Genomic DNA, 144,179 nt, shown 5'->3' with positions numbered 1-144,179 from the left:
AGTGCTCTGGGCTCTCTAATTGGGCCTCCCACATTGCAATCCTGCCTGTCATCCTCGATCGGATGGCGAATGCAGAGATGGCCGCCTGATGTAAAGGTCCCTGCGGGCGGAGTGAGGCCATACACGGGCTCAGGGCCCACATATCGTCATGACATCAGGGTCTTGGTGCCCTCAGCAAATCCAATCCACAGGTTGCAAGCTGAAGACTACTGAAGAATATTTGCTTTGACAGATACGTTTTCACCTTAGGAGATGAATTAGAACCTATCCTTACACCAGTGGTCAGGTATACATCGAGGCAAATGTCAACCAAAGCAGCAGAAATAATACACCCTTATATAGCAGTAGTAAAATGCCCCAGGCACTTCACAGGAGCATAATCAAACTTAACTTGACATTGACCCACATAAAGAGATATTAAGACAGATTGATACATGATTGGCCAAAGAGGTAGGTTTTAACGAAAGCCTTAAAGGAGAGGAAGAGGGGTGAGTTTAGCGAGGAAATTTTCTATGCCCAATTTATTATTCTCCACTGAATTCCTGCAGCAAGATCAACAAATCTGTTCAGTGAGGTCCTAGCACTAATTTTACAGGTTTCCTGGTGACCACATGAACTGGCTTGTGTCCCCTCCCACTGTAGATGTGACCCAGTTTCTAGACACCAGTTTGTCATAACTTCAAGCTGCAGGCATCCCCAACATTCTGCTGAGGGGGAAACCCTGGAATAAATTAAAATGCAGCTTGTAGCAGTGGTGGATTCAGGACTAACTTATTGCTTAAAGAGTAAAGTTAAATTTCAAGACAAGAAAAAATCATTATCCACACGGTCTGCTTTCTGATACTTTGGATCCTCAATTCTGCCTTTCAATCCAAACATTATTTTAGTTGAAAGCTTACAGACATTTCAAATATAAAACTAAATTGCTATTGCATTGACTCAAGTACAAATTTAAGACTTTAAGATAAATAGATTAGTGCCCCCATTAAAATATCTAAGTGCAAAAAAGGCATTCATTTGTTATTATCATTAATGGTAAATAGTCGTTAACATTCTTGAACATGTCAGAAGTTTATTTACTTGTACTGTGAATAAAATTGATTCAAGACACAATCACTAAAATATGCAGAAGGACATGAAAATATGATTTGCAGAGACACACAGAGGGATCTGCAGTTTCAGCCTGGGGTGGATCTGACTAACTGCCTCCATCTAGAGTTTGCAAGCTATTATGCTCTTAATAAGTATTCATGACACTCATTGCATTCTCCCAGGGTTGTTGACTGCTCTAATATAGATGATGTGGGCTTTTTTCTACTGGATTAATGTACAATAATGAAGCAGCATGATCATAGGTGCAAATTAAAAACAGTTTATGACGGTGTGGAACGTGCAGAACACCTTCAGAAACAGACCAAAAGGACTGCATCAAACACTATAGCATCTTTAAATTTAATGATACTGATTGCCATTCCAGGCCCCTGTGTTACTTCATTTCCATTCCTCTGCCAAAGTGCAGTCCAAATGCTTAAATAAAAGCAATTAATGCATTTACAACTAGTGACATTTGCCTTATCTCGAAAAACAGCTGTAACTTCTTGAGAAACAAAGTTTTTTTATATAAGAAAGCAATTTTGGCTGCAATAATTTCCCAGGAGGAAAATTATGATTTTCTTTATTTTGAAAAAAAATTGCATTTTAGGAGCAAAATACCATGAAGGCTGGAAACCTGAAATCTCCATTAAAAAGTTCTGACGGCACTCAGCAGGTCTGGCCGCATCTCTGGAAGAAGAAGCAGGGTTAACATTTCAGGTCGATGACCTTTCGTTGCAAAAGGCCACAGACCTGAAACGTTAACTCTGCTTTTCTCCCACTGCCACCCAGAACGGTTGAGTATTTCCAGCATTTTCTGCATTTATGCCTGCATTTTAGGAGTTTTTGTTTTGTAAAGAGCACAACTGTAACTGTGACTCAAACACTTATCAGCTCAGCTGAAAACTTTCCAGTTTTAGCTTTCAATTCAGCCAGCAGTAGAAGTGAGGAATGTTTATTTGATTAATTCCACCTGCCTTAAGTCCCGCTTCCCAACGAATCTCATTTTTTGCTGACAAGCTGCAGTCCCACCTTCCAATTGATCTGACTGTCTGACACCCGCACGATCCAGTCTCATCGCAGAAGAAGTTGACTTTCCTTAAAATATGCTAACGAGCTTATACAGTGATTGAAATGCTGATTGTAGGTTTAATAACCTGACAGTAAACCTGTATGCTCAATTCTATGTGCCGATTCATTCAGAACGTTGTGACTTGCTGCCTCACTACTTCATTAGGTTTCTTCCAGCAGTTCCCTACTTCAACCTAGCAAAACACCAAGGAAAATTTGAGTCAGTCAAACTGAAATTTCCCAGAAGAGTTTCTGCAGAGTGAAACTTTTGTGTGTAACCCTGAGCATCTAGAAATCCTTTTTCTTGGTCCAATTTCCTCTGAGACTTGAAAGCTATAATTCCAGTTAGCTGAATGGACGGCAGCAAACCTTGCCATGTCTGACTTGCCACGCTTTGTGTGTGAAGCTAGGGAGTGAGCGTCAGCAGCCTAATTGCTTTGCCCATTTGAGTCTGATCATTTTGGCTGGGCCAGCCTTTATTGTCCACCCCTAATTGCCCTTGTTCAGAGGGCAATTCTTTTTCAAAGAGTCAATGTGGGTCTCGAGCCACATGTAGGCCAGACCAAGTAAGGATGGCAGATTCCCTTCCCTCAAGGGCATTAGTGAACCAGGTGGGCTTTTACAACAGATGACAATGGTTTCATGGTCATCATCAGATTTTTAATTCCAGATTTTTATTGAATTCAAATTTCACCGTCTGCCGTGCTGGGATTCGAACGCGGGCCCGGTGATAATGCCACAATGCCACCATCACCATGACTTCCTAAGAGACACTCTGGACACAGGAGAGGGGAAGGGCAATTGGTTTTAGTTGCTCGCCAAAGTTGGGAGTTGGGATTCTGTTTTGAGCCCGGAGAAAGGGATCCTTGTGAGGCTGAAGACTCATGAAGAATCTCACTGAATTGTGTGACTCTTAACATGCTTCTTTGGACTCTAGTTGATTTTATTCAAAATTGTGAAACATCATAAGGCTCAGCAGCAGCTCAAATTACATCATTCACATCATTTTTAATGATGCTTTTGAACAAATGTTTCATGAAGTCCCTATAAAAAAGATATTGCATTTTTATCCATGATAGGCCATCCAGCTCCAAGATCCATTTAAGGGTTGTTTAGAGACTTGCTGAGCCTTTTTCAGTTGAAAGGGGAGTGAGGCAAGATGTCTTCATATTTCCATCAAGAATATGGAGGGTCTACATAACCGGAAGAAACACATACACACACACATGCACACGCACACACGCATGCACACACACGCGCACACACGCACATACACAGACACACAATATCGAGCAACAACTGTTATTTTTGTTGTTGTCTTCAAGATTTCAATCATATTGAGCTAATCTGACAGCTGAGACCAGCAAATGAAACAAAAAATATTTCTTTGAAACATAATCAGGAAAAAAATCCTGATATCTTTATTTTGACAATGATGATGTAAGTAAAACTATGATAAGTGCTTCTGATATTTAGATTGTTTCATTCCTTCTTACTTGCTTCACAGCTACATATTTGGACACTGATCAACATTACATTCACACTGAAATTTCAACTTTGACGGGAATGCAAAACAATCAGCATTATGTCGAGCAGGAGGTAGCATGAGCAGTACCAGATGGGCGGACTGTCAATCAGCCCATCTAATACCCTACTGCCCATTATATACACCCATCTGAACCATTAATTCCCATTACACACCGACCTGATCCACTAACCCTAATTACACACCCATCCTATCCACACCCTCCCGAATCCACTACCATGATTACACACCCAGCCAATCCACATTAGGGGGAGGTGGTGGCATAGTGGTATTGTCACTGAACAATAAAAATCTGGAATTAAAAGTCTGATGATGGTCCATGAAACCATTGCTGATTGTCGTTAAAAACCCACCTGGTTCACTAATGTCCATTAGGGATTTAATGTGCTGCCCTTACCTGGTCTGGCCTACATGTGACTCCAGGCCCACAGCAATGTGGTTGACTCTTAAATGTCCTCTGAACATGGGCAATTAGGGATGGACAATAAATGCTGGCCTGGCCAGCGATGCTCACATCCCATGGATGATTAAAAAAAAACACCTTCCCAAATCCACTACCTCATTACACACCCACCCAATTGTACACCCTCCTGAATCCACCATTACACCTTCCCGAATCCAACACCCACTCGATCCACACCTTCCCAAATAAACTACTCCCATTACACACCTGACCCTTACCCTCCGAAATCCACGACCCCCATTACATGCACACCTGATCCACACCTTCCCAAATCCACTACCACCATTACACACCTACCTGACCCACACCCACCCGAATCTACCATTCCACACCCTCCCAAATCCATTAACCAATACACACCCATCCAATTCATACCCTCCCAAATCCATTAACCCAATACACACCCACCCAATTCACATCCTCCCAAATCCATTAACCCAATACACACCCACCCAATTCACACCCCCCAAATCCATTAACCCAATACACACCCACCCAATTCACACCCTCCCAAATCCATTAACCCAATACACACCCACCCAATTCACACCCTTCCAAATCCATTAACCCAATACACACCCACCCAATTCACACCCTCCCAAATCCATTAACCCAATACACACCCACCGGAATCATACGGTCCCAAATCCACTACCTCCATTACACACCCACCCAATTCACTCCCTCCCAAATCCACTACCACCATTACACACCCACCTGATTCACTATCTCCCAAATCTACTTCCGTCATTACACACCTACCCGATCCACACCCTCAAAGATTCCACTACCCTGATTACACACCCTCCTGAATTCATTACCCCCATTACACACCCACCTGAATCCACACACCCTCCTAAATCTACTACCCCACACCCCCCACCCCAGCACACACTCATCTAATCCACATCCTCCCGAATCCACTACCTCCATTACAGAGGCAACCCAATCCATACCCTCCCTAATCCACTAACTCCAGTACACACTCAGCTGGTACACACCCTCCTTAATCCACTAACCTTGTTATATATTCACCTGATCTACATCCTCCCTTTATACATACACCCGGATCCACGATGCCCATTACACACCCACCTGATCCACTAACCCCCATTACATACCCATCCGATCCATTAATCCCTGTTACACACCCACCCGAAGCACTAGTCCCACCACACAACCATTGATCCACTCACTCCCTTTTTATACACACCACCAAACCCATGTCGCACATTACACATCCACCTGATCCATTAACCACCCCCCCACCGCCCGACACACCCACCCCATCTAGCCATGCTTGGAGGAGCAGGGTTGTGCCCCTGAGACCCATGGAAGTCTTCAAGTCAGAATCTGTTGTTAGGACCCCCATCAGTTATGGAAATTAAATACAATAACTCCTGCTTCCAGTCCCTTCGTAAAATTGTTTTTTTACCGTTCATGCTGTGGTCAGTTTTCTGAGGGGTGCAACAGCCAAAATATTGATCTTTAAAGGGATCATAGAGACTGAAAGTCAAAAGCTAGGTTAAAAATTTATTTTACTTACCTGGCTGTGGAGACAGGAGGAGCAGGAGTGCTCGCTCTCAAACCTCATCCCTTGACTCCCAGTTTCCCCAACCCTCACCACCCACTGCCCATAGGTTCAACTCAGGACCTCTTTCCCACAGCCAACTAGCTGCCTCCTGGAACCACAATTGTTTCCCGCAGCTAGGCCATAGTATCCTAATGAGGCTAATGACCAATTTGGAAACAATCCAATTTCTAGGCCGTGGATTCCAGCTTAGGTGAGTAATGGTGAATACACAGTTTAGAAAAAAACTTCAAGTAGAACGTGATGAACATTTGCAATGTGGAATATTACTCTTTGGTTTCTTCGGCAGGTGTAATGCCTTGGATTGTTTTTAAAAAGGGAAATAAACAGCTAGAACTGCAAAAACAGTGTGCCTTAAAATGGCTGCAGAAGTCACCTGACCTATAAACTGGCCAAGTTCGAGCAGTCTCTGGAAGTGGATTACTAGAGGGCATAACTAGACAGTTTCCCTGATGGACCTTACACCTGCCATTGCCTGACATTTCTGGAAAACATAAGGACAATAGGTCACCATATTTCCTGACTCCAGAAGCTGCCAGGAACAAAGAAGGACTAACAAAACTTATTATGCAAGGAGGGCACTAAGGATCATCTATCTGTTTTGATGGCAGCTTGATAGCTTTAACAATGGGAGATTGAAGCCCCTTTGTTAATATGGATAGCCCTCCATTGTGTGCCAATAGCCAGCTGTCACAGGATCGGAACCTCACATATGAAAAGCTATGATTGCAGGCTTGTCTGTTTGTTACACCAAGAAGGGTATGCAGAATGCACCAGTAACATCAAGAGGAAGGCTACATAATGTAACATAAGGTCTCTCTCTCTCTCTCTCTCTCTGTCTGTTATGGACTGGGGAGAAAGACAAACTGAAATTCTTTATTTTTCTTGCTGTCTGTCCATAAGCAGAGGTGTTTTCAGTTTTGAAATAGCCTGCAATATATTTTCCCCAAACATTTTGTTTGTGAAGTCAATTTTAAAGGGACTTGCGGCATCATACATATTGATTATTTATACTTTCAAACCTGGAGGATGGTCATCGCAACTGCATGTACAAACATAAACACATAAGAAGGAAATATCAAAGAAAAGTTTTATAACTAAGCATAACTTTAAAAGAATCAAAGGTATAGATATCAATTCATGTGAATGTCAGAGTCCAGTGATGGTTCTATCACATAGGAGCTAAGGTTCAGGCGAGTTCATCTAGCTAAAAGCAGGAGTTGCCAAATTTCTTCAAAGCTGGTGATGACACAGCAAGATGAGGTTGGTATACAGAAACTTGGTCCGCTCTACAGACAATGGTAGGAATCTTTGAGGAGGTTTGGGTTTGAGGCAGGCTTTGTTGTCTGACTGGAGTCCAGCTTTGGTGTTGACAGACTGGATGTTTAGCAGCAGGCTGCCCTGGGAATCCAGGAATGTAACATTAAAACTTTCCAAAAGCCAAAGAAGCTTAGATCATATATGTTGCCCATTGATGAGTCAGTTTCAGGGTAACAATCAGCTTCTATGCCTTTGGTCAAAATTCATTGTTCACCTTAGGAGATAGATGGTGGTTATTAGCGCCTCCACAGGTATAACAGGTTTTGATGGTTCTCTAACAAAAATAGCTGGAAAAACTCAGCAGGTCTGACAGCATCTGCAGAGAGGAATACAGTTAACGTTTCAAGTCCAAATGACTCTTCATCAGAATCAAGTCATTCGATTCTGATGATTCAGATGAAGAGTCATTCAGACTCGAAATGTTAACTGTGTTCCTCTCTGTAGATCACAGAACCGCAGAATCGCAGAAGAGGCCCTTTGGCCCATCGAGTCTGCACCGACAGGTGAGAAACACCTGACCTACCTACCTAATCCCATTTACCAGCTCTTGGCCCATAGCCTTGAATGTTATGACATGCCAAGTGCTCATCCAGGTACTTTTTAAAGGATGTGAGGCAACCCGCCTCCACCATCCTCCCAGGCAGTGCATTCCAGACTGTCACCACCCTCTGGGTAAAAAAGATTTTCCTCACATCCCCCCTAAACCTCCTGCCCCTCACCTTGAACTTATGCCCCCTTGTGACTGACCCTTCAACTAAGGGGAGCAGCTGCTCCCTATCCACCCTGTCCATGCCCCTCATAATCTTGTACACCTCGATCAGGTTGCTCCTCAATCTCCTCTGCTCCAACAAAAACAACCCAAGTCTATCCAACATCTCTTCATAACTTAAATGTTTCATCCCGGCAACATCCTGGTAAATCTCCTCTGCACCCCCTCCAGTGCAATCACATCCTTCCTATAATGTGGTGACCAGAACTGCACACAGTACTCCAGCTGTGGCCTCACTATACACCTCCAACATGACCTCCCTACTTTTATAATCTATGCCTCGATTGATAAAGGCAAGTGTCCCATATGTCTTTTTCACCACCCCACTAACATGCCCCTCTGTCTTCAGAGATCTATGGACACACACGCCAAGGTCCCTTTGTTCCTCAGAACTTCCTAGTGTCATGCTGTTCATTGAATACTTCCTTGTCAAATTACTCCTTCCAAAGTGTATCGCCTCACACTTTTCAGGGTTAAATTCCATCTGCCACTTATCTGCCCATTTGACCATCCCGTCTATATCTTCCTGTAGCCCAAGACACTCAACCTCCCTGTTAACCACCCGGCCAATCTTTGTGTCATCCGCTGTCAGACCTGCTGAGTTTTTCCAGCTATTTTTGTTTTTGTTTGATGGTTCTCTCTTTGTTATGCGTCCAGGCTGGCATTACAGACAGGAGGGGAATTAATTTAAACAGCACTAATTTCTCCTTTCACCACCTGTCCATAAACAGAAAGGTATTTTGACTTGTTTTTCACTTTATAAGAGCTAGCGTATTTCTGAACCCCTTGGTTTGGGGGCAATCCAAGTTTCATTTAATAACCCCACAGCAAACTTGAGATAAGATGAACTCAGAGGGTTAGTTTATTTGTACATGGAGGTCAATGGGTTGAAAACTGATGTTCGATAATTCACTTTTCTGGTGGTATTGACTTTACACGATAAGAGAGGCATGTAGGGATGAATCAGTCTTGTACGAAATGGTCCAAACTTCCAGCAGAAGCAGGGTAGATGGGGCCAAGTATCCAACCTGGGCCAGAGCTCCTTCGACATGGCCTGCTCATCAGGTGCTAAATAGAAGACTGAGCTTTTCAGTTCAGAAAGGCAATATCACTTGTTCCACAAGCCAGAGGCCCATGTCACATGACTGCCACCTCTTCACCATCTTTGGAAAAGGATGTTTATCCACTGTTTGGAGTCCAAAGAGTTTTAGCCATTAGGAATTGAAAGGAAGGTTGTAGGGCCTTTATCTGAGCAGACAATCCATCCTTCTGGTCAGTCTGGGTGGCCTTCAGATGGCTAGCAGATGGCCTTCATGTAGCTCCCTTTGTAGTTGGGCTGTGCAGTCCCTAGGTGATCATTAGTAACTCCTTGGAGATAACAAGGTGTGAGATTTTGGAAACTGCAAAGTGGCTTATTTTGTTCTGGGGTCACAGTCACAGTTTCAACCATTTGTTCAGTTTTTACAATTTTAGAAATAGCCATGAGGATATCCATATATATTTTATAAAAATATAGAGTGTAAGGCCCTCACACTGGGGAGACAGACTGTCTGCTGCTCCCTCGTTTCATCGATTGTAATGGGTCCACACAATAATAGGTGTTAGATTTCACAAGGAGGGTTGAGCTTTGTTCTGTAATTACTGTTGGACGTTTCCAAAATTGTAGCCAACTTACAAGTCATGTGACCTGTAGCAGCCATGTTTTTGGTCCAGCAAAGTCCATTTTTAAATAACCAGAAAGTAAGGATTGATTTATGAAGTTTATGATCTCGCTCATGTCTTATGGGTATGACACTGCCATTTTAAGGTTTAGACCCTATCTAAGCTACATTTTGGAATACATCACAGAGCTAGAGAATTTTCATCAAAAGGGAGTTCAAGTGTCATAGCATCTACTTACATCAGCTGCAACACCACTGGAATTTCAAGACTACCAAAGGAATGCCAGAATGTATATTTCCTTTTCCCTTATGCACTTTAAGTCTTATCAATTCCACCTTCTCCACCCTGTAACTTATTCTGTTTTGCATGCTAGTGTGTGTACATGTATGTTATGGGATTCAGAATGTGTTTCCACCTTTTTCATAAGTCTTGTATTTTTACCTGAATGAGTTTTAACAATAAAAATTAACTCCCAAACTTGTTAACTCAAGAGACCTGGGTGACTTAGCTCTTCACATAGCCTTTCATATAGTTAAGTACCTACTGAATTGAAAAATCGCAACTTCTGAAAAAATTCAAGATTCCAGGGGAGGCGATGGTGTAGTGGTATTGTCGCTGGGCTAGTAATCCAGAGACCCTGGGTAATGCTCTGGGGACCTGGGTTCAAATCCCACCATAGCAGATGGTGGAATTTGAATTCAATAAAAATCTGGAATTAAAAGTTGAATGATGACCATGAAATGATTGTTGTAAAAACAATCTGGTTCACTAATGCCCTTTAGGGAAGGAAATCTGCCATCCTTAACAAAAACAAAAATACCTGGAAAAACTCAGCAGGTCTGACAGCATCTGCGGAGAGGAACACAGTTAACGTTTCGAGTCCGTATGACTCTTCAACAGAACTAAGGAAAAATATAAGCTGGTTTAAGGGGGGGTGGGGCAGGTAGAGGTGAAATATAAGCTGGTTTAAGGGGGGGTGGGGCAGGTAGAGCTGGATAGAGGGAGATAACCAAAAGATGTCATGGACAAAGAGGTGTTGAAGGTGGTGATATTATCTAAGGAATGTGATAATAGGTGACATTAAGGGTAGAAAGCAGGATGAGCAAGGTACAGATAACCTTAGTGGGGGTGGGGTGGGGGGAAGGGATCGAAATAGGCTAAAAGGATAAAACAATGGATGGAAATACATTTGGAAATAGGTGGGAAAAGAAAAATCTATATAAATTATTGGAAAAAAGGGGGATCAGAAAGGGGGTGGGGACGGAGGAGAGAGTTCATGATCTAAAATTGTTGAACTCAATATTCAGTCTGGAAGGCTGTAAAGTGCCTAGTCGGAAGATGAGGTGCTGTTCCTCCAGTTTGCGTTGAGCTTCACTGGAACATTGCAGCAGGCCAAAGACGGACATGTGGGCATGCGAGCAGGGTGGAGTGTTGAAATGGCAAGCGACAGGGAGGTCTGGGTCATGCTTGCGGACAGACCGAAGGTGTTTCGCAAAGCAGTCATCCAGTCGGCGTTTGGTCTCTCCAATGTAGAGGAAACCGCATTGGGAGCAGCGAATGCAGTTGACTAGATTGAGGGAAGTGCAAGTGAAATGCTGCTTCACTTGAAAGGAGTGTTTGGGCCCTTGGACGGTGAGGAGAGGGGAAGTAAAGGGGCAGGTGCTGCGGTTGCATGGGAAGGTGCCGTGGGATGGGGTTGAGGTGTAGGGAGTGATGGAGGAGTGGACCAGGGTGTCCCAGAGGGAATGATCCCTGCGGAATGCCACCAGGGGGGGTGAAGGGAAGATGTGTTTGGTGGTGGCATCATGCTGGAGTTGGCAGAAATAGCGGAGTATGATCCTTTGAATGCGGAGGCTGGCGGGGTGATAAGTGAGGACAAGGGGGACCCTATCATGGTTCTGGGAGGGAGAGGAAGGTGTGAGGGCGGATGTGCGGGAGATGGGCCGGACATGGTTGAGGGCCCTGTCAACCACCATGGGTGGAAATCTCGGTTAAGGAAGAAAGAAGACATGTCAGAGGAACTGTTTATGAAAGTGGCATCATCAGAACAGATGTGATGGAGGCAAAGGAACTGAGAGAATGGGATAGAGTTCTTACAGGAAGCAGGGTGTGAGGAGCTGTAGTCAAGGTAGCTGTGGGAGTTGGTAGGCTTGTAATGAATATTGGTGGACAATCTATCACCAGAAATTGAGACAGAGAGGTCAAGGAAGGGAAGGGAAGTGTCAGAGGTGGACCATGTGAAAATGATGGAGGGGTGGAAACTGGAAGCAAAATTAATACATTTTTCCAGGTCCAGATGAGAGCATGAAGCAGCACCGAAGCAATCATCGATGTACCGGAGAAAGAGTTGTGGGAGGGGGCCGGAGTAGGACTGGAACAAGGAATGTTCCACGTACCCCATAAAGAGACCGGCATAGCTGGGGCCCATGCGGGTACCCATAGCCACACCTTTTATTTGGAGGAAGTGAGAGGAGTTTAAGGAGAAATTGTTCAGTGAGGGAACAAGTTCAGCCAGACAGAGGAGAGTAATGGTGGATGGGGATTGTTCAGGCCTCTGTTCGAGGAAGCAGCGGAGAGCCCTCAGACCATCCCGGTGGGGGATGTAGGTGTAGAGGGAATCTGCCATCCTTACCTGGTCTGGCCTACATGTGACTCCAGACTCACAGCAATGTGGTTGATTCATAAATGCCCTCTGAACCAGGGGCGGGTAGTAAATGTTGGCCTGGCTAGTGGCACCCACATCGTATGGACGAATAAAAAAAAACAGTGGAAAAGAGAGGAATTTGTTCACCACTCCAGACTTGGTCACAATAGTGAAGTAGCCTTGAGAGGGAACAGTGCATGTGGTGGATATTCTAAACATCAAGATGGTGACCAATAAACATCTGGCAGACAGGTATGTGTGAGAGATAAGGTGGGGCATGAAATCCAATCTTATCCCATTTTCAGACCTTCCCAATGGAAAGAAACTGTCTTCTCTCACCCTGTACAGTCCTGTGCTCCTAAGGACTTTTATATTTGCCGGGAATGATTGGGGGAAGCTAAGTGCATCTGTTGAAATGTTATGGTGACCATGGTTTCCTGAATCTTCCTTTATTATCTTAGGAAATTAGGTTGGAATCTCCCAGGGTTGTTATTGAAATTGGCCACAGATATTTTTTCTCTTTGCACCCCACTCAGCCCCTCAGAGTTTAACATTAGTAATGTTAAACAGAGAGTGATGTATGAGACCACATCATCAAACAGGCATAGTGGGCTTTGGCTGACCTCATGGTCTATTCTCGCTCACTGTTCATGTAGCTATTGGTTTTTTGTACAGTGTGAAGCATCAAAATTATTTTCTTATAAAGAGATGCAAAAGTTTGCATAATAGGAATTCTTCCAAGCAGCGCATGAAGAAATGCTGTGGTAAATGTTGAATGTAAAGCCAAGCAACCCACTGAAGACTTAAAGATGAAATCAGTATCAATGATGAGGTATGAGGGAAACTTCTTCAATGCAAGCCAATTGAATGTCCTATGAGTGCTATGAATACTCAGTGAAATAATGATTAAATCTCATTGCTAGCAATAATATTGCAGTTCTAATACATATCCAAAACACAATCAGCACTTCCAAAATATCGAAACTATCTTATTTCCACAGTTGCGTGTGCCTGATAGATAACACTCAACACTTTCTGCAATTTGACTGGAAGGCAAGATGTTAATTATAACATCTCATAAACTCTAATCTACACTTTACAGTTTAAGAAGCTGACTCTAAAAGGCCACGATTCTTAAGAGTTTGCCAATTTTCCTAATTATACTGTTGCTGTAATTTGATCTGGACCCAGAATGCTGTGTTAATTTGATTCTACACAATAGTTGGGCCCAGACAATATCACTAATATAATAGCACATTATTAGCCTGGTGTGATCTGAATTACTCTAGGTCCTAATTATGTGGGAGTTCTCCCAATGGTGGGCGGTTCGCCAATCCCAGGGATGAAAGGTGTGAATGAGCTTTTTTAGCTCATATTGTCAGTGACTTAAACACAGAATCTAAGATGACACAGCAGCTCCGCCGTCGTTTGGATAAGTAGTTAAATCATGGCCTCGTGCTGAGGTGGCGTAAAAGATCCCATGACACTATTTCGAAAAACAGCGGGTGAGTTCTCCCCACTGTCCAGGATGTCGATTGCGGGATTAAAACAAAAAACTACTGCGGATGCTGGAAATCCAAAACAAAAACAGAATTACCTGGAAAAACTCAGCAGGTCTGGCAGCATCGGCGGAGAAGAAAAGAGTTGACGTTTCGAGTCCTCATGACCCTTCAGCATGAGGACTCGAAACGTCAACTCTTTTCTTCTCCGCCGATGCTGCCAGACCTACTGAGTTTTTCCAGGTAATTCTGTTTTTGTTGTTGATTGTGGGATTCATCCCAAAAAGAGCTGATCTGATCAATATCAGATTGCTGCTTGCAGGACCTTGTGTGCAAATTGTTGTATTTCCTACATTACAACACTGACTGCACTTCAAAAATATTTAACTGCTGTCAAGTTTTTTGGGGTATTCTCAGGTCCTGAAAGACACAAAATAAATGTAAGTCTTTCTTACTTTTGTTTTATTTGTCTAGGGGTTCAACAAAATTCTACTGGAGAAGCCCCTTGGAGGTTCCAGGCAGCCTTCAAAGAACAGCATGTTTTAGAATACAGGAACAGAAGAGAGAGGAGCAAAAGCAGGCCATACGGCCCATCAAGTCTGTTCTGCCATTCAGTATGAGCATGGCTGATCTTGGGCTTTACCTACACTTTCCTGCCTGCTCCTCATGTCCCTTAATTCCCTGAGAGATCAAAGATTTGTCTACCTCAGCCCTAAATATAGTCAACTCTGGAGCATCCTCAATCCTCTGGGGTAGAGGCTTCCGAAGTGTTCCAACACTGTGAATGAAGAAATTTCTACTCCTCTTAGTCCTAAATGATCGGCGCCTTAGTCTGAAATTGTGCCCTCTTGTCCTTGTTTCCCAGCCAGGAGAAACAACCTTTCAGTATCTATCCTATCAAGTCCCTTCAAAATATTAGATGTTAAAAGCCCTTTCCAAACATTGAATTACTAGTTTGCCTAACATCGGTCATCAATCATTTGGATGAAGGAACTGAATATATGGTGGCTAAATTTGCCGATGACACCAAGATAGTTAGGAAAGTAAGTTGTCAAGTGGAGGTAAAGGGTCTGCAAAGGGATATAGACAGGTTAGGTGAGTGGCCAAAAAATTGGAAGATGGAGTTTGATGTGGAGCACTGGGTGTACCTACACCACATGGACTACAATGGTTCAAGAAGGCAGCTCACCAGCAATTTCTCAAGGGCAACTATGAATGGGCAATAAATGCTGGCCCAGCCAGTGAAGCCCACACCCTTTGAACTAATATTTTAAAAATGTGGGAAAATGTGAACTTGTCCACTTTGGCAGGAAGAATGGAAAAGTAGCATACCATTTAAATGGAGAGAGATTGCAGAACTCGGTGGTGCAGAGGGGTGTCCTGGTACATGAATCACAGTATGCAGGTATAGCAAGTGATTATGAAGGGAAATTGCACACAGTATTCCAGATGTAGTTGGCACTTATTGCAAGGGGAATGGAATATAAAAGTAAGGAAGTTTTATTGCAGCTGTACAGGGCCTTGGTGAGACCACATCTGGAATACCATGTACAGTCTTGGTCTTTTTATTTGAAAAAAAGATATAGTTGCATTAGATACAGTACAGGGAAGGTTCACGTGACTCATTCGTGGGATGAAGGGCTAATCTTATGTAGAAAGGTTGAACAGGTTGTGCCTATACCCATTGGAGTTTAGAAGAATGAGAGGTGATCTTATTGAAACATATAAGATCCTGAGGGCACTTGATAGGGTAGATACTGCGAGGATGTTTCCACATGTGGGAAAGACTAGAACCACGGGGCACAGTTCAAGAATAAGAAGTCTATCGTTTAAGACCGAAGATAAGGAGAAATTTTCCTCTGAAAGGGTCGTTAGTATGTGGAATTCCCTTCTCCAGAAAGCAGTGGAGGTTGGGTCATTGAATTTATTCAATGCAGAGTTAGGCAGACTTTTGATAGACGAGGAAGTCAAGGGTTATGGGGGTCAGATGGCCAAGTAGAGTTGAGACCACAACCAGATCAGCCATAATCTTATTCAATGGTGGAGCAAGCTCAAAGGGCCGAATGGCATACTCCCGCTCCTAAGTCCTATGTTCCTGTCCTTAATGAGATTACCTCTCACTCTTATAAATTCCAGAGAGTATAGGCCTATTTTGCTCAGCCTCTCATCTTAGGACAATCCTCTCATCTCAGGGCACCAAACACGTGAATCTTTGCTGTACTGCCTCGAATGCAAGTACAACCTTCTTTAAATATGGAGACTAAAATTGCACACAGTATTATAGATGTAGTCTCACCAAAGCCCCATACAACTGTAGCAACATTTCTTTATTCTTGTACTCCAATCTCCTTACATGAAAGACCAACATACCATTTGCCTTCATAATCGCTTGCTGAACCTGAATGCTAACCCTCTGAGCTCCTTACGCCCAAGTCTCTCCGAACATCCAAATTAACAAGTTTCATCCCTTTTAAAAAATCTTCTGCTTTTCTATTCTTATGACAAATGTGAATAACCCCACACTTCTCCACATTATACTCCATCTGCCATCTTGTTGCCCATTCACTTAACATATCTATGTCTCTTTGCAGCCTCTCTGAGCCCTCCTCATAGCTTGCATTCCCACCTAGCTTTGCATTGTCAGAAAACTTAGATACTCTATCTCTTTGTCTAAGTGATTAATATAGATTGTAAATAGCTGACGTCCCACCACTGTTCCTTGCAGCACTCCACTAGTCACAGCCTGGCAGCTTGAGAATGCCTTATTTATGCCCAATCTCTTTCTGCTTCCAGTCCATTAACTAATCTTCTATCCATGCTAATATATTATCCCTAGTTAGTTCCACAATGAATTGCTCCAGGAAACTGTCAGAAAAGCATTCTACAAACTCATCTTCTAGACCACCCTTGCCAATTTGATTATTCCAACTATATGAAAATTAAAGTCCCTCACAACTATTGCATTGCCTTTGTTACATGCTCCAATAATGTTTTGCTTAATGCTCTGTCCAACATTATAACTACTGTTAGAGGGCCTATAAACTACTCCCACCAGTGTTTTCTGACCTTTGCTATACCCAATCTCTATCCATACAGATTCTACTTAATAATCTTCTGAGTCAAGATGCTTCCTGACTAATGTCTTTATGTCAAACTTTACTATCAGGGCTACTCCTCCTCCCTTCCTATTTTCTGTCTTTTTGAAATATGATGTACCCTGAGATATTAATTTCCCAACCTTGGTCAGTATGTAAACATGTCTCTGTGATGGTGCTTAGATCTGAACCATTTACCTCTATCTGTGCCATGTTCATTTATCTTATTGCAGATGATTCGTGCATGCAGGTAAGAATCCTTTAATTTTTTTTTTACTATTATTCCAAGCATTCTCAAAGGATAATTTTAAAATGCTCAAGATGAGAAAAGGCCCACAACCCTACTCCTTCTACTAAGAATTGACCTCCCACGATGACTCAGTGGACCTAATTGTTAGGTCCTGCAAGGGCGGGATGGGAGGAATGAAGGTAGATGGTTGATGAAAATACCGGCACTGGCCGGCTTGCTATTTCCATCACTGTTCCTGCCACTGGTGAGTTTTGTCAAGGGAGGTGAAGGCAGCCCCGAGAACCTACCCAATCCATTAATAAGTGCAATTCAGGTCATTAAAGAGCTCATTGAGGAGCATGTTCAGATTTTGATGTACACTGGGTCAAGGTCAAACCAGACATATAAAGGCAGAAATACAGTGCGGGAGCCAGTCATGACCACCATAGTGAATTAGATGGGCCCATAAAAGGGGGAATAGTGCAAAGGGGCGCTCAGCCATTGGCAAAAGGGTGCCATTGCGTGAGCGCAGATTGTGAGGAGAGTGTTTCCTGGGCACACAGACAGTGCAGGGGGTCTTCATCCTTCGGGTATTGCAGGGGCATAAGAGGAGGGGGCACGGTATGGGTGCAATCAGGAGGCCAGCTCCCACAAGGAAGGCAGCAGCTGGAATTGGGGCACAACTCTCAGATTTCAGGTCCAGTGGTGATGAGGAGGAACATCCTCTGCAGCAAGGGTGGAGCCCTGGGCATGAGGAGGGCAGAGGAGAGGGGCGAGGCTGGAAGGATAAGGAAGGCTAGGATCTACTGTCAAAGATGAAATGACCTGGACTAGTTGGGGAAGCTGTGCCACAGGAGACTGCATCTATCCAGGCAGATCACTGAGATTTGTGCCCTCAGCACCTTGCGGCACTGCTCGCCATGCTTTGCCAGTAACAATGAACTTTTGGCTGCTGGCTCCTTCCAAGGATCAACTGTGACTCACAAATGGAAGCACACTATTGCATTTTACAGGTCACTGATACCCGATTTAGCAGACCTGGATAGTACATTCAATTCCAGACAGATGGCAGCTTGCAGGCACAGAGGGCAGTGGGTTTCACCTCTACTGCTGGATTCCCCCAGGCGCAGGGTGTAGTATAAGGGTCTGGCACATATAGGGTTAATGTGGGACTGAGTACAGTACTACTCACACAGCGATGTAAGAGAGCATATGGCCCACACCCAGGGTCAGTCTGGTGTTGGACAAAACCAAGTGCACCAGCAACCATGGAGACAGCTCCTAGCTTGTATCCTTTACTGTATATTTGTAAATAGTTCTAAGAGTCAATAAAGACTTACAGTTAACCTACGTAGGACTACGAAGATTTCTTCAGATCTATCAAACTGTAACCAACATCTTACAACACAGGGCACAATCAATTGCACTCATGTAGTCATCAAGGCAACCAGTGACTGGCCAGTGAGATTCATCAACAGGAAGGGTTTCCACTCCTTCAATGTTCAGCTGCTCGGCAACCACAACAAGAGCTTACTGCATGGATGTACTTGCTATCCTAGCAGTTGCCATGACTCCTTCATCTTCCATCAGTCCAGTGTGTCACAGCCCTTCATTCCTCAAACTCCATGATTGGATTCTAGGGGACAAGGTATACATACCCCTTGAAGAGATGACTACTCACCCCTTTACAAGACCCCCAGGCAGACTCACAGAGGCACGACAATCAAAATGATCTGCTCAATTAGGCGACTATTGAGCAGGCCATCTGGCTTTTGGAGATGCGTTTCCAGTGCCTGGACCAGTCAGTCGTGCCCTGCAGTACACTTACACTTATACACTTATCATTGTGGTGGTCTTCTACACTCACTATAACATGGCCCACCAGAGAGGTGTGGTTCTTGAGGATGATGAGGTCCTGGAAGGAGGCAGCTCATAAAAGGAAGGAGGGGAGCAGAAGGAGAAAGATGCTGAACACAGAGGTACTCCAGCTTCATGTGGAGGTGCCCAGGCCAGCAAGGCACTCGAGGATCTCATCAGGATGCCATCTATGTCAGGAATCACCCAATTCAGGCATGTTCTAGCTGAACCCCTTTGATCCAGGAGTGAAGCATGGTCTACAGCTCACTCTAAGCTGCTTATGTGAGCACTTCCATTGAAGGTACTGTCTGCAATAGATCCACTCTTCCTGCCAATGGAGGATGTACATCTGCCCAGAGGTTTCACTGTGCCCACCCAAGTGCTCTTTCTTTCCCTCATCACAACATCACTCTTTTCTTAAAAACAAAAAACTACTGTGGATGCTGGAAATCCAAAACAAGAACAGAATTACCTGGAAAAACTCAGCAGGTCTGGCAGCATCGGCGCAGAAGAAAAGAGTTGACGTTTCAAGTCCTCATGACCCATCACTCTTTTCTTGTTCAGCCATTACAAAATGGAAACTCACAAGTCTGGCGATAAGCGTTATTATGTGGAAAAACAAGAAAAGCACATGAAACAAACCTCAGTGACCCACTGAGTGCTCTGCCCACTCCCTGCAGCTTCTATGCGGTGCTCCCCTTATGGCCTCGGATGAGGTGGAGGCAGCCTGCTCACTTGCCTCTGCTTGCAGCTGAGATACACATAGTGATTATTCCCATCATGGAGGAGTCAGTGGGGGCTCCTCCAGAGGCTGTTGCATCAGTGTCGTTGCAGACTCAGCCTCTGTCACTGGGCCCTGCTGCACAGATGGCCCTTTAGTCACAGGGACCACTGAGGCTGCTGATGATGGTGGTGCTCCCACGAGGGATGGCATCCTCATCTTTCTCAGTGACTGCCTCAGCCCTTGACTGGTGCTCTGGATGGCTGGAGGGGAGTACTAGTTGGGGCTGGATGTGACTGGCATGCCCTCCAAACATTCCTGAGCCACCAACGCCACTGACTGTCATGGCTACATAGTGTGCAATACATTATGTGAACTTAAGAGTGGTGTTCCAACATGCACTGCGAGTATAGCCACATTTCACTCTCCATGAGATTCGCCACTCTCTCTATGGAGAAGCACATTCGCTCAAGGCCCTGAGCCATGATGGTAAGCGTGAGATGAATGGACTCCTCTATTCTCAGTCCATGATCGCGCACTGCTTCAGGGAACTACAACATGTGGGTACACATCCATTGCTGCTGGTCTAAGTAGCACCTTCTTTCCTGAGGCCCTGCATGTGTGCCTAGCTCAGCATAACTGTGCCTGTCCTTCATCCTTTCAGAGGGACTGCCCAAAGCTGCCTCTGCCTCTCTCACCTTCTCCTGCTCACTCATGACATGCTCATCACCCAGCGCCACCTTGCCTATGCACGTGCAGAGGTGAGTGTATGTGAGCAGGTGGTGGGTGCTCTTGTGCGGTGTGATGTGGGGTCCACCCTGGCAGCGCTTTGTCTGATGATGGTGCAGGAATTGGTCTTTGCACCTTGATGTCAGAACCTGTGGACGACACAAGAAGAGATCATGAGAATCGGCCATAGAGAGCAGTAGACTCTGCAGTGCTCAGGTTTCCCAATGTCACTGAGTCTTTGGCATACTGTCAGATAGAGTGCAATGCACCCCGTTAACCTATCCATTCCAGTTTCTATTCATCCTCTCTACCAGGGATGCCCGGCCCACCTTCTCCAGCTTGTGCGTGGTCAGCCACCCTGGTGATCTCCATGGCCCCTCCTTCCAAGCTGGCGACAATGTGTAAGAGAGGAGCCCCTCCTCGTATCTGGGCTCTTTTGCAGTCATTGTGAACCCATTTCTCCTGGGAGGACATAAGAGAGAGAGAGGGATAAGGCACAGCTCTATAGCCATTGCCAACTGCTCCTATTCATTACAAGCTGTGTGTATTGGTCCTGGCAGACTCACAACAGCACTCGGGTTGTAAACCTTGCTGAAGCATCAGTAAGTGCCCTGAGCTCACACGCCTCCCATGCTCAGGAACAGCATGTGCCTTCGATATTCTTGGCTGCTATGTCTGACAGCAGTCTGTCATGAGGGGCTATCTTCGCACACGTCTTGCCTGAGCAAAGAAGGTCATTGAACCTCCTCCGGCACTGGAACCAGTTCCTCCATCTGCTCACTGTCTCTGCCACTTCAATCCAGCCCTGCTCGCTCTTGGAAGGCGGCCTTCTCCTGCCACGATTGGAAAGGATCTCCCTCCTCTCCCTCACTGCCTCCAGGCCAGTCTGCAAAGCGAGGGGCAGCCCCATCCACCACCTTCCCTGCTCCATGGCTTAACCCAGCAGGTTAATCTCTAAAACAACAGCCACGTAAATGACGGCTATGATGTGTTTAAATCGGGCCTGCTCGCTTTCTGTCCCGCCTCCATTCCCACACTCTAATTGGCCACCGGCTCACCCTGCAGCCAATTAACAGTCCACTTCTATGAGAATTGGGGGCTGTCACTTTTTCCCACTGGGAGCAATCTGGGAACAGTCCCAGCATCCGTTTCCCAGCCCGAAAAGAAAATCCTGTCCCTTCCGAGGTGTCCAAACTCTCTTCCAGCTCAGCATATAGACAGGAGGATTGACACATGTAGGTAAGGTTTTAAAAAACAATAATCAGAGAAAAAAATATCAGCAGGCACTAGGAGATGTTTGAATTAATTAAGGAGAGCCAGCACGGAGTTGTAAAAGGCAGATCATGCTTGTCTAATCTAATTGGATTTTTTTGCTGAAGGAAATGGGGTGGATGTTATCAATATGGATTTTAAGAAAGCGTTCGACAAGGATCAGTCTTCGGGCCTCAATTATTTACTATCTATATTAATGACTTGGAGGAGGGGGAAGAGTGTAATGTATCCAAATTTGCTGACGATACAAAAATAGGTTGGCGGGTATGTTGTGATGAGGACATAAGAAATCTGCAAGGGGATATAGATAGTGAGCGGGCAAAAACTTGGCAGATGGAGTTTAATGTGGGAAAGTGCAATGTCATGCACTTTGGTAGGAAGAATCAAAAGGCAGATATTATTTAAATGGAGAGGGAATCTGAAAAAGTGCAGCACAGAGGGATCTGGGTGTTCTTGTGCATGAAACACAAAAAGTTAGCATGAAGGTGCGGCAAGTAATTACGAAGGCAAATGGAATTTTAGCCTGTGTTGCTAGGGGGTTAAAGTTTAAAAATAGTGAAGTCTTGTTACAACTGTACAGGGTGTTGGTGAGGCCGCACCTGGAGCACTGTGTAGAGTTTTGGTCCCCGCGTTTTAAGAAAGGATTTACTGGCATTGGAGGCAGTTCAAAAGAGGTTCACTAAGCTGATTCCTGTGATGAAGGGGTTTGACTTATCAACGACGGCTAAACAGGTTAGGCCTTTGCTCATCAGAGTTTAGAAGACTGAGGGGTGATCTTATTGAAACCTTCAAGATCCTGAGGGGGCTTGACAGGGTAGATGTTGAGAAGATGTTTCCACTACTGGGGGAATCTCGAACTATGAAACATAGGGCAGAATTTAGCCCTTGTCAGGCGGGCTCGGCGGGGGTGGGCGGGGGCAGACGGCAAGCCGACCACCGCCCACGATCAGGGCCAAACCGTGATTTCACACTGGAGGACCTTAATAGGCCCGCCCAGCTTGAAACGCAAGCAGCAGCGCTCAGTGCTGCCTGTGCGAGCGGGGGGTAGGAGGGTGGGCAGGGCCAGTACAAACTTTGCACATGCGCATGAGTGTGCGCTTGATAATCTCCCTGAGGCACAGAACTGCCCCAGGGAGATGAACAATTTTTTAAAAAAGTAATAAAGATATGAAAAATGTAATCAAATATGTCCCCTCACATGAGCAGGGACTTGTTATTAATTCAATTTTACATTTTGTATTTTATTTTTATTTGCTTTAGGAAACCTCATCTCATCCGTGGCAAAGGCCACTTGGTCTTTTCTCCTACCTGCCAACCGTAAGGTTGGGTGGGCAGCGAAAAATTTCATTCAATTATCTTTCTAATGGCCTTAACAGGCCTTTTAATTGCTGGTGGGCACGCTGCCGACTCCCGCATGCACCCGCCGAACAAAATATCGCGCGAGTGCGTGTTAACGTCGAGACGTTCGCCCGACGTCAACGGGCGTCTTTTCACACTCGAGTGGGTCAGGTACGCGCCCGCCCGCCGAGGTGAAAATTCTGCCCACAGTTACAGAACAAGGGGACACTCATTTAAAACTGAGAGGCGAAGGAATTTCTTTTCCTGGAGGGTACTGAATGTCTGGAATTCTCTACCCCAGAGAGTTGCGGAGGCTAGATCACTGAAAGTATTTAAAGAGGAGGTAGATAGATGTTTGAAATATCAGGGAGGTGAGGGCTATGAGCTGGCATGAAAGAAGAGTTGAGGTCTGGGACAGATCAGCCATGACTTTACTGAATGACGGGGTGGGCTTGAGGGGCCGATTGGCCTACTCCTGCTCCTATTTCTTATGTTCTCATGCTCTTAAAGGCTGCTGAATTAGACAAATAACCTATCCGGGGATTAAAGCCCTGCACGCCAAGCTAGCTGGAGGAAAATCCTACATCAAACTGGACATGAGCCATGCATACCAACAGCTGGACCTGGACAGCACACCTAGAGGGTATGTAACCATCTACCCTTCGGTGTATCATCTGCCTGTGCGATTTTCCAAAGGGCCATGGAATGCTTATTGCAAGGCCTTCCACGAGTTGCAGTGCACCTGGATGATGTCCTGTTCACAGGGTCAATGGAAGCCGAACATCTGGCCAACCTAGAAGAGGTTTTAAGGAGATTTTTGGAAGCTGGTGTACGATTGAAGAAAGAGAAGTGTACTTTCTAAGCAACTGAAATCACTTATTTGGGTCACCAAGTGGATGCCCAGGGGTTACATCCAGTAGAGGAGAAAGTCAGGGCAATTAAAGAGGCGCCCTCTCCTACCAGTGTCACTGAACTCAAGTCTTTTTTGGGCATGATAAATTGTTGCGGTTGCTTCTTGCCAAATTTGTCAACAGCATTAGCCCTTTTACACTTATTGTTGAAAAAGAACCATCGGTGGTCATGGACGGCCCAACAAGAAGACGCCTTTATAAAAGTCAAGATGCTATTACGCTCATCATATCTACTAATACATTATGACCCATCAAAAGAATTAATATTAACCTGTGACGCATCTCCTTACGGTGTGGGAGCGGTATTGTCACACTGGATGGAAGATGGTTCCGAAAGACAATAGGATATGTCTTCAGAGCCCCCTCTGTAGCCGAGAAGGGTTATTCACAACTTGAGAAAGGTTTTAATCCATAATATTTGGGGTAAAGAAATTCCATCAATATTTGCACGGTCAACATTTCACCATAGTGTCAAATCACAAGCCCAAATGGGTTTATTTAGTGAAGATAAAGCAATTCCACCAATGGCCCCCACCAGAATTCAACGATGGACTTTCATTTTGTAAACATATGATTGCACCTTTATGCACTGTCCAGATGTGTATATAGCAAATGCAGATGCCCTCAGTCATCTTCCTTTTCCAGATACATGCTCCAGTGCCACCAGAAGTTGTACTTATGTTGAATTTCCTGCACGCCTCACTGGTCTGTGTGAAGCAGATAAAGAATTGGACAAACCATGATCCAATTTTATCAAAGGTCCAAGAACAGGTATTGCAAGGATGGTCGAATGCACCAGTACCTGAAGGGATAAAACCATTCTATGCCCATAAGACTGAATTAAGTTGTCAAGATGGGATGTTGTTGCGGGGAGCAAGATGGGGTGTTGTTGCGGGGAGCAAGATGGGATGTTGTTGTGGGGAGCAAGATGGGATGTTGTTGTGGGGAGCCGTTCCTTCGCAAGGAAGAGAGCCACTATTCACAGACCTTCACAGTGTGCATCCAGACCTTTCGAAAATGAAGATGCTTGTGCAAAGTTATGTTTGGTGGCCAGGTATAGACAGTGATAAAGGAAAATGGTTCAACACTATCTCCAGTGTCGGCAATAACAGAAGTTGCCCATTTCAGTTCCACTGCATCCGTGCGAGTGGCCTGGCTGACCCTGGGTTAGACTACATATAGACAATGTAGATCCATTTTAAGGACCATGTTTTTAATGATCATCAGCGCACATTCTAAGTGGATGGATGTGTATGAAGTTAGATCACTGACATTGTGTGCAGCTATTGAAAAGCTGTCCCAATGTTTTAGTATAGATGGCCTACCAGAAGTCTATTGTTTTGGATCACGGTCCTGCCTTCACTAGTATGGAATCCCAGAGATTCATGAGTTTGAATGGAATTAAACATATTAAAGCTGCACCATATCATCCCTCATCAAATGGGTTAGCAGAAAAAGCTGTGAAAACTTTTAAAACAGGAAAGAAGAAGCTATCCGAAGGAATGTTAGCAACACGAATTTCACAATTTCTTCCCAACTATCACACGGCTCCCCATGCAACTACAGGTTCAACGCCATCTAACTTACTAATGAAACGTCACCTTTGTACAAGGTTGAGTCTGGTGTTTCCTAACTTGGAGGGGAAGGTAGGGAAGAACCAGAGTAGCCAGGAAACAGTAAAGCTGGAAAATGTACTGTGGGAGAGACAGTTTTCATGCGAAATTTTGGAAATGGACCTAGTTGAGTTCCTGGTATAATTGTCTCTCAAACAGTACCTTTGTCATACCAAGTGGAAGTGGAAGACCAGATTGTTCCAAAACATGTGGGTCATCTAAGGAGTAGAGAGACACTCCAACAACCAGTTACTCCACCTGAAATTGATGTCGAGCCTTTAATCCCTGAGGTGCTAGATCGACCTCGAATAGATATACCTGATGTTTCTGTTGAAGTAAATAATTCTGAGCTGCTATTGTCTAAGGATGTCCCTGAAGCTGCAGTTCCTGATCAAGTCAATCCAATGGTAGAATCTCAAGTTGTAGAGCTACGTCGCTCTAACCAAATTAGAAAACCACCTCAGAGACTTAATCTATAATCGCATGAACTGTGTATATTTGGATATGATATGGATTAAGATATTCTTATAAATAAGAGATAAAAAAAATTTAAGGGGGAGGAATGTAGTGATTGTAAGTAAAACCTTTCACATTGTCTTAGGCATCATGTGATTGTACTGATGAATCAGTCCTAAGCACGGGTAATCTTAAGGGCAGAGCTTTCTAGCCATGGACCTAGTTCAAGCACGTAGCTTCTTCAAGAGCTCCAAAAATAAAGTTAACCGTTTCTAATAAGAAACCTGTCTGTTGCACCAAGTTTATTACAAGCTAGAACTCACAATCCATGAGGGCGGTAGTAGCGGAAGCAATCAATGATTTCCAAAGGAAAACTGGATGGGCACGTGAAGGAAATAAACCTGCAGAGCCACAGGGATCAAGAGGTGGAGGGGGACCGACTGGATTGCTCCTTAGAGAGCTGGCACGAAATTGATGGGCCAAAAAGCCTCCTTCTGTGCTGTAAATAACTCTATGACTCTATAATATGACTTAAATCCAAAGGAAGCGAGGAGCTCATGTTGCTGGGAGCCAATATCAAGGGCATATTTAGAAATGAAAATACTGCCCCAGCAACGTGCCAACATGCTTTAATGCAGAAAAGCATCCCAAAGAGGCAAAATCAGATCAACACCCACACAATCCGTTCAAACCTGTGGTAATGCGGCAATCATTCTGTTTTCTAAGTCATGTAACAACCGAGCTACAGTTGAGCGTTCCACATTGGGGCACCACTAACCTCACTGGCTTCTTAATCCTCGAACCTAAGATGATCACTTTACTGTTTGCTTTATAATTACAAAAGAGCATTTTGGCAGAAGCCCACCTCTTTGGCCAAGCTTTTCGTCACCCCTCCAAAAAAAGTAATCCCAATGTAGAATGCTGAACTATAGCTTGATTGTTCCACAACTTAGAATGATTGTCGCATTCCTACAGGTAAAACAAATTTGAATTTCCTGTCGCCCTCAGGTTTGCTCTCGGAACAGTATTAAGTGATATGGTATACCCGCAAAAACACAACCATGTCAATAAGTTCACCTTTATTTAGCAATATAAATCGGTGGGGTTGAGGGGGGGCGGGGGGCGGGGTGGGGTGCATGCAGGGAAGTAGAATATATTCAAAAAGTCCTTTTAAATGCATTGGAAAATAAGGGAAGCAGATTTTGGCAGGCTTGCCAAACCTAAGTCTATCAAAGAAGATATTTTTCTGCAAAAAAAAAAAATTGCATTTTTTGGCTGAAGTCTTAAAAAGTTCAAAACATGTGTACTCAGGCGTCAACATATCAGTTCCTGGCATGCGGAGAATGTACGGGATTAGACCAGTCTGTTAGCACTGTATGTGCAAGGAGTTATAGCTCAGTGAAAATAGCAGTGTGTGCAGCTTATGTAGCGTAACAGAGAAGGTAAATTCCTACATTGTTTCAATCTGGGCAATTTGAGAGTATCATCCTGTCATGAATGTGAAACGGCGTTCCTAATCAGCATTCGCATTCTCCAGGCGTGCTTTGGCAGCATTAGCATACAATTCATTTGTTTTTGCTGCCAGAGTCTTAAATCTTGGATTTACTTTGAAGGAAGTGGTAAACTGACAGCCAGCCAGGTCATTAGGACCAGAACAAAATCCTCACATCCTCCCCACTCCTGACTGGAGCTGGGAGCTGGTTTATCCAAGTCGCTATAACTGAAGTTATTATCAGGAAAAGGAAGGCAAATTGGAAACATTAATAATAATTGTTTTCGAAGAATAAGCCAAAGGAAAAGAGAAAACAAAGGAGGGCAAGAAATGAGGAAGCTGACAAAAAAAGGGGAGAAAAGAAAAATCATAGAATGGTTACAAGGCAAAAGGAGGCCATTTGGCCCGTTGTGTCCAAGTTTGCTCGCTGTAAAAGCTACTGAGTTGGTCCCGTTCCCCTGTCTTTTCCCAGTCCCCCTATAATTTTTTTTATTTCGCTCCTGGAAATTATCCAAATCTATTTTGAATGCTGGGGCTCAATCTATCTCCAGCACACCCTGAGGCAGTCCGTTCTGTTAGGGATGGTGCTGGTTGCAGAACCTGTCTGTTAAAGAAAACTCCGTAGTCTTCAGCATGATAACAGCAAATCTTTATTAGCATGACAGATGGGAACATCAGAACATCAGAAGGTCCTCCCACCCCCCCAAGCCACTCACCATCCTGATTTGGATTTGGAAATATAGCGCTGTTCCTTCACTGTCACTGGGTCAAAATCCTGGAACTCCCTCCCTAACAGCACAGTGGGTGTACCTACACCACATGGACTGCAGCGGTTCAAGAAGGCAGCTCACCACTACCTTCTCATGGGCAGTAAGGGATAGGCAATAAATACTGGCCCAGCCAGCAACGCCATGGACAAATTTTTTAAAAACTACTTGTAATTATATACATCTGTACAGTAAAGGGTAAAGTAAGGAGCTATTTCCATGACTAGGTCTCAACACGCCTGGCCAGCACCACACTAGCGCTAGGTCTGGGCCTTCTTACATCATTGTGTGGGCAGTAGTGTGCTCAGTCCCACATTAACCCTGTGTATACCAGCCCCTTATAAACCACCTCCGCCCAAATATTTATCCCATGGGCATAGAGTTACATTATTGTTACAAGTCTTATGCATTTGCCTTACTGTTACAACTTTAATGCTAACGCAACATTTTTGCTATTATAGCATTAACATTAACTACATTCTCCCAACCTCATCTTCCCTCTTCAAGTCCATGAAGTTAGAGGTTCAGGAAGACTGGAGGCCTTATAACCCTTCCACATCTCGTTCACTGTTCTGTTGGAAGAGTGGCAGGCTCTGTTGATTCTGGTTCTTGATGTTGGCTTGGAAGTTGGACTGGCATTCGGGTATCCTTTCATTCTTTTCTTCCATTGTTTCATGTTGAACCAAGCCTGATCGGCTGGGCTGTTATGTTGGTCCTTAGTGGCTGTTACTCTTGGTCATTTCTTGAGTGGTGGGCCAAGATAGTAATCGTCTCCTTTTTTTTCTTTTTCTTTCTCTCTGTGGGCCATCTGGAAGCCCTGTGAGGCTGAGGAAGAGTGTTCCTGTGGCAAGAAGGAGGCTGAGTGGGATGCCCACCTTTGCTTTTTGTTGTCAATGTTGCGAGACTGCTACCAGGTTCCAGTATCTCCTGTGGTTGTGGCATGCCGGTTGGAGGTCACAGTATGTGTACCATGATGCCATGTCGACCAGCCGTACCAGCATCATAGTTAGAGGTAGAGGTTTCTTAGACTGCCGATCATTCTCTGGTACAACTTCCACCGCAGGTGTGATGGTAATTTTGTGGGTGCTAGGTTGGTCTGACCTTTGTGAGCTTTCCAGAACCTGCAATGATAATGTACAAAGCTGCTGTGCGAAGAGAGAAGAGAGATCGAAGGTGAAATTCAAATTTGAATACTCTTTAGTGTTTGAGGACTCAGGGCCATGCTGTTCTGCCTGGCTAATGATAGCAGTAGTCTTGACATCCTCTGCAGCATGGAGAAGATCCAGGGTGATGAAGGCAACCCTGCTTAGGAGAGAGAAAAGCTGGTTACGGATGACGTACATCAGCTCAAAGATTTACTTGCTGCCATACCTCAGTGGTTCCAGGGATCATGCCAATGACTAGGAGCCACCAGACTCTCCTTGCCCTGTAAAGTGGAGCATCCATTGTGCGAAGCCAGACGCCTTTGAGCCCTGGTTCCTCGTCTGACAGGACTGTCACGTTGGCACCTCTCTCTAATTTAAAATGTGTTAGATGGCCATTCACTAGGATGTCAGCATTCCAAAATGAAGGACTGCAATCTTTGACCTCGCCCAAGAAGCATGGCTGTGTGTCTGCTGGGTTTTTGGTCACGACCTCAGCCTTTGAGCTATCTGCGTGGTGCTGGGGTTTAGACTTGGACAGCTTGCCACAGTGACCCGTTCTGTCCTTGCAGCACACTGCTCTCACCTGTGAGGGCACTTCACACTACAGCAATGGCAATGCTGCTCTGCTAGGCAATTGAGGGATTGCTTTCCCTGCTTTGGAATGCCCCTGCGCCCTTGTGATCTGATAAACTGAGGGTTGGCTTCTGCCCTGTGTCATGTTCTGTCCCCATAAGAGTCTCCTGTGCTGCTCACATAACTCAGACAGTCTAACTAGCTGGATTGCCTTGTCTAGGTTAAAACCCATCTGCCACTTTACTAACATAACCCTTAGCTTGCAGGCTTGCAGACTTTTTGCTGAAGTCTGGAGAAATGCTGTTCCATAAAAATTTTTCCCTCCCAAGACTCCAATTTTGTATCTGGCCTGGGCCTTGGGTGAGTCCCAGTGGAGTTTGAAGCGTGGAATTGTGATCCATGATGAAGATTTTTAAAGTGCGGCTACAGCTTTAAGAGCTTACAGGCTTCCAAGATGGCGTTGCCGTTCACTGCAGAACAACGGATTACCCACGCTTGCAGGATTTGGGGGCTTTGCAAAATGGTGGTAAAGCGTTTCTGAAAGAAGAATTTTTAACAATGGCAGTGTGAGTCAGCTACCTGCCAACTTGGTTTATTCAGTGATATAGCGTTGCGAGTATCGAGGCATTTAAATTAACCGCAGGCTTGCTGTTTAAGGATTCCGATGGTCGCGAGGTTCCCAAGAGTTGAATAAGTTCATTTTCTTTTTCTTTCCAACTCAGAGGTCACGTGCTGAGGCTTGGAGTTGGGAATCGGGGTTTGAAATGGGTTTTGTTTAAAAAGCACTTCTGACTGAATTAGTAAAAGGGGCTTCTCAGGACTGGCTGCAGCCTGCAAGTTAAAAAGGTTTAGCTCACCCTTGCAGGTTCTGGACTCTGCCTGCTGATGCTAGGTGTCCAAGGAAGATTCAATGGAGTCTTCTGCTGCAGTAAAACTTCTGCCTTGAGCCTGCAAGTTCTTCTGTCCGGGGGTTTCTCTGGTGAATTTTCTCAGCATCTGTAGCTTCAGTTGGGAGCTTCTTTCAGTTCAGAATCCATAGAACCATATTCCCCTCATAATTTTGTGCACCTCAATCAAGTCACCTCTCAGCCTTCTTTGTTCTAAGGAAAATAACCCCAACCTATCCAATTTCTCCTCGTAGCTACACTTTTCAAACCATGGCAACATTCTTGTAAACTTCCTCCGCACTCTCTCCAGAGCTATTACATCCTTCCTGTAATGTGGTGACCAGAACTGCACACAATACTCAAGTTGTGGCCTCACCAGTGTTTTATACAATTCCAACATTATATCCTTACTTTTATATCCTATACCTCTGCCATTGAAGGAGAGCATTCCTTCTTTACAACCTTGTCTACTTGAACTGCTGCCTTCAGGGACCTGTGTACTTGTACGCCAAGATCTCTCACTTCATCTACCCCTCTTAGTATATTCCCATTTATTGTGTAATCCCTGTAACTGTTTGACATCCCTAAATGTATGACCTCACACTTCTCTATGTTAAAACCCATCTTCCACTTTACCACCCACGCCACCAAACCATCTATATCATTTTGGAGATTATGGCTATCCTCTACACTATCCACTACTCGGCCAATCTTTGTGTCATCTGCAAATTTCCCAATCATGCCCCCGACGTTCACGTCCAAATCGTTAATATATAACACAAACAGCAAGGGTCCCAACACCGGATCCTGTGGAACACCACTTGAGACAACTTTCCATTTGCAAGGACATCCATCGACCATTACCCTTTGTTTCCTGTTACAAAGCCAACCTTTTATCCAGTTTGCCACATTACCCTGAATCCCATGGGCTTTTACTTTCCTGACCAATCTGCCATGTGAGACCTTGTCAAATGCCTTGCTAAAATCCATGTACACAACATCTACTGCACTACCTTCATCAACCCTCCTTGTCACTTCCTCAAAGAATTCAATCAAATTTGTGAGGCAAGACCTTCCTTTAACTAATCCATGCTGACCATCCCTGACTAGTCCATGCCTTTCCACATGACAGTTAATCCTATCTCTCAGGATTGATTCTACTAATTTGCTCACCACCGATGTAAGACTAACTGGCCTATAATTGTTTAGCATTTCCTTTGATCCCTTTTTAAACCATGGCCACGTTTGCATTTCTCCAGTCCTCCAGTACTTCCCCTGTATCTAGTGAAGATTGGAAAATCATCCTCAGAGCATCTGCTATCTCCTCCCTGACTTCCTTCAGCAGCCTCGGAAACAATCCATCTGGCCCTGGTGACTTATCAGCCTTCAAGGATTTTAACCCTTCGAGTACTTCGTCTCTCTTTATGACTATCCCGTCCAACATCTCGCAGTGTTCCTCCTGGACTACTATATCTGCATCCTCCCTTTCCTTTGTAAACATGGAGACAAAATATTCATTCAAAACCCTTCCCACAGCCTCTGCATCTACACACAAGTTTCCATCTTCATCTCTGATAGGTCCCACTTTTTCCTTAACTAACCTTTTAGCACTAATGTATTGGTAAAACATCTTTGGGTTATCTTTAACTTTACTTGCTAATCTTTTTTCATGCCCTCTCTTTGATTTCCTTATTTCCTTTTTACTTCATCCCTGCACTTCCTATATTCGTCTAGGCTATCTGCAGTGCTTAGTTCTTTGTGCCTATCGTACGCTTTCTTTTTCTGTTTGATTCTCCCCTGTATTCCTCTAGACAACCAGGGGGGTCTAGATTTGGCAGTACCACTCTTATTTTTGTAGGGGACATGTCTACTTTGTACAATTAGGATCTCGCTTTTTAGTGCTTCCCACTGGTTTTCCACTGTTTTATCCTCCAGCAGTGCTGTCCAGTCCACCTCAGCCAAGTCCCTTCTCATTTCTGCAAAATTTGCCTTCCCCCAGTTCAAGACTTTTACTCCTGCCTTATCTCTGTCCTTTTCCATGGTAATGCTAAATCTAACTGAATTGTGATCACTGTCCCTGATATGGTCGCCAACTGTCACTTCACCCACTTGCTCTTCTTCGTTCCCCAATACTAGGCCTAGAATTGCATCTCCTCTCTTTGGGTTTGTCACTAATTGGTTGAAAAAATTTTCCCGGTTACACTGCATTAATTTTTCTCCCTCAGTGCCCCTTATATTGTTTGAATCCCAGTTGATATTAGGGTAGTTGAAGTCTCCTACTATTATTGCCCTCTTGTTCTTACAAGCAGAAATTTACCAACATATTTGTTCTTCTATCTCCCTTTCACTATTTGGGGGTCTGTAGTATACTCCCAGTCGTGTGACTGTCCCTTTTTTATTTCTAAGCTCAATCCATAAAGCCTCGTTTGTTGACCCATTTAGTATATCATCCCTTCTCACAACTGGAATTGATTCTTTAACCATTAGTGCTACCCCCCCTCCTTTTTTATCTCCTACTCTATCGTGTCTGAAGACTTTATAACCAGGGATATTAAGCTACCAGTTTTGTCCCTCCTTTAGCCAGGTCTCTGTTATAGCAATGACATCCTGCTGCCATGTGTCTACCTGTGCCCTTAACTCATCTACCTTGTTTGTAATACTCCTTGCATTGAAGTATAAACAGTTTAACCCCATCAATTTCCCTTGCTGGACACTTTTTAAACTTTGCTTCTCCTGTAACTCCATGTCTATCACAACGTCCCTAGCTAATGTTCTACCTCCATTTTTCTGATCTGAATCTGACCTATCTGATCCTACTCCTGGGATCCCATCCTCCTGCCACACTAGTTTAAATACTCCCCAACAGAACTAGCAAAAGCCCCCGCAAGGACACTGGTCCCAGCTCTGCCTGGGTGCAGCCCGTTCGGTTTGTATAGGTCCCACCTTCCCCAGAACCGGTCCCAGTGCCTCAAGAATCTGAATCCCTCCCAGCTACACCATTTCTCCAGCCACGTGTTCATTTGGTCTATCCTCTTATTCCTGCTCTTGCTAGCATGTGGAACTGGGAGTAACCCTGAGGTTACTACATTTGAGGTCCTGCATTTTAATTTATCTCCTAACTCCCTGTACTGAGCTTGCAGGTCCTCATCCCTTAGTTTACCTATGTCATTGGTACCAATGTGTACCATGACCACTGGCTGTTTACCTTCCCTCCCCAGAATGTCCTGCAGCTGCTCCGTGACACCCTGGACCCTGGCATCAGGGAGGCAACATATCATCTTTGATTCATGTTTGCGGCCACAGAAGCGTCTGTCTGTGCCCCTAACTATTGAATCCCCTGTCACTATGGCCTTGCCACTTGTTTTCCTCCCACCCCTCTGAGCAGCAGAGCCACCCACGGTGCCATGAACTTGGCTGTTGCTGCTTTCCCCTGAGAGGCCATCTCCCCCAACAGTATCCAAAGCGTTATAACTGATAGAGAGGGAGATGACCACAGGGGGCTCCTACACTACTTTCTTGAATCTTTTACTGTTCCTAATGGTCACCCTTTCTGCCTGTATAATCTTCACCTGCGGTGTGACCACCCTGTTAAACGTGCTATCCACAACTTGCTCAGCATCGCGGATGCTCCACAATGAGTCCACCTGCAGCTCCAGCTCCGAAATCCGGTTAGCTAGAAGTTGCATTTGGACACACCTGAAATCCATTGAAGATTTTCTTCTTCTTAGCTTTTCATCATTCTTGTGAGGTTAAAGGTTTTTTGATCCCAAGCTGCCACCATGTTGGGATGGTGTTGGCTGCAGAATGTGTCTGTTAAAGAAGACTTTGTCATCTTCAATATAATAACAACAAGTCTTTATTAACTACATGCAACTATATACATATGTACAGTAAAGGATTCAGGTAAAGCTATCTCCATGACTAGGTCTTAATATGTCTCTGGCCAACACCACACTAACCCTCGGTCTAGGTCATGTGCCTTCTTACATTACTGTGTAGGCAGTTAACCAGTCCCAGGTTAACCCTATATACAAAATAGACCCTTATACTACACATTCCAGATCCTAACCACTTGCTGCAGAAAAAGTGTTTCTTTGTCTTGTTTCTGGTTCTTTTAGCCAGGCGGTCAGGGACCACAGCGTCCTGTACAATCCAGCCCAAGAGGATATGAGAACAGATAGCCTAAAACCTGGTTTTACGGGGCATCTAAATGGAGAAAAGAGAGGCAGAGAGTTAGAGGGAAAGAATTCCAGAGATGAGAGCTGAGGCAGCTGAAGGCTCAGCCACCAATAGTGGAGTGATTAAAATTGGGGATGAGCAACAGACCAGAATTGGAAGAAGGTAGAGTACTAGGAGGGTTGTAGGGCTGGAGGAAGGTACAGAGATAGGGGAGGGTGAAGCCATGGAGTTGAGAATGAAGATACAGCTAAGAAACTACAACATAATACTGAAAAAAATGAAGATAGGATCAGCCAACAAAATACAGAAAGCAACAACACTTTAGGATAAAACAGGCAAATGTGGCTGTCAGTGAGCTTTCAAGATGAAATTTATGTGGGTAGCTTGTATTCCCGTTCATCCACAGAGTGTGTGCATCTCTGCCAGACCTAAATTTGACAAGAGCCTGATTTATGTTGTGGTGTAGCAGTAAAGTTACAGCCATTTCCTTTCAAATAAATAAACCAACCCAGAGTTCCACAGATCTTCCACTTTGTCAGGTGAAGTGTTAACATTCGGAAACTCTCATTTCCTTCATTGATTTCCGTAATCAGAGTTTCAACCCATAATGATTCCCCAGCAGGTTCACCATTGTGTGTAATCTGATATGCATTGAAATAGTAAGGAAAACCCAGTTAGAACAGATGTTTCCTATTGAACATTATAAATAGATTTGATTGCAGGTAGTCAATTACTTGAATTGGGCACTGCTCACCAAATTTGGCAATGGGATCTCACACAGACCTCCCACAGGCACAGCTTACTGAAGTCTTACATTTAACTAAAGGAAATCACTGAACTTTAGTACTCAGGTTTAGCTGGTGAACTAGGCTGAGCCTGGATTAGTAATTTTAAGGATCTGCAAAAGCCACAGAAAATTAGCTGATTTTTAAAAATTCATTCACAGGATGTGGGTGTCGCTGGCTAGGCCAGCATTTATTGCCCATTCCTAGTTGCCCTTGAGAAGGTGGTGGTGAGCTGCCTTCTTGAACCGCTGCAGACCATGTGGTATAGGTAGACCCACAGTGCTGTTAGGAAGGGAGTTCCAGGGTTTTGACCCAGTGACAGTGAAGGAATGGTGATATGTTTCCAATTCAGGATGATGAGTAGCTTTGTAAGGGAGCTTCCAGCTGGTGGTGTTCCCATGGGCAGAATTTTACGACAGCGGGATTTTACGTTCCCGCTGTCGTCAATGGAATTTATAACGGCCTGCCGCATTTTACGGCCCTGTCCCCGCTGAAACAGGGCCATAAAATTCTGCCCCATCTGTCTGCTGCCCTTGTCCTTCTAGATGGCAGCGGTCACGGGTTTGGAAGGTGCTGTCTAAGGAGGCTTGGTGAATTCCTATAGTGCATCGTGTAGATGGTACACACTGCTGCCACTGTTTGTTGGTGGTGGAGGGAGTGAATGTTTTTGGATCTGGTGCCAGTCAAGTGGGCTGCTTTGTCCTGGATGGTATCAAGCTTTTTGAGTGTTGTGGGAGCTGCACTCATTCAGGCAAGTGGAGAGTATTCCATCACACTCCTGACTTGTGCCTTGCAGATGGTGGACAGGCTTTAGAGAGTCAGGAGGTGGGTTACTCACCACAGGATTCCCAGCATGCACAAATGGCATAGCCAAACATAGAGGACAAATCATTGGTATGACTTCTGCAGAACACACTCATGATTTGCTGAGGTTGGCTCTGGCCTTGATCATGATCTTAGGAACATAGGAACAGGGGTTGGCCATTCAGTTGCTTGAACCCGATCTGTCATTCGCTGAGAGCATGGCTGATTTCCATTTTAACTCTGTCCACCTATCTTGCCTCCATTTCCCTTTATCTATCCCCTTGGCTAGCAAAAATCTATCAATCTCAGATTTAACAGTATTAATTGAGCTAGCAGCTATTGCTTTTTGTGAGAGAAAGTTCAAAACTTCGGCCGCCCTTTGCATGAAGAAGTGCTTCCTAACTTTTCTCCTGAATGCCCAGGTATGATTTGAAGGTATTAAAGGGTATGGAACGAGGCTGGGTAAATGGAGTTGGGTCACAAATCAGCCATGATTTCATTGAATGGTTGAACAGGGTTGAATGGCTACTCCTGTTCCTATGTTCCTCTATCCTTATCCCCATTAGCTGGAAACATTTCTCTCTATCCTAGTGTATCAATTTCTTTTTAAAATTCTAAAAACCTCAATCAATTCATCCCTTCACCTTCTATATTGCTTTTGTTCTTGATTTTCATTTTGGTTTTGGTCTTTGTCACTGCTGCCACCTGGTTGTAAGTAAGGTAGGTCAACAACATTGAGAAGCTACAGCGCGGAAACAATCCTTTCAGTCCAAATGAGCTTCTCCCCACTCTAATGGGCTTCAAACACTCCATGCAACAGACCACTGTACATTTTCACCACCCTCTGTATATAAAGAAATTCCTCTTAAATTCTTCATTATCTCCGTTCATCTCTTGACTTTATCTGTTAATCTTATATTTCCGCCCCCTTGGTCTGGGCTTTTACTTTATTCTTTTATGGGATGTGGGCTTCGCTGGTTGGACCAGCATTTATTGCCTGTCCCAAATTGCCCTTGAGAAGGCGGTGGTGAGCTGCCTTCTTTAGCAGCTACAGTCCACGTGATGTAGGTACATCCATAGTGTTGTTAGGGAGGGAGTACCAGGATTTTGACCCAGCAACACTGAGGGAATGGCTCTATATTTCCAAGTCAGGAGAAAGAATAGCGATGTATTTCCAGGGGTGGATGGTGAGTGACTTGGAGGGGAACTTCCAGGTGTTGGTGTTCCCATCTATCTGCTGCCCTTGTCCTTCTAGATGGTAGTGGTCGTGGGTTTGGAAGGTGCTGTCTAGGGAGCCTTGGTGAATTCCTGCAGTGCATCTAGCAGATGATACACACTGCTGCTACTGTGCGTCAGTGGTAGAGGGAGTGAATGTTTGTGGATGGGGTGCCTATCAAGCGGGCTGCTTTGTCCTGGGTTGTGTCAAGTTTCTTGAGCTTTGATGGAGCTGCACTCATCCAGGCAAGTGGGGAGTGTTCCATCACTCTCCTGACTTGTGCCTTGTAGATGATGACAGGGTTTGGGGAATCAGGAAGGGAGTTACTCACTGCAGAATTCCTGGCCTCTGACCTGCTCTTGTAGCCACAGTATTTATATGGCTGGTCCATTTCAGTTTCTGGTCAATGGGGATTTAGTGGGGGATTCAGTGATTATAATGCCACTGAATGTTAAGGGGAGATGGTTGGATTCTCTCTTGTTGGAGATGGTCATTGCTGAGCACTTGTGAGGTGTGAATGTTACTTGCCGCCTATCAGCCAAAGCCTGAAGGTTGTCCAGGTCTTGCTACATGTGGGCAAGGACTGCTTCAGTATTTGCAGAATCTGAATGGTGCTGAATCTTCAGCTATCCTCTCCATTTCTGACCATACGACGGAGGGACAGTCATTGATGAAGCAGCTGATGATGGTTGGGCCGAGGACACACCCTTAGGAACTCCTGTACTGATGTCCTGGAGCTGAGATGATTGGCTTCCAACAACCACAACCATCTTCCTTTGTGCTAGGTATGACTCTAACCAGTGGAGAGTTTTCCCCCGATTCCCATTGACTCCTGTTTTGCTAGGGCTCCTTGACGCCACACCGGTCAAATGCGGCCTTGATGTCAAGGGCAGTCACTCTCTCCTCACCTCTTAAGTTCAGCTCTTTTGTCCATGTTTGAACCAAGGCTGTAATGAGGTCAGGAGCTGAGTGGCCCTGGCAGAACCCAAACTGAGTGAGCAGGTTGTTTTTAAGTGCTGCTTGATAGCATTGTCAATGACCCATTCCCTCACTTTACTGATGATCAAGAATAGACTGATGGGCCAGTAATTGGCTGGATTCAATTTGTCCTGCTTTGTGGGGACAAGACATACCTGGGCAATTTTCCCTATTGCCAGGTAGATGCCAGTGTTGTGGCTGTACTGGAACAGCTTGGGTAAGGGCATAGCTTACAGGAGTCGCCATTCAACCCTGTTCAACCATACAATTAGATCATGGCTGATTTGTAACCCAACTCCATTTACCCAGCCTCGTTCCATATTCTTTAATACCTTGAAATCATACCTGGACGTTCAGGAGAAAAATTAGGCACTTGTTCTGGAGTATTATTGCTGAAGGTGATATTGTCAGGGCAGATAGCCTTTGCAGTACCCCAATGCCTTCAGCTGTTTAATCATGTGGAGTGAATTAAATTGTCTGAAGATTGGCATCTGTGATGCTGGGGACCCCAGGAGGAGGCCAAAATGGACCATCCACTTGGCACTTCTGGCCGAAGATTTTTTTGCAAATGCTTCAGCTTTATCTTTTGCACTGGTGTGCTGGGCTCCTCCATCATTGAAGATGGGGATATTTGTGGAGCCTCCTTCTCCAGTAAGTTGTTTAATTGTCCATCACCATCCATGACTGAACATGGCAGGACTGCAGAGCTTAGATCTGATCCGTTGGTTGTGGAATCGCTTAGCTCTGTCTATCACTTACTGCTTATGCTGTTTGGCACACAAGTAGTCCTTTGTTGTAGCTTCACCAGTTTGACACCTCATTTTTAGATATGTCTGGTGCTGCTCCTGGCATGCCCTCCTATATTCACCTTTGAACCAGGGTTGATCCCCAGGCTTGATGGTAATGGTAGAGTGGGGGATTTGCCAGGCCATGAGGTTACAGATTGTGTTTGAGTACAGTTCTGCTGCTGCTGAAGGCCCACAGCGCCTCATGGATGCGCAGCCTTGAGTTGCTAGATTTGTTCGAAATCTATCCCATTGTCACCTTCAATGCTTCCTCAAAGTGGTGCTCAGCATGGAGGAATATTGATTCATCATCTGACGGAGAATGATAGGTGGTAATCAGCAAGCAGTTTCCTTGCCCATGTTTGACCTGATGCCATGAGACTTCATGGGGTCCAGAATTTATGTTGAGGACTCGCAGGGCAACTCCCTTCCAACTATATGCCACTGTGCCACCGCCTCTGCTGGGTCTGTCCTGGTGGTAGTGGTGGTGTCTGGTACATTGTCTGTAAGGTGTGATTCCATGAGTATGAACTATGTCAGGCTGTTGCTTGACTAGTCTGTGGGACAGCTCTCCCAATTTTGGCACAAGGGTTTCCCCGATGTCATTTCTGGTGCCTCGGTAGATGTTGGGTAATCCGTGCTGTTTCATTGTCCCTTTTAGGCTTCATAGCAGTTTGATACACCTGAGTGGCTTGCTGGGCCATTTCAGAGGGCAGTTAAGATTCAGACACATGGCTGTGAGTCTGGAGTCACATGTAGACCCGGCCAGGTAAGGACGACAGATGTCCTTCCCTAAAGGACATTAGTGAATCAGATGGGTTTTTCCGACAATCAACGGTGGTTTCACAGTCACCATTATCGAGACTAGCTTTATAAGCCAGATTTATTAACTGAATTTAAATTCCATCAGCTGTCATCAGGAGTTCAAACCCTTGTCCCCAGATCCATAGTCTAGACCTCTGGATTACTGGTCCGGTGACATTACCACGACACCACCACCTCTCCCTGAGACTCAAGTACAGGTTGGCACAGTTTCTCCCCATCCATCCTAACAACACTTTTCATAGTTTTAAAGATCTCTATCAAGTCTCCTCTTAGTTTAATCCTTTCCAGACGAAACACTCGATATTATTTTCTCCCTGCTCTGCCTTTTATAGTGATGCAGTGTCCTTCGTTGCTTATGGGCAGAATTTAGCCCTCGGGTGGCATGCGGGCCCCACTGGCTCGGCGGCGGGCGGACAGCCGACCCCCACCACAGAAACAGGGCCCGCCGCCATTTTGAGTGGGCAGGCCAATTAAGGCCCGCCCAGCGGCCTTCCCGACAGGAAGTGCTATGTGCTTCCTGTACAGGGGGGGAGGGATTCCCCATCTGTCAAAGTGCGCAAAGTCCTGTCTCAGGGAGATTCGTGAGAGGTAAGTAAAGTCTAAAAATAGATAAATATTAAAATTATTAACATGTCTCCCTCATGTGACAATATCACATGAGATGGGACATGTTAATAATAAACACATAAAATTTATTAAATTTTTAAAAAACGGACAGGAAACTTCATCCCGCCAGGGGATGAAGTTTCATGAATAATCTGGAGCCCGCTGGGCCTCCTGGCCTGCCCGCCAGCCTTAAGCTTGGACAGGCAGATCTTTAACAAGGTTAATTAGCCTGTCAATGGCCTCAATTGGCCATTGACAGGTCGGCGGGCAGACAGCTGATTTCGCTGTCCGCCCGCCTTCCTAAAAATTTAAAGGGACCGGGATGACGCTGGGGATTCCTCCCGACGTCATCCCGCATCATTTTCCCCTTGGCGAGCGGGCCCCGCCCCCAAATCGCCGAGGGGAAAATCCTGGCCTATGTATCCTTCACACTTATGAATGTGTGGATCAGGGGCACATTAACATATGGACATATGGGAGCCCCAGCTAAATATGGGGTCCCACCAGGAGTGGAGAGCTATGTCCAATAGGCAGCACTACTCTTACAAGCCAATGACTTCAGTCATCTTGCTCCCCCCTCAGCATTGGCACACCCAGTGGAGTCGATTTTAATGGATCCTGATAGCGGGTGGGTGGTTTATGTAGGGTGGGTGGTTCACCAACATATCTGAACTACCTCTGCTGTAGATTGAGAAAAGGCCATTGAACCCATCAGGCTTGCTTTTCCCAGATACAATTTGTGAGGCAATTAATATGCAAATTCTGCTTCAGCTATTTAATCAACTGAGGGAAATATTTTGCATAAATATTCAGAGGAGTCACAATAGTGAAAGAAAACTCTACAATATTTATCAAAAGTTTACTAATCCATTTTTACAACCTGGCCAGATGACTTTTCTACAGACCCAGAAAGAAGACGACCTGCTGTGTCGCAATGACTCTGTAACTCTATGACTCACTTCAGCTGTTGTACTTGTATCCTCAAGGCTTAAACTCTATTTCATTTATGTAGTTTGAAGAATGATAGAGAAGTTAGAACATTCTTCCAGCAACAATTAACCACCACTGAATGTAGCATTAATACATTCATTTTCAGGTTGATTATCTTTGGTGCCAGGAGAAGATTGGCCAAGGCTGAATACACCTCGAGGATTAAAAAAAACGGTTGTGTTGGAAAGCCAAATATGAGAGCTAATATTTGTTGACAAATATAATGATATTTCACATTTTAGGAAATATGTCGAAATTACAGTGCCTTCTGTAAATTTCACTTTGTTATTGAAGTTGCATTGAGGCAATAATTTAGGTTGACATTGGCTCCTGCTTCAAGGCCGATTTTGTTCCATGCACAAAGTATATTTATTTGCTGTTCAGAAACAAAAAATAATAGATGTACATTTGTTTGTATCCTTCTTTGTGTGGTGCTTAGATGCAAGAATAAAACATCTCTTCCCCTGTTTTGTGCATAATTTCCCAGTGTTCCAGCACTTGAAAAAATTCAATGCCAAATTAAATTCACTAAAGGTCTTGATTATAGATAAGTTCTTCTCCAAGTGAACATATTTTTAAGTCTATAATTGCGAATGTACTGATAGGAAACACTGCATTGTTGCTACATAAAGCCTCACCTGGCCCTGGCTTCCATCACACCTTTTCCTCCTCTGATCTAGGGTTCCATTTTTATGCTTTTCAGTGTTAATGAAGTATGAAGACTAGCTTTAATCAGCTTGTAAATTGGCATCGGGCATATTACTGAGAAAGATCATTTTGAATGTCTAGTTACTAAAATGATGAGTTAGATAAATCTAGTCACACCAGCTTGTGTGTGGGTTTTATTCAATATTTCCCAGTGTACTTAAATTCCTGAAAAGTGATCTTGGTCACAACAAAACCAACTCGCACGACACTCTCCCAATGATCAGAAGATCACAAGCTATTTACAGGCGAAGAAGGCTATTTGACACACCTTAATTGATCTATTTAGAATGACTCACAGTCCACTCCATTCTGGAAACTAATGGTTTCTTATATAGCTTAAGGGTTTTTGGCTCTACTGCTATCTCAGAGTCCATTTCAGGAGTTATTCACTCTATCGCAAGCATTCTCGGCTCCCAGTGAATCTGTCACCCCCACTCTAGCAGGCTTCCTTATGGACATTTAACATTCAGAGGGGTATTGAGCGTCTCAGAGAGAGACATCCATCCCCATCTGGGAAGGAAGACCCATCTCCAAGAGTTAAATGGTCAGCCGCCCTCTGGTCCCAGCAGCGCCACCAGGAGTGGTGGCCACTGCTGGGACTGCATCCAGCCCCCCCAGCAAAGATCACTGGAGCTGGATGAAGAGGCAAGTTGGCGGGGTTGGTGGGGTGGGGTTGGGGTCTCGGCACTGCCACTCTGGGGAGATCCAGTCAGGGGGATGAGGGGATGGGGGACTGGGGTCAGGAGTGAAGGGAAACCAGGGGGGAACAGATTTTGGGGAGTGGCTCCAATGTGCTCGGGAGGGTGTAAAAAAGGACCACCACCCTCTGCTTTCCTCCAGTAGCCCAATGAATGAACTTGCCTGCTTCAAACATGGCTCCCTCCTCTGTCCGCTGCCTGAAATGTTGTGGTGGGGGCTGGGTTGGGGAGAAGAGGCCCTTAAGTGGCCACTAATTGGCCACTAAAAGGTCTCAATTGGCCTAAGGGCAGGTGGAAAAATTGTACTGGGGTTGGGGGAATGGGTGGCTAAGCACCAGGGAAGGCATCCATGGCATCATGCCAAATTTTATGTATTCCCCCCACCCCCCGTTCGGCCTGTCAACCTGCCCCTGGGGGAGCATAAGATTCTGCCCTTACCTGAAGAAAAGCTTCCTGATATCGTTTTCTAACGTTATCTTTGAATCCATGTCCCCTTGTCCTGCTCTGATAGGATCATAGGGCAGGATTTTTCAGATGGCAGGGTCTCCCGTTTCACCACCTGAAGAGTTGACAGGGAACACAACCTCTGCCACACCGCCCAACCCTGATCACAGCATTCCCATAGCCATTTAAACCTCTAAGGAGTCTCAATAGTCTAGAGACAGGAACTCACCCCTCACTCGGGTGGATGCCATGTCTCAGAGAGCTGCCGGCCAATCTAATGGGCTCTGTAGTCCGAACAACTACAGTGGCAACAGTGGCCAGGGCTGGGATTACAAGCAGTCCTCAGATTCCAAGTTCTGGAGTCCAGGATGAAATGAAAGGTAAAGGGAAAGTGCGAGGGGCTTTCACAGCGGGGAGGGGAAGTAAAGCCTAGGAGAGGTGCGGAGAGTGAGGTGGGAGCCTTGGTGGAAAGGTCGGAGGGGAGAGAGCATCGGTGGGGGGCTGATCTTCTGGGAGGCCTGATATAGAAAGGGGGCCCATAAGGGAGGCGCCAGCCCTCTCATTGCCTCTCTGAGGCCCAAGCTGGGTGATCTGCCGGGCTTCCCCCATCCCCAAACTCCTCCCAACAGTCTCAAAATTGAGACCAAGTAGGAAATGGCCCTTTAGTGGCCAATAGTGGGGCCTCAATTGGGCCGAGGGTGGGTGGGCTGCCCTCGGCCTTGCCTGCTTCACGTAAAATTGTAGGCAGGTCGGGTCGGGTGGGAGGGCAGCGGGAAGGCCTCCTGGGGATTTTTCCAGGTCCCCTCCCCATCTGCAAATTGGCCAGAGGATTGCCAATTTCTGCTCATGGAATGGTTATGTATAGAAGGAAGTCATTCCACCCATCAAGCCTGTGCCAACTCTCTGCTAAATCAATCCAGTTAGTCACACTCCCCAACCCAGAGCCCTGTAATTTTTCTCTCTTTAGGTGCTTATCCGATTCCCTTTTGAAAGCCACGATTGAATCTGCCTCTGCCACCCTTTCAGACAGTGCATTCCCAATCCTAACCACTCACTGCGTAAAAAATGTTTGCCTCATGTTGCCTTTAGTTACTTTGCCAATCAGTGCTCCTTTGACCCTTCCATCATCGGGGATATTTTTTCTCTATCTACTCTGTCTAGACCCCTCATGATTTTGAATACCACTTTCTAACCTCCTCTCAACCTCCCCTGCTCTAATAACCCTAGCCTCTCCAATCTGTCAATGCAACTGATGTCCCTCATGCCTGAAACCATTTTGGTAAATCTTTTCTGCACCTTCTCTAAAGCCTTCACATTGTTCCTACAGTGTGGTGCCCAGAATTGGATACAATGCTCTAGCTGAGGCCAAACCAGTGTTTTATAAAGGTTCATCATCATTTCCTTGCTTTTGTGTTCTATGCCTCTATTTATAAAGCCCAGGATCAAATGTGCCTAAGTAACTCCTTTCTCAGCCTGTCCTGCCACCTTCAATGATTTGTGCACATACACCCACAGGTCTCTCTGTTCCTGCACCCTGTTTAGAATTGTAGCCCTTATTTTATGTTGACTCTCCTCGAACTTCATACCAAAAGGTATCACTTCACACTTCTGTGCATTAAATTGCACGTGTCCACCTATAAGTGAATTTTAAGGATTATGATAAACTAACTACTTTCTCATACTGAAAACCTATTGCTAATCTTCTATTGTTTAGTTATAAGGAGTAGTAGAACGCATCCCAGGGGCAAATTAAAAGGAGTGACTCTATTCAAGTGATTTGTCTCTGCAGAGTTCCTCTAACTGTCAATGGGCAGAATTTTCCATGCCCACTGGTGTCGGGCGTGTTCGGTGGCGTAAGCGGGCAATATGGTGAGAAGGCCAAAAATCAGTTTCGCGACGTCGTGAAACCAGTTTGTGATCGTCCACTCAGCCCATCGATGACAGGCCTCATTCCCTGCCATCAGACATCGGGAACCTCATTGTAATACGTCAGTGTAGCAATTATGGTTTTATTTAGTGTGTAATGTACTTTTAAGAATAATACTTGTTGGGAAATATCATATTATCTGTAGCAACTAATAGGAGAGTAGTGCAGGCTACCTCAGTGGTCAGTATAGAGATAGAGTTGGTGTTGAAAGCACACATGTAGTTGCTGCTGAGTATATTGTAAACATAATGTCCAGAATTTTCCCGTCGGCGATTTGGGGGTGAGGCCCGCTCGCCAATGGGAAAATGACACGGAATGACACCGGGAGGAACCCCCGACGTCATCCCGGTCCCTTTAAATTTTTAGGAAGGCAGGTGGGCAACGAAATCAGCTGTCCGCCCGCCGACCTTTCAATGGCCAATTAAGGCCATTGACAGGCTAATTAAGATCATTAAAGACCCTGCCCATCCAACCTTAAGGCTGGTGGGCAGGCCAGGAGCCCCAGCGGGCTTCTGATAATACATGAAATCTCATCCACTGGCGGGATGAGGTTTCATGTCCGTTTTTTAAAAAGTTTAATAAAGTTTATGTCGTTTTTATTAACATGTCCCATCTCGTGTGACATTGCCACGTGGGGGGGACATGTTAATAATATTTTTATTTTTCTATTTTTTAACTTTTGTGCTAATCTCACTAATCTCCCTGAGACAGCACTTAGTCTCAGGGAGCAGTGCGCTTTTTCGTGTGCACGCGCGAAAGAGCGCACTTTGACAGCTGGGGATTCCCTTCCCCCCCTGCACAGGAAGCACATAACACTTCCTGTTGGGCAGGCAGGCCTTAGTTGGCCCGCCCACTCAAAATGGCGGCGGGCCCCGTTTCAGCGGCGGGGGTCGGCTGTCCGCCCACCACCGAGCCAGTGGGGCCCGCACGCCCACCAAGGGCAAAATTCTGCCCAATGTTTCCACCCAAGAAGTGTCTGCTGATCAACTCTATCACTAACAGTACAACTCAGCCATGCTACAACAAACTGGCAGAGAGGATAAAATAGGACTGAACAGAAGAAATCAAAGTTGAAAAGAAATCGGCACTGTACCTCGCCCAGTGATTGTTAAGTAACAAACTCCGTTAGAATTGAAGAAGTTATCCCCTCTAAAAATGCCACAATTTGGGAGAATTGATCCTTTTGAACCAGCCACAGGTGATTAGTCTCAATGCATAGAACGCCTCATGTTCTTTTTTCAAGTGAACATGTTTACAGGGGAAGAGAAGAGACAAGTGATCCTCTTGAGTACTTGTGGGAGTAAAACCTATGGTTTGTTTCAAAGTTTGACAGCACCCAGTGGCCCAGATTCGAAGATTTCGATGAATTGGTGGACCTCCCGAAGGGTCACTTTCAACCCGAGCCCTCAGTCACGATGAAGAGGTTCAGGTTTAATTCGTGAAATAGAGCCCCGGGTGAGACAATTACATGCTACATGGTAAATTTGAAGCAGTTAATGGAACACTGTGAGTTTGGTACAACTCTGAATGACATGATCAAAGATTGTTTAGTGTGTGGTGTGAAAGAGGACACTATTCAAAAGAACTATTGTCCGAAGTGAATCTGGATTTCAAGAAGGAACCAGAGACAGCACTGGCCATGGAAAGCGCAGTAAGAGATTCACAAGCAATACAGGGTGTGCAAAATGGCGACGTCCTCCACATTGGGCAGGAAACCTCAAGTGAAAGTGACGTGAAAAAGCGAGACTCTGGCGAGAAGTGGGAAACAGCCCCTGCTGCCAAAGAATAGAGAAAAATAATTTAGCAGCAAAATCGAAGAATAATTTTAATAGAGGTGGAAACAATCAGTCTTTTTGCGATTGGCAGTTTAAAAAAACTGCTATTGTGCCAGAAACGGACATATGATGAGACAGTGCAAGGAAAAAGTCAAGCAGGCCTGTAAACAAAAGAAGAAGCCCAATGAAATTGACAATATAGAAGAGCCTGGAACAACAAATTCAGACACTTACTCATTCTTTAATCGGAAAGTTGGAAAGACAAAGCCAATATTTGTCACAGTGAAAATAAATGGCAAACCTGTTAAAATGGAAGTAGACAAGGGTTCTTCCACTATTGTAACTGGGGAACATACTTACAGATAGTTGAATAATGGTGAACATCAATTAGGTTTAGAACAAACACCTTCCAAGCTAAAAACATATATGAGTGAAGACATTCAAGTAAAAGGCATAAGCAGAGTAACTGTCCATTTTGGATGCTAATTGGCACATCTACCCATGATTGTGGTAGCAGGTGAAGGGCCAAGCCTCCTGGGGAGAAATTATTTAAAAGCGATTAAGTTAAAATGGTCTGAAATTTCCAGTTGAGAACAAGTGGGCTACCAGAGCTACTTAGAAAGTATGTCACCACCTTACAGGACAAACTGGGAAAAATCCAGGGCCTGCAGGCCAAGGTTCATCTGGATCGGGAAGCAACCCCTCGCTTCATGAAGGCCACACGCCCTGTGAGAGGAAGTTGACACTGAGCTAAACAGACTGGAGAAACTGGGCATTATACAACCTGTTCAGTTCTCAGAATGGGCAGCACCCATAGTCCCCGTCTTTAAACCCGACCAAAGCAGGGAATACAAACTGAGGGTTAATAAAATTGCCAAGCTGGATAGGCACCCAATTCAAAAAATTGATGGCCTGTACGCCAAGCTGGCAGGAGGAACAACATACATTGTGACAAATTCCCGGGAGGAACAACATATATTGTGACAAATTCCCGGGAGGAACAACATACATTGTGACAAATTCCCGGGAGGAACAACATACATTGTGACAAATTCCCGGGAGGCATTATCCAATTCTAGTTGCTGATAAGCATGACTCATGTCAATATACACGATTGCCTTTCGGTATCTCCTTGGCGTGTGACATCTTTCAGAGAACAATGGAAAACTTACTGCAGGGATTGCCCCAGGTTGTAGTCTATTTAGACGATGTATTGGTGACAGGATTCACTGAAAAAGAGCATATGGCAAACTTAGAAGAAATCTTAAAACATTCCTTGAAAGATGGCGTGCGTCTACAAAAAACAAAAGTGCACATTCCAAGCGAGGGAGGTAATCTATTTGGGTCACCGGGTAGATTCACAGCGCCGCTACCCGGTTGAGGAGAAAGTGAGAGCCATAAGAGAGGCACTTGTGCCAAAGAACGCCTCAGAGCTCAAATCATTCCTAGGAATGATCAACTATAATGAGCAGCTCTTACCCAATTTGTCTACAGTGTTGGCCCCCCTGCATTCTCTGCTCAAAAAAAAACATTGGCCTTGGAAGGGGCCCCAGAAAGAAGCTTTCACAAAGTTGAAACAATTGTTGCACTCGTCCAATCTATTAGTGCGTTATGACCAGACGAAAGAATTGGTGCTGACATGTGACACATCTCCCTATGGAGTGGGAGCAGTGCCCTCTCATTGGATGGATGATGGCATAGAATGAACAATAGGTTACGTATCAAGGATGCTGACCATGGCGGTAAAGGGATACTCGCACATAGAAAAAGTAGGCCTTTGTTGTCAAGAAATTTCACCAGTATGTACGCAGCTGTCATTTTACAATTGTTTCAGCCCACAAAGCACTGCTAGTTTGTTTAGTGAGGAAAAGTCTATACTAGGCTAAAAGCCTCAGCAAGAATACAATGATGGGCCTTAATTCTGGCAGCATACAAATACACTTACGCACATAGGCCTGGCAATCAAATCGCAAACGCCGATGCCCTTAGTCATTTGTCTTTACAAGAAAATGATGAACATGTCCCAGTTCCACAGGAACTTGTTTTACTGTTAAATTTCTTAAATTCCTCGCCGATATGTGCTCAACAGATCAGAGACTGGACAAGTCGGGACCAAGTCCTATCTCAGGTACGAGAACAAGTACTACATGGTTGGCCACAGGATCTGATGTTGGCTCCTGATGATGAAATGAAACCGTACTTCAACAGAAGACATGAAATAACCCAGCCAGGATGACATCTTATTGTGGGGAGCACCAGTGATAGTTACTCAAAAGGGAAGGGAGCTTTTTTATTTGAACTACACAGTGCCCATCCAGGAGTTTCCCGAATGAAGACCATAGCACTCAGCTACCTATGGTGGCCTGGGATGGATGGCGAAATAGAGAGTATGGTTAAAGCAGTATGGGCAATGTCAGCAACTGCAAAAGTTGCCAGCGACAGCTCCATCACACCCATGGGAGTGGCCAAGGTAGACCCCGGGTGCGGTTACATATTGACTACATTGGACCTTTCCTGGGAACAATGTTTCTGCTCATTGTCAATGCCCATTCAAAATGGTTGGACGTATATGAGGTGAAGCCACCAACGTCGGCCACTACAATTGAGAAACTACGTCAGAGTTTTGCCATTCACGGACTACCAGGAGTAGACATTTCCAATAACGGCATTTATAAGCGTTGAGTTTCAACAGTTTATCAGCCTCAACAGTATCACTCATGTAAAAACTTCACCACACCACCCCTCCTCAAATGACCTCTCCGAAAGGGCGGTTCAATGTTCAAGGCAGGCATGATAAAGGTAACTGGTGATCCCATGGCAACCAAGCTAGCATGCTTTCTTTTTCATTACAGGACCACCCGTCACACCACAACAGGTGTCACACCTGCGGAGTTATTGCTGAAATGCCATCTCAGGACGAGATTGAGCTTAGTAATGCTGAATTTAGAGGGGAAGGTGGAAAGGAGTCATGGAAGCCAGAAAACTAGACATGACTGGCATAGTTGTGAGAGGAAATTTACCGTGGGAGAGACGGTTTACATGAAAAACTTCAGGGAAGGACCAAAGAGGTTACCAGGTGAGATAAGTGCAGTGACTGGACCTCTGTCTTACCATGTGGAGGTGGAAGGCCGGATTATCTGGAAACATGTGAACCATTTAAGGAAGAGAGAGACAAATCATCAAGATTTTGTTCCACCAGTGACCATGACCAGGATTGCGCTCCCTGTTGAAGATACTCAACCCAGGACTGGCATGTCTGATGTTCCTGTAAGGGTTAAGGATACAGAACTGCAAGTGCCCATCAAAGCACCTGATGTTCAGGCAACTCCGTAAAAGAAGGTTCCTGACAAAGAATCTGAAGTTGTGGAGCTGCGACATTCCACATGGACCGGGAAACCACCTGAAAGGCTGAACTCGTAAATCCCTTACCCAGTGTAAATATTATGTTGTCTTGAAAAATATATACTTGTAAATATATATATAGCAGAGTTAAAGGGAGAGGAGTGTAGTAATTATGGTTTTATTTAGTGTGTAATGTACCTTTAAGAATAATACTTGTTATAAAAGTGCATATGATCTGTGGTAACCAATGGGAGAGTAGTGCAGACTACCTCAACAGTCAGTGTAGAGATAGAGTTGGAGTTGAAAGCACACATGTAGTTGCTGCTGAGTATGTTGTAAATAAGCTTAATGTTTCCACTTAGAAAGCTGTCTGCAGATCAACCTTATCATTAATACAACTCGACCACCCTACAACAGTCAGCATATCATTATAAAGCCAGCCCACCGAATTGGATCCCATCCTGCTGGATTGTCCACCCAAGTCAGCATGATTGCATGTCGGTGCGGAGCACGCCTTGGCAAGTGTGATGTGCAGAAGTCGGGACTTACCACCCGACAGAGCCTTGATCACATCGTGGAAGTCCGAGGAGCAAAAGATGCTGGAGCTCGACAACAGCAGCACACTGGAGGAATATCCATGGCATGCAGGGTGGATTCTCATGGACATGGCGCTGCTAGAAGCAGCTCACAGGAGTTGGAAAGTCACTGTTTATGCTCACTACAGATGATGGTCAAAGGGGTGGGAGGGGAACGTCTAGGATCGACTGGGAGAGGAAGAGGTGTCGGGGATATGAGGTTGGGGGGGAAATGAAGGTGTCGGGGGGGTTTGGGGGGGGGAATGAAGGTGTTGGGGGGGAGGTTTGGGGGGGAAGGAATAGAAGGGGAGGAGGAGATAATAGGGAGAAGATGACAATGGGGAGGTAGGCGTAAGGCAGGGGGGAAGGTGTAAGAGAAGGAGGGGGAAAGGAGTGCAGAGGGGGGGGGAAAGACTCCGGGGGAGGAAGGAGTGCAGAGAGGGTCAAGGAAGAAGTAAGGTTGGAGGAAGGAGTTGGAAAGGGGGAAGGAGTAAAGCTGGAGGATGGAGTCAGGAGAGGAGAAGGACTAAGGATGGCAGAAGAAGAAAGGGTGTGTGAAGGAGTCAGGAAAGGGGAGGCACTAAGCGGGAGGGAGTCCAGGGAGGGTGGGAGGACTAAGTGGGGAGAAAGGGGATTCAGGGGTCCAGATGGGCAGATGCCCAGGTGAATGTGCAAGGGAGGGGTCTGGTGGGTCCTTGGGAGTGAGCTGAGGGTGGGTGTGGTATGAGGGAGTGGTGAGAATAACTGAGGGCAGAGTGAGGCAATAGGGTGGGAGGGTGAGTGTTTGATGGTATCAGTAGAAGGGATGGCGAGGGTGCTTGATGGGGACTTGGAGGCAGCCACAGACCCTGGGGGTGGGAGGGAGGAAGTCGGGGAGGTTAATGTGGATGGGGGTGGGATTTTCGGGAAAGAAGGGAATGTGCACATTCACCTGGACATCCCCAAAAGAAAAGGGTTGTGGCTGGTAGGTAACGAAGGGGAAGCGGAAGGTGATGCCTGGGGGGGTCAACTGTGATGGGGGAAGGGAAATGGGTGACTGGGGGAAGGGAAAGGATGGTGGCATGAAAGTAAAACCGAATTAGCACCATACTGTCCAAATTGAAAGTGAAACGAGAGCCGTGGTGGGCGAGATCAGGTGCTGTGTGGGAGTGTGATCAGTGGGTGGGTGGAGATGCAGGTCAGCTCAGATGGACAACTGAAAGTGAACCCCAGCAGGCAGCATTGAAAATGCTCAGGACATTGAGATGAGTATAATACGTGAAGGATCCACGTGTGTGGGAGAGTGACTGCACGAGGCTGCGAAAGGCTCTGCCACTCATACTTCTCCCTCCAAGGTCACTTGTGGGCCGGCTGCTCCCTCTGTGGTGATAGAGGATAAGGTTGAGGGGCTCACAGGTAAAAAGGACTTGGAGGGAGTGGACAGCCACTGAGATTCCTGAGTGGATGACCCAGGGGTGTCCAGTTGCTGCTCCTCCTCTCTTTGGATGCCTGAGGGCCCTGGCCTGATTCTTTGGGGGTAAGGAGCACCTGGGGGGACGTCAGGGTGGCCTGTTTCCCTCTCTTGTTGCCACTGCAGTAACTCACGCATGGCTCCCGCGATGGAGTGCAAGTCTGCACGCATCTCCAGGTTCTGCTGGACCAGGGTCTCCATGGCGTTCACCATCCTCCCCATGGAGACCTCCTTAAGAACACATGTGGGCACCACTTCATCAGAGAGCAGGCAGACACACTTCTCAAACTCACCTGCCATTCTGTTGAGGGCTTCCAACAGCCCTGCGTGATGTTCCCCTGCCTTCTGCTGACTCTCCAGGATGAGTTGGAAGGCCAAGTCCGGAGGTTCGTCATCTGACTCGGACCTCACAGATGCCTCTTCCCCAGCAGTCCACTGAGTGCCAGGGAGTTCAGCTGAACCTGCCTCCTCCTGCTGCAGACATGTGTCCTTGAGGGGACCAGATTGTGAACCTGAGCCTGCTCTAGATCTAGGTCCCACCGAGGTGTGTGTCTCTGCGCTGGTGGAGGGTTTGGGTAAGCGCTGTGATGGGTCTTCCTGGCTGCTTATTTCCAGCTCTTCAATGGAGAAGATGTCCTCTTAGCTGGAGGTGAGGACATGGATGGAGCTGAGGGACTGACAGTCTGAGGGTGTCGGTCGCTTGGCAGAGCTCCCTGTGATTAGTGCATTGGAGCAGAGTCAAAAGCAGGAGAGAGAGCACTCACAGTTGTGTTGAGGGAGGGATGATGTGGTGCAGGGTCATCACGAGGGTGTTCACTGCCGACCTCACATTCGCCACAGTCAGGGTCCATGTCCTCACCAGTCAGGATGATGGCAAACTCCTCGAAGTGAGTGAGGGGCCTCTTCCTGCTGATGTGAGCAGACTTCTCCTGCATGAAAACAGATGGAGAGAGTGTGAGCAGGACACATGGCACTGTGTGAATTGTTTGTGTGGTGAGCGGAGCCATGGACGGAGTGAGGACACGAGCTCGAGAGGATATGAGCCTGATGGAGATGTGACGGTGTGTGTGAGAGTTGGTGGTGTTTGCCCTTGAGGTGTGAGATCCCTGTGGATGTGTGATGAGTGTGTGAGTTGAGAGTGATGAGTAGAGTACCCTGGTTGAACAGATGAGACCATTCATCCTGTAGCAGCACTGGGTGGCTGTCCTCTTTTGCAGGGCATTGGTGCTGACCACCGCCGCTACCACCTCCCATGCTAGATTAATGGTGCTGCTGACTCACTTGCAGCCAGAGTGGGGGCAGAGGACATCTTGGTAGTCCTCCATGGTGCCCAAAAGGAGCTCGAGGGACTCGTCACTAAACCTGGGGCTGCAGCCTTTTTGCCTTTCAGGGCTGTGTTTTCCATGCAGCAGTCATGGGCTGGAAGCACTGAAAGGTGCAGGCGTGGCTGGACTTTAAATGTGGCGCCCAGCGTGATGAAGCGGCGAGGTGATGGCGTGGCAGATGGATGAGAGCCCGCCCACCATGGAAACAGCGTGTTTCCCGGGTATGCATAATTAATACGGCGGGGTTGGGACAAGGCGGAGTGAAAAGCCGATGGGTAAAACATCGTTTTACCTGCTCCCTCCTGCACTTAGTGCAAATCTGGGACGATTCCACCCAATGTCTTATAAGCATCTTTTCAAAAACATATAAAATTGCTCCACTTTCCTATATTTTCCTGTTTTTCCAGTTTATGTTTACATAAAATTTCTATTTTTGACCCAGAGACAAGAATTGAACAGGTCAAATTGTAAATTAAAATACGGTTGCAACATTTCAACAGTAATTAGTAGAAATACAGATGTTGTTTATAAGAATGAAAGCAACTTGGAAATGACTCCACTAGCTCTTTAAAAGTGGACTTCTGAGTTCAGCTACTGGATGGCAATCCCTTTATGTGTAATCTGCAGCCAGTTGTGAAGAAGTAGAGAAAGCAGCACATGCATTACTGTAAATTATAGGCCTTTTCTTATTTTATCATTCAGCAATTCTCCTTTGCAGTAAAACTGAGTTATAGGCAATGGAATTTCATTGTAAAATAGCCAAGCCGCATAATCAATATCAGCAGTTCGGACAACAAACTATATGGGAAATCTGGCTCATTGTAAACTTCTGAAAATTCCTTCCGCTATTCCACTATATCCTCTTTGACCTCCTCCTCTGCCAAATACCTACCTTGATCCCTTTTGAATTTGCTGATCCTGTTTGCTTCTGTTGCACAGTAGGTTTTGGACTTCAGCTCCTGGGTGTCCATGCAGCTGAACGGGTGCCATTTACAGATCCCGTCTGATTTACTTCCCCGCTGAAAGCGACGGAATGAAAGTCAGGCAGGTTTGCTATCGGGCGGACATCTGCCTGAAAAGTCATTGCCCAGGTGGTCAAGATAATAACCAACCTCTAGCATTCATGAGCATGTGTAAGAGCTACCAGTTTCTGTGCTTCATCTAAACTGTTCATCATTCCTATTTTTACATTATTTACAACCCTCGTCTCACTGCAGGATTTGTAGCATGTTAGGAATTAATTTATCTGTACCCTTAAGAATGTTCAATACCTCACCAAGGTCAAGACCTCCCCTCCACGGCAGCACTCTCCCCTCTCAGTCTGAAGACTGTGGGTTCAGGATTCACGCTAGGGATAATCTAGAGTGACACTCCAGTGCAATACTGGGAAAATGCTGCTCCATTGGCGATGCAGGCTTTGTATTGGCTCAGACACTACACTGTGAACACCTCTTCTCTCTCAGATGGATGGCAAAAAAAAAAATCCCATGGCGTTAATTCAGAGAAAAGCAAGAGGTTTTTCCGCTGTGCTCTGGCCAATATTTATCACTGAACCAACATCACTAAAATAACGAACAGATTATCTGGTCATTATCATCTTACTGTTTGTGAGAGCTTGCTAAACACAAACCAACTGACATAGTTTCTGACATTACAGCAGTAGCTACAATTCAAAAGTGCGTTATAATGCGTTATAAATTGCTTTTGGGGCATCCGGAGGTTGAGAAAGGCGCTATATAAATGCAAGCTATTTCTCCTTTGATCTACTGTAAACGTTCCCAGTTTCAGTGGCTTCCTTGGGTAGCCCATGCATCTAATGGATGGTATTAATTAGGTTGCCCTCTGCATGCACCTTCTTGTATGCCAGGATATCCTGCCTGCGCTTTGTTGACGAGATTTGTGGCCAGTGTTCCAACCGAGGTGAAGTCAACAAATTTCGAGAGCTTACTAATGCCTGCCTTCATTGTGAGATTAAATGTGCATGTTTTAACAAACAGCTTGCCGAAATAGAAAGGGGCGTTTTCTAATTCCAACCCGCCCCCCCCCCGCCCTCCCTCGGTCGGGAGGAACATTCCCCAGCTCCCTCTGAAGATTGGAGTGGGCATTTCGACCGTCACTCACAGTGTAAAAACAGACTGTTTCATAGCCTGAGATCTAAAGTCAGTGGGAGTTACAGACCATCCTTCTCCCACTCGTTCGATAAACTCACATCGAAGGCAGCTTTTTTTTTAGGTGTTGGGAAAAGTTCAACAACAAGTATCAGCAGCAACATGTTCCAGATAGTGTTCTAGCTGAAGACGTGCTTCCTGTTCATATCTTATGTTCAACAGGTTGTTGCTGCTCAATAAACTTTACTATGAAAAATCTTAACAGGGTTTGGTTTGAACTTAGCTAGTCTTTCCCCTACCTACCCTGCACTCATTTTCTCTTTCCCTCCTAACCACCCCGTTACCTCCTCCCCTCCCACATCCCCTCATCTTTTTCGCTGGTGTGGGTTTTCAGAATCCACCCACTGGCTCTTCGACGGGTCGAGATAATTTCCCCATAGCTTAGCTTGTTGTGCGGCGTTTCAGCATTTTGCTGATCGATGGGCGAAATGATTGGTGGAAATAAGTTCTTACATTTCAACAGAATTCGAAACAAAATATAAAACGGATAATAGATAATTAAACTATAATCAGCAGCCTACTATAGGTGCTTTCGCTTGTTAGTCTTGGCGGCGTAAGTGAGTCTGGTGGTTTCTGTAGTTTATTTTATTGGGCTAATCGGGTCAGATAACAAGTAAAAACAGAGAAAGTGGACTAATAAACAAGAGTTTAAGCTGCTGGTACAACAATGTATAGTATTCAAAACACAATGGATGAACTGTAAGCAATAAACTGTAGCGAGGATACAGATGTAATAGGGGGTGAGTCAAACGTGGCTACATAGTGAAGTGTTGGCAATAAATATTGTAGTATACAACATATTTAAGCCAGAAAGCGAAGGAAGGAGGGGAGGCGGAGTAGCTGTACCAGTTAAAAATAACATCATGGTAGTAGAAGAAAAGGAAGCAACTCGAAATAAGATAGATAAAGAATCCATTTGGCTTGAATTACTAAGGGTATATTTTTTAAAAATGTCTTTCATGCACCTGCTGCCCTTGTCCTCCTAGGCGGTAGCAGCCGTGGGTTTGGAAGGTGCTGTCAAAGGAGCCTTGGTGAATTCCTGCAGTGCACCTTGTAGATGGTACACACTGCTGCTACTGTGCATCAGTGGTGGAGGGAGTGAATGTTTAAGGTGGTGGATGGGGTGCCGATCAAACGGGCTGCTTTGTCCTGGACATGTCTAGGTTCTTGAATGTTGTTTGAGCTGAAATCATCCAGGCAAGTGGGGAGTATTCCGTCACACTCCTGATTTGTGCTTTGTAGATGGTGGACAGGCTTTGGGGAGTCAGGAGGTGAGTTACTCGCTGTAGAATTTTCAACCTCTGACCTGCTCTTATAGCCACAGTATTTATATAGCTAGTCCAGTTCAGTTTCTGGTCAATGGTAACCCCCAGGGTGTTTATGGTAAAGGACTCCACAATGGTAATGTTGAACATCAAGCAGAGATGGTTAGACTCTTTCTTGTTGGAGATGGTCATTGCCTGACACTTGTGTGGCGTGAATGTTACTTGCCACTTGTCAGCTCAAGTCTGGATATTGTCCATGCCTTGCTGCATTTGGACATGGATTGCTTCAGTATCTGAGGAGTTGCAAATGGTGCTGAACATTGTGCAATCATCAGCGAACATCCCCACTTCTGACCTTATGATGGAAGGAAGGTCATTGATGAAGCAGCTGAAGATGGTTGGGCCAACAACCACACCCATCTTCCTTTGTGCTAGGTATGACTCCAACCAGCAGAGAGTTTCTCCCCTGATTCCCATTGACTCCAGTTTTGCTAGGGCTCCTTGATGCCACACTCAGTCAAATGCAGCCTTGATATCAAAGGCAGTTCCTCTCACCTCAAATCTTGAATGCTATAGACTACCAAATAGTGGAAGCAAATTGGAGGAAGAAATACTGAGGCAAATGTACAAAGTGAGTAGTAGGCACAGCGGAATTCTCGTGGGAGATTTCAACTATCCCCAAATAAACTGGCAAGTCAAAGTAACGCAGGGAGAAAGGGAAATTGAGATTTTCCCTGCATGTGGGACTAATTTCTCACTCAGGATGTAAGAAGTCCAACAAGCAATGATTCACTGCTGGACCTTGTAATGGGCAATGAACCAGAGCAGATAAGTCAATAAGTGTAGACCATCCCACTAATAGTGATCACAACATAGGAAGATTTAAGGCTGGATCAAGAGGACAGGGACTAAGTTAATAGATTAGAAAAGGGAAAAATATGAAGAAATGAGAATAGAACTAAAGAAGGTAAACTGGGAGAAAACCTTGAAAAACCAAGACAGGAAAGTAGTTGGAAATCTTTAAAAGTGTAATCAATATTGTTCAAGAGAAATACATCCTACTAAAAGCCAAAAACAAGCAAGCTAATTATAGGGCACTGTGGATTAATAAAGAACTGAAGGGAAAATTGAATCTAAACAAAAGGCATTTAAAAAGTACTTAGATACTGAAGGAGAGGAGTACAAAAGGGAACATGAGGAACCTCAGAGAGAAATTTTTTTTAAAAAACTATCAGAAAGGCAAAAAGAAATTGTGAAGTAAAGTTATTAAAAAATAAAATGAAAAGAAATAATGGTATTCTATAGATACATCACAGAACCACAGAGTTGTTACAGCACAGCAGGCCATTTGGCCTGTCATGTCTGTGCCAGCTCTCCACAGGACAATTCACCTAGTGCCACTCGGCCACCTTCTCTCCATAGCCCTGCACATTCTTCCTATTCTCATAACAATGACTGTACTTTCCAAACCCATGACCACTACCATCTAGAAGGACAAGGGCAGCCGACACATGGGAACACAACTGCCTGCAAGTTCCCCTCCAAGCTACACATCATCCTGACTTGGAAATATATCGCCATTCCTTCACTGTCGCTAGGTCAAAATCCTGGAACTCCTTCCCTAACAGCACTGTGTGTGTACCTACACCACATGGACTGCAGCGGCTCAAGAAGGCAGCTTACCACCACCTTCTCAAGGGCAATTAGGGGTGGGTAATAAATGCTAGCCCAGCCAGCGAAGCCCACATCCCATGAAAGAATTTTTAAAAATCCAATTCCATCTTGAACAGCTTGATTGAATCTGCCTCCACTGCATTCTCAGGCAATGCATAATCACTCGTTGCATGGAAAAGTTTTTCTTCATGTCACCATTGCTGCTTTCGACAATTACCTTAAACCTGTACCCTCTCATTCTTGATCCCTCCACCAATGGGAACAGTTTCCCCCTAACTGTGTCCAGACCCCTCATGATTTTGAACACCTCCATCAAATCTCCTCTCAACCTTCTCTTCTCCAAGGAAAACAGTCCCAGCTTCTCCAATCTATATACATAACTGAAGTTCCTCATGCCTGGGACCATTTTCATGAATACCATAAATAACCAAGGAAATCAAGAATAAAGGCTGAGCAAAATAATTTCAGATAATGAAACAAAATGTCTGAAGCATTGAATTTTTACTTAAGTTTTTACTAAAGGAGCTTTGAAACTTCACAAGCAGATGAGCTTGAAAAGGATAGTAATACAATTGGGCTAGAAAGAGAGAAATATTTGACAACCTAGCAAAACTGAAAGAGGATAAAACCCTTGGACGGTATGCACCCACACACACTCAGGGGAATTAGGGAAGGGATAGCAGAGTCACTAGTTTATTTAAATAATATCTCCTTAACAGCAGGGATAGTGCCAGAGGACTGGCAGGCAGCAAATGTTGTTTTCCAATCTGCAAAAGGAAAGATGGAACTAAACCTGGGACCTATAGCTCAGTCAGTTTAACATCTGTGATAGAAAAAAATTACTGGAATCCACACTAAAATAAGTGATAGAAGAGCATTTGTAGATGGAAAAAAATAAGCAATAGTCAGTATGGATTTTGAAAGGATAAGTCATGTTTAACTAACCTGAGAGCATTCTTTGAACAGGGGATTCAATGAGTAGACATGGGTAATGTACTAAATGCCACATACTTATATTTGTTAAATGTCTTTGATAAGGTATCACATGATAGGTTCAGAACAAAGGTAACGGATTGCAAGAAGGTAGAAAGCAGTGTTCCATGGGGATCAGTGCTGGGACCACTGTTATTTATAATTTGGACTTAGGAACAAGTAAGTCAATATCAAAATTTGCAGATGATACCAAACTGGAGTGATATAGGTAGCTAACACTGAGGGAGAATGCAGCAGAATAGAAGAAGATATTAGAAGATTTCCAGACTAGGAAGTTATGTAGCGAGTGAACTTTAACATATTATTGAGGGATGCACTTTGGCAGAAAAACAGAAACATCACTTAGATCTTAGAAAATAAGAAGCCAAGGGCGGCAAAATAGGAAAGGCACCTGGGATACAGGTGAACGAATCATTAAAAGCAGCATCACGGGTCAAGTAAGAATGCTAACAGCTACTGGAGTTTATTTCAAGTATAGAATTCAAAATGAGTGAACTTATGTTAAATTTATGTAGAGCAAGGTCTGCTACTCTTAGAGCCCCTGGTCTCCACACTATAACAAATGCATAAAAGTATTGGAGATGATAGCATGAGAAAAGAATTTAGGGGTATGGTACCAAAACAGAGACATTGCAGCTACCGTAAAAAGTAGAACAAGCTGGGATATTTTCTTTAGAAAAGAGAGCGCTTCGAGTTGACCTGTTGGAGGTCTTTTAAATTCTGAATCGGGTGGGCAGGGCAGAGAATGTTTCCACTCAATGGAGGATGCCAAACTAGGTCCATAAAGACAAGCATTGGAGAACACGGAGATTTGTCTTTACTCAGACTGTGGTTCGCATGTGGAACTCACTCTTAGCCGAGCGAAATTGCTTAGATGCGTTCAGAAGGAAACGAGATAATAAACATGGGAAATGAGGGAATATTGAAAGGTTGGAATGAGGTAGATGAAATGGGAGGTGGTTTGTGCGGAATATAGTACAGCCTAGTTGGATCGAATGGTCCAGGTCATGTGTTATTTTATGTAATCAGTCGTGTTTGGATTCATTCTGTTAAAACGGTCTGACTTTTTCATCGATCCTAACCGCCCTCCCCATAGGAAGGCACCGCCGGAGATATTAAGCACTATATTTGCTTTGGCTGGAGGAATTACTCCTTTTCTCGGAAGAACGCTCACCTCTGAAGCACACATCAATCTCAGGGGGAATAACTGAGGGAGTTTACAGCCTCTGTCCAATTCGTACTTTCCAGTTAAGTTCAGTGTTCAGGAGGGTCTCGTCCCGTTTCTCCGCTGTGTTGGGTAGTTAGACCCCGGGACGGGACAGTGAGTGAGCAACAGGGCTATATTTTTGGTATTTCTGTGTGTGTCAGTGTGTGTGAAATCCGAGTATTAATGGCCGATTTCCAGTCCGTGAGGTTGACTAGATTGTGTTCGACCGGAACAATTTGCAACAGAGAGAACGAAGGGAAGGGAAGATGCTTTTTTTTTTCATGGTAAACAATAAATAAATATGTTTTTATTTACGAGCGGTGAGCAGAGCAGCGACCAGGATTGACGATTTGGGGATGAATGGAGTCATCTACTCACTGAGTCGGGGTTCATCAATCTCCGGGTGACCCCAGGGCTTGTCTCCCTATATCCTGCCGAGTGACTGAAGCGAGACCTTTTCCCATTCTGGGTCAAGCGACAATGCCCACCCCCCTCTCAGTAAGTGAGAGTTTGCTATCACGCGGTCAGATAATTCTGTTCATTCAATTCAATCTCATTTACAATTCCAATAACTGAACTCCTTAAAAATAAAGTTAACAGCGCAAGCCTAGTCTTTAGAAAATGTTGGAAATACTCAGCAGATCTGGCAACACCTGTGGAGGGAAAGTTTCACTGAACTCCGTGGTAATCGATTCTCTATTTCAATTTCCTCTCCCGGAGTTTGCCTAAATACAACGTGCATTCAACTGCTTGTTGCATTCATTTGTGGCGAGAGCACGCACCTGTAATGATATTCAGTGCAGCGCTTGGTGACTAGCATCGTCTTTGGTGTTAATCATTCATAATGTAAAATATAACCCTGACCTGCCAGAAGAGCGCGGTTTAATTCCCCCGTTTCCTTATTTATTAACATGCCCTTGTAATGGTCCTTGTAAATTAGAGATATTGGACTGGAGTCTGGCATAGCGCATCCCCAGGGGTTGTCTGGACAGTGGTATATTACCAGGAGAAAGGTGTGTGCGTGTGTATATTGGGGGTTGAGGGGGAGGCGGGGGCTGGTAGAAATAACAAGCAGGTGGGTTGGATACCGAGGCACAAAGATGACACAGACCTCCCGCGGTTTATGCCCTCCGCTCCCAGCCGCTGCCCTCACGGACGATGCAGTAATAAAGTTAGGAGCTGAGAGGTGGTGTTGGGAGTGGAGTTATAAACACAGAGAAGGTTAGAAGCAACTGGCAGCGAGAGAAACTGAGAGAACGGCATGGGGTCAAAGTTTGAGAGGGTTAGAAATGGGATAGCGAGCAAGGAACAGAGAGAACATACGAGAGGGGAGCCGGGGATTGAAACATGGAGAGAGAGAGAGAGGGAGAGATAGGAAGGTTAGGAAGAACCTGTGGGTTGGAAACTGTAATGGGTCCAGTACACAGAGAGCAATAGGAACAGGATGAGAGCTGGAAACGGAGATAGAAACAGAGAATTAAAACAAAGAAGCGAGAAATAGAAACAGGGCTGTTGATAGAAAAAGGGGATTTGGGGTAGAAAGAGGCAGAAAGAGGTTTTTGGCACAAAATAACCCAGAGAAGGGAAACAACAAAGAGGACTAGAGTAGGGAGATGACAGAAACGGGGAAAGAGAGAGATAGAAATCGAGAGGGGATGAAAACAGAGAAAAGATCAAATCAGAGGAGAGAGCAGAACATCATCACAAGTTCTGTTTCCCCCATTAAGAATTTGTCACGTGTAATAAATTGATACTGTAATCCAAAATACATGAATAAAACTTCCCAAAAAAGGGTCCTAGTTTCAAAAAGAACAGTGGGCGTGTTTTTTTTTCAGTTTGTGGGAGACACCCGAGGCTGCCTAGGGTGTGGGTATTTACAGGATTCTGTGTGGTGCTGCCAAGTCACAGTGTTAATTGTCTGGTTGAGATTCTGTCTCTGCTTAATGTAATGTTGTACAAAACCATGTCATGGCTGGATTATTTCACATTAATGTCTGTCACTGTAGAAACCATTCGGCCCTCAAAACTTGCGTTAATAGTTTTGTTTATTAGTAATGGGTGACATCGCACCTGCGATATTTGGGTGAGTTTAGCGTCACTTCCCCAGGTGAAAAAAAGGCTCCCGGTTTCAGTCGGATTTAGACTATTAAAACAGGGAGCTTTGAGAATTAGACATTTCCTTCTGAATTGAAAATCTCATTGTGCCTGGAGAACCCAGTTGGAGCCAGGCTTTTAAGCAATGCGCTCGTAGTCATCACGGTAGTGGATGGTAATATTATTATTAAGCAAGATATTAAAGTGTTATTAAAATAGAAAGCTTGCCCGGGGGGGCAAGAGCACATTTAACGCCAGGAAAAAAGTTAATTTGACATCCGGAGAGTGGATGCGAATTTGCACTTGTTCGGCGGCGAGGAGCAAGGACGTGAAATCCTTATTACAGGATTATTGAATGTCTGAAACCATTATAAGTAAAAGAAAAGGGCGAATGCTTGAAACCTCAATTAAAACAATAAAAAAATCTGCAGGAGATGGGTCAAAGCTGCTCTAACGAGTGCAAAGGAGAAATTCCGAGCTCTGGATGTCGAGATTTCCATAGTGGTCATTTTTAACTTGGACAGAGTTTCGTTAAATAACTTCACATGAGACGGGACAGTCGAGAATATAAATAATAATATAAAAAAAACCTTTCATATTTGGTCATTTGGAAACCTGTTGACTTGCTCATTCTCCAGTCCTTGTCTCCACAGTCGGAGCTCTGCTGCCCCCTATCAGTGCTCCCTCCAGTCGCCCAGAATCCGTCACCACCATCCCGAGGAGGCGAGGTTTAAAGTGATTGAAAAGTGATATTGAAGCTTCAGCAACCAACTGTTTGGACAGATTTTCATTAGTGGTCAGCCCCAGCGATATTTCTTACGGGTCTGTGCCTGTGCCTGTGTGTGTGTGGATGTGGATGTGTGTATCTCTGTGATGTGTCTGTGATGCGTGTGTGTGTGTGTGTGTGTGCCGCTTTATTAACCTGGGATTGTGCAGATGCTGGAGCATTTGTGACCGTGCAGAGAAAAGTTGAAGCCGAAATTGGATTGCAAGGATGGAATGAAGGAGGAGAGTGTAACCCGGGGTCCGGAGCTAAGGTCTCGAGTGCAGCTCAAAATGCGAGAGAGGAGTGAAGTTGGACAAGTATGATACCAGACCATGCTGGGGTTTTGCGTGAATCTCTCCCAGCTGGGCACTGCTTTGGAGGGGCTTTTGGCAGGGTGGCATGCAGTGAGCGCAGCTTCATCGCCCTGAAGTTGCCAAACTCCCTCACATGGAGACGGCAGCTTTTCTAAGATGACTTTTTCTGAGTTCACTAACCAGAGCTTCAGTGGAAACTGTTCGAAGGACACGGGCAACGGGTCGGCGCTGAGCTCCAGCCCTGTCCCGCATTATGGCCAGAACAGGTCGGGCGAGCCGGAGGAGAGAGACGCCAACCAAGCCGTGGCTGTGGGTGTCGTCCTGGGCGCCTTCATCCTCTTCGCCATCGTGGGGAACATCATGGTCATCCTGTCCGTGGCTTGTAACCGGCATTTACAAACGGTGACAAACTATTTCATCATTAACCTGGCCATCGCCGACCTCCTGTTGAGTACTATCATCCTGCCCTTCTCAGCCAGCCTGGAGGTGTTCGGCTACTGGGCGTTTGGGAGAATTTTCTGTGATGTCTGGGCTGCTGTGGATGTGCTGTGCTGCACCGCCTCAATAATGAGCCTCTGCGTTATATCCATAGATCGATACATTGGCGTGCGCTACTCTCTACGCTACCCGACCATCATGACTGAGAGGAAGGCGGTGTGGATCCTGATAATCCTCTGGGTGTCCTCCATTGTCATCTCTGTTGGTCCTCTGCTGGGCTGGAAGGAAGCAGCCCCTGAAGATGAGACAGTTTGCAGCATCACCGAAGAACCGGGCTACGCCTTGTTCTCTTCGCTCTTCTCCTTCTACCTCCCTCTCATGGTCATACTGGTCATGTATTTCAGGATCTACATAGTGGCCAGGAGGACAACCAAGAGCCTGGAGGCTGGGGTGAAGAAGGAGCGGAGCAAGACCATGGAAGTGGTCCTCAGGATCCACTGTAAGAGCGTGATGGAGGAGCCCAGCTCCACCTTCAAGAACAAAGGCCAGCAGTTCCGCAGCTCCCTCTCCATGAGGCTCCTCAAGTTCTCCCGGGAGAAGAAAGCGGCGAAAACTCTGGGCATCGTGGTAGGCGTCTTCATTCTCTGCTGGCTCCCCTTTTTCACCATCTTACCGCTTGGTAGGTAGAGCGAAATGGTCCAACATGTCATTAGAAGCGTTGCTAAGATGTTGTGAGGCGTTTGTAACATGGTTTTAATCTTCTTACAGACAAACCCGGCTTTTGCTTTCTCCTTAATGTTAAATTGGGTTTATCAGAGGGAGAAAGATGGAGATAGCCTCAAATTCAATCCACCTTTAGCGATCACAGTGCACCAAAGCAACTGTTTCTGCCGGCGGCAGCTGGATGTGAATCTCTGTAGTGTAACATTCTCTGATTCCATAACTTTGAAGTCTGCATTACTGGTGGCTTTTGCAGTTAAATATTCAAGCGTCCAGCAGCAGACACAACAGAGAGATCATCGACTAATCCGCCTCTAACTGCTCCTCCTAAGTTACCTGACTGAGTGAAAGATGTTAGTTTCTGATACCCGGGCCACAAGCCAAAGCTTAGTACCAAACACAGGACCAATGATGCATGACACCCTTCCAAAGTTCCAATGCACACTTTGATGCCAAAACTCATTTGGAAACCTTACTACTTTCCCTCACATCCTGTCACTTTATCTGACTAATTAATTGCATTGGGCGCTTTGCCATCTCCTCGCAGTAGTGTCAGTGTCGGCTGGGTTGCGGCTCGCTTTTCAGGAGACCGTTCAGTCATTGTGGATTCCCCCCCCCCCCCCCCACCCCCACAACACATAATGGGTTGTAAACAGCTGGTTGGCACCCGGTGAAGGACGGGACAAGTATCAGTGCGGGGGTATGAGGTGTCAGCTGTGGCTCAGTTCCTCGCCTTTGAATCTGAGGGTTGTGGGTTCATGTCCCACTCCTGGAAACCAAGAACTGTGATTGTACTCGAAAGAGTTGCAATCTGTGACTGTTGATAACTCGAAAGAGTATCAGTGCGGGGTATAATCCGCTCATCTGTAAGCAAGGCAACGGGAATAGAAATAAGAATCCTAACAGCTTTTTTTAATTAAAAAAAAAATGCTCGTTCGCGCGATTGGTACTAACAGCACATGGCCCGCTGTCAGTTCCAGTCCACTCCCCACTCCCTGAAACAAGCGCCGCGAATGAACAATTCAGAATCCATTAGAATGAGACCCTGGATCAACAATCTCACCGACACGTTACATTCCAGATCTAAGGGGAAGCACTTGCTCCTCGTGGTAACGTAAGGGTGGGGATTGACACCGGGGTATGCCGCCAAATGGAGGCTTAGCACACAGGGAATGAGGAACAGAGGAACGAGACCATGCCGTTCGGCCCCTTGAGCTTCTTCTGCCCCCAGATCGTGGCTCACCTGGATCTTCACTCCATCTTCCCAACTTTGTTCGGTAACTCTTGATATCTTGGCCTCGCTAACACATTCCGTGTTATTTTCACAGAGGAATTTACCTATTTATTTCAAACGCTTTGTTTAAAATAAAGCCACAATAGTGAGCGTTTTTTTTCCCCCCTAATCTAGCATGTTCGCTATGCCTCTGTATCATTATATTGTACTGTGCTATTTTCAGTATCTAATGGCGCATATATTGTGTCTACGGCACAGAAACCAATTAGTCCAGTTGGACTATTCTGGTGTTTAAGCTTCACAGGAGCCTCCTCCCACCCTATAAGCACCCTTAAGGGCTTAACTTACTTCCCCTTAAATGTAGCTATGGATCTGCTTCAACTATTGTATGTGATGGCGCATTCCACATTCTTACAACTCATTGGGGAAATAACTTTCTCCTGAATTCCCTACTGGATTCATTAGTGACCCTTTTACATTTATAACCTTTACCTTCGGTCTCCCGCACAAGTGGAAACATTTTCTCTACATTAAACCATTTCATTAGCTTAAAGACTTCCAGAAGATTACTCCTCAGCGTTCCCTTTTTTAGACAAAAGATCCTCTCTTGTCGAGAATCTCTTTTGTACCTTCTCCAATGTCTCTCTCGTCTTTTTATGATACGGAGGCCAGGACTTGTGTTGTCTCATCAACCTTTGAGACAAGTTTAAAATAATGTCATTGTTTTTCAGCTCTGTCTCTCTACAAATGAATCTCAGTGCTTGGTTTGCCTCATTAACTAGCATCACTACTTTAGTAGTTTCAGCACTTTTTGTAGTTTTTTTTAACTTTGAGTGAATTATGAACCTGGGCGCCTGGTTTCCTCTACCCCATTCAGAATCTTATTATCGAGGGGGTATGTGCCCTCCTTATTCTTCCCACCTAGCTGGACCACCTCACATGTATCTATATCGAAACTAATTTTGCAATATGTGCCCGTTCAGTGAGTTTATTAATGTCTTCCATGATTCATGTATTTGATCACCTTTGCCCTTTGTATTTACTATACCTCCCAATTTGGTGGCATTCCAAATTTAGAAATTGTTCTTCCAATACCTGTCACTTTAAGTAACGTCAAATGCAACAGTGGTTCCAGCAGTGATCCCACATCCCATCTTTTGCCTGTCTGAGCAACTATCCTTATCCTCTATTCTCTGTGATCTGTTTTGTAACCAACCTGCTACCTATTTAGTCCCATGACTCCACATGTCCTAACCTTAGTCTACTATGTTGTACCTTATCGCACATTTCTTGAAAATCCAAATATATTACATGAACTACATTACCTATGCTTAGCATTTGTGTTACTTTTTGAAGAATTCAATAAAATTAATTAAGAGGACCTCCCCCATCTTGCCTACTCTACTATATTTTAGGTTTCTAGATATTTTTCCATTATACCTTTTAGTAAAGATTCTAATTTCTTTCTGAACAAATTCATGCAGGTTGACACCAAACTTTAGCTGTCTTTCGTTAACAAATTTTCATTTCCGACATTACGAAGAGACTATACTTCAAAGGTAAGTCATTGACTGTAAAGCACTTTGAGATATCATGTGATCTTAAAAGTTGCCATAAAAGTGCAAATCTTTTTTTTTCTTTAAATATTCATTTTGGGCCCTTTTAATATATATTTTGTGCATCGCTGGTATCATATTAGACTATTTGAAATATAACAGAAACCAAATGGTGCAGTGGTGAGAATGACATGCAGGTTAAAAGTAACATTCATATTTTTGCAATCTAGACTCTTAACTTCAAAATTAAATTTCAGTTTTGTTATAATTTTCAATGGCAACAATGAGTAAATATTGAATTAAAGACATCTAAAATATATAGATGATTTAGGACCAAACCAAAATTACTTGTTATTTGATGAATCTGAATTTGAATCTAATTAATCATGGTATGAAGTCATCAGTACATTTTGGGGTTAGTTTACATTTCATTACTTGGATTCCAATTCAGGTGAGACAAATAAAAATAATAGGATTATAGTGTCCTACCTCTGCTGCATGTAAGGATCATATATAAAACAAATTTGGATGGCATGAGACTGGTACCTAATCTATGTAGTCTCATAGCATGAAAGTTTCTAGACACAGCACAAAGTTCGCAATCTTAGACAGTTCAAAATTATAACTGGTGAGAAAGATGGAGAAGTCATATTGATGCAATAATGGAATCTTCAAAGTTTCATAGAATCGCATAGCTGAGAAGGAGGCCATTCAGCTTATTGTTACTGTGCCAGCTCTTTGAAAGAACTATTTCATTAGTCCAACTCCTCCAGCTCTTTCCTGCATTTATTTTTTTCCCCTTTTCAAGTATTCACCCAATTGTCTTTTAAAAGTTACTACTGAATTTATTTCCACCACTCTTTCAGGAGGTGCATTCCAGATCATAACAACTCACTGCAGAGGGAAAAAAAAACCTCTTCATACCTCCTCCTTCTTAAAACAAATTTGAGGAAGTTTAACTCTTTCTTTGATCTGTAGGAGATATGGACACTGGGCAACTAAGGCAAATAGAAAATGTTATTGCTAAGTTGTTTTGAAGTTTGATGTTGTGAAAGAACAAAGTTTTGGTCTGGACAGTCCTTAAATCAACCTCTTGGCATCATCTGCCCTCCTTATGTGGCTCAGTTCAGATTTTGTTTGGTAATGTTCCTGGGAAACACTTAGGAACGTTTTACTCTGTCAAAGGCACTATAATGTAAGCTGCTGTAGCAATTATTGTTGGCTATCTTGCAAGTTAAATTGCATTGAGAGAATTATAAACACTGTGTTTTCATCAAAAATTCAGCAATCAACAAATACATTTTTAAAAAATGCATCTTGAACTCTAGCAAAACCCAAGCCAAATAGTTTGCCATGTAAATTAAAGCTGCAGAGAACTGAATGAAAAGGAGCAGGCGTCTTTACTATGTAACTGGTTTGTTGAGATTGGGTTCCAGCAGATGTCACAGTTAATGGCAATAGGTAAGGATAAGATGAGTTTGAGGACCCTCTTTCATGCAAACCTACAATGTTAGCAATTAACATCACCCAAACTCTCACGGGAGAAACTACCCCTTGATTTGCTTTGGTTAACAAAACCCACAAAGCTATTCTTTATAAACAGATCTATTACTTTGTTATGAATGATGCCCAGAAAAGATGTTTCATCCCTCAGATGACTAAAAGAAAGAAGCAAAAACTTCCCTTAACACAGTGCTTGTACCATTCTCAGGACGTCCCAGGGCATCCTCACAAGCAATGAATTGTGTTTGGAGTGTTGTCCCTGTCATTGTATAGGCAAATGCTGCAGCTCATTTGCACAAAGCAAAGTCCTAAAAATAAAAATGACACAGGTGACCAGCCAATATGACGCTTGCAGTTTGAGGGTAGGAACATAGGGACAGGAGTAGGCCACTTCAGCCCTCCACCATTCAATGAGATCCAGTCTGATTGGTGACCTAATTCCATACGCCCACCTTCACCCTGTATCCCTCAATACCTTTGGCCAACAAAACTTTCTCAATTTCAGATATCAAATTAACAATTATGAACATACAAACATATGAATTAGGAACAGGAGTAGGCCATTCAGCCCCTTGAGCCTGCTCTGCCATTTGAGAAGATCATGACTGATCATGGCCTCAAATCCACACTCCCGCCTACCCTCAATACCCTTTGACTCCCTTGTGAGTCAAGGATCTAAATACGTCTGCCTTAAAAATATTCTATGATCCTGCCTGCACTGCTCTCTGGAGAAGAGAGTTCCAAAGACTCACAACTCTCTGAGAGAAAAAAAAATTCTCCTCATCCCCATCTTAAATGGGAGACCCCTTATTTTTAAACTGTGTCCCCTAGTTCCAGTCTCTCCCACAAGGAGAAACATCCTTTCAGCATCCACCTTGTTCCTTCAAGACCTTATATTAATCAAGCATCAGTTGCCATTTGCCAAAGAGAGCTCCAAACTTTGACCACCCTTTAGATGAAGATTGGCAAGGACTCTTCTTCAAATAGTTTCATGAAATCTTCCATTTCTACTCGAAAGAGTTGATGCAGCACTCCCTCAATGGTGCACTAGATGAAGATTTGCATTACAACAGGGCACTCCTTGCCAATGATGATCAATGGGCAGAATTTTTAGGTTGGTAGGTGGGCACGATCAACGGGCTTGTGATCGGCCGGCGAATGGACCATTGAGCATGATTGGCCCCTGACTGCGGTTTCGTGCTGGCTGGCTAACCAGCATGAAACATGCACTGAGAAGTTCAGCGCCGCCGGGGTGGGGGCAGGAAGAGGGCTTGCATTGACCTTAACGTGGGCATGGGCCAGCGCTGAGAGAAAGCTCCCTGAAAGCAGAGAGCTGCCTCAGGGAGCTGCAGACCCAAAAGTCCTCAGATAAAGTGTTGAAAAGCAGAAAAAAAATGTCCAATCATCCCAATCAGGCACCTGAAAATATACATGATAAAAATGCTGTCCACTGATTTTTATTTTTATCTTATTTCATCACAGGAACCTCATCCCGCCCTTGGATGAGGTTTCATGAAAGGCCGCCTGGCTGATTCGCCCATCCGCCAACTATAAGGTTGGACGGGCAATGTAAAACTAAAGACAATTGCGCTGTTAATGACCTTAATTGGCCTCTTAATTGTCGGCGGGGGCGCTTCTGACTTTTGCGTGCGCCTGCCGAATGAAATGTTGCACGAGCGCCGGATGACACTGGGACGCTCGCCCGACGTCATCTCGCATGGTTTCACGCTGGACCAGGTCGGGCACGTGCCAGCCCGCCGAGCTAAAAATTCTGCCCAATATGTGGGTTCAGCCTTTATGGCATTTGTTGAGAAGTCAAATCCTAGACTATCAGACTTTCCCAGATCAAATAAATAAGCTGCGATAGTTAAGAAGAAGAAGATATTTACATTTTGCATAATGGTCAACAAAGCTCCAAGTATAAATAGCAGTTTACAGAGAAAGAAAGACTTACATTTATATAACACCATTCACAACATAAGCATATCCGGAGGTACAGCCAATTAAATACTTTTGAAATGCAGTCACTGTTGTAATGCAGCAGCCAATTTGCACAGCAAGCTCCCAAAACCGCATTGTAATAATGACCAGGTATTCTGTTTCTGTGATGTTGGTTGTGGAATAAATATTGTCGCAGACACTGACCATAACTCTCCTTTGAAATAATAGTGTCAGTCTTAATTTTTATGTTGTAGTCCTGGAAGGGGACTTGAACCCACAGCCTCTGATGGAGAGTTCCACTAACCGATCCACAGCTGGCATATAAAGTAGAGTACTTGCAAAGTGGAATACAGGACATTGCCATCTACCTTGGCAAGCATTGTTGGATATTAAAGACGTGGAAGGAGATTTCTTATCATTGAATCGTATTACCTTGTAGCACAGTAGTAGGCCATTTGGCCCATCACATCTCTTTGTTAGAACAATCCACAATTAATCTCAATGTCCTGCTCTCCTTATAGCCTGTATCTTCCACTGCTTCAAATAGTTAACAACACTTGCATTCAAAGGCACAGAGGCCTCTTCCTCAATCAATCCCTTTATCAAAGCACTCTAAGCTACAACAACCTTTATGTGAACAAACGTAGTGGGTATAGACTATACAAATGTATGGATGAAATTATTGTCCTTGACAAACAACACACATAACTTAAGTGCCTGTGCTAAGTTCCTCTGCATGCGTTTTGGTCGTATGAAATGCGTGCATATTCCCAACTTTTTGTTGGTTTAGATTGTCAGCATTTTTAGTTTATATCTGATTGTACTTTACACACACATTGTGATTTAGTCATTACTGATAAAGTAATGGGTTAGGTAATAGTTTGGCCTTCAGGACCTCGCTGCAGCCTTGCATAGAAATTGGCTACCACAAAAGTCTGCCAGTGATAACAGAAAAAAGCTTTTAGGAGGGCACAGTGCTAGTTAGCACTTAATAGTGTGTATCAAAGAGTATTGGGATGTGTATATGTTCATGTTCTCAATATTGGTCATGACATGAACAAAATGACAAAGTCTCACTATTACCACAGAGCAGCAGGAGGGAAAAAGCTGGAGTGAATCATCTCGCTCACTCTCCCTGACTTCAGCATTGTTAGAGTGACAGTAAGACAAAAGGCAGAGTGAGAAATTGATGGGTCCCCTGGCCACTTATTTAACAAGGAGACGGAACAAGTGAGAAAAAAAACTAGGGAAAAAAAGAATTTAATCTGAAAGCTGTAAGTCTTTGAGACCACCTCCCAAACCTCTGATCTTTGGTCGGTATCCACGACAATATTTATTCCACAACCAACATCACAGAAACAGAATACCTGGTCATTATTACAATGCGGTTTTGGGAGCTTGCTGTGCAAATTGGCTGCTGCATTACAACAGTGACTGCATTTCACAAGTATTTAATTGGCTGTAGCTTTGGATATGCTTATGTTGTGAATGGACTCAGAAGGACAACGGTAGCAGACACATGGGAATACTATGCAACACCTCCAAAGTAAACACCACACATACATTTTTTAAGTTGTTCTTGGAATATGAGTGACACTGGCAAGTCAACAATTATTGTCCATGAGCAGATGGTAGTGAGCTGATTGCAACTGAGTGGCTTGCTCGGACTTTTTCAGAAGGCAACCATATTGCTGTGGGTCTGGAGTCACCCGTAGGCCAGACAAGGTAAGGATGAATGATTTCCTCCACTGAAAGACATCAGTCACGTTATTACTGAGACTAACATTTCATTCCAGATTTACTGACAAATACATTTAAAATTCCCCGAGCTGCCATGGTGGCATTTGAACTCCCGTCTCCAGAGCATTTGCTCGGGCCTCTGGGTTACTAGTCCAGTAACATTACCACTGTGATTCCATTCCCTTGGAAATTCAGCACCATTCCTTTACAACTGCTGGATCAAAATCCTGGAACTCCCGAGAGATTGGCGCAATGGAAAAACTTTAACCACCATCCTGCAGTGGCTCATGAAAAGGACCCGAAATCTCCTTCCCAAGAGCAACCAGGGATGTGTATTATATGTTGGCCTTACCAAGGATGCCAGTATCTCCAGAATGAACATCAAATTAAAGTCAAAAAGGAACAATTATGAATAACAGTCACATATATATATATATAAAACATCTTTATCATGTGAACCATCTCAAGCTGCCTCACGCATTACTTTTCAAGTTCATTAAACGTGGCCACTTCCCATGAGAATAAGTGTGCGAATCTGGGTATTAATTCGTCAGATGCTACTTGATGATTGCAAGGTCAAAATTCTTGACATGCCCCACTATGTGAGTTTGTCTTATTCAATTATTGTTATTTTATGCAACCATGTAATAAGATAATATAAACAACATGTGTAGCTAACTGGCTGCTTGCCAAAAATTGGCAAAGATTCCAGTCCAGCACATCAGTGTTTCCGTTGTGCTGACAGTTATTAAACTGCAGTTTACAAGATTGTTTACATTGCGTTTCGGGCATTGACATTGGCACAAAAAAAGCAATGCCTGATAAACAGAATCAGATACTGCACTTTGGTGCAACATTCACGCAGTGTTTTTTTTTATTTGCATTTCCTTGAGTATAGAAGATTACGGGGTGATTTTGTTATGCTTTTCTGCCTTATCCTACTCTGTATGTTCTTTGACATCTTGGAGATGGGGTTTGGGGGTGGGGTGGGGGTGTCTAGATTTGGGGTTCCCACCATTTTCCTTGGTCAGAACATATTTGCTCTGAGCGCTCTCTATCTCTTCCTTGGATACCTCCCACTGCTCTGACACTGATTTATTTTCGAGTAGCTTTTTTCCAGTCCATTTTTGCCAAACCATATCCCAGCATAGTAAAGTTGTCTTTTCTCCAATTTAAAATTTTTACTCTTGGTCTATCTTTGTCCTTTCCCAAGTTACACTAACTCTAACTTAATTCTGATCAGTACCACCAAAATGCTGTCCCATAGATACCCTTTCCACCTGCCCACTTCATTTCCTAAAGCCAAGTCCAGAACCATCCCTTCTCTTGTTGAGCTTGCTACGTACTGGCTAAAAAAAAGTCTCCTGAAATTATTTTTAAAATTCTGCACTCTCTATACCTTGTCGCATTGAATTTATCCCAGTTAATATCAGGATAATTGAATTCTCCTGCTATTCCTGCCTTATTGTTACTGCACTTCTCAGCACTTTGCCTAAATATTTGCTCTTTGATTTTCCTCTGACTGTTTGGGAATCTATAATATACTCCCAGTAGTGTGATTGTCCTGTTTTTGTTCCACAGTTCAACCCTCTCATGGGGCTCTCATTTGATAATCCTCTAGCATCTCATTCTCCCTCATAGCTGCAATTGTTTATTTAGCCAATTCTATGACCTTCCTTCTGTTTTATTCCCCAACCACCCCGTGGCCCCCCCACTCTTTTGCTTGTATCTGGCAAGGTTGAGCAACCATTCCTGCCTTTCTTTAAGCTATGTTTCAGTATATCCAACTTCCAAGTGTATATCTGTGCCCTGACTCTTATTTTCACTCTGTCTTATTCACTATAATCTTTGCATTGAAATATATATCACAAATCACTGAACTACTACTTTTAAATGTCTCATGTGTGGATTTTAAATCAGTTCCTAGAATCAGATAAAAACATTACTGGCTTCCTCAGTGAAGGCTTGGCATAACAAAAGATAACTCAACCGATGAAATCTAATTGAAACATTATTTAAAGACTCTATATCCAAGGGAGTGATTACAAGGCAGGGGCATGGACAGGGGTTCAGGTTGCATGGTAAACTGTAAAGATTGTCATCTGGAGATTCAAACGTAATAGCCCTTTTTGTTTATTTATTCTTTGATGAGATGTAGGCATCGGAGGCAAGGCCAGTATTTGTTGCCCATCCTTAATTGCCCCTGAACTAATTGGCTTGCTAGGCCATTTTAGAGGGCAGTTAAGAGTCAACCACATTGCTGTGGTCTGGAATCACACATAGGCCAGACCAGGTAAGGATGGCAGATTTCCTTCCCTAAAGAGCATTATTGAAGAGCATTAGCCCTTATACAATAGGTTACTATCGACGGTGTCATTGCGATTTCTTCAGTAGTAATTACCCAGATTACGTGTGAAATGTAACAGGGAAAACAAGTGATAACCGGCAGTGGGGTATAAGTTTCTATGAGTACTAGAGACAGTCCTCCAAACATGAGGAGCATGTTGCTGCAGCAACCCTCAGATGTTAACAATCTCATTCTTGTTTTCGAGTCCCTTCCTATATCTGTACCCTACTCTAGCTCTCCAATCCTCCACTTCTCTGCATTCCTCCTCTTCTGGCCTCCTTTGCATTCCCAATTTCAATTTCTCCACCATTGGCAGCCATGCCTTCAGCTGGCTTGGCCCTAAGCTCTGGAATTCCCTCCTTAAACCTCGCTGCCTCACTACCTCTCTGTCTTCCTTTAAGATGCTGCTTAAAAAATCTTTATTTGGCCAAGCTTCTGGTCACCTATCCTGGTATCCCATTATGTGGCTTGATGTCAGATTCTCTTTGATAAGGCTCTTGTTAAGCAATATTTTCTACATTAAAGGCACTATATAAATACAGGCTGTTGTTGCTCATCAGTATAATTTATAGAACAAGGTTACTTTAAATTGAGGTCAAGCAATAGCTGGAGATTGAAGTAAAATTAACAGTTTGTTTTTTCACAAGAATTGAGTTACTCTCACCTAAGCACTTATGACAGGTGACCAATGACATAACACTACAGTCCTAATCTCACGATAATTCCTTTTGCTGTGTGTACACATATTGGCACTGTCCCTTATTATTCTGTTCAAATGCATTGCTGTCCACTGCTTGTGTCTGATGCATTAGTTTGAAAACAAAAAAATGTCATTTGTGTGTCGGAAGTGACATTTTTGAGAATTATTATTTCTTTCTCAGTTTTAACATTGACACTTTGAACTGGGACTGAGCTGAATGTTTAACTCTGATGTGGGGAATGATGAAAGGTTATCCAACCCACTTGGTGCGGATTTGAATGTAGGTTTGAGTTTAAGCAGATAGGGCACTAACACACACAATGTTAAAGAACTTTTCACCATCTGTCTGGCAGTATAAAATATGGAATGAGGAATATTCAATTGGCTCATTGAGCCCATTTCTTTCCCAGCTGATGTGGAAATGTTCAATGTCATGGACTCTATCCAACTTCTTTGATCCCTATAATCTTTTGAGGATGATGAATAACAATGGGTAGCAGAAGAGAGCTCTTAGTGAAATTTCTTCCTAACCTCAGAGACACCATTATTTCATGCTAACAAGGCAGCTTACATTATTCACTGTGGCATTCCATAGTGGTACCTCCTTGTCCCACAGCACGGAATGAAATTTGGTTCCATCGTGAGATTGATTATCTCTTTCTACACTGATTGGCTGCCATAACCTTGGCAGAAGGTCAGTCAAAACCCTGCTTGTGTCTCCATCCATTCATATTCTGCCATATTTATGGCAACCAATCCAATTTATGATGGGGCACTTTCCCTCAGAAGGCAAGAAATGAAGTCTTAAAAAAAAACCCCAAGAGATTTTATGGAATTTTGCATCGGTAGATGAATTTTTAATGACTGTGATGATGGTCTCATCCACCAGTTGGAGAACTAGTGGGAGACCCATATCACTTCACTCGGGGAGGCCTGACACAACTGGCCATTGCCGGGCCTCCCACTCAATTAAGCCCTGAGTGCTGCTGGCCAATCAGAGGTGAGCAGCTCTCCAGTACTGGCAGTGCCAGTGTGAGTGGTGGCCATAGCCAGTGCAACTCCTGGTCCTCCAGGAGGAATCAGTTGGATCCCTGACAGAGGTTAATGTGGGCAAGATGGGGGCTTACAAGAGGGGGTGGGGGGAGGTTTGCCAATTGTGGCGGGGGAGATTATTACTGCTTGGCAGCCATGTTGAGCACAGAACAGTGGACTCAGAGTAGAACTGAGAGAGGGATGATGTGGTGCAGGATCCTCATGTAGATGTTCACCGCTGACCTCACCATCGCCACAGGAATGGTCAATGTCCTCTCCAGCCAGCTCCAACGTGCGACTCTGGAACAGAATGAGGACCTTGATTGTCCGGCACTCCACCCCCGGTCTGGGACCTCTCCCAGCGATTGTGTGTGACCTTGTCCTGTATAAAGACAGATGGAAAGAGTGTGAGCAAGGCACATGCCAGGCCAAATGAGAAGGCTGCCAGGTGTGTGTGTGTGGTGAGAGGAGCCATGGACAGGATGAGGAGGCAGTCTCCAGAGGAGATGAGGCCAGATGGAGGTGTGAGGGTGTGTGTGAGAGAGTGAGTGGTGACGACCTTTGAACTGGCAGTGAGTGAGTTGCCAGTGAATGTGTGATGGGCTTGTGAATGAGTGAGTTGAGATTGAGATTGACTTACCCTGGCAGCACGGAGCAGATCATTCATCTGCTTTCTGCACTGGATGGCCGACTTCTTGTGCGTGGTGTTGGCACTGACCACCTCTGCCACCACCTCCCAAACCGGAGTGGTGAGACTGATGGGCCTCCTGCGGCCAGGGCGGGGGTAGAGGACATCATGGCGGGCCTCCATGGCATCCAGAAGGCGTCCCAGGGATGCACGATTGAATCGGAGGGGGGGCTGCAATCTTCCTGGCTTTTGGGGTATGTCTTCAGCGGAGCAGTCCTGGGCTGCAAGCATTGAGAAGTGTGTGTGGGGCTGTAGTTTAAAACGGTGCCCGGCATGAGGAAGTGGTGAGGTGATGGCATGGCGAGCCAATCGGAGGCTACCTGCCAGCGACCCAGCATGTTTCCCGTGACTGCATAATTTATGAGGCAGTGTGAAAACCTGCCATTGCGGCTGGCAAAAACATCTTTTCTCACGCCCACTAGTGCAAAACTGGGACGATTCCACCCAATGTTTCAAGTCTGCGACCTTTCATAAGAACTGACCTGAAACTTTTTTTATTTCATTCACACAAACATACGAACAAGGAGCAGGAGTAGGCCATTCAGCCCCTTGAGCCTGCTCCGCCATTTAACAAGATCATGGCTGATCTGGTGGTAACCTGAAATCTGCATCCCACCCACCGCCAATAACCTATCACCCCCTTGCTTACCAGGAATCTATCCACCTCTGCCTTAAAAATATTCACCACCTTTTCAGGAAGAGATTTCCAAAGACTCATGCCCCTCTGAGTGAAAAGATTTCACCTCATCTCCATTTTAAATGGGCAACCCCTTATTTTTAAGCAGTTCTAGATTTTTCCACAAGAGGAAACCTTCATGGAATGTGGGCATCACTGGCTAGGCCAGCATCTATTGCCCTTGAGAAGGTGATTGCAGAAGGCATTTAAGGGTCAACCACATTGCTGTGGGTCTGGAGTCATATATAGGCCAGATGACTTCCTTCCCTAAAGAGCATTGGTGAATCAGATGGACTTTTACAGCAATCGACAATGGTTTCTTGGTCATCATTAGACTTTTAATCCCAGATTTTTATTGGATTCATATTCCACCATCTGCTGTGGTGGGATTTGAACCCAGGTCCCCAGAGCATTACCCTGGGTCTCTAGATTACTAGTCCAGTGACAATACTACTACGTCACTGCCTTCCCTTTTGATTCTGTTGGCTCTGTTTCTCTTTCCACAGATGCTGCCAGACCTGCTGGCTGTTTACAGCATTTTCTGTTTTTATTTCAGATTTCCAGCATCTGCAGTACGTTGCTATTGTATGAACATTTCAATTCAATGACCTTGCATCAGAACTGGGAAAAAGTTAGTGATGTAAGAGGTTTGAGGCAAGTACAGAGGTAGGAAAGAAGGGAGGGGAGGAAAGAACAAAAGGGAAAGTCTGTGATAAGGTAGAAGTGATTATATGAAGAAAAGGGAGCTGGCACAAGGCAAAAGGGGATGGCAAGGGGACAAGAATAGAAGCAAGAGATGAATGTTGAGAAAGTGTAAATGGCAATAGCAGAATCATTAGCCAACAGCTGCTGTCAGAAAAATTGGGGCAAAGTTTATCACCTGAAATTGTTGAACTCAATGTTGAGTCTGGACCATTCCCTCTGCGACACCCTGGTATACTCCTCAATCATCCCCAACACCCCCTATCTCTTCCATAGCACCTTCCCATACAGGCATAGGAGGTACAACAGCTGCCCTTTCACCTGCTCCCTGTTCACCCTCCAGGGCTCCAAACACCCCTTCCAGGTGACGCAGCGACTGATTAGTACTTCTTTCATTTCAATATACTGTATTCTCTACTCACGATGTGGTCTCCTCTACACTGGGGAGATTAGATGCAGATTGAGGGATCACTTTGCTGAACACCTCTGTTCAGTCCACAAGCATGAATCTGAGTTTCTGGCTGCCAAGTAATGATTTAGTTAATGGGATGCAAAGTCACATATCCCAATATGCTGATGACACAAAGATAGGCAGCGTTGTAAGCATTGTAGACGGAAATGCAACATTACAATGAGATAGTGATAGTCAAATTAAATGGTCAAAGCTGTGGCAAATGGATTTCAATATAGCCAAATGTGAGATTGTCCTCTTCAACCTAAAAACTTAAGAATAGAGTACTTTCTAAAGTGTGAAACGTTGGAAACAGTGGCAGTCCAAAGAAACTTGTGGTTCCAGGCATGCAGATCATTAAAACATCATGAACAGGTACAGAAAATAATCAAAAAGGCAAACTAATTCTGTCCTTTATATCTAGAGTAATAGAATACAAGGGGGTAGGAGTAATACTTCAGCTATACCAAGTCCTAGTTAGACTACACCTGTAATACTGTGAGTAGTTCCGGTCACCACACCTTAGGAAGGATAAATTGGCCTTAGAGGGAGTGCAGTGTAGATTTAACAGAATGATACCTGGAAGTGAATTTTTCCTGTGGCGGGCAAGCTGTTCGGCAGTGGGCATGGAGCCAATGGCTGCCCACGATCGGCTGCGCGCAGCCATTTTACACGGGTGGGCCAATTAAAGCCGCCCAGTGTAACGTGCGGCTGGTAGCGCGCGCCACCTGTGCGGGTGGGAGGAGGAGGGAGAGCCGGGGCCTGCATTCTTTCAAGCATGTGTGCGAAAGAGCGCAGCAATCTCCCCGAGGCACGGAGCTGGCTCAGGGAGATTAAGTTGATAATAAAACTTTTTTATAAAGTCAAAAATGATTTAAACATGTCCCCTCATGTGACAGTGTCACATGAGCTGGGGCATGTTTGTGAACTCAGCAAAATTTATTTAATTATTTTATAAAACCTTCAGTAAACCTCATCCCGCTCGCAGATGAGGTTTCCTGAAAAACGCGAAGGCCGCTCAGTCTCTTAGCCTGCCCTCAAACCTTAAGGTTGGATGGGCAGTGTTGTTAATAAGATAAATTACTTTTTTATTGGCCTTAATAGGCCGTTGACAGTTCAGCGGGTGCACAGCCAACTCTGGCACCCGCCCGCCAAATGAAATATCAAAATGATGCGCGATGACGTCGGGACACACACCCTACATCATCACACGTCGGCGTATTGGTCCCGCCCCCGCACACCAATGGCAATATTCTGCCCCTGGACTTCGAGGGTAAAGTTGCAGGATTTACACCAACTAGGGTTGTATTCCCTGGAATTTAGAAGGTTAATTACGGGATGATTTGATTGAAGTTTTTAAGCGAGTATGGGGATAAAAATAGGGTAGATAGAAACTATTTCCACTGGTAAGAGAGTCTAGGACTAGGCCTCAGTGTCTAACAATAAGAAGCAGACCTTTCAGGAGTGAAATCAGGAAACACTTTTACACGTAGGCAAAAATCTTCTGGTCAGCGAGTAGGGGCGGGGCCCGCTCGCCGACGCGTAGAATGACGTGAGAGTAAAGCATGGAACCTCATGGATGAGGTTTCATGAGGGTATTTAAACTTTTATTAAATGTTTAAATAAAAGTTACGAACATGTCCCAGCTCATGTGACAGTGTCACATGAGGGGACATGGCAAGGAAATTTTTTAATCACCTTTATTGAAAGTTTTACATCGGAGCCGATCTCCCTGAGGCAGTACTTTGCCTCAGGAAGATCTGTGCGCTCTTTAGTGCACATACGTGTGAGAGCGCACTCCCAGCTGAGGGAACCCCCCCCCACCTCGCCCACACAGTTGCCCGTAAGATTTTTAGCCCATTGTACAGGCAAAACGGGTGGGCGGAATTCACGTGTTTATCATTTCCTCATCCACGAGTGGGATTAAAGGCCCCGGGAGCAGCAGCACTTTGTCATTGCCAGTCCTTTGCTGTGTGAGTACAGAGTTGTCCCGGAGTTTCTTAACATCTCGTTTGATTGTCCAGCCTGCCCTTCAGCATCTCAGGTCCTCATCTTCCCTGGAAGGTTCCTCTGTGTACTGCAGCATAGCGCTCCTTCATTTTCAATGCACTGCTCCTCTGCATCTAATGGATATGGTGTATTCCACTGGTGGAACCTCTTCTGAAGAAGAAGAGAGAGGCAGGAGGAAGAGGAGGCCAGGTTGGCGCAGGCAACGACTCAGGGACAGACCTTTAATGAGGAGAGGCACGGGCTCAGTTGATGCAGGGCCAGCAGGGAGGCCAAGACAGGAGGTCACGCTGAAGATGCCACAACCCAGTGGCTAGAGTGTTCAGGCAGCACTCAACTACCTCCAGGTGCCTGAGGTCCAGTGCCGCAGGAGACTCCAACACTCAGGGACAGTGACAGCAATATGTTACATGATAGGTCTGGAAATTTTCCCCATGCCGGTGGCTTTGAAGGTCACAGTGACCCTCAAAGTCTTTGCCTCTGATTATTTTCAGGGCTCAGTGGGGGATCTGTGTGGCATTTCTCAATCAGCTGCACACAGTTGTGTCAAGCTCGTGACTGATGCTATCTTTAGACACATCCACACATTAATCCACTTCCAAACAGACGAGGTGAGCCAAGGGGAGGGAGCAAGAGGCTTTGCTGTGATGGCTGGGTTCCCCTGTACCCAGGGGTGTAATAGGTGCACTCACGTGGCCATGAAGGAGCCAGCAGGTGAGGCTGGAGCTTTTGTAAACAGAAAGGGGTTCCACTCAATGAATGTTCAGATCGTCTGTGACCACAGGACACAGATTCTCCAAGTTTGTGCCCGTTACCCTGGGAGCTCACACGATGCTTACATCTTGCGGCACTCATAGGTACCAAGGCTGTTCGTGACTCCTGCACAAGTGGATGGATGTCTCCTGGGTGACAAGGGCTAGCCCTTGAAGAGGTGGCTGATGACCCCACTCCATTACCCAAGAACTGAGGCCGAGGAGAGATACAACAGGAGTCATGCCTCCACAAGGGCGTTTCTGGAGAGGACCATTGGACTGCTGAAGATACCCTTCAGATGCCTGGACTGGTCAGGGAGAGCATTGCAGTATCCTCCAGAGCATGTCTCCCTCATAGTCGTCCCATGCTGCACACTGCACAGCCTGGCTGTGGGAAGGGGGGTCCATTGGCGCCTAAGGAAAGCGAGGCAGCTCCACAGGCCACAGAGGATGACTCAAGTGATGGCTCAGAGGAAGAGGCTGGGAAGGTGCAGGATGAGGACCTTGAGGCAGAGGACAGGAAGCCCCATGGAGGCAGGGACACCAGGGACGCTTTGATCCAGTGAACCTTCTGTTAGGCATCCAAGGCATTGATGCCTCATTGAGCCAATGACACTGTCTCCTTTGTTAACAATTAATAAATGAGAATCCAACCCAGTACGCCAGCACCACACAACGCCACACTTTTACAAGCCTGTGCTGCATCTGCACCTATTCATACCATCCAGCCAACTCAGCCCATTTAAGTCAAATAAATGTTTATGTCACTTTACAAGAACAAACAAAGAACAAACAAAGTGTCCATCCCTAACACAAAATCAAAATAATTAATGCAAAAAATGTCACCTGTGACACGCCCCTCCTGTGCTCAAGGTGCCTTTAACTTACGTCTGTGGGTGCTGTGTGTTGGTGCCCTCTCCCCACCCCCCTCGCTGACAGTGGTGTTGGAGGCAGGCTGCTGACTCTGCTGTCCTGGTGGCTCTGGTGACCTTGGCGGTCGTCCTCTGGCTGCCGGAGCTGGGCACCGCTCAGTTGTCGTGGCATTATCAGATGCAGCGGCCACTGGCAGAGGGGTGAAGGAGCTGGTGCCCTCGTCCATAGAACCCTGAGAGAAGCCCATTGGGACGACAGGCAGCTCGTGTGCCAGCGTGAGGTGCGTTTGCACCGTGCTGCTCGCCATTAATGGACGAGGCCGGGCAGGGAGACTAGGTGCCTCATCCGTCTCTCACACTGGCAGTGACCTCCTGAGGTCCGTGCCTGTTTGAGGGCTTACAAATACGAGTGCAACCTCAGGAGCCCCTGAGTCTGCTCCTGAAGCTGCCTCTCCATGAATCACCACTCTCTCAATGGAGGAGGCTGTGCCCTCACTGTTAAGGGTCAATGCAGAACTCATGCTCCATATGGACTCCTCCATGATGGAGAGCATGGTGCATAGACCCACATGGATCTCCGTCAGTTCTCCCCGTACATCCCGCTGGACATCAGCACCTGCCGCCTGATGGATGATTCCAGATGCTCGTCATCTGCCTCGGACACAGCATGGTCCTGGTCTCCAGCTGTGCTCCCACTATCAGTTCCCTGGGATCTCTCTGCCTCTGCCTGCTCCTCAAGTGAGTGTGATGTGCCCTCACTGCTATGCATTCCTCACGGAACCGAATACCTAATGCCCACCGACGATGTGAGTATCTGCATTGGTGCCTGGTTCAGAGACACGGTGTGACGCTGGTGCAGGTGTGATGTCTTCCTCAGAGCTCAATGGGGGGTCCTCGGGTTACCAGTGGCTCCTGCGGATGGCACATCGGTGGGAGGAAAGCAAAAGATCAGTACATTCAATCATCAAAGTCACTATGCATGCTCGGCGGGCTGAGGAGACAGTGGAGACCTGCTGCATGGTGCCATCTGCATTGGAGCTTCAGTGGGCTCCCTGGCTACAGTTCAGTTTCTGATGAGAGGAGCCCATTATGTTTTCAGTACCCACCACACATGCATCTGTCACCTACACTCTTACCTCGGCCCGAGAACCTCGTCTCACCACGACCAGAGGAGCGAGCTGGTCAGTGGCATTCCAGCTCCAGTGCATCACTCTCGTGCTTCCTGAGGATGCACAGATTTGGCACTCCTCCACCCGTTCTGCAGCGCTCCGCAGCGTTATGACTGCTCTTCTCCTGACAGGGGAAAATAGCCTCATTACTGCTCCGTCTCCCTGAAGTTCTTTTCCTGGTTCCCACCCGACCTTCCACCTGGGCATTAGGTGGGCTGTGCCACTGTGGCACATCTCACTCCTCAATGCACTGAGGCCAATCGTGGTGACATCCCAGCCTTGGCAGGGCAGACTTAAATGCCAGTTGGCAAACACACTGTTAGACCCCTGAGCATTCCGAGAAACGGGAACCTGACTAAAGTTCTCCGCACAGGTCCATGCCATTTCTGCACTTACCGTTGCTGACTGCAGCAGATCATTGAACCTTTTGCAGTTTACGTATGGCACACCATGTCATGCCCACTGATCTGGGCGGCCACCTCTGTCCAGGCCTTCTTGGTCAGTTGGGGTGGCCTCTTGCTGTCCCTGGGAATTAGGATACGCCCGCCTGGCACTGACCTCCTCGACCAGCACTCCCAGGCATTCATCTGAGAAATGGGAGGCAGAGTGCCCACCTGACTTGCCCTCCCGCCTTCCATGACCACCAGGTGCTGAGGCCATGTCTGTACACCAGGACATTTGTTGAATAGCTTCCAGGCAGCTCCCTCAGCCTCCCCCACAACTCCTGGCAGCCTTCAGCGAGCTGCCTCTTCCATTTTTTGAACACCCCGCCGGGTCCCCATTGGACGCGTTCCCACCCCCTCGGGCGGAAAACACATCTGGCAGTCACATTTCACGCTGGGTGTGCCCTAATTGGCCACACAGAGCAAACTCGCCCGGGAGTGGGTTTTACATCCGCTTCCGGCTGCACCGACTTTACCGAGGGTAAAATTCAGGCCATAATATTATTTTCTGATGAGAAAGGCCCTAAGCCAACTACAATATTTATTTTATATTTAGTGATTTATTTTATTCTGCATGTTATTATCAGCTTGGAATACACAGTACTGCACATGTATGATACAGTATTTCAACTTATTCATTGGTTTTTTTTGGGACAAGAAATGTCTGAAAGAACCTAACTCCAGTTTTAACATTGATTCCTGTGGGAACCTATGATTCGCTTAAAATTGTTTCACTTACATTTGTGATTCTAAGGAACCCAACTACAACTTTTTATGAGGATTTACTGTACACTGTCCTAACGATGCTCAATGGAAGCTCACCTTTCATTTAAGCACCTGATAGCCTTCTGAATTTAGCATTATGTGAAAAGGAGAAGTTGTTTTTGTGACATATGTATATAAAAATGTATATGCCATGTTTTACATAATAAAACAATAACTTTTATTTATGAAGTACCTTCCACAATTTCAGGATGCCCCAAAGTGCTTCACAGCCAATGAAATACTTTTGATATGTCGTCGTTTTTATTAGCTGTGAGGAGTGTGATTCTGATTGTCGGTAGATGTTACACCAGTTTAAAACCTCGTACTGATATATTGATATAACTTCCCGTCCATGGACAAGAACAGGAAGTTGCATGACTGTCCCCTCCAACCTGGGCAGTTGTGTGTCATTTGTCAAAATGGCTGAGCAGTAAAAAGATCCTTTTCTCATTGATCTTAATAATAGATGCTACATGTGAAATGACGATGTCAACACTAATATTCGTTTATAAATTCTGACATGTCTCTAACATCTTTCTTGTCAGTTTCTCAAAAAGGCATTAATTTTAGACAATTTATTGAGAGGCAACTGATCCAGAATAACTTCAGTCAGACTGCAAATTCTGAATTCTTGTGCATCACCCTCTGCTGCCATTTTTGGTCACAATGGTGGATATCAATTGTTGCGATAAATAAACAAACAAATCCAAATTAAAAAGCATTCAGCTGCAACTCATACTAATTACCTGAGTGTGTGTGATTTATGCATAACTTGCAGTGTGGCCACAGGGAGTTTAATTTCTTCTGACAGCATATTAGTAAACACATTCATGTAAGACTTCTTTGTTGGCGAGTTTTCTGTGATCATCATTGTGGGTCTTAGAGGGGTTTGTTCAAGATCTGGACTTACAGATACTGCTGGAGGCAAGGCTGTTGGTAAACTCTACCTCTTATTGAACGTTATAGTAACTATGTACAATACAGGCGCAGCACAGATCTCTACATAGAGCTATCCCTCTCCATATTCTGTTGTCATGTGATCTTATATCACTGATGATGTGGACTATATATTTACATATTTAACAATCATCCTTTATACTACATCTTCCCCCCAAGTTTTTGACTCCAATAAAGACATTATTTATATTATCCTACAACACCCCCTGAAGTCTCTGCCTTCATCCCTAGTTCATAGAGGTAAGCATTATGGTGGTTTCACCAGTCTCCCCGACTTTGTTCTCATCTCTCTCAGAGATTGCATGGGGTTCAAGTTCTCCATGTTCTCTCTCAAAAATCTGTAGAGTAGCATGTGAATCATCAGAGACTATTGGTTCTCTGTTAAGGTTGTCTTCCTGAACATATGGGTAGTTAGTCCATTCCATTGATGGTCTTCTTGTAGATATAAGTGCGCTTCTATTTCTTCTCACTCTGGCATTTTCTGTCTCTACAAGATAAGATCTTTGTTTTCTTGTTTCTTTGTTTTGTGACTTTGTTTCTTTTCCAGTACTTGGCTTTCCTGACTCTGGTCTCTAATCCAGACTGTTTTACCCAGTTGGAGTTCTAGTAAATCCTGCAGTCTGTAGCATTGATTGTAGTTTCTGGTCTGATTTGCACGATACTCATCCTTTTTCTCCATTATCCTTTCTATATCAGTTGCTTTTAGACATGGCATGAGCATATGTGGAAGAACTGGAAGTTGAGTCCATAGTCTTCTTCTCATCGGAAGTTCTGGTGGAGCCAAACCATTCTGAGGTAGTGTGCAATAGTAGGTCAAGAGTGCTAAATTGAAGCTATCATTCTCTTTCAACAAAGCTTTTACCATTCTTACTCCTCTTTTGGCCTATCCATTTGTTTGTGGGTACCTGGGTTGACTAGTTGTGTAGAAAAATCTGTAGTCTTCTGTAAATTTCTTGAATCATTCATTCGCAAACCACGGGCTATTGAAATGATAAGATCTGGGATGTCAGGAGTGGCATAAATTTCTTTCAGTGACTGCTTCCGAGGTTGTACCATGAAGCTGTTTAACCTCGATCCATCAGGAGTAATAGTCAACGACTTTGAGGTATGTCTTCTGCTTGAGCTTGAAAAGGTCCATTCTGAGGTGTTCTCATGGAAATGAGGATAGCATCAATGGCTCTTTTTGCTCTTGGCGATGGATTGCTAGGTGCTGCAGCTCAAAATCATTTTCTCGAGTGATTTTGAGATTCCTGGCCACCAGACTGAATTTTGCACTCTAGCATGACACTTTGTAATGCCTAGATGTCCCTGGTATATTCTCTGAAGGATCTCGAGTCTGAGAGCTCTTGGTTTGACCAAACTCTCATTATAAATTAGCAAGTCACCCATGACACTGAGATGCCTGCCTTGCTCAAAGTATTGCTTCAGGATGAGATTGTTTGGAACATCTGGTTCACTAACAGAACAGATGCTCTTTCCACAGATGCGATCAGACCTGCTGAGTTTTTGCGGCATTTTCTGTTTTTGTTTCAGATTTCCAGCATCCGCAGTATTTTGCTTTTTATCACTAACATCCTTACCTGGTCTGGCCTACATGTGACTCCAGACCCATGGCAATGTGGTTGACTCTAAAATGCCCTCTGAACAAGGGCAATTAGGGATAGGCAATAAATGCTGGCCTAGCCAGCGATACCCATGTCCCATGAACAAATAAAAAAAAAATATTCTGGCCATCCATTTTTACAGTATTCCCTAATCTTAGCTCACTCTTCATTTTTTTTTTGTGCTTGTCAAATTTCATTCAAGCTCTGTGTTGTTGCTGGTAGGAATTTTGCAGTCAATTAGGTATTTGACTCTGTATCCTCTGAAATTTATGTTGCCCTGTTCAGGGAATACATGACAATGCATCTGCTGTTTTTTTGTTGTTTGCCCTGGTCATAAATCTCTTGCCTGGTTTCCTCAAGGTTTTCCAATTCATCATTTAAAAAATGAGCTGTAGATCTGTTCAAGCTTTTTGACTTAACAGTGAACATTGTTGTTTGTGGATCACATGCCAAGTTTCTGTGATTTCTCTTCCTTTGTACTGGAGTTTAGCAGTCAACTATCCCTTGACCTTCAGTTGACTGCTTCCTGGACAGTGGGGTTCTATGGTCAATGGCTGGAGGAAGTCTAGTTTTAGCCACCGTTCTGTGTCTGAAAGAATCACAGAATCACGGAATTGTTACGGTGTAGGAGGAGGCCATTCGGCCCATCGTGTCTGCACTGGCTCTCTGAGCATTTTAACTGAGTGCCAATCCTCCTACCTTTTCCCCGTAACCCTGCACATTGTTTCTATTTAAATAATCATGCAATGGCCTCTTGAATGCCTCAATTGAACCTGCCTCCACCACACTTCCAGGCAGTGCATTCCGAACCCTGACTACTCACTGTGTGAAAAAAAAAAATTCTCACCTCTAAAAATTTGCTTCTTTTGCAAAACACTGTGCTCTCTGGTTCCCGATCCATTTACGAGCGGGAACAGTTTCTCCCTCTCTACTCTGTCCAGACCCCTCATGATTTTGAAAACTTCTGTCAAGTCTCCTCTTAGCCTTCTGAATTGAAGCCCCTGCTCCAGTGCCTAATTTGAAGTTTGTTTTGTGACCATAATATCTGAGCTCCAGTAGTTTCCATTTGATCCTGTAATTTCTCCCAAGAACGGCACTTCATTACCTCTTTGTTCTTCAATTTCATGCATGGTCCACGATGTTAGTTGTTTCTCCTTTAATTTTTTGTGTTAGGAGCTTTTTGCTGATTTAAAGTCTTGCAGGAATGGCTCTGCATTTTTGGTGGGCATTCTTCTCACCCATGCAGCCTTTTCCCGCCATAACAAGAACACTGAATAATGGTGGGTACCACACCCTCTTTCACCCCTTCCCTCCTTTGGACTAGGTGCGCTGCTACTTCCATGTGCTACAAACTACATTGTCTCAGTTGTTTTTCTCCACGAGGTTTCCTTATTGCCTGGAATAAAAATCTGGTTTGGCTTTCTCACTTCTGCCTGCCTTGTTAACTGCATTTCCTACGATAGGGTCAAATCTTCCCTCAAATGCGGAAAATGCGATAAAGCCTCTTCTAAGACTCCTATAACAATGTGATCCCAAATTAATTCATCGTCAGAACTCCATATTCGCAATTCTCCACTGATCAATATAAGCCATTAATGAAAGGATCTATGCTCTCTCCCGGTCTTTGGGTGTGCCTTTTGAATTTTGCCCTACCTATAGATTAGATTAAAGGCTAAGATAAGTATCAAAGGCTTCGAAAACTTCTTAACATGTTGCTGCATCTTTGTTTATGCCCTGCCTGACCATTACATTGTCTGCACTACTGCCTATGGTATAGAGTAAGGTACTAACCTTGCTCCTTGCTGGTCTCCTCTACTAGTCCCAAAGCTGTCCTGTACCTGGTAAACCTGCAATGCGAGTTCTGCCACTTCTCAGCTTGATCTGGGCCTTCCACAGGTCGAAACACTCTGGTAAAGGTAGGATCTTCCTCATGGCTTCCTTTCGCTGTAGCCTTTTCTGGAGTTCCATTGAAGGTTTTCCTGCACTGCCCTTGTCCTGCAGTCATTTTTCTTGCTGCTTCTTCCAGTCCCTGGGCTCTTGTTGCTCCTTTTGTCATGTTTTCCACAGTCATCATCTGTTATCATTGTTGTGGATCTTAGATAGGATTATTCATGATCTGGGACTTACAGATAATGCTAGAGGCAAGGCTCTTCTTAAACTCTACCTTTTATTGAACATTATACTAACTATGTACAATACAGGCTCTGCATGAGTCTCTCTCAGCACATGCTCTATCGTGCGATCTTACATCACTGATGATGTAGACCATGGGTGGAATCGTCCCAGATTTGCACTATGTGTGGTAGCGGTCGGGTAAAACAACGTTTTACCCACCAGATGCAATGGCAACTTCTCACATCGTATAGTCCCAAATCCGCCACATTAATTAAGCATTCCTGGGAAACACGCCGTTTCCATGGCGAGCGGGCTCTCATTCGCCCACCACACCATCATCTCACTGCTTCCTCACGCTGGGCGCCATATTTAAATGCAGCCGCGTGCACCTCTCAGTGCTTCCAGCCCACAACTGCTTCAAAGAAGACATGGCCCTGAAAGGCAAAAAGACTGCAGCCCCCAGGTTCAGGGGCGCGTCCCTCGAACACCTTTTCGGCTCAGTGGAGGCTCACCATGATGTCCTTTACCCTCTGGCCGCAGGATGGACAGCAACCTCACTAACCTGGCTTGGGAGGCGGTGGCAGCAGTGGTCAGCGCCAACGCCCTTCAGAAGAGGATAGCCACCCAGTGCTGTAAGACAAATGAGCTCCTCCATTCCACCAAGCTAAGTCACTCTTCCCATCACTCTCAGATACACTCAGCACACCCATCACACAGGGCCCTCACTCGCTGCCAGTTCAAGGGACACCACCATTCACTTTCTCACACATGCCCTCATTGTCCTCATCCCATTCATGGGACCACTCACCACCCACACATGCCAGGCATACGCATCACCTGGCGTGGTAGGCACAATCTGGTGAGCACATCACACTGTCTGATCCACAGCAGGTGGGGACAGGGACTTCCCAGGTCTCCGGCACTCGGAGGGCTGCTGAAGGCTAGAAATTTGCTGAGTCTGAGTCAGATGACGAGCCACTGGACTCGGTCATGTCACAGTTGCTGGAGCTGCAAAGGAAAGCTCTGGAACATCAGGGAGGGATGTCTGCTGCACTCCTCAGATTGCAAGGCACGATGGAGGGGTCCATCCACCTTCAGGCTGAGGTGATAGTGCCAGCATTGCAATGCACAGAGGTCAACACTGGTAGGATGATGGTCACCATGGAGACCTTGGTCCAGGACGTCGCTCCTGCACTGCTGCGTGGGCTGAACTCCATCACTGATGCCATAATTGGCCTCCAACAATGTCAACACGAGAGGGGTGCAAGGCAGCCCGATCTCACTCCAGCTATCCCTTCTCCTAAAGCAGTCAGCCAGGGGCCCTTGGGCAACAACAGGGAAGAGAATCAGCAGGTGCCCCCCATCCATCCAGGAACTCCGGTAGTGTCCGGCCCGTCTGAATCCCCTCTTCCTCTGACCCCAGCAGCTCCAGCTCCACAGGCCAAGGAGGGTGCCACTACACAGCAGGACCCCGAAAGCAGGCCGGGGGCTCCCAGGTCTCAGCCCCGCCCCCTCAGAAGACGCCTGCCAAGGTCATCATGGACAGGGTATAGCGGTCAGCAGACTGCCTCCACCTCCACTGTGGATGTCCGGGGAGCACCAAGATGTAGCAGCAGGGTTAAGAAGGTTAAGAAGATGTAGTTGCACAGCCTGGGCACAATTGTTAATCACAAGTAAATAATGTTCACTACTGTCAATAAACTCCCAAGAATATCTCCCTGCCTTTGGTTCCTTGTTCTGATGAGTGGTGTTCGTGTCACTCAGATGTGAAACCTTTCTGCACAAAATAAAGGCAGGTGTCTCAGTCCAGGGCCTCCTCCCTGTGCTTTGTGCAACCTTTGGACTAAAGTGATGATCTGGCCTCACACTCCCTGGACACATTACTGATGCCTGCACCTCGACGGTGCTTGTCATTGCTGCCAGAATGTTGTGAGCAGGCGTTTGGTCATTCTCTATGCGCTCTCTGCACCTTTGAGGTGGGGCTGGCCCCCATCTCTTCAGCATCTGTGACCAGTGAGGCTGTGTTCTTGAAGGGCTCAGGTGCTGAAGGCGGACAAAGGATCAGATGCTTTTAAAGTTTCATGGCTGTGTCTCTATCATATGACCCTAATCACAGAGAGCAAGCGAGCTGCCCTCAGCCAGACAGGAGTCAGACATTCTCAGAGGCTGTGTGAAGATCTATGGAGCGTCCTCACTGCGTGTCATCATTATTTTCTGCAAACGAGTGACTATTAGGGCCTCTACTGCATCTCAATGACAGGAACATTACCACAGAGGATGTGTGCACTGCCATAAGCCAAACCGGAATCAAATGTTTATAGATGCAATGTGAGGATCTATGGAGTCACCTTACTGCATGTTGTCATCGTCCTCCACGAATCTAGCAGCTATGAGGGTCCCCTGAGCACGCCTGCCTCATCTGGCCAGTGTGATGGCCTCATTGCCATCATCGCCACCTTCGAGGACCTCCTCACCCTCATCCCAATTGAGGTCCTCCTCATCAGAGGAGAGTTCCAGCTCCTGCACCTCCTCCTCAGCCAGCTCCTCTTCCCGTTGCAGTGCCAGGTTGTAAAGGGCACAGCAAGCAACAATGATGCAGACTATATTGCAGGGCTCCACCAGACCGGTCCAGGTACCGGAACCTCATCCCGATGCTCTGCTCCACCAAGGTGCAAGTTGCAGCATGAGCCTCATTATACCTTCTCTCTGTTGCAGTCTGAGACCACTGCATGAGTGTCATCAGCCACAGTCTCTGCGGGTAGCCCTTGTCTCTAAGGAGCCATCTCTGCAGCCTCTGTGGACCCTGGAAGATGTCAGGGATCTGTGACCGACAGAGAATGTAGGAGTCGTGCACACTCCCTGGAAACCGTGTGCAGACCTGCAGGATGAGCTTTTGGTGGTCGCACACCAGCTGCACATTCAGCAAATGATGCGGTTGACATAGTTGACTGCGTGTTGTGACGGAGATCTGAGTGTCACGTGAGTGCAGTTGATCGCACCCTGCACCTATGGGAAACCTGAGATCTGGGTAAATCACTCTTGTACCCTGGCTGTCCTGGTCCTGGGCGAATTGCACAAAGTTGTGTGCCCTTGCAAAGATGACATCCGTGACCTCATGGATCCATTTGTGGGTGAAGGCTTGTGATATCCCACAGAGGTCACCTGTGGAGCCCTGAAAGGAGCCACTGGCATAGAAATTGAGCGCCACAGTCACTTTCATGGCCATTGGCAGTGGATGCCCTCCATGTCCACGTGGCACCAAATCCTGCAGTAGCTGGCAGATGTGACCGACCAGCTCCCTAAACATGGGCAGTCTTCGGAAACACTAGTTTTCAGTCATCTGCAGGAATGAAAGGTGGCATCTATAGACCCTGGGACCAGCGCCAGCTCACTGTGGCTCTTCAGTGGTGTGTGCAGAAGCCCCAGCCACCCCTTCTTCCTAGGGTTGCTGCTCCTCCCTCTGTGCAGCCAGGCACCTCAGTTGCTCTCTTCTTGGTTGACTTCGATCTCTGTACACCACAAGGCATACAGCTAGTTTACCAGGCTTAATGCTCCTGATGTACTCCTCCTGCAGGATGAAAGAGAGAGACGCATGTGTTAGCATGAGTGTACTAAGAACCTCTCTTGGTTAAGTCTGAAGGCACCTTAACTCATCCCGGAGAGTGCTGGCCACCATTTGGCTGGCCAGAGCGTAGTGTGCTGCATGGTTGCCCGAGACCCCATCGTCCTCTGCCCCACTCCGCTGACTATTTGGCGGCAGCTCTGCCCATTGGACTGCATGCTGTGTTCTCAGCTCAGGCGCAGGCATTCTCCTAACCTGCACTGCCAGGCTGCACTGTTAGCTCAAACCATGGGGTAAACTGGTCGAAACCAGGATGGTGCCATTGAGACCATAAGACCATAGGATGTAGGAGCAGAAGTAGGCCATTCGGCACATCAAGTCTGTTCCGCCATTCAATGAGATCATGGCTGATCTGATAATCCTCAACTCCACTTTCCTGCCTTTTCCCCATAACCCTTGATTCCTTTACTGATTAAAAATCTATCTGTCTCAGCCTTGAATATATTTAATGGCCCAGCCTCTACAGCCCTCTGCGGTAAAGAATTCCACAGATTGAACACCCTCTGAGAGAAGAAATTCCCCCTCATCTCTGTTTTAAATGGGCAGCCCCTTACTCTTAGATTATGCCTTCTGGTCCTATACTCTCCCACAAGGGGAAACGACCTCTCAATATCTACCCTGTCAAGCCCCCTAAGAATCTTATATGTTTTAGTAAGGTCATCTTTCATTCTTCTGAACTCCAATGAGTACAGGCCCAACTTATTCAATCTCATAAGAAAATCTCTCCATCCCCAGGATTTGCCTAGTGAACCTTCTCTTGACTGCCTCTAACACCAGTATATCTTTCCTTAGATAAAGGGACCAAAACTGTTCACAGTATTCTAGGTTGGTCTAACTAGTGCCTCGTATAGTTTTAGCAAGACTTCCCTATTTTTATACTCCATTCCCTTTGAAATAAAGGCCAATGTTCCATTTGCCTTCCCTATTACATTCTTAACTTGTATGCTAGCTTTTTGGGATTCATGCCCAAGGGCCCCCAAATCCCTCTGTGCTGCAGCTTTCTTCAGTCTTTCTCCATTTAAATAATATTCAGCTCCTCTATTCTTCCTACCAAAGTGCATATTCTCACACTTTTCCACATTATATTCCATGTGCCACATTTTTGCCCATTCCCTTAACCTGTCTATATCCCTCTGTAGACTCTTTGTGTCATCCTCACCACTTGCCTTCCCACCTATTTTTGTGGCATCTGCAAACATGGCGATAGTACATTCACTTTCTTCATCCAAGTGATTAATATATACTGTAAATAATTGTAAAAAGTCCCTGTGGCAATCCACTAGTTATAGGTTGCCACCCTGAAAATGCCTCCCGTATCCCAACTCTCTGTTGTCTATTAGTTAGCCAGTTATCCATGCTGATATACCACCCCCAACACCATGGGCTGTTATCTTATTAAGTAGCCTTATGTGTGGTACCTTATCGAATGCCTTTTGGAAATCCAAATATATTCCATCTACTGGTTCCCCTTTATCTATCCTGCTTGTTACCTCCTCAAAGAATTCTAATAAATATGTCAGGCATGATTTCCCCTTCAGCAAGGGGCTGTGAGCACCTCCACCAGTGACAGCTCCATTGCCAGCTTTAGCAAGGAGATTGTACAATTTACCCAGTCATCCAATTGTTCTGTCATCCACTAAAACGATCATTAGTTTGCAATCTGTGCCCGAGGGGTGAAAAGCTCTGGAGCACTTGGTGGCACTCTGATGCCCCTGCATTGCCTGAATGGGCAGATAAGCTGGTGGCCCAACTCCAATCATATCAATGTGGCTGCGCCCGAACTGTCTCAGCTGCGGAGGAATGGTCACTTTATAAAAGGTGACCCTAATGCATGGCCGCTCACCAACACTGCACCCCCCGCTAACCCTCCACATGCTTGTGCGCTGCCTTCAACCACAGGGCAGCCTTTGCACACTAACCTCACCCCCCGCAAAAAGTCACCTCAACTGCAGGGCAGCTTTCCCCCGCCCCCCTCAAAGTTACTTCAACCGCAGGGAAGCATTTGCCACCCCCCACCCCCACCCCCACAACACGCCTCAACCTTAAAGTCCAACAGGCATTCCTTGTGAGCGCTCCGCAACGTTACTGTGCACTCACCTCCGAGTTCCCCTCAAAGTGCAGCCTGCCAAGTACACGCATTTTATATGCTGCTGTGAAACATGTGAGCGGGCGATCCAGCTGGCCTTATAATGATATGCTGATGTATTACAATGAGGTTCCCGATGTCTGATGGTGGGGAATGCATCTCACCATCGATGGGCTGAGCAGACAATCACAAACTGGTTTCACATCGTTGTGAAACCGATTTTTGGCCTTCTTGCCATATTGTCCGCTCATACTACCGAACACGCCCGATACCAGCAGGCACGGAAAATTCCGCCGTATGTATTTACATATTTAATATTAATTCTTTATGCTACAAGTTTGACTCAGCCATTGACTTAAGCTATTTTTCTCTCTGTTTTTCTTTCTCATATTCTTGGAAATTACATGGCTGGGGAAGAGGGTCTGTGGATGCGGGGAGCAGAAGAGGGTGAAGGGGAGGAAAGGTGGGTTTAGTCATGAAGCTTTCAACACCATGGTGACTGTGACAGACTTGATAAACCAGCTGATCTAATCCAGCCCAATAATTTCCTATTATTGTATAACTATATGTTAACAACTGCCCTAAATAAAACACAATGGGATTTTAGATGGATGAGTTAACCAGAAGGCGTGAAAGTAAACTGCAATTGGATAATTTTACAGAAGAAAATTGTTCAGGAGAGCATATAGGAACCCAACGGCCTATTTTACCATAATATAAAGGCAAAATACTGCGGATGCTGGAAATCTGAAACAAAAACAAAAAATGCTGGAAAAACTCAGCAGGTCTGACAGCATCTGTGGAGAGAAAGACAGAGTTAACGTTTCAAGTCTGTATGACTCTTTTTCAGAGCAGAGTGTGTGGCCTATTTTACTAAATGTGTGCCTCAGGCATAGAAATCAGAAAGTCTCTTCTGCACATCCCATGGTTTTCCATCCATTTCCCACTGAATATGCATTTGTAAAATTAGCCCTCATGACTTGTGGCCAATAATAGGTGTCATACGGCCTGAAGCATGACCAGAGATAAAATGAAACAAAGAAAAGGAACAATGGGACGGATTCATGATAGCTGTGGAGAGAGAAACAGAGTTAACATTTTAAGTCAAACATGAAAGCCAAAATCAAATAGTGATATTTGGGGATGGTATTTTGCTGAATTGCATTTTTGGGCAGTTCTTTGCTTTAGAAGTTAAAGGGTCCCACAATAGGCCGAGAACACATAAGAACAAGGAGATAAGAAAGCATAGGATGAGAAAAAAGCATTCCGTCCATCTAACACACTTCTAGCTTGGTCCACGTACAATCCACCCAAGCGCATTCTGTTCACTACATAATCATGGTAGAGGAGGTTGTGAATTTGAAGTCAAATTGAGATTCTGATCTAGGTGATGTGAAGAATTCCCAGCCCAATATTAAAGGTCAAAAGAAGATTTGAAAATGTGTTTTCATCAGAACAGTTGAGGTTATAGAATGATTTGATAGAGGTGCTTAAAATTGTGAAGGAATGGCCCAAAGCTGATAATAATGGACTGCTTCTGGAGATGGGGGAATCTAGAATGACTCCTCATTCTAGAGTCAAAATTAAATATAAGAGGGACAAAATGAAATGTAAGAGATTTAAGGGACTGAGTAGTTTGTTTCTGCACAGAGAGATGTTACACAGTGGAATGTGCTACCACAGTTAGCGATTGAAGCAGAGGCATGGCTGGGAACTTCCTCAGAGTTGCTCCCGCTCTGGTACCATAACTTCACCAGCAGCGTGACGGGCACATAGCTTACAGACATGAGCAGGTTTCATGTCACAACTGGTGAATGGTCTGTGTTTACCTTTTCACATTGCTCTGAGCGTGGAGTTTGCAGGAGCCAGTAAGTGGTTAGCTAGCTCTAGAAGAAGGAAAGAAGAAAGGGAAGACTTGTATTTAAATAGCACCTTTCATGTTTAAAAGTAAGGGGTCACTCAAGACAGAAATTAGGAGAATTTTTTTCTCTTAGAGGGCTGTGAGTCTTTGGAACTCTTTTCCTCAAAAGGCAGTGGAAGCAGAGTCTTTGAATATTTTTAAGGCAGAGCTAAATAGATTCATGATTAACAAGGGGGTGAAGGGTTATCGGGGGTAGGCAGGAATGTGGGGTTGAGGTTACATGGTCAGCCACGATCTTATTGAATGACAGAGCAGGCTCGAGGGGCTGAGTGGCCTACTCCTGCTCCTAATTCAGATGTTTGTGCAACCACAGACTGTCCTAATGCACTTTACAGCCAATGAAGTACTTCTGAAGTGTATTCACTGTTGCAATGTAGGGCCTCCAATCAGCTGCTCATGATGCTGCAGCTAGCAATGCCTTAAGTCTGAGATTGTTCTCATCTGACCAATCTCAAGCCCTGGTTGTCTATAAGGTCACTGGTAATTAGGGACATGGGGTTTTAACTGTGCCAAGTGGGCCTGCAGTGGGAATAAAGGAACTTCCTGCACAGGAAGCAATTCCATCTGAAATGTTAATCTGCTGGCTGAGTGAAGCCAGAAAGAACAACATGAAACAAGGAAGGACAAATTGGAGTGTTATCACCTCTTTATCTGATAACCTATGGATTGGGTGCAGTGAGTTTTTGAATTCGTATCTGTCTCTGCACTCACACAATGGATTCCGACCAGATCAACATTTCAGTAATTTATTGGCTCAATCATCAGTCTCCTTGATCTGATGTGACCAAAACATTTTACTAACATCATGTTGGAAGGGTCCCCCTTCACGACGATTGCTACCAGATCTCCAATGGTGTTGCTTTGGAAATACACTACTTCATAACAACGGGAGGGAGAGTTGAAAGCTATTCAGCCACTAAAGTGAGCTTTAGTGAACCTGGCCTTCCATTTTCATTCTGTTGCAAAAGGCAATGGATTGAGGTCATTTATGGTTTAATTGCTGTGTAATTGCTTACTACATTGCATCAGTGACTACACTTCAAAAGTATTTCATTGGTGGTAAAACTCTTTGGGACATTCTGAGGCTGTAAAGGTATTGTGTACGTGTGCGTCTTTCTTTTAAGTAAAGGATGTTTGTGTCAGGGTTTTGGAAAGTCCGACTACAGTTCAGGCACCACAAACATAAGGCAAGTGCTTTCCTTGTTTTGATCGATGCATAAAGTTTGACGAACTCAAACTTTTACAAGAAGCATCATTCTGACAATTCACTGAGGAACATAGGAACATAAGGACAAGAATAGGTCATTTAGCCCCTAAAGTCTATTCTGCCATTTAATGAGATCATGGCTGATCTGTGACCTAACTCCATATACCCACCTTCACCCCAAATCATTAATGCCTTTGCTTAATATAAAGTGATCTATCCCAGATTTACAATTAATAATTGATCTAGCATCAATTGCTGTTTGTGGAAGGGAATTACAGGTTTCCACTACCCTTTGCCTGTTGGAGTGTTTCTTAATTTCACTCCTGAAACATATGGGATTAGATTTAACACTCGCCCGCTGATAGGTTTGAAGGTGGCGGAGACTCATTAAATCCAACGGGCGGTTTGCCCGTCGCCTATCCACCCGCCCTTGACCCCATGAGCAAATATATCAGTGGTGGGTCAGGTGGCCCACGTGTTAGTAGGCCAATTCATTCCCACTTAATGGCCTCATTCTGCCATGCTGGGATTTAACCAACAGCGAGAGAGGCTCACGCCAAGTGCCCAGCTGGGCAGGTTTCCCTGCTCATGCTAGTGGCGGGCAGGGGGTGCTAGTCCCACTCCCATGGCCTCTCAAACACTCAGACCTCCAAACACATCCTGAAGTCCTGATGCATTGCCGCCTCAAAGTGCTAGATACAATACAACACCACCTGCTTGTTAAGTTTAAGGTTGATGGTTATTGTGATTTTTTTTAAAGAGAGCTGCTGGCCTCTGATTGGCTTCTGATTGGCCGGCAGCTCTCTGAGGTGAGACTCCTTGATCCAAAAGGACAGAAGTCCCACTTCCAGTCTACTAACAGCCAATTGGCCATTAAATGGCTGTGAGGCAGTTGCCTTTAGCAGGTTCCTCATGGCCCTTAGCCAGGGAGGATTGGGTGGGGAATCTGGCGTGCCGTATAATTCATCTTTAGACCAAGTCTACAAACCTAGGCTCCCCAACCTAGGGTTCAGGCACAGAGATCATTAAAATGTCATGAACGTAAAATAATCAAAAAGGGCAGTGTAATGCTGGCCATTATATCTAGAGGACAAGAATACAAGGAGATTTTTTTTATGGGAAGTAGACATCACTGGCCTAGGCCAGCATTTATTGCCTTGTCCAGAGGGCATTTAAGAGTCAGCCACATTGCTGTGGGTCTGGAGTCACATGTAAGCCAGACTGGGTAAGGATAGCAGATTTCCTTCCCTAAAGGCCATTAATGAACCCGATGGTTTTTTTATGACAATTGTTTTGTAGTCATCGTCAGACTGTTAACTCCAGATTGTTATTGAATTCAAATTTCACCATCTGCTATGGTGGGCTTTAAACCCATGTCCCCAGAGTATTTTCTGAGTTTCCTGGAATACTAAGCCCAGTGATAATACCACTATGCCACCACCTCCCTTGAAGTTATGCCTCAGCTATACAAAGCCCTGGTTGGACACCCTCTTAATATCTTGAAAACTGTGATCAAATAAGCCCTTAACCTTCTAAATTCCAGGGAGTATAACATTAGTTTGTGTAATCACCTCTCATATTTTAAACCTTGAAGTCCAGATACCATTCTGGTAAATCTATGCTGCACTCCCTCCAAGGCCAATATATCCTTCCAATGTTGTGGTGCCCAGAACTGCTCACCATGCACCTTGTGTGGTCTAACCAGAACTTTGTATAGCTGAAATATGACTCCTTTATGAGTATTTATTTATTAATTCAGGGGATGTGGGCTTCACTGGCTAAGCCAGCATTTATTGCCCACCCCTAGTTGCCCTTGAGAAGGTGGTGGTGAACTGCCTTCTTGAACTGCTGCAGTCCATGTGGTGTTGGTACACCCAGAGTGCTGTTAGGAAGGGAGTTCCAGGATTTTGACACAGCAACAGTGAAGGAATGGCGATATATTTCCAAGTCAGGATGGTGAGTGACTTGGAGGGGAACTTCCAGGTGGTGGTGTTCCCATCTATCTGCTGCCTTGGTCCTTCTAGATGGTAGTAGCCATGGGTTTGGAAGGTGCTGTCTAAGGAGCCTCGGTGGATTCCTGCATAAATAATAGATATAAAACATATAAAGGTCAATATTCCATTAGCCGTTTTGATTATCTTCTATTCCTGTTTATGATGTTCTAACAATCTACGTACCTGAATTCCTAAACCTCACTGGACTTCCATTTTTCTAACTATTCACCATTTCAAAAGTACAATATATTATTTTTCTCAGGTCCAAAGTGGTTGATCTCACATCTTCCTAAAGTGAAATCTACTTGTCATGACTTAAGAGCTTCTTCGAACCAAAGGTATTCCTTGGAAGTGACTGCTTACAGAACTGATGGACCTGAGTTATACTGCCAGCTCTATATTGGTAAATGGCCAGGGAAGTTGGAGCTCTGTGTATGAATGCAGGCTGCAGTGCAGAGAGTAATGCTCTCTGGAATCTGAACCTAGGTTACATCTCATGTTAAAACAAAAGTTAACTAGACAGCCAACTCTCTGCAAACATCAAAAAAGTTCCAATCTGGAATGCTTTAAAGATTGCTTTGCCATGATTGCAGGGCTGTGGTATGAAGCTTTTTATTTCATTTGCACAGCCTTCTACCAAATTAACGACATGCAGTTTGAAATAAAAACAGGAAATGCTGGAAATAACCAGAAGGTCATGCAATATTTGTGGAGACAGAAACAAAGTTAAAGGATCAGGTCAATGACCTTTCAGCAGGACTGGTAAAAAATTAAGAGGTTTTAACCAATACAAAAGCAGGAAAGTGTGGAGGGGCAAAAAAGGTAAAAAAGCAAGATGTGTGATAGGGTGGAAGGCGGGAGAGATTTAAAGGATGATGGGGTGGGCCGAAGGGGATGGTAAAGTAACAAGTTAAGAAACAAAAGATGTGCCTAGAGGAGGTCTAAATGGCCAACAACTACTGTCCAAAAAATGGTGTTATGCCTTGTGGTTTCCAGAAGTTCAAAATAATCATGCTTTTAGACTCAAATGTTATTTCTTAGATCACAACATTTGCTGCAGACTAATACATTGTCAGTTTGATACACAGATTGTAATGCAGTAGTGACTGGTGTTTTTTATGTACGTATGCACATGAATATGGTTCCTAAATGATATTGGAATAATATAACAATATAACATCCTTCTTACTTTAAGAAATATATAATGCCTCTATGTATCAATATAATGCATCATTAACTTTTTTATGTTATGTCTAAGCCAAAGAAGATTAGTAATCGACTTTTATAATCAAAATTGAACACCTTAAGGGTCTCTTATTGCTTATTCCCTTTTCTCAAATAATATTATTCATGGTATCACTTATGTGATAGGACGTTGTGCATTTGATAGTCATTACTCTTAATAATGAGTTGGCACCCGCACAGGCGATGTTGCGTATGTTGTTCTTGGTGTTGATAGGAGCCGTACTTGATGTTGCTAATGTTGTGTCACTTGCTTATGACATTGTTGATGATGCACCGTTTGTTAGTGATGCTGCTGATGTTGTTGATGATCTTTTCTTCTTTTTCAGCTCAGATGTAGGTTGAATAAGGACTCTTCCTTCTTATTTGTTTACCAGTTTCGGTCTCAATGACCTTGGAGTCTCAGCTTCACCAACAACTTTTGCCGGGTTCCTGGTTTTCATGATTGGGTCCTGTTCATGTATAGCCTTTCAACAGCTCAGGCAGGGATTTGGCATGTTTGTTGAAGTGTTGACCTCCTTCTGCTTTTGCATCAGTGAGTTGTCTTACTTCCTCCAGCTCAATTGAAGGGTGTATCTTGCTTGGAAAAGTTGTCTTATACTTTCTGCCATTGAGCGCGCTGCAGAAAATTTCAAGTCAGCCTTGAGAAGTGTAGCTCAGAGTGTTAAGAAGGGAAGGTTTGGGTCTTTTTTTGTCTCTTAGCATTTCATGAGCATTCTCTTGATCATTTGGATGTTCCCTTGGGTAATATGGTGATGAGGTAATGACGTTGAACCTATACTGTTCGGCAAATTGCTTAAACTCTCTGGAGGTGAATTGGGTTCCATTATGATATGTTGGGCCGTAACCTTCAACTAGCATCAGAAAATGCAGGCCTGCAGGAATTAGAAGAAATAAATATCTACTTGACCTGGTCTTGAAAATGACGTTGCCACTTCCGATCGCCAGAGCTGCTTGGGGCCTGCAACGAAAGACTCCTCACAGGTGGAGCAAAATAGAAGGTCAGGGATAGGTGGGAACTCAGGAGAGATTTGACAAAGATGTCGTGGACACAAGACAAAGGGAGTGTTAGTGGTAGTGTTAAAGACTAAAGAAGATGCTAATAATGGCATAAAGGTAGGATCGCAGAAGGTGTTAATAGCAGAACAAGGGTCAGCACTCTGTGAAAGCAAAACATAAGAACAGGTTATAGAAGGTCCTGTGTGGGGAGGGGGTTTGGAAATTTTTTTTACAAAGGATCAGGATGGAGTTCATGGTCTGATCTGGTGTTGTGTTCGCTAGGTGATGGACCTTTATAGCTAGTTCTTTTTCCTGTGTTTCTCATGTAGCAACCAATGAGATAGGGTATCTGCTAGCACCATGTCTCTTCCTGGCTTATATTTCAAAGTGAAATCGTAACTCTGAAACCTCAAGAGTAATCTCTGCAGTCTTGCCGGTCCTTTACAAAGATTCGTCTTGTAGATCTGTTCCAGTGGACAATGATTACCCTCCACTATGTACTTCCTTCCATTGGGATATGTATGGAATTTCTCGCATCCATACATGACTGCCAAAAGCTCTCTTTCTATATTGGTATATCTAATCTTAGCTGACAGAGCTTTGGATGCAACTGCTATTGCTTTAATACCAGGGCTGTTCCCAATACTTTTGTAGACATCTACTTGTATAGTGACAGGTTTCTTTCTATTGTAGTATGACAGATTTATCTCCTTGCATGCTAATAAGTTGCTGAAACTCCTCTCATGTGGCACTGACCACTGGTGCTCAACATCCTCTCTCATCAGCTATTGTAAGTTTGCTCTGTTTTCTGATGTGCGGTATGAAAAACTCGTGTAGTGGATCAAGTCGAGGAAACTTCTCAGCACTTTCTTGTCACTTGAAGCTTCCTCCTCAGAGATAGCAATGACTTTCACAGGACTTGGCTTGACACTGTCAGATGTGTGCATTATTCCAAAGAACTGACATTCTGTCACCTTCACAATGTACTTGTCTGCATTTAGCTTGATCCCAGCTTTCCTGGTTCCCTCCATCACTTCAGGTCAACGGTAATCATGATCCTTCTCATCTATACTATAGATCTGGATATCATCAGCTATACTGACTGCTCTCTACATGCTTGGATGTCTTGTCTATTTTCTCCTGGAACACATCCTGTTCACTTTAAGCCAAAGGGAAGCTACACCATCCAAAGGGTGTATTGAATTTTGTCAACAGCGAAGATTCCTCATTAAACCTCACATCCCAGTATCCATTTCTGGCACCAAGCTTCCTTGAAACTTTTGGCCTTGCCAGTGCTGGTGTGACCTCTTCCAGTGTTGGAATGGGGTAATGATTCCTCTTTATTGCTTGATTAACATCTTTGGGATCCAGGCAAATCCATGGCCGTCTATTTGTCTACTTTCTCACAATGATGAAATTTAACCAATCTAGAGGCTCTGTGACTCTGGAGCTCTCTTTCAAGCGTTCCTTTCAGTTCTATTGTTAGTTTATGTGGGAGGCTGGTGGGGTGCAAGGCGGGGTGGGGGAGGGGGGGTGGGGGGTGGAGGTGGTGTGAATCACTGGTTTCTTCTCTAGATCAACAGTGATGTGATACTTAAATGAATATGGTTCCTAAATATGGTTCCTTCAAAGCATTCAACTGTCTCAGCAAAACACTTTGGATACAATTGGACTAGATCTCCCTTGCTTCTGATCAGAGGGCACTTTTCAATGGGTGCTGTCACAACCAATCCCGGACGAGATCTCCAATTTGTTAAAATCCCGGACGAGATCCCCAATTTGTTACGACTGGGACAGGACCCCAATTTTGTTATGATCCCGAGTGAGGAGGAATGAGTTGGCTCCCCTCTTTATTCAATCTCCTTGGTTGGTCGCAACAAGGTTAGTTTAAAAATCCTTTCTCCTGGATACCTTTTCCCAGTCCAAACGTATTTACTATTTATAAGGATCCAATTTAACCAGGCTTTCTTGAGTCAAAGAAAGAGTAATTTTATTAGTTACTAAAACCCGAGGAAAAATAACATGACACAACACACACAGACACATAAAAGTAAAAAAATATACAAATCAGTCCTTGGCTTGTCCGTGAAGAGTAGATGTTGGTACGTTGCAGCCATTCAGTTGGGTGATTTCAGAAGAGACTTTGGAAGATTCTCAGTCTGTTGGAGATGCTTGTTGGCTTGTCCCAGAAAGAGAAATCCTGGTTCCTCAGTGTAGCTGAAGAGGCTGTCCTGTTTCCTTTTACTTGTGGTTTCTGCTAAAACCTTGCCTCCAGCAAGAGAGAGAGAGAGAGAGATTGCCTGCTTGTCTTTGCAGGGGTGACTGACCGATGTTTCTTCTTGTTTCTATCACTCACACACTAGTCTGCAGCCAGATTTTTAACCCACTTTTCATCTGTATTCCCGGGAGGGGAAATAGTCATGTCTTGCACCCAGAGTCCGTTTTTCTTTCATCTCAGACCATTTTACACATTCTGAGATGTAAATCAACAGCAGGTGGTTTTTGAATGACTGCTGAGATGTGGGAATCAGTCTCCATTATCTCCGCAAACACAGGAGATTAAAGTCCAGCCTTTTGCATTTTCTATCTTTTCAGTTGTGACATTCCATGTTCTCTCAGGACAGGTCTGTTGGTATAATCCACATAGGAAATTTCCAGAAAATGGTAACTTTACATTATCAGCCATCATTTGATCAGTCTTTACTTGCATTTCTTTTAAAAACACAGGTTTTCCTTAAAAAAAAGTTCAATATGCCCATAGGTAGTTGGTAGTTGTAGTCCACTGTTGTGACAATGTACTACCTTTACTCACCAGTGACACCTGCTTCACCTCATGGTTTACTGAGATCAGCTGCAGCTCTTCACAATTGTTCAACCCCAAGATAGTAGTACTACCTGTTTCAGTGACATAGACCATATGGTTAACAACTTTTCCTTTGTATGACCCCCTGATTTGGGTTGTTCCTAGCTGTCGAATCTCAGTTCCACCCTATACATGAAGTTGCTTGGTTTCAGAGCATCTTTCTTTGGGCGCCCGTTTTCTTTCAAATTTTCAGGAAAGATCTTCTGAGTGGGGTGATGTTACTCTATGCTCCGGTGTCAAATTTCAGTTTAAGATTTACGGTTGTGGGTTTATTTCTCACCCTCTTCCTGATCTGAATGGTGGTGTGAATTTATTATTTCTGGGAACTGACATTTCATGCAGTTGTGTGGTTCCTATGCCTATTGTATCCTCAAAACATATCATCATCTTTCAGGGTATGGATGTTTTGGTTTCTTCTCCTTCTCATTTGCCTTGCTGCTCTGCCTCTGGTAGCTCCTTTACTATCTTCCTTTTTTTGTCCTGCACATCTTTTCCCAGTGATTGGGCTTTCTGCAAACTGCAATTATCTGTTAGTGGGACATTTCCTTCTGTCTGTGAACTCATGTGGTCATCCATAGCTCTTACATGTCCTTCTCACTGTCCAGTGTGCATTCTATTGTTGCTGTTTCACTGCATCAACCCTAATGCCTTTCACTTGGCTTAACTGATAGCTAGCTATTTGGGTAGTCAGTGTCTTCTTCAGTCTAATCGTGGCTTCATGTGTTCTGGCAGTGTCAACAGCTGCATTATTATGAACTTGTCCTTTCCACTCAGAGCTTTTTGAACATGAGGGTAAGCAGTGCCCCAAATGAACTAATCTTCTAGTCTTTCATCCATTTCTTTCAAGTTACACTTGTTAGCTTCATTTTTTCAATCTTGTTAAAAAATTTGTCAACAGTCTCACCTGGTTCCTGACACAGGCTTTGAAATTCATATTGGTGGATTGAATGATTTGACTTTGGCTGGAGATGTGTGCTGAATTTCTCGAAAATGTTGTCTGTTTTTTTTTATGTTGTCCTCACTGATCTACCAGCTAATAAACAAATCTAAACCTTTCTCTACAGCTCACCAAAGAACATAGCTGACCCTTTTGTTTTTGCTTGTGCCTTTTAGAAATGTCAATCTGCATGTTTGTTTAAACTTCTCAAATGCCTCTACAACATCATTGGTCTCCCAATTCACCCTGGGCCTGTGCTGTGCTATAATTTCTGTCACTGCAGCAGCAACCATTTTGTTTCCATGGGATTCAATCAGTCTTTTTCTCTCTGCTTGGCACTAATTTGGGTTGATTTTTCTCAATCTAATTCCACATGTATTTTGTTTAATGCTTGGGTTTATTCACGCACACCTGCTGACACCATGTTATGTCTTGTGGTTCACACAGGTCCAAAATAATCACACTCTTAGAGTGAAATGCGGGAGTTTCAGTGAATGTATTTCTCAGACCACCCCATGTGCTGTGAACAGATACATTGTTAGTTCAATACAGACTGTAGTGTGCGATGTGGCATTTTGGATACTTGCGTATGCATACACATGAACATATAGTTCGTAAACTATATTGGAAGAATATAACAATAGAACAATCGGGAGCAGTGCTTTTGATCTAAAATTGTTTCACGCTGTGTTGAGTTGGGAAGACTCTAAAATGCCAAATCAAATAATGACATGCTGTTCCTCGGGCTTCCCTTGAGCTTCATTACAACGCTGCTGGGCAATTATTGTGAGACTGGTTGAAAACGTTTCTTTCAGTGTTAATACATAAGACACAATTTACATTCAATCTGGGCACTATGGTCAAATTGTACTGCAAATGAAGGGGTCAAATTGTGTGAACCTACTTTGAAGACAAAGTGATTTTCCTTTTTATCTCTTGTCCACGCCGCTGATCAAAAACATCCTGAGAATTCATATTCAGCAATACTAGAAAACACTCTGAGGGAGATAAGAAATGGCAAACAACTTAGAGCTTCTGATGCAGGCAACCAAAGCTACAGTAAAAACCACTTCATTCATCTGATGCTCAATACACCCTCTCCATTATCGTTAAAGCTGCCAGTCGTTTAATAACTCAACACTGGCTGAGTATTAGCAATGTGCGCAAAGGAAGGAACTAATTAGCTGAGTGCTCTTGTTGCACCCTTGTTAGGCATACTGTTGGCTCAGACTTTGAAACGTTTGCTGTTTAAATACAAATCTGCTGTTCTGAGGCAGCTGCTCAGGTAGAGTAGTGTAGTGGCTGGAGTTACTGGACCAATAGTTCAGAGACTGTGAGGTCAAATCCATTCATGGCAGCTCTGAGAATTGGAATTCAGTAAAAATGACCATGAAGCTGACCATTTCATTAAACCCCATCAGGTTCACTACTATCATTTAGGGAAAGAAATATGTCATCCTCATCTATTGATCTGATTAATATATGTGACTAAGTCCCACAACAACCTGGTCAACTCTGAAGTAGTTGTATCAAACTGCTAACAAACTTGCTGCCATGTTTCCTACGTTACAACAGTTACTAAGGTTAAAAAGCGTTTCATAGGCTGTAAAGTGCTTTGAGACTTACTGCGGATGTGAATGGCAATATACAAATGCAAGTCTTTCTCTCTTACATCAGTAATGGTGAGTCTGTGCCTCCAGCTTCAGGCCTTTAATGTATTGTAAAGTTTTGATAGAGTAAACACAGGGGGCAGAAAATTCCCTCTATCGGGGGGGTTGTGCGGGGGCGGGTGGGGGAGGGCGCAAACCCGATCGGCACCCCCGATTGGGGCCATGCCACCATTTTACGTGGGCGCTGAGCGCTCCCTATGCGGGCGGTGGGGGGATTCCCTGAGCCAGGGCCTGTGCTCTTTGTCGCATGCACACTGTGCCTCAGGGAGATTAGTTTATGGTTTAAACATTTAAATAAAGAAAAGAAAATATTTGAAGACATGTCCCGTCATGTGACAGTGTCACATGAGTTGGGACATGTTAATGAATTTTTTCAAAAATTTTTATTTAATTAATAAACCCTTCATGAAACCTCATCCCACCCGTGGATGAGGTTTCATGAAAAATGTGAAGGCCGCCTGGGCTCTTCGCCTGCCCACCAGCCTTAAGGTTGGACGGGCAGCATTCTTAACCACTTTAATTACTTTCTTAATGGCCTTAACAGGCCTCTGACAGTTTGGCTCATGTAATAGCACTATTAAAGCCCGGAAAAGATCCCTCAGATCCTAAGAGTTTTCGGCCAATTTCACTGCTTTGCCACACCAATAAGCTGTTTGAACGCCTGATACTCAATAGGATAGCACCAACTGTAGATGAGAAGATCATTCCAGAGCAAGCAGGTTTCCGTCCCGGCAAATCAACAACAAGCCAACTGCTCAACCTCACACAACATATCGAAGATGGTTTTGAGCAAGGGATGGTAACAGGTGCTGTTTTTGTAGACCTGTCAGCAGCATACGATACAGTGAACCATAGACGTCTCCTCTGCAAGATCCTAGAGATGACAAAAGATATTCACTTAACAGAGCTGTTAGAAAGCATGCTTCAGAATCACCAGTTCTATATTGAACTAGGTGGGAAGTGCAGCAGGTGGCGTATTCAGAAGAATGGTCTTCCTCAGGGAAGCGTGCTTGCACCGCTGCTGTACAACATCTACACGAATGACCAACCTATAGACGGTGTCACATGCTGTCTTATATATGCTGATGACTTGTGTGTCACTGCTCAAAGCACTGATTTTAACACCGTGGAGAAAACGCTTTCTGAGGCCTTGGAGGGACTAACATCCTACTATGAAGAAAACCACCTTCACGCAAACCCATCAAAGACGTAAGTTTGTGCATTCCACCTCAGAAACCGTGAAGCCAAAAGCCAGCTTAAAGTAACCTGGTGTGGAGCAACACTGACGCATTGCGAGCACCCTATCTACTTAGGAGTCACCCTTAACAGATGCCTCACCTTCAAGAACCACATCGAAAAGACAAAGACAAAAGTGAGCGCATGAAACAACATCCTGAATAAGCTCACTAACACAAAATGGGGAGCAAGCTCGAAAACATTGCGAATCAGTGCACTTGCTCTTTGCTATTCCACTGCCGAATACGCCTGCCCTGCATGGGAAAGATCTACTCGTGCTAAGAAGATGGATGCCATTCTGAATGCAAGCTGCCGACTTATCACAGGTTGTTTAAAACTAACAAACACCAATGGCCTATATATCCTGGCGGGTATCACTCCCCTTGATATAAGAACGGTAGCTAGCAAGAAAGGGCGCTTCCGTCAAACATCAGATGAGAGGCACCCTCTACATGGTCATACACCTACACCCAGCCGCCTAAAGTCAAGGAAGAGCTTCATGAACAGTGTTGTTCCATTACAATCAACCCCATCTGAAGCCCGCATCGCCTTGTGGAAAGACCAGCTCACCAGTCTCGAACAATCCCCAGCGATGGAAATTCTACCGGATGAAAGCCTTCCCCCAGGAGCTAATTGCAACTGGGCAACCTGGAAGTGCCTTAACGGACTTAGGGCTGGTGTAGGTCGTACAAAGGTGTCACTAAGCAAATGGGGATATACAACCAGCCCGACAACTTGTGAATGTGGAACTGAGCCTCAGATTATGCAACATCTCCTGCAATGCCTAGCGCTAGAGGAACCCTGCACTGTTGCAGATCTTGCCGAATTCAACAACAAGGTGCAAAAATGTGTCCCGTTCTGGCTGGGCCATGTATAGACTGTCCGTGGACACGATAAGAAGAAGAAGTTCAGCGGGTGCACAGCCAGATCCGCTGCGCGCCCGCCGAACTGATAATCTAAATCACGCGCAGTGACGTCGCCGCGCCTCATTTTACGCGTCGGCGAGCTGGCCCCACCCCTGCTCGCTGACCTGAAAATTCTTCCCAGAGAGTGTGTTTTTTTTTATCGTGGAGAAGAACAAAACCAGAGGCTATCAACATAAGATAGTCACCAAGAAGTCAAACTAGATATTCAGAAAAAACTTCTTTACTCAAATAGAGAATGTGGAACCGGCTATCACATGGGTTGGTTGAGGTGAATAATATAGATGCTTTTAAGGGGATGCTGATAAACTTATGAGGAAGAAGGGAATAGAGAGTTTTGCTGATCGAGTTAGATGATCATGGTTGGGAAGAAGGTCAAGTGGAACATAAATGCTGGCTTGGACTTATTGGGTGAAAGGCCTGTTTCTGTGCTGTATACTCTATATAAATCTGTGTAAATGTGTGCATTCAAAAGACATTCCTCTCAAGACTCCAACCTAGTTGGCTTCCCATCTACCACCCTCAATAAACTTGAGTTGATCCAAGACTCTGGTGCCTGTATCCTAACCTCCACCAGCTCTCATTCACCCGTCACCCCTGTCATCGCTGACCTACAGTGCCACGCTGTTCAGTAGCGCTTTGATTTTCAAATTCTTCAAATCCCTCTATAGCCTTGCTGCCCCCTATCTCTGTAACGTTGCCCAGCCTTACACCTCTCTGAGATCCCTGTGCTCCTCCACTTCTGGCCTCTTGTATATCTTCTACTTCTTTCACCCCACCATTGGCAGCCTGGTTTTGCATCTCCTACATTGGCTCAATATGAACTTGTGACTGATAACAACTTGGGCTGTGCAACACGTTGGGATGTTTTGCCACATTGAAAGGGCTATATAAATGTAAGTTGTTGTTGTTGCTGAATCTTCTGGAAATCTTTCATCAAGGTCCCAAAGGTTGAAGGCCCATCCTAGCAGTGGGAGCTATTGCTGTTGGCAATGAATCTCTGGTGAAAGAGCCTCCCTGTGGTTGTGTGCCAGCAGGTCTGTTCTCTATTCTAGTTTTTCCAGCTAACCTGGACAAGAGGATTCCAGTGCAGCTAGCATGTGGCTGCAATTTCCAAAGAAGACAGGACTCATCCCCAGAAATTTCCACTTGCTCGATGGAGCATTGCAAGACTCTTTATGTGCCCCTTACCCACACCACGGGTGCAGTTCCAGTGCAGAACCCGGCTCAGGTCTGAACGGGCAAGACTGAGGTTGATAGACTTTTATTAGGTTAGGATTTCAGGAATATCAAATGGGAACAGGTAAATGGAGTTGAGGGACATTTCAGTCATGACCTAATTAAATTAGGCTCGAGGAATTGAATGGTCTCGTCACAGTGGCTGGGATATAATGTGGCCACAGAAGTCTCACCATCAGTTGAAGAGCTGGTGGGGGGGGGCCGGCGTGCTTCTCTCCAGGAGGCCCTATGCTATTCTGAGGTAATCAGTCACTTCACTGGACAGCCCCAGGCCTCCTGTTGGATTAAGCCCCCAGTAGGGTGAAAATACCGCCCCCGAGAGCTGCTGGCCAATCAGAAGCTGACAGCTGTCCAGTATCAGCAGTGCCACCAGGAGCAGTGGCCAGTGCCTGCAATAAACATAGAAACATAGAAACTAGGAGCAGGAGTAGGCCATTCGGCCCTTCGAGCCTGCTCCGCCATTCATTATGATCATGGCTGATCATCCAACTCAAAAGACTGCTCCCGCTTTCTCCCCATATCCTTTGATCCCTTTTGCCCTAAGAGCTATATCTAACTCCTTCTTGAAAATGTACAATGTTTTGGCCTCAACTACTTTCTGTGGTAGTGAATTCCAAAGGCTCACCACTCTCTGGGTGAAGAAATTTCTCCTCATCTCAGTCCTAAATGGTCTACCCCATATCCTCAGACTGTGACCCCTGGTTCTGGACTCCCCCACCATCGGGAACATTCTTCCTGCATCTACCCTGTCTGGTCCTGTTAGAATTTTATAGGTTTCCATGAGGTCCCCGCTCATTCTTCTGAACTCCAGTGAATATAATCCTAACCGATTCAATCTCTGTTCATATGTCAGTCCCACCACCCCAGGAATCAGTCTGGTAAACCTTCACTGCACTCCCTCTATAGCAAGAACATCCTTCCTCAGGTAAGGAGACCAAAACTGCACACAATATTCCAGGTGTGGCCTCACTAAGGCCCTGTTTAATTGCAGCAAAACATCCCTGCTCCTGTACTCGAATCCTCTCGCTATGAAGGCCATTTGCCTTCTTTACCGCCTGCTGCACCTGCATGCTTACCTTCAGTGACTGGTGTACGAGGACACCCAGGTCTCGTTTCACATTCCCCTCTCTCAATTTATAGTCATTCAGATAATAATCTACAGTGGGGCCTACCATGAAGATCATCAATGATCCTCAGATAGAGGTGAGTATGGGTGGGATGGGGTTGTCGGAGGGGGGTCGCCAGTGAGGCAGGGTAGAGGGGTCAGAAGCATGGGTAGAGAAGTGGATTTCAGCACCCTCCCCCATCATTCCCCCACCCTCCCACCTGCCCCAATGCTGGGTCCCTTGATCAGGCACAAACTGCCCTTGAATGAGGGACATTCCCCCCCCCGCCACGAGTAGGTTTCTGGAAAACCCAGCAGAGTTTGCTAGGTGGCCTCCCTGGCTAGCGAATTCACCCACCCACCACGGGTTGAAGCGATGGGATGAGGCTCTTAAGTGGCCTCAATCGACCTCCGAGCCAGAAGGCTGCCTACAAACCTTCCAGCCCTGGATTATATTGGAGGGAGGCAGGATCTCCACCTTGCACCCTCCCATCTGATGACAGCCCCCGGTCCCCCAACCTTTGAACTCACCTGTGAGGGGTGGGCATTATATTTAGCTCACCCCACCACCCCTCTCCTAACTTTACTCAGTTCTGCCGAAGGGTCATGAGGACTCGAAACATCAACTCTTTTCTTCTCTGCCGATGCTGCCAGACCTGCTGAGTTTTTCCAGGTAATTCTGTTTTTGTATTATATTTAGCTCGATGTTCCTATATAAATACCCTCACAAAACTTATGTGTCCAGCTAACCTTTATCTGACGACAGTTCCTTGGCAGTTGATGATTTGAAGCTTTCACTGAAGATGTAACTTTAATTCACTGAAACAACAAACAGATGTGCTGCAAGGGCACCAGCCACAAGAGCCTCTGCCAAATGCTTGCTGCCTCTTGTCTCGTCAACTTGGAATCGAGGATGACATCTGTCAAGCTTGGCAAGACTTAAGATGACTGAGGAGCCTAATTCTGGATCCGCATGTTCTTCCGCAGAGGGGGCATGTTGTTGCACTGGGGAGTGGAAATCGCGGCCCCGGGTTGGCTACATTGTCTACGTTGCAACCTTGGCTACACGTTAAAGTTATTTAACAGGCTGTAAAGCCCTATGGGATATCCTGAAGGTCTAAATGATGCAAGTTAAAGGCAAATTCTTCTTTTGATTGAGGTTGTGCACAGAGGAATTCCAACCCTTTATAACAATTTTATTTCCACAATATAATTGTTTTAATTATTGCTTGTGAGATGTCATTTTAGCGGTTATTCATGTTAATAATATAGCCTTTCGTGAACCTATTTTGAACCAAGAAGTTAATTTTGGCCAGTTTTAGTAGGTTACACATTGGTCAGGATTTTGCCCTTGGCGGGGGCGGGGGCAGGTAGGGAGCCGACTGCCGCCCACGATCGGCCCCACACTGCGATTTCACACGGGCGGGCCAATTGAGGCCCACTCTGTGTGGGTCATGAGAGGCAGCACTGAGCGCTGTCTGTGCAGGCAGGGGGAGGAGGGAGAGGCCAGGCCTAGCGTGCAGTTCGCACATGCGCGAGAGCGAGCTCTTCAATCTCCCTGAGGCACGGAGCACTGTGTAAAAAAAAAAAAGAATGAAGAGAATAAAAATCTAATTAAACATGTCCCCTCGTGTGACTCAGCCACATGAACTGGGACAAGTTTTTAACTCAAAAATAAAGTTTTTATTTAACGTTTATTTGCTTTAGGAAACCTCATCCCTCTGGCGGAAAGGCCGCTTGGCCTTTTCGCCTGCCCGCCAACCATTAGGGCAGCGTAAATTTGAATTTAGTTAGATTGCTAATGGCCTTAATAGGCCTTTTAATTATCGGCAGGCGCGCAGCCAACTCCGGCGTGAGCCTGCCGAGCGAAATATCGCAAGACTGTGCGATGATGTCTGGACGCACGGTACTTCATGGTACTTCATTTTACACTTGGGCATGTTGGGCATGCACCTGTATGCCAAGCGTCATATCCTGCCCATTATTTTGGGATTCCTAAATTTTAATAATGGGTGGTGGTGTTGGGGGAAAAAATTGATTAAAAAAAGGGGAAGAGCACCTCATCTTCCGATTACTCACTTAGCCTTCCGGACTTAACATTCAGTTTAACAACTTCAGACCATGAACCTGCTCCTCCATCTTGGCCCCCTGTCATAGTCCAGTTTTTTCCCCAACCCCTGCCCCTTCCCACCCCACCCACGGGGGCATCTGTCACTTGTTCCTACGTTTTGCTTTCACACAGAGCTGACCCTTGTTCTGCTATTAACACTTTCTGCTATCGTACCTTTATGCCACTATCAACACCTTCTATAACACAACCAAAACACTCCCTCTGCCTTGAGTCCATGACATCTTTGTCAATCCCTCCTTAGCTCCCACCCATCCCTGATCTTCTATTTTACTCCGCCTACTCCATCCCCTCTCAAACAGTACAAAACCCATCACAGTTCTACCTCTGAAGCTCTGAAGAAGAGTCATACGGACTTGAAACGTTAAATCAGTTTCTCCGTCCACAGATGCTGCCAGACCTGCTGTGTTTTTCTAGCATTTTCTGTTTTCATCATTATATTAGTACATTAGAGATTTGTACAATCTTTCTTGAAGCAATCTCTTAGTAACAAATAGGGATTTCATTCCCAGAGTTTGCATGATTAAGAAAATGGGCAGTAGTGAGTAAACACCCTGTTTTGCATCACTCCCAGTTTTTACTTTCTTACCTTTATTTTGATGAGGCCCAAGGTTCTCAAGCCCCTGGTACATCAACACAGCATGTCATCATCGTGCCAACTGGAAGGCAGAATGAAAATTTAGACTATTTATATGCTGGCTTAAATTCAAAAGAGTTTTGAGAAGTATGCAGTATTTAATTTTGTGATATTAATCCTTAAAAGTGACATGCCCCCCAACCTCCCCATCCCGCAACCCAAAACCCTCAAATCTGCCCCCACTCCACCCCCAACACCCCAACTCCCAAACCTCCTCCCCAACCTCCCTCAACTGGCCCAAGCTCCCCCACAACCCCCCCAAATCTGCCCCCCACTCCACCCCCAACACCCCAACTCCCAAACCTCCTCCCCAACCTCCCTCAACTGGCCCAAGCTCCCCCACACCCCCCCCAAATCTGCCCCCCACTCCACCCCCAACACCCCAACTCCCAAACCTCCTCCCCAACCTCCCTCAACTGGCCCAAGCTCCCCCACAACCCCCCCCCAAAAACAACCTTTCCTCCCACCCATAACACAGCATTAAATTGCCCTTAAATTAATTAGAGATTTCACACCATTTTTCAACCCAAGAACATTCTCAGTTGCTGCGTTACTTTTGCTGCTGACCTTCAGACAGCTTTCATGGTTTTCCGGCGGGCTCTGTGAAAAAAAAAAATCCAAATCATGAAGCTGCCCGAAGGTCAGAAGCAGCAGCGCAACATCTTAGTGAAACTGACCTGACCTGACCGACCGGCTTTTAAAAAAATGAAATTGTCAGGCTGACGGTGTTGATCTTTGTTTTAAAGCAGGTCTGAAGCTCATCTGTAGGACAATGAGAAACTCTGTTTAAAATGCTAAGCCTGGGTCCTCCCTAGCCCCCAGTATTTGGTACCCCCTGAAACCCCCTCTCCCAGTCCCTGGCTAGATTATATTCAGTTCATTCATGCATGCTCTGCTCAAAGGACAGGACCTTGGTTCAATTCCTGCTGATGCTTCATCCTGAGCCTCTTTTATTTTAGCAGTAGTGGTTTGTCATTTTTTTCCCCATTAGGCATAGGCTGAGAATGCATACTCCAAGTCTATCTCAGCTAGAATTGGAATTGAGCCCACACTACATGTTAACACTATTCTGAGCTACAGGCTAGTTATCTAGCCAGCTGAGCTAACCAGCCCCTCTAGACAATATGCTCAAGTCCGTAATTTGAGTAAACTGCTTGAACACTTTCCACAATCCTTTTTACATGTCACAAATGTATACTCACAGCAAGTGTGGCACCTTCTGGGAGCACATACCAAGCACAAAAGACACAGATTGAAAGTCCAGCAGGATCTGCTGAGCTGTGTGACCAAATGCCCTTTGCATGTGCCAGGCAGGTGAAGCTGTGAACCAGGAGAGTGAATTTGTTAAACTGTCTTTTGTAAGTTCAGGCCCTAGGGTAGTGGCACTCAAATAGAAACACTTAAGTTCAGACAGGAGATCCCTTGGGAGCCATGGACCTCTAAACTTGAATTCCTAATAGGTGTATGATCGCCTTCATACTTACTTTCCCCTTTGCTGTTTCTCCAAATCAAAGCCTACTGCTGGCCAGAGGTTTCTGTTCAGTGGTTGAAGGGAGTGAGTAATTCCACTTGGTTAGATTTAAGTGGTGAATGAAACCAGGGACTCTAATGCCACTCAGTTTTTGCTGTTTCCCTACGTTATATTACAGAGCGTCACAGACAGTGAGAGTCTGCTGTTAGCTTCTGCTAGCTCTATTAGACTTCACACACGCTGAGTGCACTGAGCTTTCTATTGTGTAGGATGGAGGTTTTCCTGTTGCCAGAATTGCACTGCATGGATCACCCAAGCGAGTGCACTCACACCAGTAATTTACTGCAACCTAAGGAACTGTCCCTCTCACAGTCTACACAATTAGACTTCTTAATCTGTGGATAGACCATCAATTAGGCTTTCGTTTGAGAAACATTGGTGATGGGCCAAAGCCCTAGTGCTGGATAAAGCTAAGAGAGTAGGAGTGCAGATGAGATAATGAAGAGGTTAGGTTTAGGTGGTGCCAAGCTTAAGTTTTAGAAGTGAATATCAAATCTCAGTATCAGCATTTAACACCAGAACTCAACCTATAGTTAGCTGTATAGTTATTGCTTACATCCCAACGTCACAGCAGTCTGAAAATAGTTCATTGTGTAAGGTGCTTTAAGTTGCTCCTATGTGACGAGGTGCTATATAAATACAAGTATTATGAACATTCTGTAACCGTAGGCAATAATTAACCAATCTTATCATCAGAATAACCACTGGTAGCTTTCATAAGCTGTGAGTATCCATTGATTTCATTATTTCCTTTGATATCCTTTGACCTCAGCTATAACCTACCTTCTGAAAGGGCAATTTTAACTCCCCTTGTTCAACAGACATTGAGCCAAGCACAGGCTAAAATCGAGCAGCTCCTCTTTCTGTTCTGGTACTGCCTCATTGCCATTTTGACATACGACAATTGGGCCATCTACCTGATTTATATATGCTAACCTGCATATAACCAGCTCACTGATACTCAGTTTGGGTTCCACCAGGGTCACTCAGCTTCTGACCTCATTACAGCCTTGATTCAAACATAGACAAAAGAGCTGAACTCCTGAGGTGAGGTGAGAGTGACTGCCCTTGACATCAAGGCAGCATTTGACCGAGTATGGCATCAAGGAGCCCTAGCAAAACTGGAGTCAAGAGAAAAGCTCTCCATTGGTTGGAGTCATACCCAGCACAAAGGAAGATGGCTGTGTTTCTTGGAGGTCAATCATCTCAGCTCCAGGACATCACTGCAGAAGTTCCTCAGGGTAGTGCCTTAGGCCCAACTGTTGGAAATAGTTCAGAGAAGGTTTACCAGACTAGTACCTGAAATAGGTGGGTTGTCTTATGAGGAAAGGCTGGAGAGGCTAGGCTTGTATCCACTGGAATTTAGAAGAGGCGACTTGATAGAAACCTTTAAGATCCTGAGGGGTCTTGACAAGGTGGATGTGGAAAGGATGTTTCCTCTAGTGGAAGAATCTAGAACTAGGGGTCCCTGTTTAAAAATAAGGCGTCGCCTATTTAAAACAGAGATGAAGTGGAAATTTTTTCACTCAGAGGGTCGTGAGCCTTTGGAACTCTCTTCCTGAAAAAATGGTGGAAGCAGAGCCTTTGAATATTTTTGAGACAGAGGTGGATAGACTTTGGTAAGCAAGTGCAATAGGTTATCAGGATAGATGGGATGCAAATTTGAGGTTACTATCTGATCATCCATGATCTTATTAAATGGTGGAGCAGGCCTGAGGGGCTGAATGGCCTACTTCTGCTCCTTGTCCGTATGTTCGAATGTAACCATCTTCAGCTGCTTCATCAATGACCTTCCTTCCATCATAAGGTCAGAACTGGAGACTTTCACTGATGATTGCACAATGTTCAACACCATTCGTGACTCCTTAGATACTGAAGCAGTCCATGGCCAAAAATATCCAGGCTTGAGCTGACAAGTGGCAAATAACATTCACACCACACAAATGCCAGGCAATGACCATCTCCAACAAGAGAGAATCCAACCATCACCCCTTGACATTCAATGGCATTAACATCACTCAATCCCCCACTATCAACATCCTGGGGGTTACCATAGAACAGAAGCTGAACTGGCATATAAATTCTATGGCTGCAAGAGCAGGTCAGAGGCTAGGAATCTTGCAGTGAATAACTCACCTCCTAACTCCTCAAAGCCTGTCCATCATCTACAAGGCACAAGACAGGATTGTGATGGAATAGTCTCACCTTGCCTGGATGAGTGCAGCTCCAACAACACTCAAGAAGCTTAACGCCACCCAGGACAAAGCAGCGCGCTTGATTGGCACCACATCCACAAATATTCACTCCCTCCACCACCGACACACAGTAACAGCAGTGTGTACCATCTACAAGATGCACTGCAGGAACTCACTGAGACTCCTTAGGCAGCATCTCCCAAACCCACGATCACTACCATCTAGAAGGACAAGGGCAGCAGACATATGGGAAAAGCACCACCTGGAAGTTCCCCTCCAAGTCACTCGCCATCCTGACTTGGAAATATATTGCTGTTCACTCAGTGTCGCTGGGTCAAAATCCTGGAACTCCCTCCCTAAGAGCACTGTGAGTGTACCTACAGCACAGTAGCGGTTCAAGAAGGCAGCTCACCACCAAGTGCAATTAGGAATGGGCAATAAACGCTAGACTAGCCAGCGATGCCCACATCCCATATTTTAAAAATTGTGAGCCTTAGGCCCCGAGAGCGGTGGGTGCAGACAGTGCCAAACACCGGGACCTAGAGCTGGTGGGGGCCTGGGGCTTGGCATTTTAAACATTATTTCTCGTTGACCTTCAGCCGAGCTTGAGACCTGAAAGACCAGCTTTCGACAAAATCGAACTGTCGGCCTGACCTGTCTGATTTTTTAAGCCGCTCTTTCAGGTCGGCTGCACTGAGTTGCTGAGCTGCTGCTTCCAACCTTCGGGCAGCCCGCCAGGAAACCACAAATCTGCCTGAAAGTTGGAGGCAGCAGCGCAGCAACTGAGGACGTTCTTGGTTGTAAGAGAGCAAGTGAAATCTCTCATTATTTTAGAGCCAATTGATGACGTATGGGGGAGGTTGTGGGTTAGGTTGAGGAGATTGGGGGGTGCTGGTGGGAGGTTTGGTGAGGTTGAGGGCATTTAGAGGGTTGGGGAGTTAGGGATGGTTGCGGTGGAGGAGAGGGGGGAGGTTTGCAGGTTGGGGGAGGTTGGGGAGGTGCGGGGGGAGGTTATGGGTCTGGAGGTGGGAACGCAAGTCGGGGGGAGGTTCGGGGGTTGGGGGAGTTTGGAGGGGTTGGGGCATTGGGGAGAGGCGGGGGAGGTTGGGGGTGGGGAGTGGGAAAGCAAGTTGGGGGAGGTTGGGAGTTGGGGGTGTTGGGGGGTTGGGGGGGGATTAGGGGGTGGGTAGAGGTTGGAGGGAGTTTGGGGGTTTTGGGGCATTGAGGGGGTGGTGGAAAGGTGGGGGATGGGGGGTGAGAACACAGGTTTGGGGGGAGGTTAGGGTGTGGGTGGAGGTTGGGGGTTGGGTTAAGGATGGGAGGTGGTGGGTTGTAAGGATGCAGGTTGTGGGGAGATTGGGGTTGTTGGGGAAGCTGGGGGCGGTGGTGATTGGGGGATGAGGTGTCACTTTTAAGGCTCGGACCACAAAATTAAATTTTGAGAGGAATCATTTCTAGAAGCACTTAAGTCATAGGATTGGGTTTCTATTTGGGTTTACCTTTATGGTAAAAGCCCTTTATGCTGTTTCTCTGGGAATTCAATGTTATTTTTTGCCAAAGTTACAATGGGTGATTGTGAATCCTCACCCCCAGAGAAATGTTAGTCCCACAGTGTGTCCACCTTCTGCTAGATTTGAAACAGGATGGTGCTGTACACTTCTCAAAATTCCCATTTGAATTTAAAACAGCATTATGCAGTCGAAATTTTCATTATGCCCTACAGTGGACAGAATTCTGATGACTTAAGTGCTTCTAGACATGATTCCTCTCAAAATATTGCGTCACATTCTTTATTTGCCATTAGACTTTCTTATTTATTAATTACATTTTCCCACTTAATTTGCCTGTTTCTCTCATGCCTCAGACAACAGTTAGAATTTTTTGAAAATACTCTTTGCACATTTATTTAGTACAAATGCAATGCAACATCATATGGAACCTGTGGATAGGCTGTGAATTCACAGTGTACAACACAATTTGTATGGCAGCTTCTGGGGGAAGGGGAAACAATCCAGTTCTTGAATTAAGGCAGCACTGAATTTTTGTACCATGTATCATTCTTCTCTGAAAAATTCAGATCAGCAACTTCAATCTACGCTTTTCCTGAGCTGCTGGTACGTGTCTGATAGGAAAATCCTGGGGATAGTGTCATCAGTGTAAAAAGGGCAGATGCCATTTATGGTATATTGTGAGTTAGCCCCAGAGATATCAAAATGGTAAGGTTGTATTAGCTACAGAGTTGAACTGTTTTGTAAATGTAGTGATTTCTTCGTAGCCACTTTCCTAACATCAGTTGACTGTTCTGTGATTAATTATCCTTAGAAAGTCAGCACTGGGCCTCCAACTTCATCATTGCTACAATCACTGCCTACTGCATGCAGGTGTAATGAAAGACAAAACCTACATTTATGCAGCACCTTTCACGATATCCCAAATCGCTTTGCAGCCAACTAAATACTATTGAGCTGTAGTCACTAGTATAATGTAGGCAATGTTATCAAATGGCAGAGCAGGCTCGAGGGGCTGAATGGCTTACTCCTGCTCTTAATACATATGTTTGTATGTTATTCTGGATGGAGGATGGAGGTCATTATCACCCATAATTATCATGTGAACAGAGGGTGGAATCATGGCTAGAGTTCTGTTTATATGGTTGCTAGGAAGTTTATTGTGAGCAAGATGAAATTTCCAGGACAGGAGCGCTTAAAGGAGTCATAGTGAATCAGTAACCTGTTTTACACTGCACATGATGCTCAAGAGTCTTTTCCATTGACTTCAATCTTGTTCTTTTGTCTACTTACCTATTATCCCACTCTATCTTGGTGTTTTTATGAGTTTTTTGAGGTATTGAAATATCGTGACAAAGTTATGTCGCATAGTAGTTATTGTAAATATATTGTAGTGAGGAAGTAGCAATCAAGAGAATTTTCAGAGTTGCTGATCAAGAAAACACAGATACAATTGCGAACAATCCAGTCTTTGTCCCCCGGCTGCTTAAATGTTGTTTCGCACAGAGACACCTGAGGGCTCCAATGGTTCTCACTGACAGTGAAGACCTATGTTGTTCACTCATTCCACTTTGTTGCAAAGGGGTGTTTCTACCCTGTGAGATTCCTGATAAAATAGAATCCAATTACATCCCTTGTATGAAATAATTATATTGAATAATAGCATGTACCCAGGCAGGAGGACATCTTCTAATTCTGGAAAAGATCCTGTGCAGTTTATCTGGGTTGCAAGTATTGAATCGTTCCCTCAAATGTGAATTTGCTGTCACCCCATTCATATGGTGCAATGTGCAGAACATGTCAATGAGGCCTGAGGAAGTCACTCAAATCAGTGTTATCATCTAAACAGTGTCATAAATAACTAACAGGATCATTTTCTGTCAAATTAACAGTATTGCACAATGTTGTTAAAGTGAAATTTGTACCCTCCGGTTTGTTTAATCGTCACAGTGGGATCACCTATAGGGTGCACATAAACTAACACTGCAGTATGTCGTTGTCACTCTTAGTATTGACGGTGTGCTGCATATATATCAGACAATATTTGTAACTAGATGCCAAATATGGGCATTATCATTCTTCTCGGACCTTTCTGTGATTGTTTGGTGAATTGATTGGTGAATTTTGAAAGGGGGAATAATATCATGCATGATTGATTGGAGGGCTAAAGTTGGGGTGAGGAGGGTGGATAAGGGGCCCAGAAACAGGAGAAGCACTAGAGCCCATGATTTCTCACCCTGAGTCTATAGTGCTCAGCCTAGCCTCCAAAATCATTTCAGCGGCTGACTGCCGTGAGTGAACATTGTGGTATTTCTGATCTGTGAGGCCTGCCATACACCAAGAGCAGGCCCTATATGTGAAGCAACCAAAAGGGATCTTTCTTGGGTCGATGTGGTATATTTTATATATCTCAGAGCAATGCAGAAATGAAACTAGTTTCTAAGTGTGCAACAGGTTTATTTACAAGAGTTTTAACATGTCTTTGTAATCACAAAATGCCTGCACTCATACTTACAGCTCAGCTTCTAGTGGCTTCTGTGGTGTCTGTTTACTTTGAGCTGAGTCCACACCCAGGCTTAACTAATCAAGCGCAGTGGGCATAGATCAGTTACTATCTAACACAAAACAATTGAACAAATGAACACTACAGTCAGGGAGAGCAAGGGTGCTTCACTGCACCCACAAGGTGAGTCTGGGTCTCAGCTGCCCTGCGTGGAACACTTTGTTGTTAAGCCCCTCTCTCCTGTGACTTACCCGAGTGGCAGATCGAAGTCTGCTAGTAGTTAATCAGCCACCTCTATCAGTCCAATTCTGGCTGACTGCTCAGCTGGATGTTAATGTGACCCAGCAGTTAAAAACAATCAGACCTCACATGACAAACTGCCTGGCGGGAATTTCTATGACTATTATCCTGTCACCCACACACTCCCCATTCCACATCCTTGGCTTCCCAGCGAACTGTTAAAACCCCCACCTGACTGAGCAGCCACACATTTCCAGCTCCCTCCTTTAGTTCAACTTTCGGACGCTCCTGGTTTCCTTCTCATTAATATCTTATGGCAGACATTTTAATTGCAGTAATGTACTTTGAGGAGGAGGAGGTAATTAATCAAATGAGAAGCGTTTTGAAGTGTCCCTGAGGGCACCGAGTAAATTCGAGGCTTTCTTTTCTCATTTTATTTAAGTGGGATGCCCCATGATGAATGTCTGTCTTAGAATTGGACTAATAAGTTCCTGGAAATTGGATTCAAATTTGTGGCTCAATCGTTCAGAGTTGATTAATTCACCATCTTTACGATCAACTTCTGGCAAAAGATGTAGATCCATCTGTGTAGACAAAGAGAAGATGTTTCCACTTCCTTGGGGAGATCGAAACAAGGTGCCATAAATATAAGGTAGTCAGCAACAAACTCAGTAGGGAATTCAGAAGGGATTCCTTTATCTAAAGAGCGATGAGAACGTGGAACCCAATATCACAGGGAGTCATTGAGATGAAATACCGTGGACACACTTAAGGGGAAGCTGGACAAGCACGAGGGAGAAAATATTAGAAGGACACCCTGTTAGGGTCAGGTGAAGTTGAGTGGGAGGATTGTAAATGCCAGCCTAGACCAGATGGGCCAAATGGCCTATTTCTGTAACGAAAACAAAAATACCTGGAAAAACTCAGCAGGTCTGACAGCAACTGCGGAGAGGGATACAGTTGTTGTTTCGAGTCCGTATGACAGTATGTCCGTATGTCCGTATGGCCTATTTCTGTGCTGTGAATTCTATATAATGATGACAGACTCTTTCATGTCTTTTTTACATGTATTTTAGGTGCTTTCTTTCCTTCTATCAAGCCATCTGATGTGGTTTTCAAGGTGATCTTCTGGCTGGGTTACTTCAACAGCTGCATAAATCCAATAATCTACCCCTGCTCCAGCAAAGAGTTCAAGCGGGCTTTCACCAGGCTGCTCAAGTGCCAGTGCCGGAGGAGGCGGCGACCAGCCTGGCGGGTGTATGATCACCGTGATTGGAGGGCCTCCAACCACAGCTCGGAACGTGGCTCCGAGGGCGACGTGCTGAGCAGGTCCGTTGTGAGCCGTCGGACATTGTCGGTAAACAGCTCCTTCACCCTGAGCCACAGGCACCGAGGGAGCACCAGCAGCACCGGCGAGGGCATCAGCGAAGGGGGCAGTGCCAATCGGGCGCTCAGCCTTCATGGCTGGAGACTCTTCCCGTCTTTGTCCAAATCGCCTTTCCAGCTCAGAGAGAAAATGAACAACCTCTCCAACAAAATCAGGCTGGGACAGCACAGGCCCTGCACATCTACTGTCAGCAAGGTAGACAATGTCCCAGTAGAGTCCATCTCCATTGGAGTATGCCAGGAGTTCAAAGAGCACACTGCTTATCAAATATATGAGGTTACTGACTGTTTTGGACTGAAAGAGACGGATATTTAAGGTGGGGGCCGGAAGGAACAAGATGTATGTTCTGTAAATCTGTTTGTCATAGATTTGTGTCGTGTCCACATTGTCAATTCTGGCAAGAGTGAAGAAAATTGTTTTAAAAATAGAGGCTGGGGTTTTCCTTGCGCTTATGCTCTGATCATCCCCATGTTCCTTGAGAGTCTGTCGGATCACCACCCACCCCCCACTACCGCCATGTTCCTCGAGGGTTCTCCCGATCACCACTCATGATGCTCGGGCCCCCCACCCATGTTCCTTGAGGGTCCCTCCTCACTTGGCCACAGTAACTTCAGCAGAAGAGCAGTGAAACCCAAGGTGGAACATGTAAGCAGGGTGTCCTGCAGGCTTCCACTAACGTTACGGTAGCCACTCAAAAGAATCCCTGAGGAAATTCACAGCAACAATGTCCAACATATGAGCGTGTGGAAGGGCGGGGGGCAGAAGAATTATCCCAGTCCTTTTATTTGAATGATGTCTTCACTCTCCTTCCACTCTTGAGAGTGGCACTGAAATCTAGCTCAGTATAAGCGAATGAAAACTCCCCACCGATGGCTGTAAGAGTGTTTTTTATTCATCCTTGGGGTGTGAGCATCATTGGCCAAGCCAGCATTTATTGCCCATCCATAATTGCCCTTAGGAAGGTGGAAGGGTCATGAATGGTTTTAACTTTAACCCAGGTCCAAACGATCTAAGCACAGGGCACATCATCAGCATTATCTGTTGGTGAAGTCAGGAGACTGACTGGTGTAAGAGAGTGGAAATGGCACACACTCGGGTTATAGGGGTTAGATTTCTCAGGTGGGAATTAAGAATAATTAATTCTTATTATGGGCAGAGTAGAGAGGTTTATTCTGCAACTGGCTGTGCTGGGAATGCTTGGCATCAAGCACTTGAGATGGAAAAACACCCCAGTCCCCAGTGTGCTGACATCCCTCACCTTCAGCATAAAATGGACCAAAGAGAAGGCATCTGTTTCCAAAGCATGACATAGGATGGTTATCTTTTAGCATTCTAATGTTTCCATGATTTAAAAGGATATTCAGATTTTGCTTTGGAAATAACTATGACATTTTTAAAAGAAAATTCTCCAGGAATTTTCAGTGGGGCATCCTGTAGGATATTATGGAAAAGAACTGACTGGAGCTCATTAATACTGAACCTGCCCTATTCTGGTTCACATATATCCTATTGAAGTCATGCGGGACTCCCACCAGCTTTGACCAGTTCCACCAGACTAAAAAGCCAATACAAACTGTAGCACTTTACTGAGTAACGGAGAATTGGAGGTCTTTGAAAGTGTAATGGCTGCCAAACATTGTGTCAGTTGAGGCTTCACACCAGCCAGTCTTAATCCCAGCTTCTCTGCCTAAACTATAAACACAATTCTTTTTGTCAGACAGGAGCTAATCCTATATTTGAAGCTGCTCACGGTGGTGGAGCATCATGCCTCCTGGTGAGCTGACACTACTCCACGTTACTGTATTGAAGAATTAACACTGATTAAAGGTCAACGGTCAGGTTATTCTTATGCCGCATTAAGCAGACCGTGGCTTGAATTTTTCAGGTGGCGGGGTCTCGGCATCAAAGAGTCAGCGGGGGAACACATCCTCACAGGCTCCAAGGGCCCCCCACAGCCATTTCACGCTCAGATGAGTGTTAAGTGGCTGCAGGTGGGACTTTCCACCCTTCATTCGGGAGGAAGTCTGCCTTGGAGAGCTGCCAGCCAATCTGATAGGCCGACAGCCCTCCAGTCCCTGCAGCGACAGCACTGCATTGAGCAGAAGAAGAAATGCAGGAGGACGTCGGAGCCTAAGTCTGGGCACCGGACCAGGGGTCCGAGGGCTGGGAGGGTAGGGAAGGCTTACGAGGGGAGCGTGAAAAGGGGGCGATCAGGATCCCGGGGGAGAGGCTGGTGGGGGAGGGATGTCCGGAGGCCAGAAAACCTTAAGGTGGGGTGTCGGACTTGAGAAGGAGGCTTCTGCTGGAGGCGCTCACCCCCTTCCTGCCTGAGATGTAACTCTGTTGATTTTTGGCCTTCGCCCATATATCTTCAATCCTCCCACCAGCCTAAAAATTGAGGCTGGGAGGGAAAATAATGGACCACTTAAAGGCCTCAATTGGGGTAAAGGTGAGCTTCCCATCTGAGGCCTTGCTCACCCCAGTGTAAGATCTCTGTGAGGTCAGGGCAGGCAAGAACTCGGAGGGAATCCCGTCCTTTCAATTTCATACACTCCCACCTTCCTAAAAACCTGCCGATGGGGGAGCATAATATTCACGCCTGTATCAAAGTCTTTGATATTTTAGGTTAGGAGTGCACAGGAACACTTCCCACTTGCAGTGAGTTCCAGATTCCCACCACCCTCTTGGTGAAAAACTTTCCCCTCAAATCTCCTCTAAGCCTGCTGCCTTTTACCTTGAAATCTCTGGCCCCCTGTTTATAAGCCTATCTACACAGTGGTGTAGTGGTATTGTCACTGGACGAGTAATCCAGAGAGACCCAGGCTAATACTCTGGGAGCCTGGGTTCAAATCCCAACATGGCAAATAGTAGAATTTGAATTCAATAAAGAATTGAAAGTCTAATGATGACCATGAAGCCATTGTTGTAAAAACCTATCTGGTTGACTAATGTCCTTCAGGGAAGGAAATCTGCTGTCTACACATGACTCTGGATCCACAGCAACATGGTTGACTCTGAACAAGGTCAATTAGGGGTGGGCAATAAATGCTGGCCTACCCAGTGATGCCCATGTCCACCTAGAAGGATAAGGAAACAAGCAAATAGGAATCTGAAAACTCCCCAAGTCACACCCAAGATTGCTGTTCTTTCATTATATCTGGGTCAAAATCCTGGAACTCCCTACCTAACTCTGAGTACAGCTAGCTACTGTATTTATTAACAACTTAGATGATAGGATAGAAAGCCATATATCCAAATCTGTCGATGATACAAAGATAGGTGGTATTGTAAGCTGTGTAGATGGAAGTGGAAAATTACAATGCAACATTGGGGGAAATCCGGGAATTCTCGGCCAGTTGGGAAATTGCTGGAGTCTATGACTGAGGATAGGCTGACTGGATACCTTGAAATTTTTCAGTTGACCTTTGACATGGACTTGTAAAGAGTATGCCGTGCCTGGTGAATCTGGTTAAATTTTTTTGAAGAGATGACTAGACAAGTGAACAGGGGACTGTCACTGGATGTTAATTATGTGGATTTCCAGAAGGTATGTGATAAAGTCCCTTTCAAGAAACTGTTAAGATAGTTTGAAGTCCACGGGATAGAAGGCAAATTATTGATCTGGCTAGGTAATTGGCTAAGTGGCAGAAGAAAGAGCGTAGGGATAATTGGGCAGTTACTCTAATTGGCAGGATATGACTAGTGGTGTCCCGCAAGGATCTGTGCTGAGGCCTCAACTATTCCCGATATTTATTAATGACCCTGATGATGGCATGGGAAGCCTCAAATCCAAATTTGCATTGGGCTGAATCTCATCGGTTCCGCGGAGACAGCTTTGGAGGCGATGGAGCGAGGAAATTCAGATAGTTGCGTGTCGGGTCAGCTTCCCGAGGCTGTCCGGCATTTCCAAGAGGAGGGTTACCACGGGAATTGCCAACCTGTCCCACGGAGATGGGCAGCCAATTTTTTTATCTGTTTGTTCAGTGGATGTGGATGCCACTGGCAAGGCCAACGTTTGTTGCCCATCCCTAATTGCCCTTGAACTGAGTGCCCATTTCAGAGCGCAGTTCAGAGTCAACCATATTGGAATCATGCGTAGGCCAGACCGAGTAAGGATGGCAGATTTCCTTCCCTACAGGACAATAATGAACCAGTTGGGTTAATTAGGGCAATTAAGGCCACACTTGGGTGCCATTTTCAGAAGCCATCAATATTTTTACGATGTTGGACAGGCCCCGTCACTGGGTTCGGAGTGTGGCAGCTACACAAAGGCAGCGTCGCACAGCAGGCTGGGGGAGCGGGGTGTGGTGGGAGGGTCAGGGGGTGGGCAATTGGGGAGGAGCATAGTCGCATGTCTATCCTCCAATTACGGAGCTGCATGGATGTAAAGGACACAACCTTGGCCACACTGATGGCCCTAACAGCTGAGGGCCTTCTGTATTTTAAAATTTTCAGCAGGCTACCAAAAATGTCTTCATCTTGAGGCATCTTAATGCTCTCTTACCTACCTCAGCAGTGCCCACCTCTCCCAGTGGGGCTGACAGCCATTTCAGTGCTCAGGGCTGTCTGATTTGCCTGTTACATAGAAGCATAGAAAATAGGAGCAGGAGTAGACCATTCAGCCCTCCGAGCCTGCTCCGGTCATTCCATATGATCATGGCTGATCCTCTATCTCAATGCCGTGTTCCCGCCCTCTGCCCATACCCCTTGACGCCTTTAGAGTCTAGAACCCACCAGCTGGATGGCAAATGAGGACATTGATGAGACTGCACCTCGAATAGTGTGTGCAGTTTTGGTCTCCTTATTTAAGGAAGGATGTAAATGCATTGGAGGCGGTTCAAAGGAGGTTTACTAGATTGATACCTGGAATGAGTGGGTTGTCTTATGAGGAAAGGCTGGACAGACTGGGCTTGTTTCCACTGGAGTTTAGAAGAGTGAGGGGCGATTTGATTGAAGTGTTGTAGATCCTGAATGGTCTTGACGAGGTGGGTGTCGAAAGGATGTTTCCTCTTGTGGGTGAGTCCAGAACAAGGGGGCACTGTTTTAAAATTAGGGGTTGTCCTTTTAGGACAGAGATAAGGAGAATTTTTTTCTCTCAGAAGGTTGTGCGACTTTGGAACTCTCTGCCTCAGAAAGTGGTGGAGACGAGGTCACTGAATATTTTTAAGGCAGGGGTAAATAGATTATTTTAGGTAAGGGAATGAAAGGTTGTCAGTGTTAGATGGGAGTGTGGAAATCAAAACACAGGAAAATCAGCCATGATCTTAATGAATGGTGGAGCAGGCTTGGCCCCTCAAGGGGCCGAATGGTCTACTCCTGTTCCTATTTCTTTTGTTCTTATGAACCAGCCACCTAATTGGCAGTCTCCTACCACATAGCACCAGAGGCCATACTGCAGTTGGGTCAGGGTGTGAAAGTGGTCTAGATGCCTGAAAATCTTTAAAGAGGAGAAGTGTCCCTCCATTGTAAGCAATCTAGGTGGATGCGTAAAATTTCAAGGAGAAATTGATGGATTAAGCAAATGGGAAAAACTGTCGCAAATGTATTTAAATGTAGGCGACTGTGAGGTCATCCAATTTAGACCTAAGTAGGATAGAACAGGGTACGTTCTAAATGGCAAGAGGTGAGAAACAGTGGAAGTCTAAAGATACATGGGGGCCAGGTACATAAATCATTCAGCTGTCATGATACAGAAAACAATCAGAAAGGCTAATGGAATGTTGACCTTTATGTCTAGAAACTTATAATGCAAGGTGGAAGAAATTATGCTTCAGCTATACAAACCCTGGTTAGAGCACATCTGGGGTACTATAAATGGTTCTGGACATCACACCATAGGAAGGATATATTGGTTTGGAAGGAGTACAGTGTAGATTTACCACAACAACAACTGGACTCTGTAGGTTAAATTACAAGGGGGATTGTAGAAACTCGGGTTGTATTTTTTAGAATTTAGAAGGGTTGTTTGGTCTTAGAGGAACAGATAGAGTAGCTAGAGAAAAACTACTCTGCTTGTTGGGGAGTCTAGAGCTTGGGAGGATCGTGTCAAATGAGAACCAGTCCATTTAGTTGCGAAATTGAAAAACACTTCTACACACTAAGGGTGGTAGAAGATTGGGAATCTATTCTCCAAAAAGCAGTTAATGCTCAATCAATTGTTAATTTTAAATCTGAGATAGATACGAATTTTCTTAACCAAATGTATTAAAGGGTATGGGGCAATGGTGGGTATATGGAATTAGGTCACAGATCAGCTATAATCTCTTTGGATGGTGTTACAAGTGTTACGACTGCAGCTGATGTTAATGCTGAGCAAGCCAGATCCCAGGTTGAAATCCACCTTGGCTGATCGTATTCTGTTTTTTTGGTATTATAGAAATGTGGGAGGATAGTTATTGAATACAGAAGCATAAGACTTCAGTGAGAACTTTTAAAATTTGAAGAATTAAAATGTTTATTAAAAAAAGAGATAAAATTTAAACACACAAGATAAAAGATATAAGGTTAGAAAAGATCGTACAAAATAAGCCACAAAAATGCTTTATCAAAAGTACACAATGAAACTACTTTTTTGGCAACAGCCCTTATAAATTCATAATTGAAAAATCCAGGAAATATTACCCAAATCAAGACATTGAATTTCACTGCAAACAGAAGCACAATCCTTGATTTCCCAGGAACAAAACCACTAAGACTGAATTGCTTTCTTCACTTAAAAAATCTTTCAAAGCCAAAAACTAAAGAGCTGACCTTCACTGAGACATCCCCCATAGCAACTCGCTCCAGTTGAAAATCTGTTCTTGTAAATACTTTTTTTCCATTTCATCTTTGTTCTCCATCGTCTTCCCAAATCCCTTTATACTTAAGTTCCCCAAATATTAAAAACTTTTATGTACCTATGTTGCCTCTATTTTGGCTGTTTTCATTGAAGAACGTGCATAGAAACTACAACATCCTGGACTATGGAAGGGGGTAAAAAAAAGCAGCCAGGATTCCCGTGCCTGATAATCACCCCGTGAACCAAGTGGGCAAGCAGGATCAATTGTAATGATGTAATTTGATTGAGATGCACAAAATTGTGAGGGGCCTGGATAGAATAGATGGGAAGAGCCTATTCACCTTAGCAGAGATGTCAGTGACTAAGGGGCATAGATTTAAAGTGATTGGTAGAAGGACTAGAGGGGAGATGAGGAAAAATGTTTTCACCCAGAAGGTTATGGGGGTCTGGAACTCACTGCCTGAAAGGGTAGTAGAGGCAGAAACCCCCAACTCATTTACCAGGTGCCTGGATATGCATCTCAAGTGCCATAATCTGCAGGGCTATGGACCAAATGCTGGAAAGTGGGATTAGGCTCTGGGGGGCCTTTTCTTTTGGCCAGTGCAGATATGATGGACTGAGTGGCCTTTTTCTCTGCCATTAATTTTCTGTGATTCTATGAACATGGAAACAGGCCATTCAACTTAACGACTCTATGTCGGTGCTGATCCTCCATGCAAGCACATTGTCCTGGTCACATTTTCACATTTTTTCCCCATATTCCTTTACTACTCTTTCTTTCACCCATCTATCTAATCTAATCTTTGTTCATCCTTCGGATGTGGGCAAGGCCAGCATTTAATACCCGTCCCTAGTTGCTCCTGAGAAGATGGTGAGCTGGTGTCTTCAACCACTGCAGTCCATGCAACGAAGGTACATAGGAACATAGAGGTGAGGCTAGGCCTTTTGTCCAACAAGCTTGTGTGATGGAATGTGTATATTTTTTAATGTGATATATATGTATCCTGAGTAGGCAAGGGAAGCTGTATGTGTGTGTGTCCAGGATTAATCAAAGGAGAGATTTGTGGAGTCAAATTGTCTGAGTCTAAGGGGAGAACATGGCCATGCTTCATGAGTAGGCTATGAAGGATATTCAACAGCAGAGAAAATTGCATGGCTTTTCTCATCTGATGATCCTGCTCGCACACTTGGTTCATGGGATGACTATCAGGCGTGGGAAACCCGGCCGCTCTTTTTTACCGCTTTCCGAAGTCCTGGGACACAAAGGGCCAAGGGTAGCATTCCCCACCACTGCCCCATCTGGAAATCACAGGCCAGGGATAGAAGCACTGTATATGCTGCGCAGCTTCGTGGAACTTTGCCTCTTCCTTCTCTTTCTGAAGTTAGGGCTGCAGGTGATCACTGTGCAGCACAAGCAGTTTTATTTTGGATGAGCTCCTGTTAAGGGCTAACTGCCAATCTGGAACTGAGCATCAATGGCGAGTAACAGTTACAGACCATATAAATCTAAACATGCCCAGGTCCATCAGTCTCCTCATTTGTCAGGGAGGCACGGCAAGGCTAGTTTTTCATTACAGTGATTTCCGGGTAATATACAACCTTGAGCTTGTTGTGATTCTCCTTCAATGCTGTTCTTTCATCAAAAGCAGCGCAAGTACAGAGCAGGGTATAAATCAGTCTTTACAAGTGCATGGCCCCAGAACCGCAGATAACCTTTCGTCGACAATCTTAAAAACAGAAGCACTTCTGTACTGTTCCTCTAAAGTAAAAAGAAGTGAAGAAATGAGGGAAAGCCTGAAGGATGTGAATTATTAAAGATGCTTTAACCCACAAGTCACGTGGTGAAAGAGTAGCATCTGAACAGCTAAGGCCTGAGTTTTTTTTATTATTCATTCATAGGATGTGGGCATCACTAGCTAGGCCAGCATTTATTGCCCCATCCCTAATTGCCCTTCTTCAGAGGGCATTTTTTAAGAGTCGACCGCATGACTGTTTGAGTCACATGTAGGTCAAACCAGGTAAGGACGGCAGATTTCCTTTTCTAGAGGTCATTAGTGAGCCAGATGGGTTTTTACAACAATCGGCAATCTTATGGTCATCATCAGATTTGTTTTTTTAAATTCCAGACTTTTATCGAATTCAAATTTCACCATCTACCCGGATCCCCAGAGCATTGCCCTGGGTCTCTGGATTAACTAGTCCAGTGACAATACCACTATGCTACCACCTCCAATGCAAGGCATGAGTGTTTCACCTTCACGACTGCCAGAAAGTGACCCACCCTTTATCTAAGGAGGCAGCCTGGGTTGAGGGGGGGGGTGAGAAAATTCCACTGGGAAGGGGGTGGCTGGATGAGGGTTTATTTTCCACATGACTCCCCTCCCAACCTCAAGGGGCATATCGGAGGGAGTTGCCAGACTACCGCATCTGTTAGACAAAGCAAACCCCGTGCCCCACTCTCTTCAATCATTAGTAATGCACACTCCCAGGAAGAGGGGAAAAACGATTGTGGTAACAAAGAATTTGCATTCCTGAAATTCTGGAAAATTTCACCACGGCTGCCTAAGAAAATCAAGAAAGCTTCAGCAGACCAGGGTTACACATGATACATCACTTAATAAAGCCCCTTCCCCCCACCCCAACACACTTCCATGCACCCTCATTATTTTAGAAATAGAGGTCCTGCAACCAATTCTATCCATTGGAACAATCCTGGAATATGAATCAAGCAAGGCCGGAAGTGCACCTAAATTAGGTCATTCAGTCTCTCATCACAGGACAGCCCTTTCGTTCCGGGGAGCAATCTAGTGAACCTTCACTGTATTGCCTCCATTGCAAGTATATCCTTCCTTAATTATGGAGACCAAAATTGCTCACAGTATTCCAGGTATCCTCACCAAAGCCCCATAAATTTCTCGCAATATTTTTTTCGCTTGTGTACTCCAATCCCCTTGCATTCCCAATCGCTTGCCCTACCTGCGTGCTAACTTTCTGAGTTCCTTGTTCGAGCACACCCAAGTCTCTCTGAACATCAACATTTACAAGTTTCTCATCTTAAAAAATATTCTGCTTTTCTATTCTTATGCCCAAGGTGAATAACCTCACATTTCTCCGCATTTTATTCCATCTGCCACCTTGTTGCCCATTCATCTAACCTCTCTATATCGCTTTGCAGCCTCTTTGTGTCCTCCAACTCAGCTTGCATTTCTACCTAGCTTTGTATCATCAGCAAACTTAGATACATTACTCTCTATGTCTTTGTCTAAGTCATTAATATTGATTGTAAATAGCTGAGGCCCCAGCACTGATATTTCTGGCACTCCACCAGTCCCAGCCTGCCAACTTGAAAATGCCCCATTTTTCCCTACTTTCCACTTCCATTCCATTAACCAGTCCTCTATCCCTGCTAATATATCACCCCTAACCCCATGAGTCATTATCTTGTAGTACCTTATTGAATGCCTTTCGGAAACCCAGGATATTACACCTCCTGGTTCCCCTTAAAAGTTACATCCTCAAAAATCTCGAATAAATTTGTCAAATAGGATTTTCCTTTTGTAAAACCATGTTGACTTGTTCTAATCAGACAATGCTTTTCTAAGTACATTGTTAAGTCTTCCTTAATAGTAGATTCCAGCACTTTGCCAATGACTGATATCAGGCTAACAGGCCTGTTATCCCTCTCCCTCCTTTCTTGAATAGTGGTATTACATTTGATAACTTCTAATCTGCTGGGACCATTCCAGAATCCAGGGATTTTTGGAAAATCATAGCCAGCGCATCCACCATCTCTGCAGCTATCTCTTTTAGGTCATCAGATTCTCGGGATTTGTTAGATTTCAGGCCTCGGAGCTTCTCCAGTACTTTTTGTTTGCTGATATTAATTACCTTAATTTCCTCATTCTTATTAGCTCCTAGGTTACCCTTTATTCTGATATGTAACTTGTGTCTTCTACTATGAAGACAGACACAAAATATTTGTTCAATGTCTCTGTCATTTCTTCATTCTCATTGATAATTTCTCCTGTCTCTGCCTCTTAAAGGGGCCAATGTTTACATTAGCTATCCTCTTACTTCTTAGGTACTTGTAAAAGCCCTTACAATCTGTTTTTATATTTCTGGTTAGCTAACTCTCATTCTATTTTTTTCCTTTTTATCAATTTTATCAATTTTTAGTGGCCCTCTGCTGGTTTCTAGAACATTCCCAATCCTCAGAATTACTACTGTTCTTTGCAACAGTATAAACCTCATTTTTTAATCAAATACAATCTTTAACTTCCTTAGTAAGCCACAGATCGATGGATCTTTCTCACTGAGCTTTTGTTTTTCAAGGGAATGTATTTTTGTTGAATATTTTGTATTGTTTCTTTAAATGTTTCCCGTTGTTTATTTACCACCATCTTTTCATCTATTTATGCAATCAAGCTGCATCAGCTCGCCACTCATACCTATGCAATTGGCTTTGTTTAAGTTCAAGACTCTTGACTGTAATTGGAGTAAGCACTTTCAAACTTAATGTGGAATTCAATTATATTATGATCACTATTTTCCAGTGGATCTTTAAGTATGACATACTAATTAACCCTGACTCATTGCACAATATTAGGTGTAAAATAGCTTTACCCCTAGTTGGCTCCACAACATATTGCTCCAGGAAACTGTTATGGAAGCATTCTACAAATTCATCTTCCAGACCACCTTTTCCAATTTGATTTGTCCAGTCTATGGGAATATTAAAGTCCCCTACAGCTATTGCATTGCCTTTGTTACAAGCTCCAATAATTCCTTGTTTAAGGCTCTTTCAAAAAGTATTAACTACTTTTAGGGGCCTATCAACTACTCCCACTAGTATTTTCTGACCCTTGTTTTTTCTAATCTCCACCCATGCTGATTTTACTTCCTAATTTTCTGAGCCAAGATCCTTTCTCACTATTGCCCTTAAGTCATTCTTTATTATTAGGGCTACCCCTCATCTTTTTTTCACTCTGCCTACCTGTTCAAATGTTTTGTACCCTGGAATATTTATTTCCCAACCTTTGTCACCTTGTAACTATGGCCAGCATTTTCTGGTCCTGCGGTGGAAATTCCTGCCCGAAGTCAACAGACCTTTGGCTGGTCCATCAAATTTTCCATCCTGCTCACAACAATTCCTGGCCCATGCTTCTGCAGTGGCAATTAGATCTAAACCATTTTTCTCTATTTGTGCCACTAGTTCATTTATCTTATTACAGATGCTCCACACATTCAGATAAAGTGACTTCAATTTTATTTTTTAACAACTATTCCTGTTAAACTCTCTGCCCCACTTAACTTGTCTTTACCCACATTGATATACTTTCTTATTGCTTCCACTTTTATCTTTGGATTTCTAAATCTCCCTTCACCTGAACCCACCTCCCCGTCTATTAGCTTAAAGCCATAAACTTTACCCACTGTTACCATATTTGCTGGTGTAAACTTATGTTTGTACACACTGTCCCTTCCTGTCACATTCCGGTTACCATTACCATATTGCTACCCTGCACTATTGCCTTGTTCTTTCTCTTCAGCTTTCAAAATGTCCCCTCACATTAGCCCCCCGCCCCCTCACTCCATCACCATTTAGTTTAAAGCACTCCCCACTGCTCTAGTTGTACAAATCACCAGGACACTAGTCCCTGCAGGGCTTAGGTGAAGGCTAATCCAGTGGCGCAGTTCACGCTTTCCCCAGTACTTAAACTTTAAACAACCTCCTTTTAGCGAGATAAAAACTTTAAACGCACCAATCAATCACCTACCTGCTTAACTAATTAATGCCCTTAAACACTCACTAGTTACTGGAGGCTGAAAAACTAAGGTATAAAAAGCAGCACCTCATTCCCCTCTGCACTGAATTCCCATTGGCACGAAATTCCCAAGTTAGCACTCATTCCTCATCGCACTCAATGCTCCCATTCTGTGAGATCACAAAACCTGTTTGCTTTTATAGAGGGCTGGTGACTCACACCCAAGTTGCAACTGCTAAATTAACTTTATTCTGCATTAATTCACATTTATTCAGACAACACTTTCAATTCATTGACAGATAACTGCCACTGCCTATCAGTTTCTGGTAAAATGGGGTGTGGTTTTAAAGTTCTGATTCAAAAGCCAGGATTTTCTGGCCCCGTCATGGGTGGGACCCACTGCGGGCAAGGCAGCGCCCCAGCCAAAAGTCCGTTGACGTGAGGCGGGACTGGAAGATTGTGGCGGCAGGAAGGTGCGGAAAACCCCGCCCAAAGCCTGACTGTTCATCTAAATTACAGCTTGAGAAAAACTTATCAGAGTTATCCTACCTGCACCAAGTTCCCAAGTGAGCACTCGTTCTTTCACACAATCAGGCCTTGTCCTCTCCCACTCCAGTTAAAGGTGGCCAGTGAGGGGGATGTTAAATGCAATGGGATAAGTGGATAACAGTAGAAATAAACATGTCATAATGTGTTACATGAGTTGGGCATTACTTTGTTATGGTTTAAATGTATTTTGGATATTGGATGCTCACACTTTTGAGACCAAAAGACGTATGAGGTTTCGGGTTCGAACATGCCAAGGGGTTTAAATCCCTCCTCACTAGCTCTGTACAATAAAGCCCGACGTGAAGTTTCACAACAGATTGTTTTGATGTTTACAAACAGGTATTTTTGGGCTCGGGGCATCGTTTGAAAAAGAAATACACATGTATTTAGACATAGTCTGCTCCTGTTTGTCTAGTCTCCGCACTACAGTCGCTGGACAGGGGAAATGGAATAAAACTTCCTCTGGTCACGATGTGTAGCATCATCGTAAATGCGTTGGTGAAGATTCCCTCTGTTTAGTCTTTCTACAGAAAGAAAGTGTTTATGATTCCATTGGAATTCCTGAGGAAATTATTACAAAACCATTTACGATGTCACTGTCCATAATCACTCCTGTGTCCGTAAATTATTGTCTATATACAACCTCCTTAAGTTATATTGTTATTCCAGGCTTATTATTTTTGTAAGTCCACCAAACTCCATATTTGATGTTAAATTATATATTTTTTCAAATGTATTAAAGACCACACAGAGTTTAATCTGCATGATTTTCTCCTTTTGAAGTGAAAAGGTGTTGTATAATGTTCTACCAATGTGCCAATAAAAGGGAATAAATTGCTTAACAAGACTCGTGGCTGAAGAGAGTGATGTAGCAGAGCCATGACCCACCTCTTAACTGGGGAAAAGGGACTGAGGGACTAATAAAAACGCTCTGTGGCTGTAGTGAAGGTTAGCCCCGTCTGCCACAGCGTCTGACAATTTTCTATATTTCATTGGTCCAATGTTTTTCATTGAATGGCACGCTGGATATGCCAAAGTCCAGTCACCAATCCCTAACTGATGTCAAGATCTCAACCAGTAAGAATGGGGAAAGAAACAATGTTCAGCAGCCATCTTTCTTTAAGGTAGTTGCCACCATTTTACTTCCGGCCCCTACATTCCAAGGGTACCTGATTCTTGGTGCTCTGCTCCTTACCTGGTTTCACCCCTATGCCACTCGTCTGGTCCATGACCCTGTTCCTGAGCCTGCAATGCTTTGCCGCGGCATAAATTCAGCCCAACTTTATTTAGATTCATTTTCTTCAGTATGAAAATAAATAAATAAATAAATAAATAACGCCAGGCTAAAAGAATTGCTGGATGGCAGTCTGTGAGGACAGCTCCCATCAGAAGAAAGTGGGGAGAGGGACTCAGGGGGCTGGTATTTTGAGGGAAGTGCCAATGGAAACAGTCTTTCTTGACTGAGGAAGATGAGAAAAGCAGATATACTTTCATTAGTTGGGTGGGAAGGAAAGGCACATGACAACAACCACTTTTATTCACATTGTCTTTAATATGGTATAACATTCCAAGATGCGCCCCAGAAAACAAAAATTGATACCAATCCAAAGAAAGAGACATTGGCTGGAATGTTACGTGCCGGGATCGCATGCGCAGCTGACCTGAACTAGCGCAAAATCGCTCAAGAAAACTTTGGGCGGGTGTCCCAACGTCATAGCAATGTCACGCCCTATCACGGTGGGGCGCACGTGGGGGTCGGAAGTGCACCTGCTGACAATTAAAGTTCCAATTAAGCCAATCAAAGCCCCATTCGACCGGGGTTTTGAGCGACCCATGCGCTTTCACGCTTGGCGCACAGGCCAATCGGCCAGGCAGCCTTCACGTTTTTGCATCATTCGCGATCCAGGGTGGGATAAAATGCCCAGGAGATGTTTGATGGTTGAGAGGTTAGGACTATTGCTGTTAGTTGGTTGTAGTTGCATTAGAGATCGTTTGTGGCATTTCCTGTGTGTAAATGTCCTTTGAACAATACTGCAGCTCCCTGAGGCAGCTCCGCAGCAGTTGTCAGCCTTCAGGGAGCTCGTTGTAATCTGCCCGCCCACTCCCTCGCTTGTTTTGGTGCCCCCACCCTCAACTGTCTTGGCACCCACCCTCTTCCGCACACCTCCCCCCTCCAACATCATGCCCCCCCCACCCACTCCCCTCCCCGCAGCACTGAGCCTCCTTCAGTGCACGTTTCACATTGGCCGCCAGTTAATTAGGCAGCCAGCATGAAATCAAGTTTCTTCCCTGATGTTGGCTGGAAGCAGATTCCACCTCCACATTCTGGGCCTGCCGATCATGCGTGCCCGACGGGTGTAAAATTCAGGGCCTTAAGACAGGTGACCAAAAGCTTGGTCGAAGAGAGGTTTCAAGGAGCATCTTAAAGGAGGAGAAAGGCTGAAAGGCTTATGGAGGGGATCCTAGAGCTTAGAGTGTGGGCAGCTGAAGGCATGGTCACCAATAGTGGGGTGAAGGCATTATGGATGCACAAGAGGCCAGAGGTGTGGGAACTCAAAGTTCTCAAAGAGAATTGTGGGCCTGGGAAAAGTTGCAGGGGTAAGGGTGTGTGTTGGTCATGGAGGTCGTTGAATTTTGAAGTTGAGGCATTGTTGAATCTGGAACTAATGTAGATTACCAGAGGGCAGGGATGATGAGTGACTGAGATTTGATATAAGTTAGAATACAGACAGTTAAAAATCCTTACAGAGAGACAGGGTTTGTGGCTGTGAATGATCATGCCAAATAGGGATCAAGGGCAGTGCTTTATAATGCAGTCTGCCCTTCAGCTCAGGACAAGAAATGCAGGTTAAAAAAAAAAGAAAAGTTGTTACACGCTATTAACCTAAACCATAACTCCAGAATATACATGCACAAGGAGATTAGTTTAGGTGCACACATACAAATATACATGCAGGCAAACTTGGAAACCTGGGAACACACATTGAGATACATCCACATAACTGGTGGTTTGTGCATGAATATATGCAAAGACAAACAGACATACTTGGACTCACATACCTGTATGTAGACGCACAAAAATTTGCAGGTACTTAAAAACACTGCTGCATGAATTATATACTATAATATGTTAATGGTTGAAAATTCAAGGAGGAGTCTGCTATGGGCAAGTGATCTGCCTAATTTTTGATCTGTGTGCTGAGTCCAGGCAATCCCAGATGACCAGGTGCCATATATACAAACATGTACTTGCAGGTTACAGGAATAAGGCAGGGGGAGTGGAACTATGTAGAATGCTCTTTCAGACAGCCAGTACTGACTCGATAGGCCGAATGGCCTCCTTCTGCACGGTAAAGATTCTGTGATTCTGCGCTAGGCACACTACAGAACATACAGTTGTGCACAGATGTGTTCTGATTCACGCATACACACACAGTCCCTGCCAAATCAATCGTGTGCACGAAGCCCAGACATATCTGCCTGTACAGATAAAGAATTAAAACCATTCCAGTCTTCTGCTTTAAATCATGCACCTTCTGGACTCATGTGGAAAGCTGATAGGAAAACATTCAACGGAAGTCAGAAGGTAGAACATAAAAATCACAAGCACTTAAACTCCTGTTCAGTTATGTTTTTGTTCTTAAACATCTTAGCTGTTTGATAAGAAGGCTTTAAACCTCTGATGCATGTGAAGAACTTTCCATAATCGCTTATAATCACCAATTGTAAACATGGTGGTTTCAAATCAAGATCGTTGTGACACGGCTCTTATTATTTATTGTAGCCCCCTGTGTTGTCACATTTCTTTTTCAATTTTTTTTTCTTCTTCTGTCACCGTCTTCTTCGGACTCAGACTGCAGTGGGTACCTCATCCCAAAGAGGCCGTTCTTCATTACTGAGCACAAGCAGGCATCACAGGAGCATTAGGGACAGAATCTTTACCTCGGCGTGCGGGCGGGTGGGCGCCCAACCCGCTTGAGGGTTAAATAGCGCGCAATGACATGGGGCTAGCATTCCCGACGTTACCTCACGCCCGCGCGGTATTTCGGCCGGCGCGTGCGCGCGGAAGTCCAAAGCGTTCCCGCCGCCGACAATTAGGAGGGCAATGAAACCCATTAAAGTCCCGATTGTCCCCAATTTTTCGTGATCTGTCCAACCCCATGGTTAGCGGACGGGCGAATCTGCCGGGTGGACTTCGCATTTTTGATGAAATCTCATCCAAGGGCGGGCTGAGGTTTCCATTCTTAAATTTAAAAAAAATTAAATTGCACGGTCAGAATTTTCATCATTTATACGTTCAGGTGATTTATGTGATGCGTGGGCATTTTTTTCCCCAGATTTTGAAATGTTTCTTTCTTGCTTTTAAATTCTTCAGCTCCCCGAGGCAGCTCTCTGCCTTCAGGGATCTTTTGTTCTGCGCTCCCCCCCTCAACTCGCGCTTACATCAGCGCTCACCCTCCTCTCACCCCCCACCGCTCCCCCCCCCCCCCCCCCCCCTCCACCCCCACTCCAGTCGTGCTAAGCCTTTCAGCCCGCGTTTCACTCTGGCCGGCCGTTAATTGCCCAGCCAGCGTGAAGTCGCGGTCGGAGGCTGATCATGGTCGGCGGGCCTGTTCCCCGGCCACTCCTGGACCCGCTGACCGCGCCCACCCGCCGAACTGAAAACTCTGCCCCCGGAACAGGAGGAGGCCATTCAGCCCTTTGCATCAGCAGCCTTACTTAGATCATGGCTGGTCTGCACCTCAGCTGAATTTGCCTGGCTTTGCTCCATGTCCCTTGCTGGCATTATCTAACAAAGGTCAATCGATCTCAGTCTTGAAAATTCACACTGTCCTTCCCTCTCACACAGCACGAACTTGAGCTCATC

General features: G+C 44.9%; 1 protein-coding gene across 1 annotated transcript; it reads left to right on the top strand.

Annotated features, from left to right (window-relative positions):
* Positions 1-64,619: 64,619 nt before the first annotated feature.
* On the top strand, positions 64,620-126,650 carry adra1d (adrenoceptor alpha 1D). The gene is made up of 2 exons (XM_078554349.1): positions 64,620-65,752; positions 125,910-126,650. The coding sequence occupies exons 1-2, from the start codon at positions 64,792-64,794 to the stop codon at positions 126,533-126,535; spliced, it is 1,587 nt and encodes a 528-aa protein (XP_078410475.1). The 5' UTR covers positions 64,620-64,791; the 3' UTR covers positions 126,536-126,650.
* The last annotated feature ends 17,529 nt before the right edge of the window (positions 126,651-144,179 follow it).

This window comes from Cetorhinus maximus, chromosome 1 (assembly GCF_964194155.1).
Source record: "Cetorhinus maximus chromosome 1, sCetMax3.hap1.1, whole genome shotgun sequence".
Lineage (NCBI taxonomy): Eukaryota > Metazoa > Chordata > Chondrichthyes > Lamniformes > Cetorhinidae > Cetorhinus > Cetorhinus maximus.
Note: the sequence above shows the minus strand (reverse complement) of the source record. Positions and strands in the feature narration are given on the sequence as shown.

Coding starts and splice junctions, on each gene's coding strand:
- adra1d (XM_078554349.1), top strand. CDS start 64,792: ATGACTTTTTCTGAGTTCACTAACCAGAGCTTCAGTGGAAACTGTTCG. Junction 65,753..125,909: donor TTTCACCATCTTACCGCTTG/GTAGGTAGAGCG, acceptor CATGTATTTTAG/GTGCTTTCTTTCCTTCTATC.